The sequence below is a fragment of the Staurois parvus genome, unplaced genomic scaffold (assembly GCF_062004578.1).
Source record: "Staurois parvus isolate SC_StPar_1 unplaced genomic scaffold, SC_StPar_1.0 ptg000488l, whole genome shotgun sequence".
Lineage (NCBI taxonomy): Eukaryota > Metazoa > Chordata > Amphibia > Anura > Ranidae > Staurois > Staurois parvus.
Genome location: NW_028318284.1, coordinates 639898 through 784076, shown reverse-complemented (window position 1 = coordinate 784076; position 144179 = coordinate 639898). Strand labels below are relative to the sequence as shown.

The 144179-nt window shown below is 43.4% G+C and overlaps 1 protein-coding gene across 1 annotated transcript; it reads left to right on the top strand.

The window, feature by feature from the left end:
- The first annotated feature begins 23747 nt into the window (after nt 1-23747).
- Nucleotides 23748-132855, top strand: LOC149452206 (angiopoietin-2-like). The gene is made up of 9 exons (XM_089689647.1): nt 23748-24216; nt 54282-54437; nt 65688-65809; nt 79876-80117; nt 105634-105758; nt 114863-114964; nt 119577-119743; nt 130972-131102; nt 132569-132855. Exons 1-9 carry the CDS (start codon nt 23914-23916, stop codon nt 132727-132729), a joined length of 1509 nt encoding a protein of 502 aa, XP_089545773.1. The 5' UTR covers nt 23748-23913; the 3' UTR covers nt 132730-132855.
- The last annotated feature ends 11324 nt before the right edge of the window (nt 132856-144179 follow it).

The following is a 144179-nucleotide window of genomic DNA, read 5'->3' as shown; positions in this document are numbered from 1 at the left end:
TTCGGTCTTCGGGTGGTTAAAAGAGTGAGTGATGTGTGGCATAAACTTCTAATGCTGGGCATAAAATGCCTCCACCCCTCAAAATGATACCTTTTTGGAAAGTAGACATCCCAATCTATTTGTTGAGAGGCATGTTGAGGCAATAGAAGAATTAATTTTTTTACCATAAGTTTTTTGGAAAATGGCAAAAAAAAATGTTTTTTTACACAAAATTGTCACTTAAATGATTTATTGCTCACACATGCCATGGTATATGTGAAATTACTCCCCAAAATACATTCTGCTACTTCTCCTGAGTATGGGGATACCACATGTGAGAGACTTTTTGGCAGTCTAGCCAAGTACAGCACCCCAAAATCCAATAAGCACCTTCAGGCTTTTAAAGGGCTTTATTTCCTTATTACACTTCCTGACTACCTATCAGTTTTGGAAGCCCTGAAATGCTAAGATAGCACCAAACTCCCCCAAATGACCCATTTTTGGAAAGTAGACACCCCAAGGAATTGAAAGAAGCATGGTGAATATTTTGCAGATCTCGTTTGTTGCCACAAGTTTTTGGAAAATGAAGAAAACAAAAACATATTTTTTCTTTTCTTTTTTTATATTTCAAAACCTTGTGAGAAAAAATGAGATCTGCAAAATACTCACCATGCCTCTTTTTAAATTCCTTGGGGTGTCTACTTTCCAAAAAGGGGTCATTTGGGGGGGTTGGTGCTATCCTGGCATTTCAGGGCCTCCGAAACTGATAGGTAGCGAGGAAGTGAAATGAGGAAGTTACGCACCTTCAGGCTTTCAAAGTGGTCATTGGATTTCAGGCTCCTTTATGTGGATAGACTCCCAAAAAGTCTCACACATCTGACAACTTTGTGTAAAATGAAAACGTTTTTGTCATTTTCCAAAAACTTGTGGAAAAAAATAAATCTTCCATGGACTCAATATGCCTCTCAGCAGATAGCTTAGGGTGTCTACTTTCCGAAAAGAGGTCATTTGGGGGTGTATGTACTGTCCTGGTATTGTACTGTCCTGGTATTTTAGCACCTCAAGAAATGCAAGAAATGTGATAGGCAGTCAGAAAGTAAAATCTGTGTAAATTCTATCATCTTTTACCAAAAACATGTAGCAGAATAGGTACAGAGTGTCAGTGAGAGCTCAGAATAGGTGAAAATAGTGTATGCTGCTGGCACTGAAGGACCGCCCTTGGCAGCCTCACTGATAAATGAAATGTAAAAGGTGCAGCGATTGAATAAGGAGTTAATATATAATCGTCAAATCATCAGTGTGTCTTAAACATGTGTATGTAAATAGATAAAATCTACTTATAAATTAAATATAGCAGCAATAAATATATAGCAGCAGTACTCAAATAAGCCACAGTGAGGCGCTCTAATCAGCGCTGACAATTGCTTGTTTTCTTCACTGTTCTTTGGCAGTCCTGGGGGCATGGTGTGCATTGTCTACCCATGCCTATCTAGAGTCCAAGGTAGGCCGCTGATCAGAAGTCACAGGTGGTTTTCTTTGGGACTCGACTCCCACAGTGACTTAATTTGCATTTTCCCTCCAGCTTTCCAAAGAATAGCCTCACATAGTGCCTTCACAACCTTGGCTGTTGGTCCCCTACAGCCTTTCCCTTTGGCCCTTTTGCCTCAAGGTGTCTTATTTCTCTGTGTTAACACTTTCTACTGAAAAGGAATTACATCTCCCCTTTCCCTGAAGTTATTGTGGACAGTCCAAAGTCAAGGACATTTGCATAGTCATGTGAGCCTTCCTTACCTGTCCTATCGACTTCTGGACTTCACATCATTTTTGCTGCAAAGTAGCTTGCGACTGAACCATTTGAGTTGAAGCAAAGACTTGATAGTCGGGGGAGGCCTAGCCTTTTTCATTGGCCTCTGCACTAGTGTTAGCTTTGATTTGTACCCTTATGTATTTTCTAGCTTCTGAATCTTAGCAGTGATTGAAGCTTTTTTCTAATAGTCTTCCTCTTCTTTAAATAGGTCATCTGGTCTCTGGTCCCTTGTTCTTACCTTAAACATCATGGGATCCAAAGGTTGTGCCCCTTTCAAGATTTGAGTTAACAGGGCCTACCATAGATTTGTTGGAGGATCACTGTGGGTGTCAAAGTCCTCTTCCCCCAAAGGGGTGGGAGTCTTCCCAGGAAACATACATAGCTCCCTATAGCAGTTATTGACCGACAGAGAGACATTCTTCAGTCACAGATGCAGGATCTGATCCAGCTTGTCTCTAAGTTTCCTGACAAAAGGGCCCTGTGTGGCTCCTAAACGTTGCCGCTGTGTATATTATGTGATCACTAAATAAAGCTTCGGGTTCGGACCCTTCCAAGGATTCCTTGGTGTGCTGGTGACAGTCTTCCTCTTGGATTGTCTGTGGTTCCCTAGCCTGTGGTCACTGCAGTACCCAATATTACTTAACAGCCATTTGCAAGAACGTGTGTTTTGAAAACGAAGTGTGGATCTACTGGTGTTCAAGTCCATTACTTTCATCTGCCAAACTGGTGAACATAAGGTGGGACAGGTAAGAAATCTCGTACAAACAGTAAAAAATTTGGGGAATTTTAGGAACTCTGGGGGAAGGAGCAGTCTGACCAAAAGAGTAAAACCAATCTCCAGCCTTCAGAGGATATTGTTATGGCAGATGATGGAGATTTGTGTAATGTTGAGCATGATCAGGTGTCTGCTTGCCTGAGCCAAAATGAAAAGATCACCAGTACTGGGGACCAGGGTCCTGCCCTCCTGGATCTAGATGTGTGTCTGTGCGAATTTGGCACAGCCCAGATGCAAGATCCTGCTGTGGCCTGCAGATAATGGTTGTAAATAGAGTTCTCAAAGAGTCAGGGGCAAACAAAAGATGGCCTCATTTTGGGACCGAAAATTACCTTGTCTCTAGGATTACTAAGGTTCTAGAAGACATTGTTGGTCAACTGTTGGTATCTCAGCCATCCATATGACATGACCCAAATTGATGTTTTGGGGGGACACCTGGGAACTGAGAATACAGTCGCATATTATTGGTTCTACAGAGGTTCAGTAGAGGTAAAAGAAATACTGCACATCTTGTTCCACCTGCCAGTTAACTGCTCTGGTCTCACACAGTCCTTTGGTACTCTTGCCTATCACTGAGGATTCTTTGTGATAGTGATGGATTTGGTAAACCCTTTTCTGAAATCCACTGGAGGCCTCCAACACATATTGGTGGTTCTTTACTATGCCATACAGTACCGTGATGCAAAACCTTTGCAAAATACCTCATCCAAAATACTTTGCAGAGAGCTATTTCACGAGTTCACCAGATCAGGTTTCTCCCAAAGAAGTTCTTACCCAGGCACTGCGCCACCTTTTCCAGATTGTGAAGCTGTACACATCTGTCTACTGTCCACGGATGAATGGCCTGGTCGAACACTTCAAAAAGACCCTAAAAAAGTGTTTAACTGGTGGTGCAAAAAGATGAAAAACCCTGGGACTGTCTTTTCCCAGCACTCCTGTTTGCCATACGTGAGCTGCTTAGGCCTCTGTATTGGTATAAATGGACAACCCAGGGTTGCTTGAGCTAATAAACAATCCCTCACAAGAGTTGGTCTCCTAGGTGCAAGAGCTGGTTGCAAATGTGATGCCACTGGTCAGGGAAAATATGCAAAGTGCCCAAGAGGCAAAACACCGGGTTTATAGCAGGTTGGCTTAAAGTGGTAGTATTTCTCTGCAGGGTAAAGTCATAATATATGCACCGCATACTAGCATATTATGACAGAATTACCTGTGTTACCGCTGGCAGGGAATCCATCTTCACTCGGTCTTCTTCCGGGTTTGCTGCTGATTGGCTGAGCCACAATGATGTCACTCCTGTGTATGCGTTCCGGAGTCACTGTTTCTGACACAGGGCCCTGAAGGAACAGCACGGCTATGCGTTCCTTCAGAGCACATGCGCCGGTGATGCCACTGGCAAATACACAGGTAAAGATCTCCTAAACATGCACTACCTACCTACGGTACCTACAGGTAAGGCTCACCTGTAGGTACAAAGCAAAAAAAGGGATTTTATGCGCACGTTTGTGGATCATTTCGTTTTGAATTCAGACAAATTTTTAGTTATTCGGACAGATATTTCCGAATTTCCAAATTGCAATAGTAACAAATTTGAAATAACTAAATGAAATTCAAATAGAATATGACAGTTAAAAGAACATAAAAGACTAGATTAGAAATGTCTAACGAAGTTCAAATTTCGAATAGATTAGGACTAGATTAGAAAAAATGATAGAATTGAATAAAATAGAATATAAAATAACTGTCTGCCGAAATTCGAATTTTGAGTGGAATAAATTGGAATTTGAATAGAACAAACAAAATAGAATAGAATAAAATTAAAAAATTCTAACCAACTTTTGAATAAAATACATTAGATATCAAATGCCATTTTAATGGGATTGAATCCAAAGACAAAATGAATTCCAAAAATGAATTAAAACAAAACAAAATTATTTAAATAACAAAATGCAACATTTTTTTTTGTTCGGCACAGTTACCCACTTTGAATAAAGTATTTCCAGGTGGGGGATTGAGTGGCAGTACTGATCCCTACTATGGGAACTAAGTGTCTGGCCAGATGGCAAGGCCCATTTCATATTGTGGCTGAAATAGAGACGGTGAATTACAGGGTCCAACAACCAAGCAAGTGGAAGCCTTATAGGGATGTGCATAACAGAAAAATGTATTTCATTTCAGATTTGTCCATTAAGTTAATAATTTTGCTCAGTCCTATTATGTTAGAATGATTTGTTTCTGGAAATCCTTTTGTATATTCGCATTTGTTTCGTATATTCATTATTTTCAAATCAAATTCAAATTAAAAATGAATTGAAATGGAAACATATTCCAATAAATAGGTATACAAGTGAAATCAGATGATGATTCTGACTGCTTTATAGAATAAAATGGAATAGAATATAATAGATCCAAATAGAAAATAAAAGAATAGCCATCTGAAGTCACTTATCTCCCAATCAGAGCACTATTGTTCATGCTCTTGGTACTGCAGTACATTTTCATTTTCAGGCACTGTTAATTGCACTGTATTAGTATTGCCTTGACTCCTTGTGCGTTCATTTTTAATCTTTGAACTGTTGTATTGTACGATTCTAGCTTTGCCAATACAACTTTTGTACATTTCTACAATCAGTGTTTTTCATCCTTGTGTAACTGTTAGAAGACATAGGTATTCTGATGGTGTCAGCAGGAGTGAGGTTCCACCTAGGGCCAAGGGCAAAAGCAGAGAACCCAATATTACAGCAGCTCCTGCAGGGGAAGCGCTATATATCAACAAATAGTCACACGTTCTTTTATTTAGTGCAAAAACACCCAGCAGGCTTCTTTACGCCGCTTATTCACTATATAAAACAAAAGCTTAAAGTGGACGTTTATGAAAAAAACAAAACATGGGCAAACAAGCAGAATTTTTTAATGCAAGAGACACATACTATGTCTCTTCTGCTTTTAAGTTATTTACCTGCCTGTTTGCCCCTATACAGTGAGCTGCACTTGCACAGATCACAGTACAAGTTCGGCAATACTCCCATGTATGCACAGGAGTGACGTCATCTCTGTCCAGCTAATGATATTTACTGGCAATCGATACCTGGAACCTGGCCGCTTCAAGATGTCAGCGGCAGGCAGGTGCCCCAGGATGCTGCATCACTGGAGCCAAGAAGAGTATAGTTCCACTTTAAAGATGAAGTTATACTGTCTGCTTCTTTTAAATCTCTGGCACCTACCTAGCCCACATGCATACCACATAAGCTTTATTTCCCTCTCCTTACACCATTCTACTTTGGACAAACAGGTAGGGCATTTAGACCACTATGTCGTGGACCTGGAATATCAGAGATGGGTCTGATTCCCCTTCGCTCCTCTGCACCCCTTCACCTCAATCCACACAAAACTGCCTTTTTGGAGCACTTCTTTGTTAAAGTCATTTGTTTTGTACATTGATATCATACATTTGTTTTGGTATCTTGGCAACAGTGTTCGAACATGGAAGTTACTCTAGCTAGCCTGACATTTTATTACATCTTCATGGCACGTTTATTTGCTTTATTTAAAAAAAGTATAATAAATCTGGATAGTTAAACCCATGTGGATACCTTTTGTTTGTTTCTTTGCCCATGAAAAGGAAAGTCCATAAATCGGTAACATAAAAGTATAAAGCATTTTTAATACTATATGAGATTTTCCATATTTGGAATTACAAAAATGAAGATGTAAAGTTGGCATGCATAAAACAAATTGAAAATCATGTCTGAAAGTTACATAATCAGCATTTCGACTGAAATGGCCTTGTAATCCTGTGCATAATACAGCCAGAAAAGTGATGCTTACATGAAACTATAAAAACAAGTTGACTGGCTTCTGTAATGAAAAGAGACTGACTTTGAAATTCCATTTGGCTGGAATAACCATTGTCCATGCTTTACAACTAAGCACAGCATTGTACATAATAAAAATATATTATTATGGGTAAACTGGGAGTGCTCTCAGCTTCCCCATGTAGCCTTACTTAGAGACTATTTGCTTTTGCCCTAAAATATACTGTGCTCTACAAGATCATTCAAGGGTCACATCAGCATATATACAGAATGAGGCTTTTAAAGTGTCGGCTTAAAAAAAATCCAAATGAATGGTCACTACTTTATTTTCACCTCTTCAGTGGTCCATGTTTTTTAACTTCCCTCCGCTTCAGTGATGGAGCCTTGCTAAGATCAGTTTTCATCAGTTTGCACTTCCAAAAATGTTAGATGCCTGTCGTCCCCATTTTGCACCATGGATTCATCCTTCGACCCCTATATCACAGCTATGTGTCTACTAGAGATTTGTGAAACTACCCATATTTGATTCACCAAGGGTTCTATGAAGCTTATTTTAAATTCAATTAACTCTAACTTAGGGTAAAATCCTATTAAAGTCTGTATGGGTAAATCCTGTAGGGAAATCTTAGACATTTTAAAGGCTAATTGGCAAACTACTGGTAAAAAAAAAAAGTATGGGAAGCTGGGCACTGCCACGAAGGACATGTACCAATGCAAAAAGTGGAAGGGTCATTTTAAGTGGCTTTGAGGGCATACATATGCTGTAGTTTGCACTATTTTCACAGCAACAGTGTACACTGGCAGGGCATATGTGGCTCTGGAATTGATTTTTGTCCCTCTACCTTTAGCTTTGCCCAGATGTTTACACTAAATGAATTTTTTTTAAAAAAAAACTAAAATTGTCCAGCAGCAGGACATTTTTAATATTATTATTAGACAGGATTTATTTAGTGCCAACAGTTTGGTTAGCCCGTTACAAAATGGAAAGAGACAGTACAGTTACAATACCATTCATTACAAGAGGGATCAGAAGGCTCTGCTCATTAAAGCTTTCAATATAAAAAGGAAGGGTCAAGTAATACAAAAAGGTAATAACTGTAAGGTATGAGCTAAAAATGAAAGTTACGTTTATTAGTTAGAGGCAGGAAAGACTTCTCTAAAAAGATGCGTTTCCAGGCAGACCTAAAGGCAGACAGAGTAGGGGATAGCCAGACAAGATTGGGGTAGGAAGTTCCAGAGGAGGCGCTGGAGAGGAAGAGATCTTAGGAGGTTTGAAGAGAATTATTTGATCGCTTTTTGAGATAAGGTTAGTGATGTAGCTGGGGATGGATCTGTAGATTGTTCTTAGCAGAAGTTAGTATTCAGAACTGTATTTGTAAGGAGAGTGGAAGCCAATGGAGGGAATTTACAGACCTGGGGTAGGAGCACTGAACAGTTTGTAAGCAGGCTGTAACGCTGGGTTAGTAAGTTAGCAGTTGGGCCAGGCTAGGGGAAAGTGGTTAAGTTATGTGCGCTTGTTTCTCAGGCTTTTGGGTCTGTCAACCCACCTGTGATATAAAGAGGGGAAAGGCTTGAGGTGAATTTTTCCCTCTCTTGGCTCAACTTGTGAGAGGGACAATCACTACAATCAGCGCTCTCGGTTTCCTTCAGTAGAAACTCAAGGTTAATAATTTCAGATGTCAAACCATACAAGCCCTCAATTGACCAGTAACCCAATCTGGCAATATTTCAATCAACATATTTATACTAAAAAACACATAATAAAAATCCTCTGTACAAAACACATGATCCACATAAAACATGTAGCACCCTCCTAGTTTAGCTAGGGGGAGCTAGAGTCCTGATTATCAGTGAGAAAAGCTGAGAAGCAGCCTAGGTGTCAGGGATCCTGCAGCGGTAGCCTCTAGCACTCCACAGACCGGAATCCCCCAAGGCGCGGAATCTAAGCTCCAACCTGCTTGTTCACCAGAGCCCCTGATGGTGGGGATGGACTTGGAGCAGCACGAGACAAGGTCGCGGCCCCTGGGTTCACCCAGCTGTGGTAGAGGCACCGTTGAAGGTGTATAGCGGGTAAGAGTCTGATGTGAGGAGGTAACTGAAGCAGCGGCGGGCAAGCCGGGTTGGTAACAATGGTGGCGGTGTAGTACAGAATCAGCAGGCAGAGGGATAAACAGGTCACAAGCCGGGTTCGTCAACAGGAGGTCAGAACGTATGGGGTTAAGCAGGAGAATGGTCAGACAAAGCCAGGGATCAGAGCAGGAGAAGGACAGCAAATCAGGATCAGGCAGGGTCGGCAACAAACAATCTACTCACAGGAACTCAGGAACACAGATAAGACCATATGGCACTTGAGCATTGCAAGAGCCGGGTTTAAATAGTCCGCCCGATTCCTGACAGGCGTTCCTGGGTCCTAGTGCTTGCCCAGCGCCGCCATTTGTGACAGGAACGCCTGGGTCCTAGTGCCCGCCTGACTGTACGTTTTGTCAGGATTCTACGCATGTGCAGATTCGATTGCTGCGGCGATCTTCCCATTCCCTGACATTGCCCCCCCCCCCCTTACGGGCAGCCTCCGGATGCCCACCCGATTCCTCCTTTGAGGCTGGTTACGTAGGAATTCCCGCATTAATCTGGGGGCATGGACGTTCTGGGCAGGTTCCCACGAGTTTTCCTCCGGCCCATAGCCTTTCCACTTAATTAAATATTGTACCTGACCACCCCTCCTCCTACAATCCAAAATTGCTTCCACCTCAAATTCTTCCTCCCCATTGATGTCTATGGCTTCTGGAGGTCTAGACCTGCGGTCTAAAAAGGGGTCTGGAACCACAGGCTTCAACAACGATACATGGAAGACTGGGTGTATCTTGAGGGATTCAGGGAGAGTCAATTTAAACGCTACTTCGTTAATCTTACGTTCTACCTGGAAGGGCCCCACAAACTTGGGTGCCAATTTTCTGGTCGGGCAAGTCAGCTTCAGGTTGACCATTGATAACCAAACCCGATCCCCAGGATGTATAACCAATTCTCCCTCCCTTTCTCCTCCTGTCACAGAACCTTTTACTGTCCTCTTGGGCCTTAGCCATTGTCTCTTGTAGTAGCTTGTTATTGGCAGTGAAGAATTCTAAGGTGTCCTGGGCTGCCGGGACTAAGTTCTCAAGAACTAGGTCTGGCAGGAAGGTAGGGTGAAACCCATAATTAGCAAAAAACGGGGATTGGTTGGTGGCGGAATGATTCGCATTGTTATATGCGAATTCCGCCATTGGTAGAAGTGTCAGCCAGTCATCCTGCAGGAAAGATGTATAGCATCTCAGGTATTGCTCAAGCGTTTGATTAGTTCTCTCTGTCTGCCCGTTTGTCTGGGGGTGATATGCTGACGAGAAAGATAACTTAATCGCCAGCCCCTCACATAATGCTTTCCAGAATCTGGAAGTAAACTGTACTCCACGGTCTGAGACAATCTCTTTTGGCACTCCGTGCAGCCTCACAATCACTTTAAATACTTGGGCTGTTTCGGAGGCCGATGGTGTCTTGGCTAGTGGCAGAAAATGGGCCATTTTAGACAGGCGGTCCACAACCACAAAGATCACGGTGTGGTCTCGTGAGGGTGGCAAGTCAACAATAAAATATAACGAGATCATACTCCAGGGTCGGTCAGGTATTGGCAGAGGTTTCAATAGGCCCCAGGCCTTGTCTCTGGTAGGTTTGTTTCGGTTACAGACCGGGCAAGATTTCACATATGCTTCACAGTCCTTGGCCATGTTTGGCCACCAAAATGTGCGTTGTGTCAGCTCCAATGTCTTATGTATCCTGAAGTGTCCCGCTAGAGGATGGTCATGACAAAACCCCAACACCAAGGATTGGACCTCCTTGAGTACCACAACCTGTTCCCCTCTCCAAAAAAGACCCTCCTTGTTCAGCAGGGAGACCCCAGGCAGGTCAGGAACCTGGTTGGAGGCCGCCTGCAATTTAGACAATAGTTCGGACTCTAGCAATAGAAAGCTACCTGCCGGCAGGATGGTGTCTGGCTGGGGAGTTGCCCTAGGATCCTCGAACATCCGAGAAAGGGCATCAGGCTTAGTGTTCTTTGACCCAGGACGATATGTTATGTGAAGACTAAATCTAGCGAGAAACAGTGCCCATCTGGCCTGGCGTAGACGGAGGCGTTTGGCTGTTTTTAAATACTCTAGGTTTTTGTGGTCAGTATAGACCAGAATAGGGTGTAGGGCTCCCTCTAGCAGATAACGCCATTCCTCCAGAGCTGTCTTAATGGCTAGTAACTCCCTATCCCCAATATCATAGTTCCTTTCAGAAGGCGATAGCTTCCTGGAGAAAAAAGCCACTGGGTGCATTAGCTCCTTGGCCCCTACCCTCTGTGACAATACTGCTCCAACAGTCACTTCCGATGCGTCTACCTCTAGTATGTAGGGCAGTGATGCGTCAGGGTGACTCAGAATGGGAGCCGTTGTAAATAGTTCTTTCAATGCGTCAAAAGCTGCCTGTGCAGCTGGAGTCCATTGGAAACGTACTCCTACCTTGGTGAGCTGGGTAATGGGCGCTACCAGGCCTGAGAAGTTCTTTATGAACTTTCTATAAAAATTGGCAAACCCAATAAATCTCTGAACTCCCTTCTTATCTGTGGGGGCAGGCCATTCCAGGATGGCTGAGATCTTTTGTGGGTCCATAGCGATCCCCGTAGTGGAGATTATTAAACCAAGAAATGAAATGCTTTCCTGTTCAAAGCAGCATTTCTCGGCTTTCGCATAAAGGCCATGCTGACGGAGGCGTTCCAGCACACTCTTGACATGTCCCTGATGTGCTTCCAGGGAAGAGGAAAATATCAGGATATCGTCCAAATAGACAATGACAAAGATATCCAGAAATTCCCTGAAAATGTCATTGACAAAGTGCTGGAAGGTGGCCGGTGCATTACATAGCCCAAAAGACATGACAAGACATTCAAAATGTCTGAACCGAGTGCGAAACGCCGTTTTTCACTCGTCCCCCTCACGTATCCGAACCAAGTTATAGGCACCCTTGAGGTCCAACTTGGAGAAGATGGATGCCGTCCTCAATCTCTGAAACAATTCTGGGACCAAAGGAAGGGGGTAGTGGTGTTTGACCGTAATCTTATTGAGGTCTCTGTAATCAACACACGGTCTCAGGGATCCGTCCTTCTTTTCAACAAAGAAAATCCCTGCCCCGGCCGGGGATGTGGAAGGGCGGATAAATCCCTTCCGGAGGCTCTCGTCTATATATTCTCTTATTGCGGCCGAAAGGAATCTCGGAGCCTGGGAGCAGATCGATGGGGCAATCATAGGCCCGATGTGGGGGAAGAAGCTCTGCCCCCCGTGGACTAAACACGTCCAGGAATTGGTGGTAAGCTGCAGGTACCAATTGAGTTAACTCGGCCTCAGAGCTAACAGTTAACAAGGCCAGGGTATCTAGTGATGCCCTAGGTAGACAATGTTCCTGACAGTATCGTGAGTGGAACTGGACCGACCCGGACTTCCAGTCAATTTGGGGGTCGTGAGCTCGTAGCCAAGGGAGCCCCAGAATAACTGGAAATAGGGGGGATGCGATGGCGTCCAAGCGGAGAAACTCCTGGTGATAACCCGCCACCGTGGTGTGTATAGGAGGGGTTTCCCGGTCTACCATCCCTGATTTTATCCGAGACCCGTCCGCCAGAAAAATATTCACCCCATGTTCTTTGGCGAGCAACGGTATCTGGTGCTGGGTAGCGAAACCGAGATCGACAAAGCAACTACAGGCCCCGGAATCAATGATAGCCATCACCTGTGTGCTTCCTCTGGGAAGCTGAAGAGACACAGGTACAGCCAAGTGAGTGGGGTTGCCTGCACATACAGTAGATATATTAAAAGGAATAGGAGAGAACTTACAGTCTTTCTTCGGACAGGAACGCACTATATGACCTGCTGCTCCGCAGTAAAGACACAGGTTATTGGCTTGAAGCCTCTGCCGTTCCTCAGTAGAGAGAGTAGGCCGCATCAGTCCGAGTTGCATGGGCTCGGCCCCCTTGGACGGTTCGGAGCTCCGACTTCCGACACTGACCCCTGGCATGACTGGTACTCTAGGCATCATCCATGAAGTTCTCTGCCCCTGGCTGGACCTCAGCTGTCTCCTTTCCCGCAGTCGGTGATCGATCTGTATGGCCCGATTGATTAAACCTTCCAAAGAGTCTGGAATTCCTGTTCTCGCCAATTCATCTTTCAGTGGTTCTGACAGTCCCAACTGGAACTGGTGGCGTAAAGCTGCATCATTCCACTGTGTGTCTCCACTCCATTGCCTGAACTCAGCGGCATAGTCCTCCGCTGCCCGGCGTCCCTGTTGTAATGAATAGAGGGCTGCTTCGGCCGAGGCGGCTCGATGCGGGTCATTGTACAGTTGTGCCATCGCCTTAAAGAATGTGGCGACAGTATTTAAATGTGGGTGGTGGGCCTCCATCAGGCGATGAGCCCATCCCTGGGGCTCACCTTGCAGCAAGGATATGACAAATCCTACCTTCACCTTTGGAAGAGAAGGTCCGGGGTTGCAGATCAAAGTACAGCTGGCAGGAATTTTGGAAGGCCCTGAACTTCCTTCGGCCCCCACTGAACCGCTCAGGGGTCGGTACTCTTGGCTCTGGCGGGGGGATGTTAAATGCTGCTCCCATTGCAGACCCTGCTGCACTCGTGGTCAGAGGCGTACCCACTGGGCCTGGAGTTGTGGGTTGCTTGTGCGGCCAGGTTCTGGACCTGTCCCTCCAGGTGCTTGTATCCCTCTTCCAGGGTCTTCACTGCCCGTGTGAGTGCCAACAGATGTTGGCACATCTCGTCCCAGGGTGAAGGTCCTCCTCCAGACTCTGACATGGCCGTATGGTTCTGTCAGGGATCCTGCAGTGGTAGCCTCTAGCACCCCACAGACTGGAATCCCCCAAGGCGCGGAATCTAAGCTCCGACCTGCTTGTTCACCAGAGCCCCTGATGGTGGAGATGGACTTGGAGCAGCACGAGACAAGGTCGCGGCCCCTGGGTTCACCCAGCTGTGGTAGAGGCACTGTTGAAGGTGTATAGCGGGTAAGAGTCTGATGTGAGGAGATAACTGAAGCAGCATCGGGCAGGCCGGGTCGGTAACAGTGGTGGCGGTGTAGTACAGAATCAGCAGGCAGAGGGATAAACAGGTCACAAGCCGGGTTCGTCAACAGGAGGTCAGAACGTATGGGGTTAAGCAGGAGAATGGTCAGACAAAGCCAGGGATCAGAGCAGGAGAAGGACAGCAAATCAGGATCAGGCAGGGTCGGCAACAAACAATCTACTCACAGGAACTCAGGAACACAGATAAGACCATACGGCACTTGAGCATTGCAAGAGCCAGGTTTAAATAGTCCGCCTGACTCCTGACAGGCGCTCCTGGGTCAAGGTGCTTGCCCAGCGCCGACATTTGTGACAGGCGTGCCTGGGTCCTAGTGCCCGCCTGCCTGTTCATTTTGTCAGGATTCTACGCATGTGCAGATTCGATCGCTGCGGCGATCTTCCCATTCCCTGACACTAGGTGTAATAGCCAGAAGGTCAAATCTTGGTCAGAGCTGAGAGGATCTGCAGGCCAGCCCCTCTTGAATTTTCCCCTGCTGTAGGGCTTTTGGAGGAAGGTTCTAGGTGCAGTGTGTGGAGCTGAGGAGTGACCCTAGCCAATCCTCAACAGGAGGTTGGCAAGGGGTTGGACACCCTTAAAAGTTAGTCTGCTCAGTTTCAGGGAAAGTTTGCTAGATAGGAAGATGTGAGGCTAAAGAAAGGATGCTGTGAGGTGGCCCAGTGGGTAAGGAGGAAAGCTCAGAGCTCAGGGGCCCCTTGAGAGAGAACTGCCTGTATGGCAGGGAAGGTGTGGAGCAGCTGAAAGGCCAGGAAGCAGCCACCAACCTACAAGTGGTACAGGAGAGGTTCTGAGTTGAGTACACCTACACCCCCTGGGCTGATAGTGGAAGGAGCACTCTGGTGGAAAACCAGATTAGCCACATGCCAGTGACTGTTCATCTCTTAACGTGACAGGAACTGGATCCCCTGTTCAGGGATACCTCCAGGCTGCTGGGTGAGGAGGAACAGTTGATCTAGGGTCTGGGGTTGTACACTAAGGAGACGCTGGCTAGCTCTCCAACAAGGACTGTGCTGCAGTGAAGGCATGTATATAGTTCCAGGACATTGTCCTCAGTTCACCAGTTTCCCTTGGGCATCCTGTACACCCAGCTGTGCAGGACTATAGGGGGACCCAAATCTTCTAGGGACTCCTAAGGGGGTAGTGCTACAAACATATAGCACCAACCATTGACAGATCTCCAAATCAGTTCAATAATCCTAAAAGCTCTTGTGAGGAGCAAACTTGTATTGAAAGGGATGTTTTTGTGTGCACAGCAGATATTGTACTGTCACTCATAGGTTACCTTTTGGGGGAATACAGCAAACAATGTCTTTGTCAGTTCACATACCCAGGGAAGCTCAGTGTACTGCTGCCTTGCTTTACTCAGAGTTCAAAGTCCATTCCTTCTCTCCTCCAATCTTCCTTGAAGATCGCAACAGACAAAATAATATTCGCCTCAGGGGGATCCCTGAAACTATTCCTCCATCACATCTACGGGAGTCTATCCATGATATCTTCGACCAGTTGCTAGGGACCATGAATCTTGAAGCTACAGGATTTGCACTGAACCCATGGAGGTGGTTGTGGCAGGCGCAGCACCCTTTGGTGCCTAGTGCACTGTGGCATTAGAAACATTATGCAATTGCTGTTTCTTTGTTTGATTAGACTGACTTTACTCTGTAATTCCTCCAATGCCGCTCTATGGATGCAGTAGGTTTAAAGAGCACACCGAATACTTTAGTTAACTTCTTTAATAACTTCGATCTTCTTCATATAACACTGCTTACAATGGCTTGTTTCATTTATCATACAGTAGCTTATTTCTTTCATATTACAGTGGTTTGATTTGAGAGCTTATCTCGATAGGTTCAATAGATTCGATAAATTCGTTCTGTATATTTCGATAGATTGATAAATTCACTTGGATTTATAAATTCGTTAGATTACTCTACAGTGACTTGATTTGTAAGTTCGGTGGAACTACAAGTAAAACACACATACAACAGTTTTTACATACAGATCTACCTGCATTACTAAACAACAGGGGAACACACAAGTGCATTAAATACCTATTTGGCCTTCTCGGTTTCCATAAAGCTTTTCTGATTGGAACTTTGTCTGTTTCCTCTTCTGTCTGGTGAGCATGTGTCTCTAGAAAATTCTAGCAGGGAGAGCAGGCACAAATGTGAAACTGGCTGGGATTGGTTAAGGCTCTGTACAGTGTGAGGCTGTCTGTGATTGGCTCACCTTTAACTAACTCTTAAAGGCATATTTTCCTTTTCTGCTTCTGCTAACACAATGAATATATAAATGTCATAACAATCAAAGACATAAATTACAGCAATGATTCTGCTTTTGGCTTTAACATATACACATATACACTGTACTGAGGTTATTGGCAGGTTTGGTATACACATATGTGAACCATATTAACAACCTAGGACTGGTCTTAGCTGGCCAGCTACAGTGGTGACCCTGGACCTCGTCCCTATTCAATAGAAATATAGCTTGATGTAAAGTGAAACAACTTTCTGTTTCAGCTTTACTGTTTCTTATTTCTCCTGCCTACATTCTGGGCACAGGTGATGATATTGCCTTACAGGCCAATGAAGAGACTGAAGAAAGAGAAATGTCTGGGGAAATTTCAGAGCTGAACCAGGATGTAGTCTCCTTGGCTGTTCAGTGTGGCAGTGGTGTGTGAATACCAAGACTGGATAATAAGAATTACAAATCCTTTGGCAGTAAAAACTGTAAATTTATGTACCACTGTGCATTGATACTGTATGTAGATCTTTTTTTTACCTCAAGATGGCAGTGTTCCTCATGAATAGAGCAGAGCAAAAGCCACTGGTACTTGTATGCTGGGAGCAGAACTTTTCTTACAGTTTAGCTGTAAATAAACTACAACTCCCATGCACTAGGGGTGGCAGGAGGACATAAAAGCAAAAGCCCTGATGCACAAGGGGGAGGAGGAGAGAGACCTTGCTGCTGTGGGGGCATGTGTGGAGAGCAGTGTGAAGCTGCATGGGCCCAGAACAGGTTGAGTCAAAAAGCCACAAGTGCCAAGAGAGCCAAGTATCCTGGGGAGTTAAGCTGGTGGAGATCTGCTTACAGTCTAATCTGGTCACCATCATCGCAGCCACATATTCAAAGGATAAAGGGGGCCCCCCAGCAGGACGCTCATTGCTTCACTTTGCTTTGCATAAGGTCTATGTGAGAGGGTTCCTAACACAATTAACAGTACCCTTAATGTCACTGTGTTTGCTGTTTCAAGTTACTTCAAGTTCAAGGACACCGTACAGTACATGCCTCTACATTTGAGCACTGGTGCTATAGTCCATCTATTGCCTCAGTCTGCTATTCCTATGCAATCAGCACATGTGCCAGAGCCTATCTGCACCCTTGCTGCAGTCTGCAGTTCTAGCCTATTACTACCAAGTTAATCCGAGTTAACCCTACCACTACCAGCTAGGTAGAAATTCGCATTCATTCCAACTCAAGTTCAAGCCATCCAAGAAAGGAATTAGCTGCTCAAGTTCAACTTTTTCTCATTTAATGGGACATACATCTGACACATGCCCCCCCCCCCCGGGCCACTCAATATTCGTAAACTGACCACCACACCAACTTCATCTATTAAAGGGGAACTTTGCTGACCACTTTACCATTTATGGATATTATTCTGTTTTCTTCTTAAAGAGACTGCATCCTTCATTGTACACCAACTTATTGGCTCCAACTAAGTTGGCACAAGAATCCAACAAACATTTATTGTTTAGTTGTGTAGATATCTCTGACAAACCTCTTGAAGCTTAAAGGATAAATTCACCTTTTAAAAAAAATAATAATTGCACAATTTTTTTCCTGGTAACAAAATGTGATTTTTTTATTATTATTATTTTTATTTCTGGAGCCTCTAACATTGCACCAGTGATCAGTACATCGATGGTGCCATGCAGGTCTGCCTCTGACCTGTCACTGTATCTGCTTGCTTGTACATCCCGTACAGGCAAGCAGATACTGACAGGAAGGTTCAATTAACTACTAGGGTGCTTCACAGCGCCTTGGTATTTCATTGACAACTAGAAGCCAACAGTCAAAACTTGCAGTGTTCTCATTCACAGAAAACTGTGAATGAGTGATGTGGCCAGGCAGACAGAGCCCCGCAAGGCCACATTTAAAAAAAAAAATTGTGACAACTAGTGGGGAGGAGAAGATCCCTCGCTAGCTGTCACAATAGGGATCAGGGCTTGCGGGGGGTGGTCCAATCGTTTCATGTTACATCCTGATTATGAACATGTTACAAAAGGTGAACTTATCCTGTAAACGTAGTCTCTTCAGTCTGAGGGCGTCTTGTGTTGTTACCTTCTTTTTCTCACTTGGAGGAAAATCTCTCAGCTTGAGGGCTTACCTTTACATGTTCAGTGCTGCAGGACAGGTGGGCGGGTCACTTGTTGACTACCTAACTGGTAAAATACCTTATTATTTTGACATTTATTCCCGGGGTTATGGCTGCAGCTAGATGACATAACCCCTGTATTAAATGTTTCCTGAAGCGCCAGTCTTTCTGATAAAAGTGATGCAAGTGGCTGATTATCCTTTGGATCACTTTTAGAAGGTGGTAGTTCTCAGGATTACTACGATGATCATTACTTGGATGACTTGGAAACCCATCCGGTGCTGTTGGAAGCTGGTCACAGAGATGAGCGGAGGAAAAATGGCCTCCGCTCATCTCTATGGCGCAGGAAAACAGGAGCAATGACAAGACATCACTTCCTGTTGCAGCCCTAAGTAAACAATGCCCTTTTTTTTTTTTTTTTCCTTTTAAAGCATTAGATCAATTTTTTTAATCTATTGTGTTCCATTGTAGAGGAGAGATGTGGGGTCTTATTGACTCCAGATTGCTCCATAAAGAGGACCTGTCACTACTTATTTCTATCACAAGGGATGTTTACATTCCTTGCTATAGGTATAAAATGATCAGAAAAAAGATTTCAAGGGACAGTGTAAAAATAAAATAATATTTAAATAATTTTTTTAAAGTGCCTCCATCCCCCAGTGCTTGCGCGCAGTGGTGCACTCAACTGTAGGTCACGCCCACATATGGAAACGATGTTCACAGCACACGTGTGAGGTATCGCTGCAAATGTCAGAGAGAGAAGTAATTCTAGCACTAGACCCCTAACTCTAAACTGGTAGTCTGTAAAAAAATTTAAAACGTCGCCAATGAAGATTTTAAAGTACCATGGTTTGGGGCCATTTCATGAGCGTGCGCAATTTTAAAGCGTCACATCTTTTCTATTTAAAAAAAAAAAAGTGGGTTATGTATATTTTTTGCAAATTCATTAAAGGGTGTTTTTTTTCCTGAATAGTTACGTTTGAAAAACCACTGCGCAAATTCCATGTGGCATAAAAAAAATTGCATTGACCAGAATTTTATTCTCTAGGGTCTCTACAAAAAAATATATATATATATATTTATAATGTTTATATATAATATATAATGTTCTACAGTTGCAAGAAAAAGTATGTGAACCCCTTGGGATTACGTGGAGTTTTGCATGAATTGGGCATAAAATGTGCTCTGAACGTCATCTAAGTCACAACAATAGAAGAACACAGTCTGCTGAACATAATACTACACAAACATTAGATGTTGCCATGGAATAATTGTACATAACATGTAAACATTCACAGTGCAGGGAGGAAAAAGTATGTGAACCTTTGGACTTAATAACTGGTTGACCCTCCTTTGGCAGCAATAACCTCAACCAAACGTTTCCTGTAGTTGCAGATCAGATCTGCACAACGATCTGGAGTAATTTTGGACCACTCCTCTTCACAAAACTGTTTCAGTGTAGCAATATTCTTGGGATGTCTGGTGTGAATCGCTCTCTTAAGGTCATGCCACAGCATTTCAATCGGGTTGAGGTCAGGACTCTGACTTGGCCACTCCAGAAGGCGTATTCTGTGCTGTTGCAGCCATTGTTTTGTTGAATTACTTGTATGCTTTGGGTCATTGTCCTGTTGCATCACCCATCCTCTGCAGAGCTTCAGTTGGCGGACAGATGGTCATACGTTTTCCTGCAAAATGTCTTGATAAACTCTGGAATTCATTTTCCCATCAATGACAACATTGTATTGTATTGTAATTTGCAGTATTATTTTGCTTAATAATAGCTTTGGTTAACTGTTTCTTTGCCTGCCCTACTATTCTTTTGTTAATACAAGCTAATCATTTATTTTGCCAGGGAACTACTTGGCCGGGTTATGTAGATGCTGTCACTAAGGGGTGGTGCTCTGCCCAGGGCAGAGTGATGAACAGAGAACCTGAAATATTCGGCGGCTTACGTAGGGGCTACCTATACTTAGTATGTATTGCAGTTGCATATTTAACGGTTTGCCAGGATTTCTTTGTATACCAATTCAAAACTCCACTTACTTAAAATAATCCAAAACCTTAATTAATCTGGACACTTATTAAAGAAAACACCGTAAGTATATTATGGTGTATTATATTATATTTTTTAAAAAAAACAACCGCCTCTAAATGTAGCTAAAAAATAATAAAAAAAAAAACAATTTCATCTAAACCAGGAGGCAGCAAAAGCAATACATCATAATGATGGTAAGTAATGTCCCTTGTGCTTTTTTTTTTCAACTAAACTTAAGCTTAAAAGTGATTCTAAACGTAATTTGTTTACATAACAAACATGTCATACTTCCTCTGTGCAATGGTTTTCCAGCCCTGATCCATCTCTTTTGAAGTTCCCCCCCAGGCCAGTGACCAATTATCCGTGGGTGCAGGGTATTCACTGAACATGGGCCCCAAGGAGGGCCTTCTGTGCTCTGACGAACACTGCACCCATGGATGATACTGTCAGGCGCTGCTGCAGGGGCTAAGTGCCCCCACATACAGTGTCATCTCTGCTGGCCCTGCTCCCTCCCACCCCTCTCATGCCAACCCTGCCTACTTAGCTTAGTCATAGCCTCTTCCCTGCGACCAGCTGTTCCCCTCCCTGGGGCGGCTGCTTTGTGATTCTGCTCTGTTCGGTGAATAATGTGTCACGGTGCCAAGGTGTCCTGTCCTGAGCCAGGTCCCCCTCCTCCCACCTCTGACAACTTTCCCTGGATGTCTAAGCTGCTGCAGAACTTCTTGGAGGGGGGTTGCTGGGTGTTGTAGTGAAGGGCAGTGGTTGGCAGCTGTGGGGTTCCCAAACCTCAATTACCCCCCTTCCCCCTCTTTGCCTCTCTACCCTAAACAACCCCCTACCTGCCTCTCCACCCTAAACAACAACAACCCACCTCTCCACCCTAAACAATAACCCTCCTACCTGCCTCTCTACCCCAAACAACAATCCCCCTCTCTGCCTTTCCACCCTAAACAATAACCCCCCCTCACCTCCATATCCTAAATAATAGCCCCCCCACCTCTCCACCATAAAGAAAAAATGGAGCTCTAAAAGGAAGAGGAAGAGCCTAAAAAAGGAAGGGGTGGAGTTTACAGATAAAGGGCTGGATCTTAAACAGGAAGGGGTGGGACAAATTTAGACAGGTGGAGGCACCTAATTTTAGTCTTCTTAGGGCAACACAAAACCAAAATATTCCACTGGCTATGGGGCACTCTGGGGGGCTAACTCCTGAGCCTCAACCCCACCCCCTGCTCCCTTCTCACTGGCTGTGATTGACACAAGGAGCAAATGGCTCCTGCTGCTGTCTCTGAGCCAATGAGGAAGGAAAAAGCAGAGAGCTTCTGCTCTCGTACACAACACTGGAATGAAATCAGGCTCAGGTATGTATAAGGGGGTGGGGGAGCAGCATGCAGTAGGTTTTTTACCTTAATACAGAAAAAAACCTTCTACCTTTAGAAACACTTTAACTACCGTATTTTTCGCTCCATAAGACACACCTTTTCCCCCCCAAAAAGGGGGGGGAAATGTCAGTGCGTCTTATGGAGCGAATATAAAGTGGCCGGTCCGGTATTTCCGCCGCCACCATGTCAGAATACCGGGCCAGCCGCTCAGCTGTTTTCTGCAGCAGGAACTCACCTGTTCCTCGGTCCAGCGCTGTAGTCTTCTCGTGCCGGCTTCTTCCCGCCCCGGCATCTGTGACAGCTGGGTGACCACTGCACATGCACGAGAAGCGCTGCGCTTTGTGAATGGTCCGGTGTCTTCTGGGACACATGACAGGTCCCAAATGACGCCGGGCCATTCACAAAGCGCAGCGCTTCTCGTGCATGCGCAGTGGGCACCCGGCTGTCAAAGTCGGGTGCCCACAGTATAGGAAGGAGCACTCCGCGGAAGTGGGAGCAGGTACCTGTCAAATTCAGGTACCCGCTCCCCCTTCCTCCCTAAAGGTCCGCAGTGTCTGGTCATCCCCTGTACTGTCCGCAGTCTCTGGTCATCCCCTGTACTGTCCGCAGTCTCTGGTCATCCCCTGTACTGTCCGCAGTCTCTGGTCATCCCCTGTACTGTCCGCAGTCTCTGGTCATCCCCTGTACTGTCCGCAGTCTCTGGTCATCCCCTGTACTGTCTGCAGTCTCTGGTCATCTCCTGTACTGTCTGCAGTCTCTGGTCATCTCCTGTACTGTGTCCACAGTCTCTGGTCCATCTCCTGTATTATGTCCGCAGTCTCTGGTCATCTCCTGTACTGTGTCCACAGTCTCTGGTCCATCTCCTGTATTATGTCCGCAGTCTCTGGTCATCTCCTGTACTAGGTCTGCAGTCCATTGGTTCAGAATATTTTTTCTCTTGTTTTTCTCCTCTAAAACCTAGGAGCATCTTATGGTCAGGTGCGTCTTATGGAGTGGAAAAATACGGTATATAGTGTCATCTAGAGGAGTAAAATACATATCTGCTACCTTTTGGCTTTCAGTAGCTAAAATATAAATTACCGTATTTTTCGCTCCATAAGACGCACTTTTTTCCCCCCAAAAAAGGGGGGAAAATGTCAGTGCGTCTTATGGAGCGAATATAAAGCGGCCGGTCCGGTATTTTTGCGGCCACCATGTCAGAATACCGGGCCAGCCGCTCAGCTGTTGTCTCCTGCAGGGCCTTACCTGTTCCTCGCTCCAGCGCTGCACAGTCTTCCCGCGCTGGCTTCTGTGACAGTCAGGTGCCCACTGCGCATGTGCTGTGCTTTGTGAATGATCCTGTGTCTTCTGGGACACATGAAAGGTCCCAGAAGGCGCCAGGCCATTCACAAAGCGCAGCGCTTCTCGCACATGCGCAGTGGGCACCCGGCTGTCACAGAAGCCGGCCCGGGAAGAAGAGGGAAGGCAACTCCGCGGAAGTGGGAGCGGGTACCTGTCAAATTCAGGTACCAGCTCCCCCTCCCTCCCCAAAGGTCCGCAGTCTCTGGTCATCCCCTGCACTGTGCCCGCAGTCTCTGGTCATCCCCTGCACTGTGTCCGCAGTCTCTGGTCATCCCCTGCACTGTGTCCGCAGTCTCTGGTCATCCCCTGCACTGTGTCCGCAGTCTCTGGTCATCCCCTGCACTGTGTCCGCAGTCTCTGGTCATCCCCTGCACTGTGTCCGCAGTCTCTGGTCATCTCCTGCACTGTGTCCGCAGTCTCTGGTCATCTCCTGCACTGTGTCCGCAGTCTCTGGTCATCTCCTGCACTGTGTCCGCAGTCTCTTGGTCATCCCCTGCACTGTGTCCGCAGTCTCTTGGTCATCCCCTGCACTGTGTCCGCAGTCTCTGGTCATCTCCTGTACTGTGTCCGCAGTCTCTGGTGCGTCTTCTGGTCAGGTGCGTTTTATGGAGCGAAAAATACGGTAATATTAAAATAACTCAGAAAAAATAAACAAATCAACAGAAAGTTACTGAACAGTTAATATTTTCATAATCATTTTCTACCATTCAAGTAAGAAGTAATTTAAACAAAAAACATAAAGCAAATAATGATTTTTAAAAAAATTTTCAAACTGTCCTGTGTAATGCGTATGCCTATGTATAATATATATATATATATATATATATATATATATATATATGTAATCCTCTGACTCTTAACGTGTGATAACTGTAACAGTATTGTAATAAAAGGCATGTGTGTGTATGGTATATAGGAATATTCTGAATTTACATTATCGCTTTTCTGGAAACTGTCAGTGCAATGAGTCACAGTAGACTTGCAGTGAGGAGGTTAATGATAAAGCATACTTATGTGTGGTATGGGAGCACTTCCAGCTTGTGGACTGCAAACACTGGGAGGGGACAGACAAAATTTGCAGCCAGAGAGGATTGCTTACTAAGAAAACTTCCTGGAGCTGTCAGAAAAACGTGGGTTAGTGATACAAAGGAGTTGTCTAAGCGCACACTCTGGGAAAGACTACGCAAGGCTCTTCTTTAGCAGTGTATATCTTAGCTTTGAGGAGGATCCCATTCCATCACTGCACAAGAATCTATTCTAGGATGGCAATGAACATGGTGCTGATTACACATTGCCTTTTGTTGACTTTGGTGAACCCAATGGTGGGCTCTCACCTGAAAGGGATTGAAATCCCTGAAAAACGTCACCACAAAGTCCAGTATGGACACTGCAGCTACACCTTTCTTTTGCCTGAGATAGAAAACTGTCATCCACCTCCAGCTGACTACCAGGTATCCAATTCATTACAGAGGGATGCGCCTGCACACCCTGACCTCCACTGGCCCAACAAGAAGATACAGGAGCTGGAAAGTATCATGGAGAACAATACACAGTGGCTTCAAAAGGTAATAGTACCCAGATAATGGTAAATGTTGTGGTATGTTATCTTAGTTAATATTTTTTTTTATGAACTTGTATTATTGTTATACATGATTTATATAGTTTCCAAGAAAGTAATAAAAGAAATCTGATTTAAAAAAAAATTTAAAATTCTTTATTACACATCGCAACCTGTCAAATTATTTCCTTTATTTTCTACCTTTCATTAGAAAAATTACAGCTTTTGTAGTCCTATTCCTTTTCCACACACACGTGTGTGTGTATATATATATATATATATATATATATATATATATATATATATATATATACAGTTGTGTCCAAAATTATTCAACCCCCAATGCTGTAAAGGGGTTTAGGGACTATAGTGTACATTTGGAATTGTATTCAGAATCAAATCCTACAAGGACGTTGTAACTACCCAAATGCAACTAAAATGACATCAATTGTTTATGTAATACAGTAGTAAATGGTTCTTATGTGGTTTCTTCATTGCCACAATTATTCAACCCCTTAAAGACTACCACTCTGAAGAACAGAGGTTCATACAGGTGCTTTCCATCAGGTATTGAAAACACCTGTGGATGTCACCGAGCAGCAATCAAGCATAATAAGCACCAATTAGGCAGCTTTAAAATGACTGTGATACTCAGCTCCTTCTAGACATTTACTGGTGTGGTTACAAACATGGTGAAGGCAAGAGAATGGTCCAGGAAGACAAGAGAAGAGGTGATTTCTCTTCACAGGAAGGGCAATGGCTATAAGAAGATTGCAAAGATGTTAAACATACCAAGAGACACCTTAGGAAGCATCATTCGCAAATTCAAGGCAAAGGGCACTGTTGAAACGCTACCTGGTCGTGGCAGAAAGAAGATGCTGACTTCGACTGCTGTGCGCTACCTGAAGCGTAGAGTGGAGAGAAGTCCCCGTGTGACTGCTGAGGAACTGAGAAAAGATTTGTCAGATGTGGGTACAGAAGTTTCAGCCCAGACAATAAGACGCACACTGCGTAATGAAGGCCTCCGTGCCAGAACTCCCAGGCGTACCCCCTTGCTGTCTCCAAAGAATAAGAAGAGTCGACTGCAGTATGCCAAAAGCCATGTGGACAAACCACAAAAGTTGTGGGATAGTGTTCTGTGGACTGATGAAACAAAATTAGAACTGTTTGGGCCCATGGATCAACGCTATGTTTGGAGGAGGAAGAACAAGGCCTATGATGAAAAGAACACCTTGCCTACTGTGAAGCATGGTGGAGGGTCAATCATGCTTTGGGGCTGTTTTGCTTCTGCAGGTACAGGGAAGCTTCAGCGTGTGCAAGGTACCATGAATTCTCTTCAGTACCAGGAGATATTGGATGGAAACGTGATGCAGTCCGTCACACACCTGAGGCTTGGGAGACGTTGGACCTTTCAACAGGACAATGATCCCAAGCATACCTCCAAGTCCACTAGAGCATGGTTGCAGAGGAAAGGCTGGAACATTTTGGAGTGGCCATCGCAGTCACCAGACTTAAATCCGATTGAGAACCTCTGGTGGGACTTAAAGAAAGCAGTTGCAGTGCGCAAGCCTAAGAATGTGACTGAACTGGAGGCCTTTGCCCATGAAGAATGGGCGAAGATACCCGTAGATCGCTGCAAGACACTTGTGTCAAGCTATGCTTCACGTTTAAAAGCTGTTATAACTGTAAAAGGATGCTGTACTAAGTACTAAGATTGAATGTCACTTGGGGGTTGAATAAAACTGATAATGCTGTGAGCACAGAAAAGACATTTGTGGTTATTTCATTATAACTGTTATGTTATATTTGTCTGACCTACAAGTGCCTCTTTAATGTAAATGTAAGCAAGATGACTGAATGATCAAAAGCAATGTCAAACTGGCCAAAACACTCAATTTCAGTGGGGGTTGAATAATTTTGGACACAACTGTATATAGCAGCATTTCTGTATGCTACAACCCTCTCCTAGTCATATGAACCATGTTATTACCTGTTATACCATTAAAGTGTATGCAAAGCCAAACCTTTATCCTTTTGATTAGACAGAGTAGGGAAAGGTTAAAACCACTATCATGAAATTTTTTGTTGACTGTTTTTTCTGGGGAGATTCCCCTATACTTACTGTACTGAGGTGCAACAGCAAAAGAAATGGAATCTGTTCAAAGTAAACATAGTTTCTATCTTAGTGTGTTTTCATAGGAACAGATATCCCTGCTTGAGGATTTTTCATCAACTCTTGCTCTAGTGACAACTCTAAAATTTTGGAGGAGAGAATTTTGCTAGTGGGAACACACACAGCTATAATTTATATTAAAAAAATTAGCGCTACAAATGTTTCTACGTTTAATAATGCCTGTAAATGTGTGTGTGTATTATGTGTGCAATAGGTTTTTTTTTTGTTGCCATTCCCCAACATTCAATCTCAAAAGAAAAATAGCCATAAGAACCATGAGGGTTAACATTCATCAACAGAGAAAACAGCCTAACACTATAGGCTAAGAACAATCGGCCAGCAGGGGAAATATTAGAATGGACAAGAGAACCTCATGCTGCAGTGACAAGTGAAATGATTTGCAGTAGTATTGTTACCACTACTAAATATAACAGATTTCTCCTGGTTGTTAGGGAGCGCTATCACCAGCGTCCTAACAACCAGTAACTCATCCCCACCTGGCACATTGAACTGTAAGTTGGGGATTCCCAACTGATAGGTGAATGAGGAAAAAAAAAAAAAAGTGGGAATAGCCTTGGTAAAAAAAAAAAAAAAATGGTGCAAGGTCCCTCTCCAAAATCCCCCCAAAAAAATCCTAAAAACCTAAAGGTCCTAGTACGGATGTCATAAAAAAAAAAAAATGTGTGGGGTTCTCAATTTCCATACAAGAGCTTTTAATTCAACCTATACGGTCAAATGTTCTAATAGCTATTTTTGTTTTAGGATTGAATATTGCGGAATGCTATCTGCCTAGCAAAAGGCAACAAAGAAACTATTGTATATATACACTGTAATACAAACATTATGGGTATTATTCTTTTTGTTTATGAGAATGATGAGACATTCGCAAAGCAATTTATTTTTGAGATATAGACGCCTTTATTTCAACATAGATTAGCTCTTTTGACTATACTATTGCAATATGCTCAAAAAATTACAATGTTGTCCCAAAATAATCCCCAAAGCAGATCCCAGTAGTAGAAGAGTAACTATGTTGAAAAATACATGTAAGAAAAGGTTTACTTTGATGTCTTAAAAATGTAAATGTGATTAAGTGGGAAGCGGACACAATCAATCAAGTGCTAGCTGTAATTTTTGTAATTCAGAAAAATAAAGTTAAAATTATTAAAATATTAGATGATAAAAAAAAAATACTAATGCTCAGAGCACTTTAGTGAAGTTTTTTCAAAGTCACTAAATTATATTCTATACCTTATACAGTTGTGACCAAAATTATTCAACCCCCAATGCTGTAAAGGGGTTTAGGGACTATAGTGTACATTTGGAATTGTATTCAGAATCAAATCCTACAAGGACGTTGTAACTACCCAAATGCAACTAAAATGACATCAATTGTTTATGTAATACAGTAGTAAATGGTTCTTATGTGGTTTCTTCATTGCCACAATTATTCAACCCCTTAAAGACTACCACTCTGAAGAACAGAGGTTCATACAGGTGCTTTCCATCAGGTATTGAAAACACCTGTGGATGTCACCGAGCAGCAATCAAGCATAATAAGCACCAATTAGGCAGCTTTAAAATGACTGTGATACTCAGCTCCTTCTAGACATTTACTGGTGTGGTTACAAACATGGTGAAGGCAAGAGAATGGTCCAGGAAGACAAGAGAAGAGGTGATTTCTCTTCACAGGAAGGGCAATGGCTATAAGAAGATTGCAAAGATGTTAAACATACCAAGAGACACCTTAGGAAGCATCATTCGCAAATTCAAGGCAAAGGGCACTGTTGAAACGCTACCTGGTCGTGGCAGAAAGAAGATGCTGACTTCGACTGCTGTGCGCTACCTGAAGCGTAGAGTGGAGAGAAGTCCCCGTGTGACTGCTGAGGAACTGAGAAAAGATTTGTCAGATGTGGGTACAGAAGTTTCAGCCCAGACAATAAGACGCACACTGCGTAATGAAGGCCTCCGTGCCAGAACTCCCAGGCGTACCCCCTTGCTGTCTCCAAAGAATAAGAAGAGTCGACTGCAGTATGCCAAAAGCCATGTGGACAAACCACAAAAGTTGTGGGATAGTGTTCTGTGGACTGATGAAACAAAATTAGAACTGTTTGGGCCCATGGATCAACGCTATGTTTGGAGGAGGAAGAACAAGGCCTATGATGAAAAGAACACCTTGCCTACTGTGAAGCATGGTGGAGGGTCAATCATGCTTTGGGGCTGTTTTGCTTCTGCAGGTACAGGGAAGCTTCAGCGTGTGCAAGGTACCATGAATTCTCTTCAGTACCAGGAGATATTGGATGGAAACGTGATGCAGTCCGTCACACACCTGAGGCTTGGGAGACGTTGGACCTTTCAACAGGACAATGATCCCAAGCATACCTCCAAGTCCACTAGAGCATGGTTGCAGAGGAAAGGCTGGAACATTTTGGAGTGGCCATCGCAGTCACCAGACTTAAATCCGATTGAGAACCTCTGGTGGGACTTAAAGAAAGCAGTTGCAGTGCGCAAGCCTAAGAATGTGACTGAACTGGAGGCCTTTGCCCATGAAGAATGGGCGAAGATACCCGTAGATCGCTGCAAGACACTTGTGTCAAGCTATGCTTCACGTTTAAAAGCTGTTATAACTGTAAAAGGATGCTGTACTAAGTACTAAGATTGAATGTCACTTGGGGGTTGAATAAAACTGATAATGCTGTGAGCACAGAAAAGACATTTGTGGTTATTTCATTATAACTGTTATGTTATATTTGTCTGACCTACAAGTGCCTCTTTAATGTAAATGTAAGCAAGATGACTGAATGATCAAAAGCAATGTCAAACTGGCCAAAACACTCAATTTCAGTGGGGGTTGAATAATTTTGGTCACAACTGTACATGTATGTGAGCTACACATTTTGCTGCAAATAGGAATAGGCAAATCTGTCTGAGTCCAAGTCATGAGGGAGTCTTTAAATTCATCTTGAAATCTGTGAAACCATAATTTAGCAGAGAATCCCATTGTCTATGGGGGATGATTCTTGATAATACATTTTGGCCATTTTCAATGATAAATGGACAAGCCATTGTCAAAAAATTGCTTGGGGAGCTGCGCACTACCATGGGGAACTTTAACCACTTGCCTGCCGGGCACGTATACCCCCTTCCTTACCAGGCCAATTTTCAGCTTTCAGCGCTGTCGCACTTTGAATGAGAATTGCGTGGTCATGCAACATATGAAATTTTTATAGTTTTTATTTTCACACAAATAGAACTTTCTTTTGGTGGTATTTACTCGCTGCTGGGTGTTTTATTTTTTGCGCTATAAACAAAAAAAGACCAAAACATTTAAAAAAAAGTTTTTCTTTGTTTCTATTATAAAATTTTGCAAACAGGTAATTTTTCTACTTCACTGATGTGCATTTATGAGGCTGCACTAATGAGCTGGCACTGAAGATGGGCACTGATGGGTGGCACTGCTGGGCACCAGTGCCGGTCCCTCCTCTGACAACTGCCAGCTCTCGGCAGTACTTTCCTCACGCTGTAACAGCATGAATAAAGTGCAGCTGATAACCGGCAATTGCATTTCCCGGTGATCAGTGTATCATTGGACACGCCTGATCACGTGGTAAAAGGCCGCTGTGATTGGCCTTTTACCATATCACATGATCAGCTGTGTCCATAGGACACAGTGATCAGGAAGATCGCCAGGGGCGTGCAGGAGAGCACATTCTGGGAGGACGTCATATGACGCCCTCCCAGAACTGGCCAGCCGCAGTGAAGCCGGCTATCTGCGGTCGGCAAGTGATTAAGCAAAACAAAGGAAAAAAATACAACATAGAGAGAGTCCTTTTAATGAGACCCCAGGAGTAACATAGTAAAAACACCAATCCTTTAAATCATATGCTTTGGAGATGCCTTTAAACTGTATGTAGTACAGTATAAAAGTAGAGCATAATATGAAAGCGTGTGATTTTAACAGGCAAAGCTAGCGATAACCCGTTCTTAATGTGCAAAATTAAGTTGAGAAGATTAATTTTAACTTGAAAAGGGGCTTTTTTTAGGCTCCTTTCACACAGGCTGGATATGTTATGTGCTCAGCAGGGGATTAGTCCGCTGATCCCCTGCTGGGCTGACAGGGGCTACTGGATGACAGGTCCATTTTCGCTACACTTATGCAGAGCGGACACAAACACAGCCTGCTCTTCTCTATTGGCAGTCAGATGTAAACGCACTGGATGTCTGTTTACACATGACTGCCATCCAATCTGGCCAGATGTAGGGGAATGGATCCCCCTTCCAATTGCTTTTGCCGGACTGGATTGGAGGTAGCTAGGTGTAAATCGACACAAGTTCGTTTACATCCGACTACCCATAGAGGATAATGGAGGGTCCAGTTGGGTCCGTCTGAAAAATGGACAGGCAGACCTGATCGGACTACCTGGGTGAAAGGGGCCTTAGGTAATTTTAGTTTTGACACCTCTTTTTTTATCAAGTGGTAATAGACCTCAGTTGACTTGTGGAAGTAGACACAACAGACTTAAAATCTATAGAAATGTTTACTGTTAAAAAGTAAAGCTAAAACCTTTAACTTCACATAAACTAGTCAGTGGCAAACCGTTTTATAGTATAGTTTGTGAGCTTCTTTTTTTCACTATAGTACACTGCATTGGTCATATAAATGTAATAAAATGTCAAAATGCATATGAATACTTCAGAACCACAATCCCACATTACCTGACACTTTCCCATCCTCATATCCCCTAACCTCCCAGAAAATATTCAAAACATAGGCGTCAGGTTTATGTTTGGTAGAAATTGGCTACTGTCAGGACAGTACCTAAATAGAAAACAAATAGAGAAAAGGCAGGTTGTGTCTTGCAGTAAAAATTTGAGTTTGTTATCTGAGAGATAATAGCCACATGTATTGTTCAGCGGCTGTACAGTATGTACAAAAAAAATTATAATAGGCAAGTATAAGAAGACTGGTAAAAATGCTGCCACATGGTAGTTGCGGTGTTCAAGTGTTTCTAATGTGACCGCTTCCTCCTCTTCCCTGTCCTCCACCCCTTTTCCCCCCCACTTTCCATCCCATTTATCCTTCACTTCTTCCTTCTCCTCCCCCTTCCTCCACCTCCTCTATTGGGAGCATATCAGATATCACACAAACATATTTAGAAAAAAAAAAAAATTAAAAATGTAACAGTCCAAAAATAGATAAGAAATAAAATTAAATAAATAATGTTATAAAAAGTCACTCTGTGCCAACTTCAATCATCAATCTTCATATTCAGCCTTTCAATGACTCACAAAGAAACCTCAACATAAAAAGAAAAATCACATAGTGCATTATCTTAAATAAAATATAAATGAAACAGATCTGATAAACGCAAACAACCATGCGTGATCACAAATAGTGAAAAAAGTGTCAAAACAGTGCCAGTGAATCAATCAAGTGAAAAATATGCATCCAAAAACGTGAAATACTGTGTCCACATCTATGGTGTAAGGAGTGAATACCCTTACCAAAATATGTAAATAATATGCCTTTACACCTCCCGGCAAGGGTATTATCACAAATTCTGCTTCAACAAAAGGATCATCACAGCCTCATGGATCAGATCAAGATATCATCCAGACATAGTAGCTTTCAAGTATAACCATGAATCTCCACCAATCCACCGATGCCCACCATATATAGAATAAATCATAGCGTAAACCCGCATATACAATTTAAAATACTTTATTGAATATGCTTACATCATGACTCTTCTTTAAAATAGCCTTTATCAGAATATCCAAACCTTTCAGAGTTCTCTGGTTCCTCCACATGGACTTCTATGAGGTTTTGCCAGATTCTAAAATGGCCACCGGATCACTTCCAGTTCCTCTATGCGTCTGACATCACTTCTCTTGACATGTTTCATCACCTGCCTTAATCATAAGAGATGTGATTTTTCTTTTTATGTTGAGGTTTCTTTGTGAGCCATTGAAAGGCTGAATATAAAGATTGATGATTGAAGTTGGCACAGAGTGACTTTTTATAACATTATTTATTTAATTTTATTTCTTTTTGGACTGTTACATTTTTTTTTTTTTACTATATTTGTGTGATATATACTTTTGGGAATATTGGTATTAGCATATTCATATTCACAGTTTTTACACTTTTTGGGGAAAAGTGTATCTTTATGCTATTTATAGCCTTATTGTATTGAATTATGCAAGGGATACCGTAAAATTAACATATAGCATATCAGATATGAAAAATGTACCAGCCATTTGAGTACCTCAAGCATGAATAAACACATGAATCTGCACCACAGAGCTCAGTGGAAACAGAACCTCATTGATACAAGTCAGCAGAAAAAGGCCTGTACTACTACTCCTCTTCGTATGAAGCAAAGACTTGAACCTCTACAAAATTCTCCTACACCCACCCCTCCTACTCCAACAGCATCCTTCCTAAGGCAGGTGTCTCTTCCACAGCTGCTGGAGTGGAATACTAAATATTGCCAAATCACTCCCATGCCCAGCACCTTAATGCCAGCTTGGCAAAACGGCTGGCTTTGCAGCTTCTTCAATTCCATCTTATTGGATAAGCTCCCTTTTGTGAGTTAATACCACAGTGATTGCACCACAGCTGCCATTATTTTTCCTGGAAGGCCATCCCTGCAGGCTGGTGGAGGGCAGAGATGGAATCAAATGGAGGTGAAAGACAGGCAGCAGTACATGGAAAGGGAAAAGGCTATAGCCAGGAAAAGGGCAGACAACATCAAAAACTGAATGTGAAATAATATCCTTTTCCAACTAAACAATTGCATACTAAAGCTCCTGGGGCTCCACTCTATAAGACTACAGATGCATCGAGATCTCTGAAACATTGGTCTAGGAGAGAAGTTTGCTGACATTACATATAAACATAACCATTCATTTTTATGTTGTGGGTTGTCTTATCCGTATGGAATTATCTCCAATGATAATTTGAACAAAACATGGAGTGGAGCCAGACTCTTACATATAACTATGTGCAAAATAAAAAATGAAAATATGGTAGTTTTTAAATAAAATATTATTATGAATCCCTCTGTAGTTTTATTACCTGTTGATCTTGCTAGTAGATCATTTAGTTGTCCACTTACAGTTGCAAGAAAAAGTATGTGAACCCCTTGGGATTACGTGGAGTTTTGCATGAATTGGGCATAAAATGTGCTCTGAACGTCATCTAAGTCACAACAGTAGAAGAACACAGTCTGCTGAACATAATACTACACAAACATTAGATGTTGCCATGGTTTAATTGCACATAACATGTAAACATTCACAGTGCAGGGAGGAAAAAGTATGTGAGGCCCGAACTTAAATGACTTCTCCCAGAGCTAATTGGAGACAGGAGTGAGCCAACCTTGACTCCAATCAGTGTGATGATATTGGTTGTGTTGCTGACAGCTGTCCTGCCCTTAAAAAACACACACCTGTTTTGGGTTTACTAGTTTCAAGAAGCACTGTCTGATGTGAACCATGCCTCGCAGAAAAGAGCTCTCAGAAGACCTACGATCAAGAATTGTTGACTTGCATGAAGCTGGAAAGGGTTACAAAAGTATCTCCAAAAGCCTTGATGTTCATGTGTCCACGGTAAGACATACTGTCTACAAATGGAGAAAGTTTAGCACTGTTGCTACTCTCCCTAGGCGTGGTCGTCCTGTAAAAATGATTGCAAGAACACAGCGCAGAATGCTGCATGAGGTAAAGAAGAATCCCAGAGTGTCAGCTAAAGACCTACAGAAATCTCTGGCACATGCTAACATTTTTGTTGACACATCTACAATAAGGAAAACATTAAACAAGAATGGAGTACATGGGAGGACACCACGGAGGAAGCCATTGCTGTCCAAAAAGAATATTGCAGGACGTTTGAAGTTTGCAAAAGAACACCTGGATGTTCGACAGCACTACTGGCAAAATATACTGTGGACAGATGAAACCAAGATTGAGTTGTTTGGGAAGAACACACAACACTATGTGTGGAGAAAAAAAGGCACAGTACAGCAACATCAAAACCTCATCCCCACTGTAAAACATGGCGGAGGGAGCATCATGGTTTGGGGCTGCTTTGCTGCCTCAGGGCCTGGACGGATTGTTGTCATTGATGGGAAAATGAATTCCAGAGTTTATCAAGACATTTTGCAGAAAAACGTATGACCATCTGTGCGCCAACTGAAGCTCCGCAGAGGATGGGTGATGCAACAGGACAATGACCCAAAGCATACAAGTAATTCAACAAAACAATGGCTGCAACAGCAGAGAATACGCCCTCTGGAGTGGCCCAGTCAGAGTCCTGACCTCAACCCAATTGAAATGCTGTGGCATGACCTTAGAGAGCGATTCACACCAGACATCCCAAGAATATTGCTACACTGAAACAGTTTTGTGAAGAGGAGTGGTCAAAAATTACTCCAGATCGTTGTGCAGGTCTGATCTGCAACTACAGGAAACGTTTGGTTGAGGTTATTGCTGCCAAAGGAGGGTCAACCAGTTATTAAGTCCAAAGGTTCACATACTTTTTCCTCCCTGCACTGTGAATGTTTACATGTTATGTGCAATTAAACCATGGCAACATCTAATGTTTGTGTAGTATTATGTTTAGCAGACTGTGTTCTTCTATTGTTGTGACTTAGATGACGTTCAGAGCACATTTTATGCCTAATTCATGCAAAACTCCACGTAATCCCAAGGGGTTCATATACTTTTTCTTGCAACTGTAGTTGCAGGGCAAAAGCCTTCCACTCCTAGCCATTCATCAAGAGTTTCACCCTTACCAAGGCTTAATCATGGAGGCAGAGGCTATCAAAGAGGAAGTCGCTTAAGTAGGATAACCAAATGATCTTCAAACCATTAACCCTTACAACAATTAAAATAATTTAGTGAGGCATCCTGAAGTGATACATTAACCAAAGTGGGAATCCTTGGATTGGCTGAGGGGTCAATCTTGACATCATCCAGCAGCTTCTCTACCTCAATCAGTCAGAGGAAGCCTTTTTTTCGACTTGACTCAATTTTGTTCTGGGAACAGGATAGGAAGTCCCCATTCCACTGCTGGAACACAATGCTTACATCATCAGTTGATAAGATGTCAGTTGCCTGCACAGCATCCTTGTTTGACCCTCCCCTGTTCCTCTCCATCAGTGCTGGGGTCACATTAGCTCAGTGATGGAGTAAAACTGAGAGAAACACTGTAAAACTAGTCAGGGCCAATGTGAAAAAGTGTATTGGATTTGGAAAAATAAATAACTTCTATCATTGGCTGTCCATGTGTGGATGTTGCTGGGTTACATAAAACTATTAGAATAGTTTTTAAAAATTTTTAGAATGGGATGCCTCAGGACTATCCATAATTTTAGAGGGTGCTTTGAAATTGTCCGTAATTTTAAAGGGTGCCCTAACTGAAAAAAGGTTGAGAAACACTGCTCTAGTGCTTACATGTATTACAACTATGGATTTGGGGAGACTAGGGCAAAACAAAAACTGCTGTCGACAGCAGTGCAGCATAGTAGTGGCGACTGACTGCATCATATATGTTAGTTTAAAAAATGTATTAAACTTGGAGGGATAGACCAAGTACCTTTATTAGCACGTAAGTTGTCTCCTAGACACTTTCATGTAGGCTCTTCCTAAAAGTAGGCAACTTTTTTTTTCAACTGGTGCTATATCCCAGAACCCTGGTAAGATCCTACAAGAGTTTCATTCCTTTTATACTGATATTTATCATCCACACAGGAGCATATTTACCACAAGGCATTTGCCTAGGGCAGAATTTTTTTTAGGGGGGCAGCACTGGTCTCCAGAAGGAGGAACATGGGGACCAGGTGGGATCCAAGAGAGGCTGTGGGCTGCTTGATGGTGTATGCAGAGCCCCACTGTTGTTCCTGGGGATGGCCAGAGCAGTGAAGGTGAGTGTCTTCCCTTCTGTCGGGGGGGGGTGTTAGTGGAAGGCTCTCTCGGGTGGGGGAGGGATGGGGCAGGGGTGTTGTTGGTCACTGTCAGGCTCTCTCCGTGGGGGTGGGGTGTCTGGTGTTGGTTGGTGGCAGGCTCTCTCCGCTGGGAGGGGGGGGGTGTCCAATTTTTGTGTTGCCTAGGGCAGCACAAAACCTAAATACACCACTGCATCCATCCCGAGGTGACACCTCCTCATCTGTTAACAGCTTTCTGACTTCTTTGACTCTCCTTTCTCTTCAGGAGGCCCATAGAGATTTAATGGACTAGCCTATCACTTGCTCCACATAAATCACCAGGGCCGGACAGCCTTTCTCATGCTTATTATAAAGCTTTCCCTGACCTTCTGATTCCACATATGACTCATTATTTTAATTATTTACGGGACGGGGGCATTGTACCTTCTGGCAAAAATAAAGCGTTTATTAGTGTCTTTCCTAAGCCTAATAAAGATACTACTGCCATTCCTAATTATCGTCCTATTTCCTTGATTAATTGCGATCTTAAGATTCTCACTAAAATTCTGGCTTTACGCCTTAATACGTTTCCTGCTCATTATATTCATGATGATCAATCACGGTTCATTAGAGGTCATCAAACTCTTGATCAAATCCGCCAAACCTTGGCACTACTGTCTGCTTTACAATCTAATTGGGACAATTCCTTGCCGAGGGAAATCCTGCTGTTGTCTCTAGATCTCCATAAAGCATTTGATAGTCTGACTTGGGACTATTTATTTCAGACGTTGGGTGCATACGGGTTCTGCTCCTCCTTCCCGACTCTTTTGCAAGCTTTATATTGTCACTCTTCAGCTCAGGTTTCTATTCATGGGTATAAATCAGCTCCTCTGCCTATTGGGAGAGGCACTAGACAGAGTTGCCCCCTTTACTTTTTGCATTAGCATTGGAACCCTTTGTTATTGCTATTTGTTCTGACCCTGCTATTTCAGGTATTTATTGTAGCCAATGAGATCACAAATGTGCCTTGTTTGCTGATGATGTCCTCATGTATGTGTCTGCTCCTCGAGTGTCCTTGCCTAATGTGCTAACTCTTCTCTATGGCCTCGGGTCACACCCTGAATTCCTCTAAAACAACTGCTTTAAATATTTCTTTACCCCCATCGGAGGTTTAGTATCTTTGGGACAACTTTGATTTTCAATGGGCCCCTCGCTCACTCCCCTATTTGGGGATTCATATCACGAGCTCTATTTCAACATTATATTGTGCTAGTTATCCCCCTCTTTTTAAACAACTCAAGACTGAATGGCATAATTGGGCAGACCTCCCTCTATCCTGGTTTGGCAGAATCAATTCCATTGAAATGACATTTCTACCAAGACTGCTATATTATTTGCAGACTTTACCAATTGCGGTCCCCAGAGGGGAAATCTTACGCTTACAATCTGACATCTCTAGATTTGCATGGGGAGGCAAACGTCCTCGGGTCAATAATTCAACTTTATATTCTCAGAAAAAGCATGGCGGTTTGTGACTTTCTAATCATATGACTTATTTTCATGCGGACCAGATAATGCAGCTCTCCTACACTACAGCCAAGGGCTATGTACCTCAATGGGTTAGCATCGAGGCCCTATCTTGTCACCCTTATGCTATTGGCTCCCTTATGTAGCTTCCCAGTCGGTTGAGTCCTCCCATCTTTTGCCCTACATTATCCTACTCTCTAGCAATCTGGGATAGGTGGCAGACCCGTAAGTCTTTATTTTCCCCACATACCCCTCTGGCCCCGGTCTTTTGTAACCCTGAATTTACGCCTGGTTTTAGGCCATCTGTGTTTCAATGGTGGATCAATAAGGGCTTTTTACATATTGGGGATTATTTGGAGGGACTTCATCCATATTCTTTCCAATATTTTCGGACAAAACGCCAATTGCCTTCTAGCAAACTGTTTTGCTATAATCAAATTATGTTTTTTATAACTAGCAAAATTGCTGACGGAATCCCGTACACTCACGTAGTACGTCTCTTGTAGGGCTTCTGGGGCGGTGAAAGGTCATCTGTCTATTATATATGCTTCCCTTATTGATCCAAACGTTAATCTATTTTATATGATACAATGGGAAAAAGATTTAAATATTTCTCTGGAGTTGGATGCTTGGCGGATGCTTGGCGGGATATGGCTAACGCTCTATCTAAAATCTTGATTAAAACTACCCTTATTGAATCAAACTACAAAATGCTTCTCTGTTGGTATTTAGTCCCTACACGTCTTGCTAAAATGTACCTATCCGTGTAACCCTTCTGTTTTCGACATTAAGGACAGGAGGGAACTATGCTCCACATATGGTGGAAGTGCCCTGTGGTGACTAGGTTTTGGATCCGGTTATTTAATTTCCTCTACTCAGTAACAGGAATTAATATTTGTAGGTCCCCTGAAGTGGCCCTATTTCAACAATTAACCACTGATATTCCCAAGAAATTGGTTAAATCGATTCTTTATATTCTGTTGGCGGCGAGAGTTACGATAGCCAAACACTGGAAACGGTCAGCAATATCGCTGGACTTAGTCAAACTTAAACTTAATTGTATCATGACTAATAATAAACTTACTAGTATACTATAGTATATAACAATACTGCTAAATTTGAGAGCAGTTGGGATCCATGTATTTGGTATATTTATGTTATTTAACAGATTTATTGGCTGGCTCTCTTTTTTTTTTTTTTTTTTTTATTCTTTACTTTTTTTCCCTCAGTCTTTTCTTTACTTTCCGTCCTTTTTACTTTTGTCTACTTTATCGGTGATATTATTTGTACCATCTTGTTTGTGGTACGGTATGTTGATAATTGACTAAAATTTGACTGTACCTAGAAATGTGTTATTCTTATTGCATATTTTTTGTCGATTTTGTTGTTTTGTTATTTACATCGTGCTTGAATGCATCAATTCATTCTCTGACGTTCCACAACTCACGATGGTGGGTTGCGTTTTCTGTTTTGTTTTTTTTTGTGTATTGTTTCTAAAAAACTAATAAAAATTATTGAAATATAAAAAATGTATTAAAATGTACCAATAATTACACTTTAAAGTTAAATCATAGTTTGAATCATGGAAAGTCCCATAGACCTGAAATAATCCTCTCTGCACTGGTTTGTTTTGTACAAATTTTGGGGGAGTAGTATGGACTTTTAAAATCCAAAACTGTTGATGTAGCTGATGTAGTTTTAGCATTTAAGTATGATTGGTTTGGATATTTGCTCTAATCAAATAATCAACAATTGTCTTCCAATTCTGACAAAATTTGTCTGATTGGCAGCAGACATTATACTGCTACTGTCTGTTTTCTTAATTGTTTCCTTCTGGATATACTTTCTGGATATACTACTAGCTTGTAAACATGGCACTTAATCATATCATGTTTCTGGTTGTATACCAAAGTTGTGTCATTATGGCATTCACATAAAACATATAATAGCAAATAAGATTCACAGTACAATAATACATTTTAACATTTTTAGGATTCCAGAATTTGTGGTTTGGGAGTAGGGAGGACAAAGACAACCAGAAACTGTCAAAATTGTTCACCCACTACTTGTTCACTCACGATACATTGCTGATTGGAGTACTTTCTGCTGATCATTTCCAGTACCGGTGGCTCTTCGGTTCTGTATGTGTACTGTACTACAGTTGAAACATAGCAGGATACACAGGGGTAACCACTTACTGCCATTAACTCCTTTCTGTAGAGCTTCTTCAGTTTGGTGCGATAAGAGTGGTATCACTATAATCTTTTACATCTGACTTCCACAGAGCAACTGCTACTCCAAGGGTGGAAACCAGGAGATAGCCTCACCCCCTGACCAGATTGCAGCCCCACCATTAGAGTGTCACTAAACCAACATCATAAAAAGCGACCAATAAATGATGACACACAAATCTATCTTTCTACCCCTCACCTCACCCCTTCAGTCTCCTCTCGCATTACTAACCTACTAAGCGACATATCGGCATGGATGTCACTTCTTCAAACTCAATCTTTCCAAAACTCTTAGTATTCCCCCCATCCCCTGCCCCCTCCCCTGACTACTCCATCAAGATCAATAACACAATCATCAGTCCCTCATGCCAGGGTACTATGTGTAATCCTAGACTCCCATCTGTTCTTTCACCCCCAAATCCAATCACTGTCCAAATCTTGTAGCCGTTCCTAACCACGGAAACCACTCAGCAACTTATTCACTCCCTTGTTATATCTCGCCTTGACTATTGCAACTCCCTCCTCATTGGCCTACCGAATCGCAGGCTATCCCCTCTTCAGTCTATCATGAAAGCTGCTGTCAGACTTATCCACCTTACTAACCGTTCTGTATCTGCCACCCCTCTCTGCCAATCCCTCCACTGGCTTCCCATTGCCCAACAGATAAAATTCAAAACATTAACAATAACGTATAAAGCCATTTATAACTCTGCCCCAAATTACATCAACGATCTTGTCGTAGATTGGATCCCATGTAGTAGAGACTGCTGCAAGCAAGCCTGCAAACAAAGTCTCCCATGTCCCACTAACACATGTGAGTCACATCTGCTGGGGGGCAGTGCTGCCCAAGGCAAACGCCTTGTTTGCCTCACAGGAAATACACCCTGATCAGGGTAGCACATTTTGAGCTAGATAGTATTTCTTATATAAATTGCTTTTATAGAGGTAATGCATGAATGACTGTAAGAGATTGCTTAGTGTTTTATTTTGGAGGGGTTCCCGGCTAGAATTCCCAGATCTGGGATAATGAGAAGTTTGCACTATTGCCCAAGAGAGTCCAGGAAGTTATTGTGTCTGCTGTAAGGTCATTGTCTTATGTAGAATCATGGTCAGCTTACTTTGGTTATTCAGGGAAGGGAAAATACATTTTGTTTCAAAATTTCTCTTTTGAGTGACATGTGATCTTTCTCATGTGCCGGATCAGTTTAGCTCAGGCTGAATTGACTTAGCTGGAATCTGGGGATATTGCTGTTTACAATAACTCTGCCCATTGTAATAGCATAGTCTTATTTAAAGGCAAAGGTCCATCCATTAAGAATAAAGTTTTCACTGGTCTGACTGTAGCAAACAAAAGTCAAAAATCTTGTTTGTTGTCTTGATTGCTATTTACTGTTGTTTTGGTAAAGCAGAAAATTGCTGACCTTAGACACAAACTATAGCATTGCATGTGTACAGGAATTCAAGTACTAGTATGTGGATAAACCTACCTTTTCCATCTTGGCCCTTATTCAGGAGTCTCAAAAAGTTATATAGGCCCACAAATAGATACTACTAGGCTGATCATTTGTTAGCTCTAGCTAGGCACAGCTTCCATTCTAAAACCAGCTGCTGCTATGAACTGCTATGTGCCCCTGTACTGGCTTCAACCAGTGTCAGCTCAATGACTAAGTGGTCAGCACTTCTTAGCAGCACTAGAGTTGTTGTTTCGAATCCCAACCACGACACTACCTGCCTCGAATTTCCATGTTCCCCCTGTGCCTGCGTGGGTTTCCTCCCACACTCCAAAGAGATGCTGGTAGGCTAACTGGCTCCTGTACAGGCTAAACACCTTGAGGGCAGGGACTGATTTAAATGTATAATATAAATGTAAAGCGCTGTGTAAAAATTGATGGCGCTATGTAAGCAGGTGTAATAAATAAAATGTTAACTCCACCACTGGACTTATTATCACATATGATGTTACTGGGCTCACATAAACGGTATATAAACCTTAACAATGAAATTCTTATTTCATCCCTTTTGGTCTCTTAACCACTAGGGGACCGCCCACAGTACATATACTGTGACAAAGCGGCACCTGTGCGCAGGATCACATATATAAACGTGATCCTGCATTTCCGGGTAGGGGCACGCGCGCACCCGCCCTACCCGCTCTGCCGATCGGGAGTCAATCAACGGGTCCTGGGGGGTGATTGCTGACAAACACTGACAGGGAAGAAGGATGCATTGTTTACAATGCAGCTCTCCTCCCTGTCAGTTTGGGCACACTGCTTGGGATAGCTGAGCACAGCCGTCGCGATCAGTGTGCTTACAGTGAAGCACACACACACCCCCCCCCTGCCCCCTAGTAAAACACTGCCATCACACAGTTAACCATTTGTTTGCCTCTCATTGTTAACCCTTTCCTCCCCAGTGCCATTAGTACAGTGTCAGTGCTTTTTTTTTTTTTAGCACTGATCACTGTATTGGTGTCACTGGGGATGTCAGTGACCCCAAGTCAGTTCCCCCCAGTGTCAGAATGTCCGCCGCAGTCTCGCCATAAGTCACTGATCACCACTATTATTAGTATTAAATGTATCTATGCCGCCATTTGTAAACGCTATAAACCAATTTATTTACACATATTGGGTTTTTTTTCAGCAAACTCATGTCCCAGAATAAATTTTTGCCTAAATTTATGATGAAATTTGATTTTTAAATTCTTTTACTTGACATGTTTTATAGCAAAAAGCCCAAAATATAGTTTTTTTTCTCACAATTGTCGGCCTATTTTTTTTTTATAGCGCAAAAAATAAAAAACATACAGGTGATCAAATACCACCAAAAGAAAGCTCAATTCGTGGGGAAAAAAAGACATACATTTAATTTTGGTGCAGCGTTGCATGATCGCGCAATTGTCAGTTAAAGTAATGCAGCGGGGTAACACAAACCACTTCTGTAATCGCTTCCTGACCACCCTATAACAGAAATACTGCTGCAGGGCGACACGGGTGTGCAAAATCACATATATATACGTGATTCGCACTCCCACGGATTTCACACCCCTCCCAGATAGCGTCAGATTGCCCGTCAGTACACCAGTCATCACATTAAACCCCTTGATAGCCAGGAACATGCTCATACACAATAAACCACCATTGCTGGTATAGTGTCTGAACAGATCAATATCCAGAGAGCAGAGTGCCAGTACTAGTGTCGAGCCACCTTTTGGTGAACTGGCGAGCACCAGTGGCCCAGTACATCCTGGTCTTTTACATCCCAGCACTGCATTATCAGTTGGTGATTTGGCGAGTCCCATAAGTGCAGTACTAGCTGGTGCGGTGGCGAGCACAAGTATTGTCCCGCAACCACTAAGAATTTGCCCACAGGCCCATAGAGCCCCTAGTATCCTTCCGGATGTGCTTGCAAATCCCGATTGCAGCCCACAAATTCTGAAGCACCCATACTTCCCCCATTCACTGCCCAACCCGGAATTCAGGTGGAAACAGCAAATTTAACTACTCCCCTTGATTTTTTTGGAGCTGTTTTTTATGGGAGATCTGTATGCATTGCTTGTGGATCAAAGCAATTTATATGCACAACAATTTATTGCTGCCAACCCAAATTCAAACCTTGCCAGACCATTCGCATGGAAACCCAATACGGTTTCCGAATTTAAATTTTTTTGGGGCCTAACCCTCAACATTGGCATGACAAAAAGAAATTACCCTATTTGCCGGCGTATAAGACGACTTTTTAACCCATGAAAATCTTCTGAAAAGTCGGGGGTCGTCTTATACGCCGGTATACGGCGAGTCGGTGTCAGGGTGGCACTTTTTCGAGGGGCAGCGCGGTGGCGGAAGGAACACTAAGTACAGGGGCGGGCAGGGGGCTGCTGTACCTTACCTGGCTCCGGTCCCGGTCCCACGACGATCCGGTCCAGGAAGCGCGGCTGCTCCTTCTTTCAGTTTGGCCGCTCGATGGTCACGCGGCCGCTCGGCTCTGCCTCCTCACCGGTGATTGGGCGCCAGCACTGGAAAGGCACACAGGCGACCAATCACCGTCGAGGAGGCGGAGCCGTGCGGCCCCACGAAAATCGAGTGAGGGAGCGGCCAGTAAGTGTGCAGCAGCACCATGCTGTGACACTCTTGGCACTATTCCTCTCCCCCACTGACACTAACGATGGGGCACTGTTCCTCCCCCACTGACACCAACGATGGGGCACTATTCCTCCCCCACTGACACCAACGATGGGGCACTATTCCTCCCCCACTGACACCAACGATTAGGCACTGTTCCTCCCCCACTGACACCAACGATGGGGCACTATTCCTCCCCCACTGACACCAACGATGGGGCACTATTCCTCCACCCCAATGACACCAATGATGGGGCACTATTCCTCCCCCACTCACACCATCGATGAGGCACTATTCCTCCCCCCACTCACACCAGTGATGAGGCACTATTCCTTCCCCCACTGACACCAAGGATGAGGCACTATTCCTCCTCCACACTGACACCAATGATGAGGCACTGTTCCTCCCCCACTGACACCAACGATGGGGCACTATTGCTCCTCCCCACTGACACCAACGATGGGGCACTATTCCCCCCCCCACTGACACCAATGATGGGGCACTATTCTCCCCACTGATACCAATGATGGGGCGCTTTTCCCGCCACTGATACCAACGATGGGGCGCTATTCCTTCCACTGATACCAATGATGGGGCGCTATTCCTCCCACTGACACCAATGATGGGGCGCTATTCCTCCCACTGACACCAATGATGGAGCACTATTCCTCCCACTGACACTAATGATGGGACACTATTCCTCCCACTGACACCAATGATGGGGCACGATTCTTCCCACTGACACCAATGATGGGGCACTATTCCTCCCATTGACTAATGATGGGGCACTATTCCTCCCACTGACACTAATGATGGGACACTATTCCTCACACACTGACACTAATGATGGGGCACCATCATTGGTGTCAGTGGGAGGAATAGTGTCCCATCATTGGTATCAGTGGGAGGAATAGTGCCCCATCATTGGTGTCAGTGGATGAAATAGTGCCCCATCATTGGTGTCAGTGGGAGGAGTAGTGCCTCATCATTGGTATCAGTGGGAGGAATAGTACCCCATCATTGGTGTCAGAGCGAGGAATCATGCCCCATCATTGGTGTCAGTGGGAGGAATAGCACCCCATCATTGGAATACCATACTGAAATAGCATACCATATTGAAATCAAATCTGATGTTTTTTCATTTTTATTTGGTGTGTGTTGGAAGAGGGGTAGTCTTATACGGCGAGTATAGCTCAAACCCTATATTTTAACAGGAAAAGTAGGGGGTCGTCTTATACGCCCAGTCGTCTTATACACCGGCAAATACGGTAATTGTGGTTGTATTGGTCCACAGATCCAATTCATCATATGCCCGTGTTCTATGCTGCCATGGCCAGGCATAGATATGAGAGTATAATGTGTTTCTTGCATTTCAACAACACACTCTGTAATCCTTGGGGTGACCCTGAATTTGACTGGCTCCACAAAATTCAGCCCCTCGTAAATCACCTTAACCAAAAATTTGCAGATGTCTATATTCCCCAGTAAAAAATCTGTGTTGATGAGTTCCTCATTCATTTTTCTGGCCAGCTTGCATTCAAACAATTTCTCCCCAGCAAGCGTGCCAGAGATAGGGTCAAGATGTATACGACCTGTGAGAGAGCAACAGGCTATACATATCCAAGTTTTGGATATACGAGGGAAAAGATAGTCATATGGAGCCTTCCGGATGCCCAGACTACATGGGGAGCAGTGGCAAGATAGTTTGGGACTTGGTGTCATCCTTTTTCCATACTGGGTACCACTTATACATGGACAATTTTATTCAAGCATGCCACTATTTAGACATTTGTACAATTGGAATTGGCGCATGTGGCACTGTGCGACCTAATGTGTGCCCACCATTAGAAGTGGGTGTATGCAGGGCGGTATATTCTAATGGTGGGCATACCACACACTTTTTCTGGCAGAGATCTCTTCTCTTTTTTTCATTCAGCCCACAGGCTGCAAAAAAAAAAAAAAAAGAACATATCATATATACCCAACAAGGACCAGCGACGTACCGGTACATCCCTGGACTTTGAATCAATATACCAGGATGATGCCTACAGCTGCAGGCATCATCCTGGTATTGTTTCTTTCAGCCGGCGTTTGGCTTTCATTTAAAAGCAATCCTAGTGGCTAATTAGCTGCAGGATTGCTTTTAAAAGTAGCAGGAGATGATGCCCCCCTCCCCCGCTGCCTTCCACTGCCTTCTCGGGCAGTCCAGTGCCATTGGGGGAACCTGAGAATGCAGTGTTTCTGCCAGCTGACCATAGAGCTGATTGGAGACCGGAACAGTGCCAAACATCTCTATAGTCTAAGAAATCGGAAGCTACGAGCATTTCATCACTTCAGTTTCTTAGGATGTAAACACGCCATTTGTAAATTGGGAAAGCATCTGATCACACATTTCTTGGTGAGATTAGATAATGTAAGATATCCGAGTCTGACCCCAAATTTCTAAAAAAAGAATATATGACAATGCCCATCGAAGTTATAGGGTATATTTGTATTCCCTGTGATTAAAAAAAAAACAATGAAAGGGACAGTGTAAAAATAATTAAAAAAAATTCAAAATAACACAAACCCCCCGCGTGCCATGAACATCACATTAAGGGCAGTAATTCTAGCACTAGACCTCCTCTGTAAATCCACAATGGTAGCTTGTACAGGCTTTCAAAGCGTTGCAAATGGATATTAAAAATGTATGCAGTTTTTTTCGCCATTGCACGGGGCATGCACAGTTTTAAAGCATGTTTAGTATCTATTTACTCGGCATATCATCATCTTTTATATTTTACCAAATAATTGGGCAAAAAATTTTGTGTTTTTGTGCATTAAAAGTGAACAAAGGTGTCAGAAAAGGCTTGATCTTCAGGTGCTTAGAAGAGTGTGTGATGTGTGGCATAAACTTCTAATGCTGGGCAGAAAATGCCCGTACTCCCCAAAACGACTTCTTTTTGGAAAGTAGACACCCCAAACTATTTGCTGAGAGCCATGTTGAATCAATAGAAACATTTATTTTTTTACCAAGTTTTTGGAAAATGACAAAAAATATATATATTTTCGTTTTTTACACAAAATTGTCACTTATATGATTTATTGCTCACGCATGCCATGGGTATATGTGGAATTACTCCCCAAAATACATTCTGCTACTTCTCCCGAGTATGGGGGTACCACATGTAAGAGACTTTTTGGCAGTCTAGCCAAGAACAGGTCCCCAAAATTCAATAAGCATCTTCAGGCTTTTAAAGGGCTTTATTTCCTCATTACACTTCCTGACTACCTATCACAGTTTCGGAGGCCCTGAAATGCCAGGACAGCACCAAACCTCCCCGAATTACCCCTTTTTGGAAAGTAGATACCCCAAGGAAGTTGATAAGAAGCATGGTGAGTATTTTGTAGATCTCGTTTGTTGTCACAAGTTTTTGGAATATGAAGAAAAAAAATAAAAACATATTTCTTATTTTCTTTTTCTATATTTCAAAACCTTGTGAGGAAAAATGAGATCTGTAAAATACTCAACATGCCTCTTTTTAAATTCCTTTGGGTGTCTACTTTCCAAAAAGGGCTCATTTGAGGGGGTTTGGTGCTATCCTGGCACTTCAGGGCCTCTGAAACTGTGACAGGTATTGAGGAAGTGAAATGAGGAAGTTACACACCTTCAGGCTTTCAAAGTGGTCATTGGATTTCAGGCTCCTGTATATGGCTAGGCTCCCAAAAAGTCTCACACATGTGGTATCCCCATACTTGGTAGAAGTACCAGAATATATTTTGAGGTGTAATTCCACATATACCCATAGCTTGTGTGAGAAATATATAATTTAAATGACAACTTTGTGTTTTGTCATGTTCCAGAAACTTGTGGAAAAAAAATAAATCTTCCATGGACTCAACATGCCTCTCAGCAGATAGCTTAGGGTGTGTACTTTCCGAAAAGGGATCATTTGGGGATGTTTGTACTGTCTTGGTATTTTAGCACCTCAAGAAATGTGATGGGCAGTCGGAAAGTAAAAGCTAAGTAAATTCCATTATCTATACCATAGTTTGTAGATGCTATAATTTTCACACAAAGCAATTAATATACACTTATTGGGATTTTTTAACCAAAAACATGTAGCAGAATACATTTTGGCCTAAATTTATGGTGAAATTTTAGTTTTTTGGATGTGTTTTATGACAGAAATGAGAAAATGTTTTATCATAAATTATTTTGTTTATAGCGCAAAAAATAAAATGTGCACAGGTGATCAAATACCACCAAAAGAAAGCTCTATTTGTGTGAAAAAAGGACATAAATTTAATTTATGTACCCTATTGCATGACCGCACAATTGTCAGTTAAAATAGTGCAGCGCTGTATGGCAAAATAATGGCTTAAATTGCAGTATCTATACCATAGTTTTGTAGACGCTAGAACTTTCACACAAAGCAATCAATATACATTTACTTGGACTTTGTTTACCAAAAACATGTAGAAGAATACATTTTGGCCTAAATTTATAACTAACTTTGAGTTTACTATATATTTTTTTATAGCCGAAAGTCAAAAAATATCGGTTTTCTTTAAAATTTTCAGTCTTTATTTGTTTATAGCGTGAAAAATAAAAAGCGCACAGGTGATCAAACACCACCGAAAGAAAGCTCTATTTGTGTGAAAAAAAGTACGTAAATTTCATTTGGGTACAACATTGCATGACCGCGCACTCATCAGTTGAATTAGTGCAGCGCTGAGTAGCAAAAAGAGGCCTGGTCATTAAGGGGGGTAAATCCTCTGGATGGCAAGTGGTTAAATATATTATTGTTTTTTTCTATATCTGTTCAATAAGTGCAAAAAAAATACCTGTTGATCCTGCCCAATCTTGTCAGCAGATAACTTCCTGTGTTCTATGTGTGTGCTGCAGTCCTATCAATTTCTTGGTTTCAAGTCATCCCTGAGGAACACAAAACCCCTGCCATCTATATTATGGAGTGGGGGGGGGGGTTTCTGTAGTCTTGTGCTTGTTGCTTCTTCATAGATACAATACACGGAATGCATGGTTTTACCCTAGGACAGGAAGTGTGTTACTTTCTGGATTTTCAGGTGAAAATAAAGCCTACAGAATAAAACGAGTGCAACGACATCTATGAATTTGTAAGCTGTGATATATTACATTTTTTGTTCTTGAATATGCATATGAATATGCACACTTTAAAGTGTTGAGGCCAGTTAGGTTAGACCTTACTCACATGGACACTTAGGGGTTTATTTACTAAAGCTGGAGAGTCCAAAATCAGACTCCCTTCTGCATAGAAACCAATCAGCTTCCAGGTTTCATTGCCAAAGCTTCATTGAACAAGCTGAGATTAGAAGCTGATTGGTTTCTATGCAGAAGGGAGTCTCATTTTGGACTCTCCAGCTTTAGTAAATAAACCTCTTAATGTCCATGTGAATTAAGCTCCTGGCTCCTGGTGAGCCTCATGTGCCACTTAGCCCCATGTACATAGGACACTACTGAACGATGGAAACTGACTGCTGGAAAACGTAGGTTAAAAACGTCTGTTTAGCCGCGTTTGCATAACTCATTTATGTGCATTTATGTGCATTTGCGTTTAGAAGCGTTTTTTAAAGATAAGCACAGGAGAACCTCCCAAATACCCAGAATGCACTGAAAAGTGGTAAATTATTAAATATTTCAGACTGTTTCAGAGAAATACAGAGAGTAGAAGCAGAGACCGCAGTATGTGTTGAAATTAGCTTAGGTGCTGCTGAAAATAAATGCTGAACAGCTCCTAAATGTGAGATTATCAGCTGCAGTGTACATGAGCCCTTACAGCCACCAGAACAAGTGAATGCCTGTACGAAGCCAAGCAGAGTGGTTGTCCCCACATGTAGGCGTCTGTGAAGAGGCATTGTACATACGGGGAAAAGCTGACAGAGAAGGCATCACCATTTACACGAGCATAGCCATGTATGGCCATTCGCTTGTGTTGGTGGCATGTGCAATTCTATAATTCATACAGTAAACTGGTCTTAGAAAACAAGTTCTGCCTACCATATATAGACCTTGCAGATGTATATAGAAATTCTGAGGTCAGACAATGATTGACCAAACAAGATCCTGAAAAATTAAGATTCTCTAATGAAGGGTTTACACATGTAGTGAACAGCAGTGATGAGTTTTCAAAAGGAGACCAAACTGCTTTTCTGCACAAGGGTCCTCTGCTGTCTATAGATATGTGCTAACCCAACTCTGATTGTTGAATACAAGGATGAAGTTGATGATGTCAAAAAAGATTATTGCGTGCAAGATGTGATTGTTTGTGCATATGTTTTGTAAAAAATTGTTTCGGCCCATTATTCATCAAGTTGACATTGAAGGTTTAAATAGTTCTGTACTAAATAGCCCAGACCAGACACAGAACAGATCAGTAAGCTGTCTGTGGGGGGCAAAACTATTTCTCTCGAACATGTTTAACCGGCCAGCAGTCTGCTGCTAGACACAAATCATTTAATATATGTATCCTGGGACACTGACCAGAAAAACAAGGCAAATCTGCCTGCCATTTGGACATGATGTCAGAAAGGAGGAATTAACATTTTACATACAATCAACTACCACCATACACTATGTCTACACCTAGAAGCATAATGCAAAATATCCCACAGTCACATGGATAGGTTTTTGTTTAGTCTTAAAGTAGAAGTTCTCCTTTTTGGGAAAAAATAATAAATGCACACACATTTGCAGGAAAAATAAAATGTGCATTTATTAATTTTCCCTAAGGAGCCTGGAAAGCATTGTAACCATGATCAGCTGATCAGGGGTGCAATACCAGACTCCTGCAGCTTGCAGCCTGTACCTTCTTGTGGGCTGACTGATTCCAACCTGCAGGGCTTGTGAATGATCTATAGGGTCGCTCATCATCAAACCTGCAGTCCATTCAGTACTACAAGCCATCATATGCAAAGGCTGAAGGTAGTTGTAGTTTGTGCATTCACAGGAAACTGTGATGTGGCTGTGTGAGCGGAGTCCCGCATGGTAGCGCTGTCACAGGGAGGAGGGAGAGGCTGCAGTTGTTGGAACAAGTTACATTGGCCACTCTAAATATGGGTGAGATATGTAACGTTTCAAAAGGTGAACTTATCCTTTAAGATGACCTATTTAATAAGCCACTCCAAAGGACAGCAATAAATCCAAGTGCATTAACACTAAACTCTAAGCAAACAACAAAATACACAGGTTGATTTACCTTCCAAAGGATTTGTATTCCTGTCCATCCACTCTTTTGATTTGCACAGCTCTGCCATGTAACACAGCCCTGACTAGCAGAGGAGGGGACCTGATCTCTTTCAGTTGTGGTTTCACTTTCACATACAGGTCCACTCCCCTCCCCTCCCCTCCCCCACTACTGGACAGTAAAAGAGAAGCATCACACTGAGCTATTTTCACATTTGGGTACTTACGTTTTTCCACTGTTTGCGCTAAAAATTTAATTGAATGATGTATAAAAGTAAAGCCAAAACTTATTTTAGGGCTGGATTCACATTTGAGTGATTTGTAGCTTGAAGCTCAAAAATGCTTAAGGAGAAAAAAATCAATTATTCTAAATGGAGATGGTTCACATCTCCACACCAAGTCGCCTGAAGCCAAACGTCTGAAGCTCAAACAAGTTCTGGAGCTTTTTTGTTGCTCAATTGGGCAGATTTCATGTTTTTGAGCATTTTTCATTCCATAAAAACGTGTTTGTGTATGTTTTGCATGATTGTTTGCTAAAATTAAGTTTTTTAAAAAAAATTAGTAATGTGTGCATAAATAAATATAAAATAAATACACACATAAATTACGATCCTCAGAAATAAAATAAATTATTTATATGTAATAAAAAACAAATAATAATTAACCCCTAAACCTAACCCCTAACCTTGAAAAAAATATATTAAATTAATAATGATAATAATTTAATTTTGTTAGTGTTTTATTATTTTTATTATTAATAATTTTTACATATTCATTTATTGCATTTATTATTGGATTATGTGAAAAATGTGGAAAGCTGATGTGAAAGCTAAAGAAGCTGAAAAACATAACAAATGATGCATTTGCATGTGTTTAGTCGTGTCTGGATTTTTTGGGGGCAATACGCTCTTCTCTTGAAAGCCCTGGCCCTGTTTTTTTATACCTCTAAACGCCTGTAATTGCCTATGTGTGCATGTACACCTATCCTAACGCAGAGGGATGTTTTGAGGCAAAAAATGCAAATGCCCATAAAAGCTGTGTTTTTTATGCCTAGTGTGCATAAAAGAAAATCCAACATTTTGGGCTGTCCCCAGAACAATAATAGAGGGGAAATCTTCCAATGAAGACACTAGTTCTTGTGACGTTGGTGACAACCAGGGAATCCTTAACTTTGGAGGGATTTCCTCTTGCTTTCTGTTTTGACTATGGGACAAGAAGTGAAGGGAAATCTTCCCAATGGTACACAAATGGCAAACATAAAGCTGACACAGGTTATAATCCTCCCTTACTCTATAAAAAAAAATTAAAAATAACTTTAGTTTTACTAGAATCATTACAGAGCTGCATGAATTTGTGTCACTTCACTTCCAGGTAAAATAATAATACAAACTGATTTGACATATGACAATTTGAAGGACCTCCACACACATTTTATATTGTAGTTGGGACTCCTTTACACTCGTGCAGTTTTTGTACAGGTTAACTACATACAAAATGCATTATGAACTTAACATAACATAGTCAATACTGAAACTGCATGAAGAAATGCATACATGTGAACAGCACAGAAAAAAATGCAAACAGCTGAAAAGGCTTTGGTTAGCCACTGTACAACTAAATCATTCAATGGCTTTTTCTACTTGAAGTAATGGAGCTCTCTGTCAAAGAACAAGTTACCAGTGTGGGGAAGTCTGGGGAGGTGGCGTCACTAATTGGAACTCCAAATATGGTGAACAGTGTAACAGTTATATCATTCACTAACATACAGACATTTATTAATACAATGAAGTTTTATTTCTTGAGACTTTAAAATAAATATACATAAAGGTATAGTGCAAAGTACAGCAATCCATTATTCTGACTGCTTTAAAAGAAAAAAAAAGCTTACATCTGGCTTCTGTAGGTCACTGAGTTTCCAGGCTTTGGAATCAGTGTGGGATTTGCACAGTCTCGGAGACACACAGGTGATTAAAGTATACCTAAATCCAACAATGAAAATGTATATTGCAGCTTAAATATCCTTGTTGTGATGACGTCATTAGTTTTCATTTGTTTAGCAAGTACAGAAAACACCTGTTGATCCTGCCAGGAATGCGGTGTCCCTGCCAATTCTTGGAAGCTGAGCTTATATCATACAGAATGTCATCTTCCTTCCAAACTATCTTTTGTAAACTACATATCCCCCCCCCCCCCCCATGTAATGGAGAAGAATAAAATAAAAATAAATTCTGCTCAGCAGAGCGGGCAGATGACAGGTCTTCCTTTTCGCTTCCTTTTTTTTAGTGGACTGGATTGGACCTGGAGTTAGGCAGGTGTAAACAGATTGTGTCCATTTACACCCGTCCCATAGGGATGAATGGATCTTCTGATCAGGTCCACCTGAAAAACTGACAGGCGAACCTGATTGGATCACCCATGTGAAAGGGGCCTTAGGCTTAGGCCAGTTACAAGTACAGTTATTTTTTAAAATCACCTGACAAAATTGTAAATCTCTTGTAGCTACAATTAGTGTTGAATCTCCTGCACAATTGCTGCGCCCATTATCAAGCTGTCTGACCTTCACGGTGGGATTCATCTTACATTATATGTAACAGAAATGTAAAAGGAGCAGTAACACACACATGTGAGCTGAAACACGGAAAATACAGCAGACAGGAACAGAGCTGGGAATTGCAATCTGCATGGAATGGCGGGGAGACATCACTGTTGTACCCAAAATAAGTATAAAGGCAGTTGCTGACTCATTAAGCTCCACCTATAAATAATCACTTCAGGGGGGACTGTCCCTTTAAATTTCTATTGCAGCAATACAAAGCCCACCACACCCTGTTTTTTAGCAAATCATTAATAATGGAACACTTACAGATCTTTCATCATGTCTGTATTTCAGCTAGAAAGCTACATTCATGACAATATCAGAGGTGAGATAGTGGATTCTGAGCGATCAACTGTGCAGAATCAAACAATCAACATGCTGGAAATCGGAACAAACCTGCTAGCTCAAAGTGCGGAGCAAACACGCAAGCTGACGGACGTCGAGACTCAGGTATTACAGATTGAAATATTCTGGTAGCAGCACTATGTCCAGCCATACAGGTGGTTATAATCTGTTGTAATATTCAATTAAGCTGCAAGGAGAACATTTTATACACAACTTGTATATATTTGTAGTGTTGGAAGCAGCCATGTGGGTGTTCAGCGTCATCTGCAGCTGTGTTCCAGGATCATCAGAGTTCACCCAAAACAGAATGAAATGAACTGGTCAGTATAGAAAAAAAATGGATGAAAAACTGAGCAACTAAGCTCACCATCTTCTGGGATTCCCCACCAGCACTCCTGGCTTCTTCCGTCAGCTGAGTGCCCCCATAGCAAGCAGTTTCCTATGGGGGTACTAATGCAGGCTAACTCCCAAACCATGCTGTGTGTGTCCATTGACAAATACATTGTGTCTCAGCCCCACCTCCTGCACCCTCCTCACTGATTTTGATTGACAGCAGCAGAAGCTGATGCTGATCCTATGCACATTGCTGGATCAAGATCAGGCTCAGGTAAGTATGGTGGGGGGGAGCTTTTACTTTAATGCATAGAATGTGAACCTTCTGCCTTTAGAACCACTTTAATTTTCATATATGACTGGAGTGTTATATTTGTGGAATATTCACACTTAGCCCCTGTACTTTCTTTTACATATTTTTGTTTACTTTCAGAGTTCTGCCTTCTACATTTGTCTTCGACAAATATTCTTAGAATTTTCCATGCAATGTTCTTGTCTCTTCTGGAGTCTATATTGCTCCTATTTTTCACTGTCTTCTTCAAACTTTTCTAGTTCTGGTCTGTGTTCCCAATTTTTTAGATTCCTTTCCTGGCATCCCTGAACTATTTATGCCTTTTCTTTTAACTTCTGGTAGTCTTGTTTTCAATTTACTCAGCAAGGTTAATTTGTAAAACTATTAACTATTTGCCCTCCTGAGGATATACCCTCCCTTCTGACCAGGTAATTTTTTGCTTTACGGCGCTGCGTTATTTTTAACTGACAATTGCGTGGTCATGCTACACTGCTCCCAAATTAAATTTACGTCCTTTTTCCCCCATGAATTGAGCTTTCTTTTGGTGGTATTTGATAACCTGTGCGTTTTTATTTTTTGCACGATAAAAAAAAAAAGACCTTCAATTTTGAGAAACAAAAACAATATTTTTTACTTTTTGCTACTAAACATGCCCAGTAAAATAATTTAAAAAATAACATTTCGTCATAAATATAGGCCAAAATGTATTCTGCTACATGTCTTTACTAAAAAAAAAAAGAAATTCCAATACGTGTAAATTAAATGGTTTACGTGAAAGTTTTAGCATTTACTAATGGCGTTATAGATACTGGATTTTTTTTCACTAATAATAGCAGCAATCAGCAGCTTATAGTGGGGCTGCGGCGGGCATTCTGACACTGGGGGGAACTGACTTGATGTCACTGACATCCCCAGTGACACCAATACATGATCAGTGCTAAAAAAAAAAAAAGCACTGACACTGCACTAATGGCACTGGGCAGTGAGAGGATAACATGAGGGGCGATCAAAGGGTTAACTGTATGCTGGGAGTGTTTTACTAAGGGGCTGTGTCAGTGTCCTTCACTGTAAGCACACTGCTTTGTATGGCTGTGCTGTTCTCAGCCATCCAAAGCCATGTGCCCGAGCTGACAGGGAGGAGACTTGTTAGTAAACAAAACAGTTCACCCTGTTGGAGATCGGCGGAAATCACCGGCCAGGACCCAGTGAGTGACTGCTGTGGCAGCGAATGACGCCCTATACCCGTATATGCAAAATCACGTATATATACGTGATTTTGTGCACCCGTGCCACCCTTTAGCAGTATATCTGTTATAGGGTGGATGGGAAGCGGTTAATGTTCCAGATGATATGTTTCCATAAGATAATGGTGTTTATTTACTAACGGCAAAGAGGTTGTTTGCTTGGCAACGAACATTGCACTTTGCAAAGGAATTTTCCCCAGAGCTTAGTGCATGTGGTAAAGTTTCACTGTGCAAAGAATACCCAATCATGTGCAAGAAAAATTAAAAAACAGCATTTTTGCTTGCAGATGATTGAATGATAAAAGTCAGCAGAGCTTCACTTCATTCACAAAGCCATGGGGAAAATTCCCTTCAAAGTCGTCTTAGTAAATCAACCCCAATGTTTGCAGTTTACAGGTTTTAGAATTCCCAGGATATATTTTCTAACAGCTATTTTTAGGGCATGACAACCACTTTTGTAAAAAAACAACCAAATGGATCCATTCAACCTGCCACCAATAGACCATGAAACATTCAAATTTCCAATTAGATCTGGTCGAAAGTGTATGAAGCTGCCTCTAAATTTCCTTCAATATAGCCAGCATTTTAGAAAACCCACAGATTTCCTGTTTAATTTCAACAATATTTAAAGAATTTGATGATTGAGGACAAATCCTAAATTGTTCCCCTTTAAATTGGACATGTCCAGACAAGGTTACTTCTTGCTGAGTACCACAAGTATCAGAATTAGGCCCATTTGTAGTCAACTTTTTTTACTTTTAACACAAAATATAAAGTTATTGAAGGTCAGATTAAGGATTGGCACCTTTGGGTAGCGGGTATCCGAATTTGACAGGTACCCACTCCCACTGCGATCAACTAGGCAATCGAGTTTTCCTCCTCCCCCCTGCCTCTCCATAGTCTTCTGGGATATGTGACAGGTCCCAGAAGACTACGGAGCCATTCACAAAGTGCAGCACTTCTCATGCATGCGCAGTGGGCATCTGGCTGTAAAGCCGCAAGCTGTCACAGCCGGGTGCCCACACTGAAGATGCCGGTGCTAGAGAGAGAAGACGGCTGGTGAGGACACCGCTGGACCAAGGGACAGGTAAGTAGCTGTGTTTTAAAAGTCAACAGCTACAGTTTTTTTAGCTGGTGACTTTTATTTTTTTTTCTTTGAGGTGGAACTACACTTTAACTATGCATTAATATATGTTAAAAAATATTACATGGAAACAGGCAGTGATGTATTAGCAGAAAAATTGTATTATTTTGCACAAGTTTTTACAAATTTACCTAATTGAAATACACTACTTTTAGTAGTTTTTCCTACCTAAAGTGTATTTAATTAACTGGGAATAGATGAACCAAACAGAAGCCTAATTTGGCAAACAAACATCTCCAGCCTGCAGATGACACTTCACTTCTCTTTGTGCACTCACAAAGAGATAGAAGTACAATGTCAGATACAATTGCAGTGTTTAAAAAGGTAAATTAATTTAAATAAATAAAAAATAATATATGCATTTTTCCATTTGTCAGCTTTTAATAAAGATTATAGATATTTATTAAATCAGTTAACTAAATAAAATTCTTCTATGCTCTTAAATATTTAAAGACTGTTTAGGCAGGCAAATTAACCTATGCATGCAGGTGCATAGATAATATTAGTTATGTGCAGAGGAACGACTATTTCAGCATCAGTATAGGGATAAGTTCTTTACAGTAAGTGTCAGTTCACATATATGTGAGTTGGATGCGCATGACATGTAAACTAACATTGCTTCCCATGGTGCCTGTTCACATATATCCGGTGCACTAGCAGTGCGGTCTGGTTCAGGCGCGGATTACAAGTTATTGGCTTCTATGGGAACTGTTTTTAAGCTGCACATGTGTGAACAGGATAAAATCCTGACCTGAACCGGATCTAAACCAGTCCTGAACCGGATCTAAACCAGTCCTGAACCTGATCTAAACCTGTCCTGAACCTGATCTAAACCTGATCTGAAGCGGTGAACAACTACTGTGTCAATTAGGTGTGAAACCTGAGCTTCAGTCCACACAGTATGTGTGTTAATCAGCTCTTACAGACCTTAAGCTATGGAATTTTCTTTCCTTTAGACCACAATTGCTGGCGTATGTTGTAAATGGAACACGTTAGACATTTCTATATTTTTTAAATGACTTAACATATCCATTATAACTAAACATGTGTGATTTTGTTTCATTACGAACTGAATATCAGATAATGTTTTTGTTGTTCAGAAATTCGGATGTGTCCGAACTTACAAATCACAACAAATTTCAACAAATCCAAGAAAAAATAACGAAACAACAAAATTAATTTGTTTAATTCAGAAGACATGATGTGATTTTGGGCCTTTTGTTAACGTCTGAATCATTCGAAATAACGTAACGGCATAACAAATGATATAAAGTGATTTGGATCCATTTGTTTTAATTTTGCATTAACATTTTTCATTATTATTAAAAAAATACACTACATATGAAATATACATAAGCAATAATTACAGTAAGGTTCCCATTTATTGTGTTTGGGTTGAATGAGTCGATCAGAATCGCAATGAATGAATCCTAAATTAATTTTGTTTCGTTCATCACTCCAATGGCTATTCCATTTCTCTTTTTGGGTTGGACTAGCAGGGATGACTCAGAGTGTATAAGTAATCTCCTGAAATAGCAAATTAACATGTTACAACAAATATAGCCAGTCTTCCAAAATAACTTCTAAAAATGCAAATCAATTTGTAACAACGAATATACAAAACAAATCTGAATATATGAAACAAACTCTAAAAACGAATCACTCTAACATTCTATGGTGAAAAAAAATTATTTACTTAGGAGAAGTATTTTTTTTTTTTTTTTAAATCATACTTGCCTAGGTGGATACAGCATCGGTCAGATGCTGCATCTTTGCCTAGCTGGCTCTGGGTGAGAACTGAGCGATCAAAATTTGCTGAGAGGCTGAGCCAGGTACAGGCCTAGGCTCCGAGCGCCTGAGTGGATCCCGACCATATGGTTGCGATCTTTCAACCAGCCGAGACTGGCTTTGTGACATCAGCCTGCTGATGGCTGAATAGTGGTCTCAGGAGTACAGAACTAACTGCACTCCTGGGATCCACAGGAGAGCTACAGCCAAACGAGCTTAGGCTGTACTTCTCCTTTAAAGTATGAATCTGAAATGAAACAAATGTTTTCATTGCACACATCTCTAATTATACCTAATTTGGTCAAGGCCTGATCAGAATGACCTGTCTGTAAATTTCAAAATGAAAACCTTTTTTGAGACAATCTGGGATGAGTATGCAATTATTTTGGTTATTCCTGAGAACTTGAAAATTATTTTATGTGATCACAGCTGAAGTATTCATTGCATTAATAAAGAGAGCTCCAGATATTTTGGATTATAACTTTATCTAAAGTTAATAGCTTGTGATGTTATATAACACTAATATGATGTTAAATGAACACTCCATTCAAGATTAAAAATCAAGATATGAGTTGCATGCAATAGGCTGAGCCTATATCTTCATTATTTCATTTTTTATCCGAGCATTACTGTAGTGCACCAATTCATGCTGCTCTTTTTGGTCAATCTGGGGATCTGACAACTCCTGTTTAGGAAATATACTCCCAGTGATCTTTGGTGGTGCTGTCTTTATTCTGGTTTCCGTGAACTACAAAGAACAAATTTAAATGAAGTCAAAATCCTGTATTAAGAATATTTTCAGTATTGGCCAAGAAGTATTAGTAGTTCTCTGTGTCCTCTTACTTGTTACCTGGAACTGCTATTTAAAGTGGATCTAAGCCTGGGTTCACATATATGCGGCGAGGTATATCGCATGTGATTTGCACTGGAAATGCACCGCAAGTGATTGGAGCCATACATTTTGAAATCGCACCACACCCACACCAAAAAGGTGCAGGACCATTTTTTTTGGTCTGCACTACAATCGGATCGCATGGGTATTCACACCTATGCGATCTGATTCTGCACATGGCACCACGTTTTGCAGACCGCTTTTGGGGTTTTGTTAACTTAATATACACACCCGCAGCGGTTCGCATGAACGAGATGCGATTCTGATACGGATTCTGATATCTGATTAGTTTGAACAGGGCTAAAGGTTGCATTAGGGTAAAAATGTTTTGCCACTTGCCCCCCCTTCAACACTTACCTGTCCTGTATCTGTATTGATCCATCACTGTGCCCGTCTGCATTTCTTCTCCCCTGTCTTTCTCTTCTCACAGGAGGATCTGGTAACAGAGTGAGCCATTGGCCCCTGCTGCTGTCAATCAAATTCTGCGAGCAGAGAGCTGGAGTTGGGCCAAGCCACACTGTGCGTGTGTCTTTAGAAACACAAAGCCCAACTCAGGAGTGAGCCCACATGTCTGCCCCCATAGCAAGCCACTTACTATGGGAGGAGATGCAGAAGAGGAGGAGTCAAGTTTGTCTGCAGGGGCATTCCAGAAGAAGGAGGTTTAGGGGTCGCTCTGTGCAATACCACAAGTATAACATGAGATATAAATTTTAAAAAAATGTGCCTTTAGTAACACTTTTCTATCTGCTATGAAAAAAAATTGCCTTAATGCTTTAACTTTTGTCTATCTGCTATCTGTTTAATAACATTCCCCAGCACAATGCCCCATTCTAGGAATTTGTTAATAGATATGTTAATAAATGTCTCCCCAGAGCTAGAAACCAACTAATGATCAGAAACTAGTCACAGCAATCCCAAACCACGTAATTCCTATGTCAGCTGGGGATCACATACAGGATGAAGGCTTCAGTGTAAAATATAAAGCTCTAGCTTGCAGATAAACACTGCCAACTTTCGACTGCACTTGCATCTGCAATGACATGTGCTCTTAAGGACCGCCCTATAGCATATATACTGCTACAGGGCGGCCCCTGTGCGCAAAATATATAAACATCATTTTGCATTTCTGGGCAGGGACACGCGCGAGCCCTACCCGCGCCGCCATTCGCGGCTGTGGGTGTCAATCACCAGGTCCCGGTAGGTGATTACTGGTGATCACCGACGGAGAGGAGTGCTGCTTTGTTTACCAACAGCCTTCCTCCCTGTCAGTTTGGGCACACTGCTCTGGATGGCTGAGCAGTGCCATCCAGAGCAGTGTGCTTACAGTGAAGCACACACCCCCGCCCCCTAGTGATTGCCCCTCATGTACATTGCCCCTTAGTACGCTGTCAGTGCTTTTTCTTTTAGCACTGATCACTGTATTGGTGTCACTGGGGATGTCAGTGACACCAAGTTAGTTCCCCCTATGTCAGAATGCCCGCTGCAGTCCCGCTACAAGTCGCCGATCGCCACAATAAGTTGCTGATCGCCGCCATTATTAGTATGAAATGAAATCGAGTATCTATACCGCCATTTGTAAATGCTATAACTTTCACATAAACCAATTAATTTACACTTATTGGGATTTTTGTTTAGCAAAGACATGTAGCAGAATACATTTTGGCCCAAGTTTGATTTTTAATTTTATTTTAATGGACATGTTTAATAGTAAAAAATCCAAAATATTGTTTTATCTCAAAATTTATCTCAAAATTGTCAATATTTTTTTTTTATAGAACAAAAAATAAAAACAGCACAGGTGATCAAATACTACCAAATGAAAGCTCAATTTGTGGGAAAAATAGTCAGTAAATTTAATTTGGGTGCAGCGTTGCATGACCTCGCAATTGTCAGTTAAAGTAATGCAGCGCCGTAACGCAAACCGCTTCTTTCACTGCCTCCTGACTGCCCTATAGCAGAAATACTGCTACAGGCTGCGCTACAGGCCTCCCCTCGCTCATGTGCACCTGCGTGCCTGAGCGTTGGCCCTGTGCCGGTATATAAACAGTGGTTGCACCATGCATGTGAGGTATCATCGCGAATGTCAGATCAAGGGCAGTAATTATAGAACTAGACCTCCATTGTAAATTTAAAATGGTAGCTTGTAAAGGTTTTTAAAACATTGCCTATGGATATTGAAATGTATGCAGTTTGTCCCCATTGCACGAGGCATGCGCAATATATTGTGTTTTTGTGCATTAACAGTAAAAAAAAGTGTGTTTTTTTTCAAAAAATTTGCGTTTGAAAAATCACAGCGCGAGTACTATGTGACATAAAAAAATTGAAGCACCCACCATTTTATTCACTAGGGTGTCTGCTTTAAAAAAATATATAACGTTTGTGGGTTCAAAGTAATTTCCCAGCAAAAAATACAGATTTTTTTCATGTGAACAAAAAGTGTCAGAAAAGGCTTGGTCTTCAGGTGGTTAGAAGAGTGAATGATGTGTGGCATAAACTTCTAATGCTGGGCATAAAATGCCCCCATTCCCCAAAACTACCCTTTTTTTTGGAAAGTAGACACCCCAAAATATTTGCTGAGAGGCATGTTGAATCAATAGAAGAATTTAATTTTTTACCACAGGTTTTTTGGAAAATTACAAAAAAAAAATGTTTTTCTACACAAAATTGTCACTTAAATGATTTATTGCTCACACATGCCATGGGTATATGTGGAATTACTCCCAAAATACATTTTGCTACTTCTCCTGAGTATGGGGATACCACATGTGAGAGACGTTTTGGCAGTCTAGCCAAGTACAGGACCCCAAAATCCAATAATCGCCTTTAGGCTTTTAAAGGGATTTATTTCCTCATTACACTTCCTGACTACCTATCACAGTTTCAAAGGCCCAGAAATGCCAGGATAGCACCAAACCCCCCCCCCCAAATGACCCCTTTTTGGAAGGTAGACACCCCAAAGAATTTGATAAGAGGTATGGTGAGTATTTTGCAGATCTCGTTTGAAGAAAGAAAACAAAAACATATTTTTTCTTTTCTTTTTTAAATTGCAAAACCTTGTGAAAAAAAATTAGATCTGCAAAATACTCACCATGCCTCTTTTTAAATTCCCTGGGGTGTCTATTTTCCAAAAAGGGTCATTTTGGGAGGGTTTGGTGCTATCCTGGCACTTCAGGGCCTCCGAAACTGTGATAGGTAGTGAGGAAGTGAAATGAGGCAGTTACGCATCTTCAGGCTTTCAAAGTGGTCAATGGATTTCAGACTCCTGTATATGGCTAGGCTCCTAAAAAATCTCACATGTGGTATCCCCATACTTGGTAGAAGTAGCAGAATGTATTCTGGGGAGTAATTCTTCATATACCCATGGTTTATGGGAGAAATATATAATTTAAATGACAAAAAAAAATGTTTTTGTAATTTTCCAAAAACTTGTGGAAAAAAATAAATCTTCCATGGACTCAATATTCCTCTCAGCAGATAGCTTAGGGTGTCTACTTTCCGAAAAGGGTCATTTGGGGGTGTTTGTACTGTCTTGGTATTTTAGCAGCTCAAGGAATGTGATAGGCAGTCAAAGTAAAAGCTGTGTAAATTCCATTATCTATACCATAGATTGTAAATGCTATAACTTTCACACAAAGCAATCAATATTCACATATTGAGATTTTTTTTAACCAAAAACATGTAGCAGAATACATTTTGACCTAAATTTATGAAAAAATTTTAGTGTTTTGGATATTTTTATGGCAGAAATGAGACAATATTGTGTTTTTTTTCAAAATGTTTTTTTTCAAAACTTATCTTGTTTATAGCACCAAAAATAAAAAGCGCACAGGTGACCAAATATCACCGAAAGAAAGCTTTATTTGTGTGAAAAAAAGGACATAGATTAAATTTATGTACTCTATTGCATAACCATGCAATTGTCAGTCAAACTAGTGCAGTGCTGTATAGCAAAAAAAATGGCATAAATTCCATTATCTATACCATAGTTTGTAGATGCTATGACTTTCACACAAAGCAATCAATATACACTTATTGGGATTTTTTTTTACCAAAAACATGTAGCAGAATACATTTTTTATACATACATAAATTTATGATTAACTTTGAGTTTACTATATATTTTTTATACCCGAAAGTAAAAAATGTTGTTTTTCTTCAAAATTTTCAGTCTTTTTTGTTTATAGCACGAAAAATAAAAAGCACACAGGTGATCAAATACCACCAAAAGAAAGCTCTATTTGTGTGAAAAAAAGGATGTAAATTTCGTTTTGGTAAAGCATTGCATGACCACGCAATTATCAGTTGAAATAGTGCAGTGCCAAATAGCAAAAGAGGGCTGGTCATTAAGGGGGGTACATCCTCTGGATGGCAAGTGGTTAAATACTGATGGCAATGTAGTATACTAAAAATATTTTAAAAAAATAGAAAACATGAAAAAATTATTAACAATAGAGCAGGAGTTTTATTAAAAGTTTACCAAATAAAAATCTTCTAGGTCCTAAAAAGTATAAAAAAAAAGAGGTGTGAAAGTAGACGGGTTTTTTCCACTAAAGCTGGAAAGTGCAAAATCAGTCTTGCTTGTGCATAGAAACCAATCAGCTTCCAGGTTTTATTGCCAAAGCTTAACTGAACAAGTTGAGGTTAGAAGCTGATTTGTTCCTATACAGAACTTAGCCTGATTTTGCACTCTCCAGTTTTCATAAATAAACTCCATAGTGATCTAGCACATGCTGACACTGCTAAATTTAACTTATAGCGGAACTCCACCAAACAGGGGAAGTTCTGCTTTAAGGCCTCCTTCCCCCATCTCTTTCACGTTTGGCAATCTTTTTGGGAGAGGGAGAGCGGGTATCTGGTGTTGGTTTTTCGTACCTGGTTCTCCTGCTCACTCCCCGCAGTCTTCTGGGACACTGCATGGGTCCCAGAAGACTGCGGGACCTATCACAATGTGTAGTGGGCACCCGACTGTGAAGTCGCAAGCTGTCACAGCTAAGATGCAGGGGACCGAAGACAGTCCCAGGCACCCCTTCGGGTAAGCACACCTCTGTGGACAGACAAGTGTTTGTTTATTAAGTCAGCAGCTGCAGTTTTTGTAGTTGCTGACTTTTAATTTTTACAAAAATGACTGAAACTCCGCTTTAAGCATGCAGACAACAATGCATTCTGCTTACAAAAGGGTTCATTTTGAAGTTACCCTAAGACAAAGGTTACTGATTAAGTCCTGGTTCACACCAGTGTGACTTGTCATGCGACTTGACAGTTTCAAAGGCATGAAGCCGCACAGATGTCATCCAAGTCACACCTGAAATCGCACTAACATGGGGCTTTAAAATAGTGTGACGTCAAGTGAAGTCGCAGGATTTCAAAGTCGGATCCAGTGTGAACCAGGGCTAATCCCTATATCACAAAGAAAATGCTTTGTTATAAAATTCCATTTAAAAATTTTTTTTAAAAAAATAACAGTAAATGTTTAACAAAAACATCATTACCTTTTTAACTTTTTAAGAAAACCCAAAGAAAATTGAGTTATCATAACACTTAATATGTAGAACCTACTGACAGTGTAAAAATAAGCCCACAAGAGCATTTTGTTGATTCTGGAAAATAGTAGAAGAAGAAGTTAGCATGAAGCATGATCTTAAAACATAAGCATACATTGCAGGTTTTGAACCACACAAATAGACTGGAAATTCAGCTGCTGGAAAATTCTTTATCAACCAACAAACTGGAGAAGGAACTTCTGTTGCAGAGTCAAGAGATTAACAAACTGCATGAAAAGAACAGGTAAGAAGCCATCTTTGAATACTGCACAGGCTGCCTGGTTTTATTATTTTTTTTATGGTTTCTAGAAAAGGTCGAGTGTCAGAAAAGGCTATAGAATGCATATCTCTTCTAAACTGTTTCACGTTAGATAATTCACATTTATAGTATTGAATACTTGGCTTTTATCTTTTTTTTTATAATTTGGTAAAAAAAATAAATAAATACAAATTGTATTAAATACAGGTGAAACTCAAAAAATTAGAATATCGTGCAAAAGTTAATTTATTTCAGTAATGCAACTTAAAAGGTGAAACTAATATATGAGATAGACTCATTACATGCAAAGCAAGATAGTTCAAGTCGTGATTTGTCATAATTGTGATGATTATGGCTTACAGCTCATGAAAACCCCAAATCCACAAACTCAGAAGATTAGAATATTGTGAAAAGGTGCAATATTCTAGGCTCAAAGTGTCCCACTCTAATCAGCTAATTAAGCCATAACACCTGAAAAGGGTTCCTGAGCCTTTAAATGGTCTCTGTCTGGTTCAGTAGGAATCACAATCATGGGAAAGACTGCTGACCTGCTTATACTTTTCAGAGGTCCGATATTGTTCTATGTACAATCCTTGTTTTATTGATTGCATGTAATATTCTAATTTTCTGAGATTGTGGATTTGGGGTTTTCATGAGCTGTAAGCCATAATCATCACAATTATGACAAATCACGGCTTGAACTATCTTGCTTTGCATGTAATGAGTCTATCTCATATATTAGTTTCACCTTTTAAGTTGCATTACTGAAATAAATGAACTTTTGTACAATATTCTAATTTTTTCAAGTTTCACCTGTACATGACATGATATGGCTTTGCATGAAGAAGTACAGAATCATATACGTATGTCTGTTATATGTTGTAATATACTGGTGTAGCTATCTTTTGGGGAGCTATGAGAACTTACCCTCCCCAAACAGGATATTTTGCTAAACCCCAAGGTATATAGGAGAGCTAGAACATTCACTAAATTGAAGAGTGGGTTTGATAACAAAGTTGGCAGTCCTCCACCTAGAACAGGGCCTCTGTGAACAGAGGGGATTTCCTTTATGGGAAATTAACCAGTAATGTCAAAAGTAATTAGGAGCAGAAGAACCATTGCAACCAACATATAACATCAACCATAAGTATATAGATACACATTAAAATAAAAATTATACAAGCTGTATAGAGGAAGAGATCAATAACAGTACGTTCATTTAATGTACAAATAGGTATTATCAACAAAATACCAGATAGGAGTCCTGGTGGAATTGTGCACATACCTGGGTATATAAAGCTACTTCCAGTTGCTGGGCCCTTGAGGGTGATTGTGATGCGGTGTCCATCTATGTGTCAGAGACCTAAGGACTAGATCTTTGGTCATGGGTAGATCATCCAACTGTTGTCAAACCAGCCTGGAATGCAGCTTATCACTGGCAAGAACTGTGGTGTGGCCCTGGAACTCAGAGTCAGGCTATCTTCTCTGTGGTTAATCTCTCACTAGTAATTTCTATTCTGACATGCAACTGGACCAATAAGCTAATGATCCACAAGTGGCCATAAGATGCCTAACCTGGCTCTAGCCTATGCTGGTTAACTAGCCCTGAGCTTTAACTAGATATAGAATCCCAGACCAGAAGAGACAGGGTAACTAGAATAGCAGGAATTACATATAAACTATATTGCAATAAATAGGTTCACCTACTGATATACTGGAATGTGACCACTACACATATGGAAGCACAGACCTAGCTATCTGGCACTATGCATATAAGATAATAACAACAGGACAATGATACTCTGCCTGTCACAAGGATTCAGAAATACACTCCAGAAGCTATGGCAGCTGCAGTTAAACTTTTAGAACATGCATAATAGTATCTTCTGGTCCAGAATTTAGAAGCATGGAGAGGACAAATGACTGAGACTTTCTTTCTCTCTCCACGTCCTACTTTCAGGGGTTTTTTTTTTTTTTTTTTTAACCCTCCCCCCTTCCCAAAAAAAAAAAAAAAATAGACAGGAAGTGACATACAAAAAAAAAGCTATTTACAAATTCAGACAGTAGAGGGCAGCAGATCTCTGCACTAGATTTCTGTGTTACAGTGGAACCCCAGGTAAATGTATAATTAAAGTACATATATGTACAACCTATCCAATGATTTGCAATCTGATCTGTTGATCCTGTAATTTACACATTCAGAATTCAAATTTCCCCATCCTTGTCCACATTCCTGCTAATGAGAGAGTGGTGATGCTTATTCATCAGTTAATGAGCAAGATGAAGACAGAGAGGTGTCATATGAAGGCACATTGCTGAACCAAGAAATAACTTGCCTAGTTGTGCAATATTGCTGAGCTGTGTAAATGACAACATTAACATCACTTAATTACACATTGGGGGAAATTTACTAAAACTGGTGCACTCAGAATCTGGTGCAGCTGTGCATAATAACCAATCAGCTTCTAACTTCAGCTTGTTCAATGAAACGTTGACAATACAACCTGAAGCTGATTGGTTACTATGCACACCTACACCAGATTCTGAGTGCACCAGTATTAGTGAATCTCCCCCATTGCTTAGCAGGTAAACCGTAAGCACACATGCATTTAAACTGTGTATTAAGCTGTTTTGCATGGAGGTCTACTGTAAGCATCTATTTCCTTCTAGTCCTTCACATCCTGTTGCTCCTCATTCCAGGTCCTGGATTATATACTGTAGCCTCTTTGGAGATGACACACAAAGTAGGATTGTTTAGCTAAAGATATCTGCTAGCCTTTTAGTAATATATAACCTTATGCTGCACAGATCTAATATATTCTGACATATTTATATATCTCATTTTCTTTGTTTCATACTTGAATATTTCTTAGAAGATCTCGCAATACACATATGATGTGTTTTTTCAAAAATGACATAAAAATTAAATGTAATCCACTACTTGACCTTTGCTACTCACATTATATCGATAATATCATGAGCTGAATGTTTTTTTGTGGGGTAGTTGATGGAAGGCCAGACTATAATAAATAATAAATATCCAAGCATCACCCTCACTCTTCCATAGAGTGCTTTTACATAAGTTGAGCAGAAGCTTTTGGGGCAGGCGGGAGAAAAGTGGCACATCACTTAGGGCTTGTTCACACTTGACTAAATTTCTAACTCTTACCAAATGCTCCTATAGCTTTAGTATAGGAGTTAGACAAGCGTTAATAAGCTTTAGTATGCCTGTTAGACAGGCATTAATGAGCTTTAGTATGGGCGTTAGACAGCTATTAATGAGCTTTAGCCTGGCTTTATACAAGCGTTAAACACGCTCCCCGAACGCCCTATGTGCAGTTGTGAAGCATTTTATAAGCATTTGACAAGCGTTAAAACCACACCACAAACTAAATAAATTGTAAAGGTTATGACGCTCTGCAACCCTACTGTAAATGACTCGCAAACGTCTGCCAGTGCGTTTTGAGGAGTGTCACATAGACTTGAATAGGAGGCGTGAAAGGCTTCAAACTCCTCCTGACTTGACACGAGGCTTCATTTTGAATCATTGCAACACTGACGCTTCATGTTTTCATAGTATCATTTGCATAGGCGTTTGAATAGTGTTAAAAACGCAACTCAAACGCCAGCTTTCAAAGCCAGTGTAAACTAGGCCTTACTCAGCATATAGAAAGGAGATTCATGCTTTTATGGGTTCAGGAGGACAGTCCAAGAGTCATAAACCCATATTCAGATATAGTAGATAAACGCAGGAGACTAGAAGAGATAAGCAACTGCAGGTCCCATGTTTCTTTCATGAGATGTCTGAATATGGTATAAAGTAAAGTCGCTGCTCAAAGGGAGCTTGCCTTGAACAATCCTCCACACCACTCAGTAGAAACAGGCACTAGCTAAGATTGTTGAACTGTGCAAATAGGACTTCATTTTAAGGTAAGTCCTACATAATGTACTAGTATCTATTGATGGGTCGAACACCCTCCTGTTCAGTTCACGGTTGAACATTGGAACCTAACGAAAGTTCAACCATGAACTTCGAACAGAGGGGACAATTGACTAAGTGGTATCTTACCGCATCGGAGTATGCGGTAAGATACCGCACAGCTACTAAAAACATTCTTTAATGTTTCAGCTGTTGGTGGGGTTCCCCGCTGACAGCTGAATGTAAAAAGAATTGCCGGCATCGCTTGGTAATTAAATTAAAAAAAAACACGTTTGGGCCCCCCCTTCCATACCAAGCCCTTCAAGTCTGGTATGGATGTTGAGGGAAACCCCCACGCTAAAATTAAAAAAAAAAAAGGCAAGGGGGTTCCCCCCAAAATCCATACCAGACCCTTATCCAAGCATGCAGCCCGGCAGGTCAGGAAAGGGGGAAGACGAGCGAGCACCCCTCTCTTCCTTAACCATACCAGACCACATACTCTGATTCCCACCTGGTACCTGACCTTGGCTTGAACCGACTACCCAGTAAACATCTAAATCCTGGAAGGGCTTACATACCACGCACAGGCGCCTCCTGTCTGCAGACCTATCTCTGTGCACCAGCTGTGCTTCTGAGTGGACCACCAACCAGCACTCCTACAGGCGACCTGTGCAACTTTGGGCCAGACTCCTGCTGTCCCACTCTCAGGGGAGTTCGGAACTGAGCCACAAGGGAAGCCCTCTCTCCATTGGCCTCCATCACTAGGTACGTGATAGTATCATCCAGCCAGTATGTTCGAGGCCGAGAGAGGCGCTTCTGCACTAGAGGCCCTGTGCCAACAGATGACAGCACTTACCCAAGCAGTGAAGGATCTACAGCAAGGACACTTCCAGCTACAAGGGCGTCTTCACTCCCTCTCTATTTCCGCGGACCAGGATCCCTCCGCCAGTTACAATCCAGTAGCTGCACCTGCCAGTCAATCTCCTGCCACCACTCCTGCTATAGTGTTACCACCTCCGGAACCCACAGTTCCTACTCCTGAACGTTTTCTCGGGGATCGACGTACGTTCAGAGCTTTCAAGAATGCCTGTGAATTATATTTTGCTCTGCAACCCAGGTCTTGGGCACATGGTCTTCTGGAACAAAAGAGTCCAGCACTTAATTTAGTGAGTGAATTCTTTGAAGCCATGGCTGCCCTCTACGACGATCCCCAGAGGACCTCCACTGCTGAGTCCGCCCTCCCTGCTCTACTACAGGGTCTGCGGCCTGTGGAGGACTACATAGTGGAGTTCCGTAAATGGTCTGCAGACACCGGTTGGAACGATGCAGCATTGAAGTACCAGTTCAGCCTAGGCCTGTGCGAGTCCCTCAAGGATGAGTTAACTAGGGTGGAAGCTCCCTCCTCCATGGAGAACCTTATCCTGCTCGCTACTCAGTTGGATCGGCATCTACGGGAAAGACACGCGGAGCGTACTCAGACCTTTTGACCCACTTGGGTTCTGCCAAAAGTTCCAGGACCAATGGCTCCTGTCCTTGCTCCACAACCCATCACACTTTGGAGGTAGAACCTATGCAATTCAGCCTTCTCTGACCTGCCCTAACTCTGGAAGAAAGGCTACACATACAGCAAGGCAAACTCTGTCTTTACTGTGGGGCCACGGGCGACTTCCTGCGTAACTGCCCAGTACGACCAAGTAAGTCCAGCCAGGCCCATCCTTCATACCTTCAGCTATCTGGGACTTTGACCACCCATGTCATTCTCCCTATGTCTTCGCAGGTGGCTGGAAGGGACGTCAAGTTGCGGGCAGTCATTGACTCAAGAGCTTGAAGCTGTTTCTTAGACATCCAATTGGCCAAGGACTTACACATCCCTCTTCTGCCTAAGAAACCGAGACTTGATGTCTTACTGGCGGATGGCACTACTCTGAGTTCTGGACCTGTTGCCCAGGAAACCGTTCCTATTCTTGCAACCACCGTCTCCGGCCATTGGGAGTTTATTCGTTTTGACGTGATCAGATCCCTCATGTTTCCAGCCATCCTGGGAATACCCTGGTTGCAAACCCACAACCCACAGATCAATTGACCCAAGAAAGAAATCATCTTTTCTTCAGAATATTGTCTACAACACTGTGGTGCCCCTGCTCTCACCAATTGTTCTGTATGTCTCTCAGTCCAACCTTCACCAGAGGCCAGTCAATCAGTTCCCTCTCCCTACCACGACTGCCTCGATGTGTTTGATAAGAAGAAGGCCAACACATTGCCTTCTCATCGGTTTTATGATTGCCCAATTGAGTTACTCCCAGGGGCAGAAATACCATTTGGGCGAATTTTCCCATTGTCTGAACTTGAACTGGAAGCCCTCCGACACTAGACGAGAATCTCGCTAAAGGATTCATCCGCCCCTCTTCCTCTCCTGCCGGGGCTGGCATTTTCTTTGTAGAAAAAAGGGATCGGTCTCTTAGACCTTGCATTGACTACAGGGAACTTAATAAAATTACCATCAAAAACCGGTATCCTCTTCCTCTGGTGCCTGAGTTGTTTTAGAGATTTAAAACAGCCCGAGTGTTCACTAGATTGGACTTACGGGGGGCCTACAATTTAGTCGGTATCAGAGAGGGTGATGAGTGGAAGACCACCTTCAGAACACGCTTCGGACATTTTGAGTACCTAGTGATGCCTTTTGGACTATGTAATGCCCCTGCTACGTTTCAACATTTTGTGAACGACATCTTTAGAGATTACCTTGACCTTTTTGTGATTGTCTACCTGGACGATATAATTTTCTCTACCTCACTGGAACTCCATCCTGATCACATTAGGAAAGTGCTCTAAGGATGCATGGCTTGTATGCCAAGGCAGAGAAGTGTGAGTTTGAGAAGCAGTCCATCCAGTTCCTGGAGCTCATAATTTCCACCGAGGGAATCTCCATGGACCCTCAGAAAGTATCTGCTATCCTGGATTGGCCTGCACCTTCAGACAGGAAAGGGGTCCAAAGATTTGTGGGTTTCGCCAACTTTTATCGGAAATTTATTAAGGGTTTTTCCACAATCATTGCCCCTATTACTCAACTCACCCGCCAGCATACACGATTTTACTGGAGCCAGGAAGCTCAAAAAGCGTTTGAGCAATTAAAAGATCAATTCACCTCTGTTCCTGTGTTACAGCATCCAGAGCCAACACTCCCCTTCATCCTAGAGGTGGACGCATCTGAAGTTGCTACAGGAGCCATACTCTGCCAGCGCCAGGGCCCAAAGGCTCTGCTTCACCCAATAGCCTTTTGTTCTAGAAAACTGAGCCAAGCCAAAAGGAACTACGATGTGGGTGATAGGGAACTTTTAGCGATTAAGATAGCCTTTGAAGAATGGAGATATCTCTTGGAAGGAGCCAGCCACCCAATTATGATTTTCACAGATCATAAAAATCTGGGAATCTAAGGTCTGCCAAGCGCCTAAGACCTCAACAGACTAGATGGGCTCTATATTTCTCCAGGTTTAACTTGCACATAACCTACTGCCCAGGATCCAAGAATGGGAAAGCAGATGCCCTTTCCTGCATGTTCCCGGACCCAGAGGAGCCTTCTCCCCCCAACACCATTTTGTAGGCCCAAACTTTCTTGCTGATCCAAACCAGCCTAACGTTTTCGATCAAGCAAGCCTCTGCACTATGTCCTGAACCCGAACAAGATTTGCTTAGAAGGCAGGATGGTCTTCTGTGGCACAAGGATAAAATCTTTGTACCCCAAGAAGTGAGGTCTCAAGTTTTCAGGGCTTTCCATGACCATCAACTGGCTGGACACTTTGGAGCCCGTAAGACAATGGAAGTAATCCAGCGATACTTCTGGTGGCCCAATTTGAATCATGACTGTGGAGCTTATGTGAAGTCGTGCACAGTGTCTCTGCGGAACAAGGGAGACAAAGCCAAGGCCTGGGGGTTGCTGAGGCCTCTTCCTGATCGTCCCTGGGAGATGGTCACAATGGACTTCATTGTGGATTTGCCGCCCTCGGAGGTCTTTACTACCATTCTGGTAGTAGTGGATTGGCTATCCAAGATGGCCCACTTTTTACCAATGGTGGGTACTCCATCCGCACCAGAGACTGCATTAACCTTCATCAAACAGATTGTCAGATTACATGGTCTGCCCAGTAATATCGTCTCAGACCGAGGGGTGCAGTTTACATCCAGGTTCTGGAGAGCCCTCTGCAAGGCCTTGAAGGTGAAACTCTGCTTATCGGCTGCCTACCATCCCCAGATTAACGGGCAAACAGAGCGAACGAACCAGACTTTGGAGCAATAATTACGGTGCTTCTCTGCTTTTTCTCAGGATGATTGGGCATCCCTGCTCTCATTGGCAGAATTTGCCTACAACAATTCAGTCCATTCTGCTGCAAACCAGTCGCCATTTTGGGCCAATTATGGATTCCACCCTTCCTCCATACCTGACACCATTCCTGAAGCTTCAGACAGACTCTCCATGCTACAGAACAACTGTAAAGTCCTCCGAGTCTATACTGAAATCCCAGGCTGATTATAAGAAACACTACGACAGGAAACGGAGAGGAAACCCTCCTCTGAAGATTGGAGACAAAGTTTGGCTATCAACTGCCAATCTAAAACTCCTGTGCCCGTCACGTACGTTGGGTCCAAGGTACATTTGGCCCTTTCTGGATCAAGAGGGAAATCAATCCAGTGGCATTTTGAGCTGTTCCTTCAGGAATCATACAAGATCCACCCAGTTTTCCACGTCTCCCTACTCAAGCCAGCTGTTTCTGATATTTTTCCAGGGAGGGTAGAACCACCTTCTCCGCCGATAACAGTTGGGGAGGAGATGGATTATGAGGTTGAAGCAATTCTGGACTGCAGAAGGCGGGGAAGACAAATCCAGTACCTGGTCAGATGGAAGGGGTACCCACGTGAAGAAAGTTCCTGGGAACCAAATGGCAATGTACATGCCCCCAGGCTTCTCCAAGAATTTTGTTCCAAGTATCCTGAAAAGATGGCCCATGTGGGAGGCTGCCCTTTGGGGGGGGGGGGGCACTGTCAGGGTCCTGTCTATGGCAGAAGTTCTAGAAGATCTGGCATTTCTGCCAGTACCCTGCATGGCCGCAGAAGCACACATCAGCCTCAGTTTGGTGCCAGAAGGCCTTTATAAGGAGGCTCATCACTTCCTCAAATTGCTGGATCATCTCTAGCTTCCCATGCCCTGTTCCTGTTTCCTGTGATTCTGACCTGTGATTTCCTGTTACCAACTCGGCTTGCTCCTGGACCTGTCTACTCTGCTTTACCCCTGACCTGACCTTGGCTTGGCTTACGGATACTCTCTCTCTCGCTCCTCTGTGTATGACCTCGGCTATCCCATCTGACTACGTCTGCTCTGATTCCCACCTGGTACCTGACCTTGACTTGAACCGACTACCCAGTAAACATTTAAATCCCGGAAGGGCTTACATACCACGCACAGGCACCTCCTGTCTGCAGACCTATCTCCGTGCACCAGCTGTGCTTCTGAGTGGACCAACAACCAGCACTCCTACAGGCGACCTGTGCAACTTTGGGCCAGACTTCCACTGTCCCACTCTCAGGGGAGTCCGAAACTTAGCCGCAAGGGAAGCCCTCTCTCCATTGGCCTCCATCACCAGGTACGTGATAAACCTTCTATATCTTAGACTGCTTCCCTTCCTTGTGAACGCTCTCCTGCTGTTCTCCCTTCTGTAGATACAAATGTTACTGCTCCTAATTCGGAGAAGGAGGAGGGGATATCCCCTTGTTCTTCTGGAGAAATTAGTTCAGAGGAAGAGGAAAGAGGTTCTAGGGAAAATTATTCCAGCAGATTTCTTTTCCCTGTAGAGGAGACGGATCAGTTGCTAAAGGCGATTTATACGTTAGAGCAGATTGAGGAGTAAATCCCCCTCAGTCTCAGATATGATGTATAGAGGTCTGCAGGAGAGAAAGAATAGACCAAATTAAAGGTGCAGAAATTGACATCCTCAGTCCAGACCCTCCGGTCACAGCATCTTGCATCCTTGAGAAAGATTCTCAGGTTAATGATGGCAGCCGTTCCCAGCATCCCTTGGGCCCAGCTTCACTCGAGAAGCTGCAAGCCTTCTTGCTAGTCTCCTGGGATCACAATCATGCTACCCTAAACAGAGTAGTGAATCTTCCACAAGATGATTCTTTGGGTCTAGATTGGTGGATTGGGGGAGTCATTTGGGTCCTTTTGATATGCCCAGGGAACTTGGGAGGAGGAGAACAAAGGACATCCGATTGGCTGCACTCCAAACAATCCACTTTATTGAACCAAGATAAAACCAATACAGACAGTGCAAATACAGTGAGGGACTGGCAGGTAAACATGTTTCACGCTAAAGACAGTGCTTATTCATTACCCGAACTTGGGAGTCGGATCTAAAAGGTGCTTCTTACAATTTCAAAGAACTATTGGCAGTAGGTTTGGCTCTAAGGGCCTTCTCGGATACTATCCACAACCAGGACATGTTAGTTTTTTCACACAAATGCCACTACAGTGGCTTATTTGAATCATCAGGGCCACACAAGATCTCTAAAATTACTTGCCCTAGCTCTGGAGATTCTGTTTTTGGCAGAGGGTTGTCTTAAATCTCTGAGAGTAGTCCATCTCTGGGGGTCAGACAATATTTTTGCTGATTTTCTCAGCAGGAATCCAGTACGTCAGGGGGAATGGGAGCTGAATGCTGAAGTTTTCGCACAGATCACAGATCGGTGGGGGTGTTCCAGAGGTGGAATTGTTTGCCTCAGCCAGAACCAGGAAAGTCCAGAACTTCTTTTCTCTAGAGAGAGAGTCTCGAGCCTTAGGGGCAGATGCTTTTATGGAGGTTTGGATCTTCAGTCTAGCTTATGCGTTTCCTTCGCTGGTAATCCTTCTGCAAGTTGTTTGGAAGATCACCCTGGAGGACTGCCAAGTGATTCTCATAGTGCCATACTGGCCCAAAAGGAGTTGGTTTGCGATCCTTTTGTCCCTGTCAGTGTCCCCTCCCCGGATTCTCCCGGACCGTTCGGATCAACTTTTCCAAGGACCAGTTCTCCTTCCCAATCCTCATCTCTTCTGGCTGATGGCTTGGAGGCTGAAAGGCGGATCCTCAAATCTAAGCGATGTTTACAGAAGGTGATACAGACCCTTCTAAACAGTAGGAGGTTCTGCAGTAGAAAAAGTTATGCGAAGGTTTGGAGAACCTTTCTTTCTTGGATATCTAGATCAGGGAGGTGGGATACATCTATTCCAGTAGTGCTAGAGGATTCTCATGTTTCTATTGGCTAGGGAGAGACAGATCCCTAAGGTGCTTAAAATGGTTCCTTCGTGGGATCTGTCCCTAGTCTTGGATGCTCTCACGAAGACTCTGTTCGAGCCCTTGCCAGACTATTTTTTGAAGAGTCTTTCCAGTAAGATGGCCTTTTTGCTAGCAATTACATCAGCCAGAAGAGTGGGGGACTTGCAGTAGTTTTCTTGCAAGGATCCTTATTTAACCATTTTGGAAGACAGCGAAGTTTAACCATTTTGGAAGACAGCGAAGTTTTGAGACCTGATCCTATGTACCTTCCTAAGGTTTCATCAGATTTTCACCGCGCTTAGATAGTTACGTTGCCTTCTTTCTGCAGCTCCCCCAGGAATGTGAAGGAGACATTTCGTTTTTTAGATGTCAGAAGATGTTTGTTAGAATATTTGAGTGACCATACATTTCAGAAGATCTAGCCATCTTCTGGTTCTTTTCAGTAGTCCTAGGAAGGGTCTTTGTGCTTCAAAACGTTCTATTGCCAGATGGTTTTTGTGAAACTATTTTGTGTGCCTACAAGAGCTTGGGCCAGCAGCCTCCTTCCAAAGTTTGTGAACATTCTGCAAGAGCCTTATCAGTATCCTGGGCAGAGAGAGCAGGTGTTTCATGGGAAGACATTTCCAGAGCAGCAGTTTAGATAAATAACCACGCCTTTGTTATACACTACTGTTTAGAACTTCTTTCTAACCAGGACTTGGCCTTTGAAAGGAAAGTTCTACAGGCAGTGGTCCCTCTCTAAGGTAGGAATATTTCTTGTTTATCCTCTCATGTAGCTGTCCTAGAAGACACTTTGGGAAAACCACAGTTACTTAGCATAACGGTCTTTCCGGGAGTCTTTCAGGACGGTATCCTAATTCCCACCCAATGTTTTTTCTTCATGTTGTGATGGTGATGGGGTGTGGTTTGGTTTTTGGTGTTTTTCCCTCGTGTACACTGGTTACGGTCTTCTTTCCTAATTACTGAGGATGAGGGGGAGGGAGGGACTTTTAAATTGTATCAGTATTCTGTTTGCTGTAGGGGAGGAGCCAGTATCTGTCACGTAGCTGTCATGGAAGACTCCCAGAAAGACCATTCCCGTAAGTAACCATGGTTTTCCCCAACAGGGACATTGATGACAGATGATATTTGCCATAATTGTAACTATTTAACTCTATTCAAAGCAAACACAAAATGTTTTTCCTGTAGATATATACTTTAAAGTAAATTCTGGCCATAAATGATAATCCATCCTGTGTGAGAATTATTATTATACAGTATTTATATTGCGCCAAAAGGTTTGCTCAGCGCTGTACACTGGACAGTACATGAGAAAATACAGTAACAAAACCAATACACGAGGGGTTCAAGGGCCCTGCTCTTTCGAGCTTACAATCTAGGAGGGAGGAGATAGTGGTACAGGAGGAAGTGGCTGTGGGGGATGGAGTGGTGGGAGGAGTGGAGTAGATCGGCTGTTAGGTGAGAGTGGGGTAGGCTTCCCTGAAGAGATGGGTTTTCAGGGTGCGCCTAAAGGTGAGGAGGGTAGGTGACAGTCTGATGGATTGGGGTAGTGAGTTCCAGAGGATGGGGTAAGTCCTGGAGAAGTCCAGTAGTCGGGCGTGGGAGGAGGAGACCAGGGAGCTAGAAAGAAGGAGGTCTTGTGGGGAGCGAAGAGTACGAGTTGGGTGGTATATGGGTATTAGGTCAGTGAGGTAGTTTGGGGCAGCGTTATGGATGGCTTTGTATGTCAATGTTAATAGTTTGAATTTAATGCGTTGGGCAATCAGAAGCCAGTGGAGGGAATGACAGAGGGGGGTGGCAGAAGCGGAGCGGTTGGTAAGGTGGATGAGTCTGACCGCTGAGTTCAGTATAGACTGAAGCGGGGATAGCCTGTGTTGGGGTAGGCCGGTGAGAAGGGAGTTGCAGTAGTCCAGAGGTGAGATAATAAGGGAGTGAACGAGTTGTTTAGTAGTGTCTGGGGTTAGGAACGTACATATTTTGGAGATGTTGCGGAGGTGGAGCCTGCATGAGTTTGCCAGCGATTGGACATGAGGTTGGAAGGACAGGTTTGAGTCTAGAGTGACACCTAGGACTTGCGGGTTGGGACTGATGGTGGCGTTGTTGGTCGTGATGGAGAGGATGGGAGCGGGTGCGGGCTGGGGGGAAAATTAGGAGCTCGGTTTTGGAAAGGTTCAATTTGAGGAAATGGAGCGACATCCAGTCTGATATGTCGTTCAGTAGGTGGGTGATACGGGCGGAGACTGAAGAGGTGAGGTGAGGGGTGGAGAGGTAAATTTGCGTGTCATCGGCATAGAGGTGATAGTTGAAGCCGTGGGAGTGTATCAGTTTGCCAAGGGAAGAGCTGTAGATGGAGAAGAGAAGGGGCCCGAGGACAGAGCCTTGGGGGACCCCAACAGAGAGGCGGAGAGAGGGGGAGGTGTTAGCATTATAGGTAATGCTGAAGGAGCGTTGGGATAGATAGGAGGAGAGCCAGGAGAGAGCGGAGTCTCTGATGTCAAGGGAGTGTAGTTTATTAAGGAGGAGGGGGTGGTCAACTGTGTCAAAGGCCGCGGAAAGGTTGAGGAGTAGGAGGACTGAGTAGTTGCCATTAGCTTTGGTGGTTAGAAGGTCATTAGTGATTTTGAGTAGGGCGGTTTCGGTGGAGTGTTGGGGAGAAGCCAGACTGTAGTGGATCGAGGAGGTTGTTGTCAGCGAGGTGGGAGCTTAGGCGATTGTAGACTAAGCGCTCAAGGAGCTTGGATGTAAATGGCAGCAGAGAGATGAGTCTAAAGTGAATTAGAAGAATGATGTATTACCCTTATGCTCTCAGTGTGATTTTCTTCTATTTCTAGTTTTCTGGAAAACAGAGTCTTGGAGATGGAAGAGAAGCATCGAGAGGAAATAGATGTGCTAAAATCTGAGAAACTTCATGTAGAGGATTTACTCTCCAAGCAGAGTGGACAGAGTGGCCTCATCAGGGAACTGGGGCAGCAGCTCAATGATGCAATGCACAACAACAGCATCTTACAGCGACAGCAGGCGCAACTCATGGAGACTGTGGGCCAGCTAGCCACCCTGGTATCCCAATACAATCGTCAGTACAAATTTAATGTCTATATAAATGACTGCATCAATGCCAAAATTTAGATGCTTTTAGGAATAAAGCCACAAACTGGCAAGTGTTACACATTGTTTTACCCCTTATATATTTAATCACTTCATATTTTGTACCTTTATACCCTTTATGGACCACAGCAATTTTCCTTACCTGACTATTCAGCACTAAGTCACTAACATTGTCACTGCTTAAGATAATAACGTAATACATGCATTGTTTTTTTCGGAAGGGGGGGGGTAGACCTTTTTATTATTTTGTCCTGCAAAACAATTTTTTTTGTAATCTATCTTTTTTCTAATTTTAGTTTTAATGTTTTTTTAAGGCATTTATTAATTTTGTGACACTGCTAAAAAATAGACAAAATGAGTAAAAACAGAAAAAATGTAAATAATAAAGTTTTAAAAAAATAGAAATAATTAATAAAGGGGTAAATAGGAATCCTTTTTTTAAATATTTTTTTTACAATTATTTATAAGGTTTCTTTATCTGACGTCTAATGCAGATCACACCTTTGATCTACATATACTCTAAATGAAATAGTGTCTACAATGTAACATTGTATTACTCAATGACACTTGCAGATTGTCTACACCAACATATTTTTTTTAAGTGAAAGTTATTTTCAACTGAGTTCATTGACATTTGAAAATTAGTCACATGACTGAAATTATAATGCCTTAGGCTTGTTAGGCCCTGAGAATTGATCCTAATTTGTAAATATGTCACATTCCTCAGTTTTATTAGTAGAGTAATAAATATAATGGGTAACTAAGATCCATGAACAATATTTAAAATTTCTAATCAGCCAATCATTTATTGCATAGATGCTAATCACCTGTTCATACAATATAGTGTGGAATTCAAACGTTCGAGAATTACCTGCATTTGAACACGGGAAACACTTCAAATGATAAAGCGAAATCAAATCCATTTAACTGTTTCCCAAACCAGTTTCATCCAAGACATGCTGTGAATGATAACTGCCAAAGTTAGACTAAGTGGGGGGGGGGGTTGGCAACCTGTCGATAGCGATCTGTTTAGAACCATGATATTTAAATTGGTAAAAAATAATATGAAAATAAATTAACAAGAATAAAAAAAAAAAATACTGACACTGTTCACTGCCCTACTGACCCCATTCTCGGCCTTACTGACAAAGTCCACTGCCCTACTTTTACTGTCCACTGCTTTGCTGACACTGTCCACTGCCCTGCTGACATTGTAAAATTCCTTGACATTTTCCACGTGTGTGACCAACGTTAGGGTTCAATTGAAAATAAGCTTCACTCTCTTTCTTGAACATCTAAAATGATATATTGTACACTGTGATGAATGCAGAAGCAGATTAGTATTTTTGACAAATAACACCATTCTGTAGTGCTTTATGTAAAATAAATCATGCAAAAAAGATTGGATTACACATTAGTTGTAGCTCTCAGTGTAGTGTTAGTGGATGCCCAGTGATTGTAAATCTTATAAAAATTGATTGCTTACAGTCTGTATAAAAAGCACTCTCCTAAAAGGTCATGAAACATATTCCTTCCTCCCTATTTTCTGAAGCAGTAATGTACAACATACATTTATTGCTACATAGATACAATTTCATGAGGCGCAAATACTTTGCTTATTTATTAGCAGTAAAGTTACACAAGAATAATTTTGTACGGACATTTAAATGAAAATTATTGTCAGAACATTCTTAGAATGCACTTTTTTGATACAATGAGTCAACTAATTTCTTTCAAAATCCTCTAAAATTTTGTCAATATCTGCCATTTGAATGTAGTCCCAGATATATTAGACAGGTTTCATTAAAATATGGATGATTTTTCCAGGACGAAAACCACACTCACAGTTACAATTTCTTTCTCGAACAGAAACCACAGTTAGAATTTCTTTCAATTTCCATCCAGTTCCTTCACATTTTTTTTGGTACTATGGTCAAAAATGTGATTTGGCCCCACTAACCATTAGAAAATTGAATGAATATTTCAAAAACAAAAATGTTTGTACAAAATTCTGCGAAGTATGTGGTCATCTTTAGGATAGCCAAAGAGGCACAGATGTCTCCCCAAGGACGTTTGGGTGTACATTTGACATCTGTAGTACCAATTAGAACCCCCTGCAAACTGCCAATTACCTGAAATGACACATGTACAATTAGCACTTTCATTACTCTTCTCATTGAGTAGAGGGACAACCAACCAGGTCAAAGATAAATTCTGGAATACAAAGTACTTCCAATCTTGAAAGTATGTGTCATCTTCTCTAAGGGATGCCTATACATGACCTGATTCTCACCCCAGTTTTACATATGGTGACATTTGGCTATGTATGGCTAGCCTAGCAATCTATAAAAGCTACCGTATTTTTCGCACCATAAGACGCACTTTTTTCCCCCAAAAAAAGGGGGGAAAATGTCAGTGCGTCTTATGGAGCGAATATGGAGTGGCCGGTCCGGTATTTCCACTGCCGCCGTGTCAGAATACCGGGCCGGCTGCTCAGCTCTACAGCGGGACCTTTTAGAGATGACTGCTGACCTTTGGGGAGGGGGGGGAGCGGGTACCTGAATTTGACAGATACCCGCTCCCACTTCCGTGGAGTTGTTCTTTCATCTTACCCGTTCCTCTATCCAGCGGCGCGGTCTTCCCGGATTCTGTAGTGTGGGCATGACAGCCAGGTGCCAAGTGCGCATGCGCAGGAAGCGGTGCTTTTTGTGAATGGTAAGGCGGCACCTGGGACACATGACAGATCCCAGAAGCCGCCGGACCAATCACAAAGCGCAAGTGCTTCTCGCTCATGCGCACTGGGCACCCGGCTGTCATGCCGAGCGCCATTACAGAAGCCGGGAAGACAGCGCGCCTGGATAGAGGAACAGGTAAGATGAAAGAACAACTCCGCGGAAGTGGGAGCGGGTATCTGTCAAATTCATGTACCCGCTCCCCACCTCCCCAAAGGTCAGCAGTCATCCCCTGTACTATCCACAGTCTCTGGTCATCTCTGTGCTGTCCGCAGTCTCTGGTCATCTCCTGTACTGTGTCCGCAGTCTCTGGTCATCTCCTGCACTGTGTCCGCAGTCTCTGGTCATCCCCTGTACTGTGTCCGCAGTCTCTGGTCATCTCCTCTACTGTGTCCGCAGTCTCTGGTCATCTCCTGTACTATGTCTACAGTCCATTAGTTCAGAATTTTTTTTTCCTGTTTTCTGCCTCTAAAACCTAGGTGCGTCTTATGGTCAGGTGCGTCTTATGGAGCGAAAAATACGGTAATCAGAATCCGCTTTAAATGTTAAAAAATGTACCTGGAGTTGGTTAAAAAATATTAACCTTTCAATACCGGACACTTTCACCCCCTTCCTGCCCAGGACAATTTTCAGTTTTCAGCGCTGTCACACTTTGAATGACAATAACTCAGTCATGCGACACTGAACCCAAAATAAATTTTTATTATTTTATTCACACAAATAGAGCTTTCCTTTGGTGCTATTTAATTACCACTGGATTTATATTTTTTGCTAAATCAACAAAAAAATACTGAAAATAGTGAAAAAAGTGCTTTTCTTCATTTCTGCTATAAAATTTAGCAAACAATTTTTCGTCATACATTTAGGCCAAAATGTATTCTGCCACTTTCTTTGGGGCAAATAAACCCAATCAGTGTATATTATTTAGTCTTTAGGAAAGTTATAGAGTCTACAAACTGATATATATATATATATATATATATATACAGGTGAAACTCAAAAAATTTGAATATCGTGCAAAAGTTCATTTATTTCAGTAATGCAACTTAAAAGGTGAAACTAATATATGAGATAGACTCATTACATGCAAAGCTATATAGTTCAAGCCGTCATTTGTCATAATTGTGATGATTATGGCTTACAGCTCATGAAAACCCTAAATCCACAATCTCAGAAAATTTGAATATTACATGCAATCAATAAAACAAGAACAATATCGGACCTCTGAAAAGTATAAGCATGCATATGTACTCAGTACTTGGTTTGGACCCCTTTTGCAGCAATTACTGCCTCAAAGCGGCGTGGCATGGAAGCTATCAGCCTGTGGCACTGCTGAGGTGTTATGGAAGACCAGGATGCTTCAATAGCGGCCTTCAGCTCTTCTGCATTGTTTGGTCTCATGTCTCTCATCTTTCCCTTGGCAATGCCCCATAGACTCTCTATGGGGCTTAGGTCAGGCGTGTTTGCTGGCCAATCAAGCACAGTAATCCCATGGTCATTGAACCAGGTTTTGGTGCTTTTGGCAATGTGGGCAGGTGCCAAGTCCTGCTGGAAAATGAAGTCAGCATCCCCATAAAGCTTGTCTGCAGAAGGAAGCATGAAGTGCTCCAAAATCTCCTGGTAGACGGCTGCGTTGACCCTGGACTTAATGAAGCACAGTGGACCAACACCAGCAGATGACATGGCTCCCCAAATCAAAACAGACTGTGGAAACTTCACACTGGACTTCAAGCATCTTGCAGTGTGTGCCTCTCCATTCTTCCTCCATACTCTGGGTCCTTGGTTTCCAAATGAGATGTAAAAGTTTCTCTCATCAGAAAAGAGGACTTTGGACCACTGAGCAACAGACCAGGTCTGTTTTTCTTTAGCCCAGGTAAGATGCTTCTGAAGTTTTTTGTTCAGGAGAGGCTTGACAAGAGGAATACGACATTTGAAGCCCATGTCTAGGATCCGTCTGTGTGTGGTGGCTCTTGATACACCGACTCCAGCCTCAGTCCACTCCTTGTGAAAGTCCCCAACACTTTTGAATGGCCTTTTCCTGACAATCCTCTCCAGGCTGCAGTCATCCCTGCTGCTTGTGCACCTTTTTCTTCCACACTTTTCCCTTCCACATAACTTTCTATTAATGTGCTTTGATACAGCACTTTGGGAACATCCAACTTCTTTTGCAATTACCTTTTGAGGCTTTCCCTCCTTATGGAGGTTGTCAATGATGGTTTTCTGCACAACTGTCAGGTCAGCAGTCTTTCCCATGATTGTGAGTCCTACTGAACCACACTGAGAGACCATTTAAAGGCTCAGGAACCCTTTGCAGATGTTATGGCTTAACCTCCCTGGCAGTATTCCGGAGTGTAGCTTGTGGTAAAGTTTCAGTACCACAAGCGATAACCCCGAGCTACACTCGGGCTTACCATGCGACACTGCTCCGTGATCCCTCGATCACTTACCTTGTCCTGCGCTCCCACGATGTCCCTCCTGCAGTGTCCCCGGCAATGTAATCCGGCAGTGACATTCACTAAAATCACTAAAATCACATAGTAAAACATTACTGTATCAAACCATTTCACATATATTTTGTCCCTAGTGCTTTGTCCTGTGCCCTGCCTGCATTTTTACTGTTCTTTCTGCCTGGAAACTGAGAAACATCCATGGCATCCAAAAAGCATCCCTTTAGGTCAAAAGCGGTTTTAGACCAGCTAGAGAACAGCGATAGTAAATTAGAACCACTTTCAGAATTGAGTGATAATGATTCATAGGGAAATTCGTCATCAGACACTGAAAACGATTTTGCGACTTTGCTCAGTGATGTGCGAACTTGGCGCTATATTTCAAATTTCAGTGTTTTTGGTTTGATTATATTATTCAATTAAATGTAATATTATTATATTATTATTTTTTATGATTATTTATTAAATTATAATTTATGATTTTGTGTTTCAAGTTTTATCATACCCGGGATGTTTACTAGACTCTTGTTCGGACAGATTTCAGTGAGTTATTCCTAAAAATTACAGGCCTACAATATAAAACGCCAAATTTCCATGCAAAATAATGGTACCACTTTCAGCACCAAAAATCTGAAATAATCATACCGCCAGGAAGGTTAATTAGCTGATAAGAGTGGGACACTTTGAGCCTAGAATATTGCACCTTTTCACAATATTCTAATTTTCTGAGATTGTGGATTTGGGGTTTTCATGAGCTGTAAGCCATAATCATCACAATTAGAGATGAGCGAATCGAAGTGGGCGAAGTGGAATTCGCTTCGAATATTAGAAAAATTTTTCCTAAAATGGTGGCGACGGAGCGGGGATGTCTGGGAAGGCGCGCAGACAAGGCGCGCTGACCCATAATGCATTCATTCATGACATGTGATTGCATTAGCCAATCAGCAGCCAGCCAGCCAGCACTGTGTAATGGTCGAGCTATAAATGGCGGCCATTTTAGAATTCTCCATTTGCCTCCAGTCATTCAACAGAGGCAGACCTGGCTGTATTCAGGGAGAGAGTTAGGGACACAGAAACGTTACTTAAGGACATAGAAACGTTAGTTAGGGCAACAGAAACGTTACTTAGGGCCACAGAAACGTTACTTAGGGACACAGAAACGTTACTTAGGGCCACAGAAACTTTACTTAGGAACACAGAAACGTTACTTAGGGACACAGAAACGTTACTTAGGGCCACAGAATCGTTACTTAGGGCCACAGAATCGTTACTTAGGGCCACAGAAACGTTACTTAGGGCCACAGAAACGTTACTTAGGGCCACAGAAACGTTACTTAGGGCCACAGAATTGTTACTTAGGGACAGACACAGAATTGTTACTGAGGGACACAGAATTGTTACTGAGGGCCACAGAACTGTTACTTAGGGCCACAGAAACGTTACTTAGGGCCACAGAATTGTTACTTAGGGACAGACACAGAATTGTTACTGAGGGACACAGAATTGTTACTGAGGGCCACAGGACTGTTACTTAGGGCCACAGAAACGTTACTTAGGGACACAGAATTGTTACTCAGGGACAGACACAGAATTGTTACTCAGGGACAGACACAGAATTGTTACTTAGGGACAGACACAGAATTGTTACTGAGGGACACAGAATCGTTACTTAGGGCCACAGAAACGTTACTTAGGGCCACAGAATTGTTACTTAGGGACAGACACAGAATTGTTACTGAGGGACACAGAATTGTTACTGAGGGCCACAGAACTGTTACTTAGGGCCACAGAAACGTTACTTAGGGCCACAGAATTGTTACTTAGGGACAGACACAGAATTGTTACTGAGGGACACAGAATTGTTACTGAGGGCCACAGAACTGTTACTTAGGGCCACAGAAACGTTACTTAGGGCCACAGAATTGTTACTTAGGGACAGACACAGAATTGTTACTGAGGGACACAGAATTGTTACTGAGGGACACAGAATTGTTACTGAGGGCCACAGAACTGTTACTTAGGGCCACAGAAACGTTACTTAGGGACACAGAATTGTTACTCAGGGACAGACACAGAATTGTTACTTAGGGACAGACACAGAATTGTTACTGAGGGACACAGAATCGTTACTTAGGGCCACAGAATCGTTACTTAGGGCCACAGAATCGTTACTTAGGGCCACAGAAACGTTACTTAGGGCCACAGAATTGTTACTGAGGGACACAGATTTGTTACTGAGGGCCACAGAACTGTTACTTAGGGCCACAGAAACGTTACTTAGGGACACGGAATTGTTACTCAGGGACAGACACAGAATTGTTACTGAGGGACACAGAATTGTTACTGAGGGCCACAGAACTGTTACTTAGGGCCACAGAATCGTTACTTAGGGCCACAGAATCGTTACTTAGGGCCACAGAAACGTTACTTAGGGCCACAGAATTGTTACTTAGGGACAGACACAGAATTGTTACTGAGGGACACAGATTTGTTACTGAGGGCCACAGAACCGTTACTTAGGGCCACAGAAACGTTACTTAGGGACACAGAATTGTTACTCAGGGACAGACACAGAATTGTTACTTAGGGACACAGAATTGTTACTCAGGGACAGACACAGAATTGTTACTGAGGGATACAGAATTGTTACTGAGGGACACAGAATTGTTACTCAGGGACAGACACAGAATTGTTACTGAGGGACAGACACAGAATTGTTACTGAGGGACACAGAATTGTTACTGAGGGACACAGAATTGTTACTGAGGGACACAGAATTGTTACTGAGGGACACAGAATTGTTACTCAGCGACAGACACAGAATTGTTACTCAGGGACAGACACAGAATTGTTACTGAGGGACACAGAATTGTTACTGAGGGACACAGAATTGTTACTGAGGGACACAGAATTGTTACTGAGGGACACAGAATTGTTACTGAGGGACACAGAATTGTTACTGAGGGACAGACACAGAATTGTTACTCAGGGACAGACACAGAATTGTTACTGAGGGACACAGAATTGTTACTGAGGGACACAGAATTGTTACTGAGGGACACAGATTTGTTACTGAGGGCCACAGAACCGTTACTTAGGGCCACAGAAACGTTACTTAGGGACACAGAATTGTTACTCAGGGACAGACACAGAATTGTTACTCAGGGACAGACACAGAATTGTTACTGAACTGTCAAGGATTCGCTTAAAACGATCACCCTGTCACGTGTCCACCACACGCCACGCCTACATCGACTAGCTAACCGTGACGCACGCGTGCGGCCGCGACAGGGTGGTAAAGAGGGGCTAATAAAGGGATTTGCACTTAAATATCTCAAACCGTATATAAGATCAGCCGTGATACCTTTTCACAGCCCGCACTACCTCTGGCCACCACCAGATGGAGACTCCACTCCAATCCAGCTGGTCGACCACGCACTGGCAGATAGGATCTTACATACAACCTGGTGCCCTGATTAGAGTTGAGGACCAGCTTAGTAATCACACACCCTTCTAAAGGTCCCTTCAGCTATCCTAGCTTGAACCCCGGTGTTGATAACCCTTCCACTGTCCACACACCCCCACACCAGACGCACCACAAAGGTAGCCTGCCACCACCCAACAGTTTATCCGCAGAATGGTCTGTTGAGACACCACACACACACAGATCTCCGTCTGGCAGATCTGTTACCTTTGCAACCTGCGTGCAATCTGCCCACTCACAGTGCAGTTGCATACAGATTGGCAATGAGCTTAACCGAGCGTTTTAAAGGCACTAAAATACAATACAATATAACCCAATCTAATCTCTCCAATCTAGTCTCTCAGAAGATATGAGCACATGCTTAAGTACACAGAAGTTCACTAATTAATTTTAAGATTTAATTTCCCAAATTGGGCAGTGCATAAAAGATAAAAGGTTACAGCAAATACAAAGATATAAGAAGACACACAAATGACTAATTACTATAAAATAAAAGGGAATAAAAAGACAGAATAACACTTTACCCTGCGGCTGGAGCAAGCCAGAAACTTGGCAATCCGCTAGTCAATCGAACCAGCTCCGTACGAATCACACTGTCCAAATGTCCATGCGTTCAATTTATGGCGATTTGGACATGGGCGGGACATTAGTCTTCGGCCAATTGACTCTGGGGGAGGTGGTCCTGACCTGCCCACAAGAGGTACTGTGTATGGACCTGCCCAAGTTCAATTGGGCCGAGACTGGCCTGAACACCAAGTCGGGGATTGGATTTCTGACACCAGCGCGTCAGCCTGATCGCAACAGTACCAAACACCATCAGACTGTCGCACCCCCGCGTCATCTAACCATTCCATGCATTTCCCTGGCTTCCTCCCCAAGCCACAAATATGATTCTTATATGTAAATGTAGCGCACAGAATGGCCTGCACAAAGGAAGCATTTCCATCTCTCTCCAACTAATATTTCATCTTTTATAAGAGATTAAACATACCCCTTTGATGAATATTACTTATAGAGCTTTCCACGTAAGGCAGACAGTCTGTCTGCTGTCACTGGTTTTCCTCAGAAGGTAATAACCTGATTGACACACAAAAGTTGTCACCTCCAGGAACCTGGCTTTAGACTAATTAATGCTAAATGATGATTGGGTCTGTAAGGCCTATTGAGTAATTGTGTATACATACACATCTGATCCCAGACCATTTGTTTGTACCTTCTACTCATTTCCCTACTGCCCAGGGGCTCAATGTACATCCTTAATGACCAGACTGTTCCTGCACACACCTTTGAAATGAAAGGGCCTGACATAATCTAATCTACTCAACCTGTCATGGCTATGATACCATATTTCCACTCAAATCTTACATGTCTGTTGCAATAAATTTTACATGTCCGTTACATCTCCCCTCTTCCAGATGACGCATAGCTGAGCCTAAACGGGTCGGCTAACGCGTCTACATGGAAGGTTCCCTAGGTTGGGGGGGGGGGAGTTCTCCCAACTAAAGTTTGACACCGCTGACAGCTCAGCCCATCCCCCTGCCGATGGGGAAGGGCGTCTGCCCAGCTCTCTGACTGATCCCAAAGGGTCTGGGTCACCACTGGCCAGCAGATCCCCCCGCGGATCCATTTCATCTGCTGGCCACCGACTATCGACTGGACGGGTACAGGCAAACCTGTCATTGTGCGCTGTCACCATTTCCAGCCACTGGCCAGGGTCATCTGGTGGTTCTCTATCAGCTGCAACACCCAGATGCCTGAGCCTGACATAAGGTTGTTCCTGGGTGATCTGGACCTGGTTCCATGGCTTAGATACCAGAACCTCCACCCTTGGACCTGTCTCCCACACTTCTGCTCTTTCTGCCTCAGCCAGAGACTGGTCAGCATAACCCCTGACTTTCTCCGGGCTGACATCAAACCTATCAGCCAGCAAGAATACAGGGCTGTCAGCTCCAACCTCTGAGAAAGCAGATTCAGAGGGGGTCAATGTTCCCCCATCATCCTGTGATCCTCCCCTTGCTGTGCACAGCAATGAGTCCTCAATCATGTAACTCATAGCTGTGGGGACAAAGGATAAATCCACAGACTTTACTCCACCAGGGGTCATCCTCTGACCCGTGCCACACCCTTCTACTCTGTCCTCCTCAGCAGAACATCTGCCAGCACCACACCTGAGCTCCTCCAGGCCAACCTCAAACCTATCAGCCTGGAAGGACTCAGTGATGTCAGCTGCAGTTGCTGAGGTGGAAGACACTGATTGGGCTGAATTTGCCCCAACATCCTGCAGACTTCCCTCTGCAACACACAGAAATGAGTCTGCACTGGCAGCACCCATGACTGTGGTGACAGAGGGGAAGGTTACAGAAGGAAAAATTCCACTAGGGGTTGTCCTCTGACCCAAGTCACACACTTCTACCCCGTCCTCAGCAGAGCGTCTGTCAGCACCCATGAGTTCCTCTGGGCTGGCATCAGATGTAACAGCCTCTGGAAACTCAGGGCCGTCAGCCACAGCTACTGAGGGGGTAGAGTCAGAATGAATCAGACTTAAACCCTCACCTTGTGGTCCCTCCTCTGTGCACCACAGCCCAGGATCCAAAGTGGCATTACTGGTATCTGTGGTGTCAGGGGAGCAGACAACAGAGAACTTTATCCCACAAGGGGCGAGGGGCACACAACACTGGTCTACTGAAACCCAATGTGCCTTTTCCCCGGGGACTTCAGAAGAACATCCTGTTGCTTTACATAGGGGTAAACAACCAAATTCCTTTTCCCCATGCACCCCCATCCTGCTATCCACCACTGGCGGTCCTTCAGCCAGACCCCTGAGATCCTCTGGGCTGCCGTCAATTCTCACAGCTCCAGGGGACTCAGAGCTATCTGCCACAGGTGCCAGGTAGACAACAGTCTGAGGAGACCTTAGGCCCTCTGGGCCAGGTTCACAAGGGTCCAACCCAGCTAGATTGGGCCCTTCCACAGACAGTTCCTCTGTAGCAGTGGGCAATGACTTGTCCGGGGTCACCTGGCGGGCACCCCGAGTCACTACTGCAGCAGAGGGAAGGTCTGCCTTACACATGTCATTACACTCATCATCACATAAAACATCAGTTGCAGAGTCCTCTGCGATTTTAAACTCTTCTCCAGGTCTTGACTCCAGACATCCACTAGAGCCAGGCCCTGGTACACAGTCCTTCACCCCCTGACCCTCCCCAGAATTCCCAGTGTGCATTGAGTCACTCAACAGTACATTACGTGAATCCAAGGCCTCGGGTGGAAATGTAGACTTCAGGGGTGTTGACTTAGACTGGTTCTGGGTTACCAACCGCCCCAGGTCAGTACCCAATAGTATGTTCGTGGTAGCTGCTACGCCCACTTCTCTCACTTTGCTTCTGGATCCTTGGGGCAAAGCAACACAAGCTGCAGGTAGTACAGGGGTGACTCCTCCAACCCCTATGATAACTGTAGCTTTCTTTGGGACCACATCCTCACGACTCTTCCATCCGGGAAGGGCTAGGATATCCTCGGGTCCCTTATCTCGGAGTCCAGCTGAAACATTGTTGCCTGCGGTGACTGACTGCAGGCTCTCCACATGGCCTCCTTCATTAGTGGGATCTGCTCTGCCCACTTCTTCCACTTGACTTCCAGACTCCTGGCTCAAAGAAACACAAGCCACAGGCACAGCAGGGATGGCTCCTCCAACCCCTGTGCCAGCCATGGCTTCCACTGGGATCACATCCTCACAGCTCCTCAATTCTGGACGAGCTAGGACCTTCTCTGATCCCGTACCTTGTAGTCCAACTGTAACGCTGTTACTTGCAGTAAATGGTGGCCGGTTATCCGTTCGGCCTCCTCCATTTTCTCCAACAAGAAACACAGTAGGGGGTACATTTTCCACTTTTGCTGGTGGGCTAGATATCCTCACATTTGGACAGGGCCGTGCGTAATGTCCCACTTGGTTACAGGTAACACACTCCCAGGTCTCCTTAAATGTAGGTCTGGGCCTTGTAGTTCTTGATACAGATGGAGGTAACAATGCAGTCCCCTGCTGGATTTGGGCCCTCTCGGCTTTGTGCCTTCTCTCAGTTTGCTCCCTCTGCTGCTGGTACTTTCTCCCAATTCGTAGTAACTCGGAAATGAGCTGAAACTGCAACTCGAGGTTATCACTTGCCAAAAGCTGTAGATTTATTCCCAGAGAAAGATCCTCTGATTTCTTGAACCAAGAGGGTTTGAGAACAGAGTCACACTGATTCTCACAGTCATCTGGATTGGCACAGTTGCAGTGTTCCACCAACTTGCTGCGCCATTCTAACTCCATCTCTATCAAAGCACCTAGGAGCTGGTACCTCGTCTTGCCAACTGTATTGATGCGCTTCAGATCACAGAGCTCAATCACAGTCTCATCGGATTGTCTCAGGTACCACCGGATTACTTTATCTTCCAGGGTTACCATCTTCACGTTTTGCCAAAATAAAAAATAGAAAAGAAAAACAAAGAAGGGGGGGGAGCAAATAGCCAAGTATGTCTTCTACAAAACAAAAATTATGCACTGAGTGAGCTTCTGTAGGTCAGTCACTTCTACCGAGCTTCCAACCTTTAGTACACGGGTTACATGAATAAACCATGCACTAATGTACTAAGCAGATCCCGCACGCTGCCGCCAACTGTCAAGGATTCGCTTAAAACGATCACCCTGTCACGTGTCCACCACACGCCACGCCTACATCGACTAGCTAACCGTGACGCACGCGTGCGGCCGCGACAGGGTGGTAAAGAGGGGCTAATAAAGGGATTTGCACTTAAATATCTCAAACCGTATATAAGATCAGCCGTGATACCTTTTCACAGCCCGCACTACCTCTGGCCACCACCAGATGGAGACTCCACTCCAATCCAGCTGGTCGACCACGCACTGGCAGATAGGATCTTACATACAACCTGGTGCCCTGATTAGAGTTGAGGACCAGCTTAGTAATCACACACCCTTCTAAAGGTCCCTTCAGCTATCCTAGCTTGAACCCCGGTGTTGATAACCCTTCCACTGTCCACACACCCCCACACCAGACGCACCACAAAGGTAGCCTGCCACCACCCAACAGTTTATCCGCAGAATGGTCTGTTGAGACACCACACACACACAGATCTCCGTCTGGCAGATCTGTTACCTTTGCAACCTGCGTGCAATCTGCCCACTCACAGTGCAGTTGCATACAGATTGGCAATGAGCCTAACCGAGCGTTTTAAAGGCACTAAAATACAATACAATATAACCCAATCTAATCTCTCCAATCTAGTCTCTCAGAAGATATGAGCACGTGCTTAAGTACACAGAAGTTCACTAATTAATTTTAAGATTTAATTTCCCAAAGTGGGCAGTGCATAAAATATGTACAAAAGATAAAAGGTTACAGCAAATACAAAGATATAAGAAGACACACAAATGACTAATTACTATAAAATAAAAGGGAATAAAAAGACAGAATAACACTTTACCCTGCGGCTGGAGCAAGCCAGAAACTTGGCAATCCGCTAGTCAATCGAACCAGCTCCGTACGAATCACACTGTCCAAATGTCCATGCGTTCAATTTATGGCGATTTGGACATGGGCGGGACATTAGTCTTCGGCCAATTGACTCTGGGGGAGGTGGTCCTGACCTGCCCACAAGAGGTACTGTGTATGGACCTGCCCAAGTTCAATTGGGCCGAGACTGGCCTGAACACCAAGTCGGGGATTGGATTTCTGACACCAGCGCGTCAGCCTGATCGCAACAGTACCAAACACCATCAGACTGTCGCACCCCCGCGTCATCTAACCATTCCATGCATTTCCCTGGCTTCCTCCCCAAGCCACAAATATGATTCTTATATGTAAATGTAGCGCACAGAATGGCCTGCACAAAGGAAGCATTTCCATCTCTCTCCAACTAATATTTCATCTTTTATAAGAGATTAAACATACCCCTTTGATGAATATTACTTATAGAGCTTTCCACGTAAGGCAGACAGTCTGTCTGCTGTCACTGGTTTTCCTCAGAAGGTGATAACCTGATTGACACACAAAAGTTGTCACCTCCAGGAACCTGGCTTTAGACTAATTAATGCTAAATGATGATTGGGTCTGTAAGGCCTATTGAGTAATTGTGTATACATACACATCTGATCCCAGACCATTTGTTTGTACCTTCTACTCATTTCCCTACTGCCCAGGGGCTCAATGTACATCCTTAATGACCAGACTGTTCCTGCACACACCTTTGAAATGAAAGGGCCTGACATAATCTAATCTACTCAACCTGTCATGGCTATGATACCATATTTCCACTCAAATCTTACATGTCTGTTGCAATAAATTTTACATGTCCGTTACACTGAGGGACACAGAATTGTTACTGAGGGACACAGAATTGTTACTGAGGGACACAGAATTGTTACGGAGGGACACAGAATTGTTACTGAGGGACACAGAATTGTTACTCAGGGACACAGAATTGTTACTCAGGGACACAGAATTGTTACTGAGGGACACAGAATTGTTACTCAGGGACAGACACAGAATTGTTACTGAGGGACACAGAATTGTTACTCAGGGACACAGAATTGTTACTCAGGGACACAGAATTGTTACTGAGGGACACAGAATTGTTACTCAGGGACAGACACAGAATTGTTACTCAGGGACAGACACGGAATTGTTACTGAGGGACACAGAATTGTTACTGAGGGACACAGAATTGTTACTGAGGGACACAGAATTATTACTCAGGGACACAGAATTGTTACTGAGGGACACAGAATTGTTACTGAGGGACACAGAATTGTTACTCAGGGACACAGAATTGTTACTCAGGGACACAGAATTGTTACTGAGGGACACAGAATTGTTACTGAGGGACACAGAATTGTTACTCAGGGACAGACACAGAATTGTTACTCAGGGACAGACACAGAATTGTTACTGAGGGACACAGAATTGTTACTGAGGGACACAGATTTGTTACTGAGGGCCACAGAACCGTTACTTAGGGCCACAGAAACGTTACTTAGGGACACAGAATTGTTACTCAGGGACAGACACAGAATTGTTACTCAGGAACAGACACAGAATTGTTACTGAGGGACACAGAATTGTTACTGAGGGACACAGAATTGTTACTGAGGGACACAGAATTGTTACTCAGCGACAGACACAGAATTGTTACTCAGGGACAGACACAGAATTGTTACTGAGGGACACAGAATTGTTACTGAGGGACACAGAATTGTTACTCAGGGACACAGAATTGTTACTGAGGGACACAGAATTGTTACTGAGGGACACAGAATTGTTACTCAGGGACAGACACAGAATTGTTACTCAGGGACACAGAATCGTTTAATTAAAGAGTATGTCAGACAACATGCATAGGAGTGGCAGAGGAGGCAATGTTTTAGGAGCGAGCAGACGTGGCAGCAGAGGAAGGGGTCGAGGCAGCACTAGTCGCAGCCAGCGGCCAGTGCTCCCGGTGTCATCCAGCGGTCGTGTCTCCACCGACAACCCTGCCGTCATCGATTGGTTGGCTCGGTCGTCTTCCTCTTCCCAGGTCACCTCTGACACCTACAGCCAACGGTCGGTGGGTACGTCAGACACAACAACCGTTAGTTGGCATGGCCCGGGAGCAAGCCCACTGAAATCACGTGTCCTCGACCTGCCCCTGTCCTTTGGTGTTCCCTCACCAAGCGAAGTATCGTATGCTGTGGGCTCAGCCCCACTGTACAGTGAGGAAGAGCTAACAGAGGGTGGTCAGGAACGGGGGGAGACATCCGCCTCTTCAGCAGCCAGGCGAAGAAGTAGTGGCGAGGAGAGTGGCTCGGTAGCCGGTCTAGAGACAGGTCTGTCTCCTGACCCACACGCAGCCGAGGGGGCTAGTAGTGAGGCGGAGACCCTAATTGATGATGATGAGGCTGATCGCACTTGGCAGCCTCGTCGTCATCAGGCTATTGCTTCCGCATCATCAGGAGAAGAGGGTGGCAGCTTGGCAGCGAGCAAAACAGTCGGTAGGTTGCCCAGGAGGCAGCAGGGTCGCAGCAGTGTCAGTGGAGGCAAACGCCCACGAAGTACAGCACCTGCTCCACTGCAGCCTACCACCACGACCAGTAGTGGTGCCGGTGTGCACGGAGGAAGCAGCAGTCAGCCAGTGAGGAGTATCGGGGGCAAAGTTTCCTACTCGGCGGTGTGGCAATTTTTTGTCAAGCCGCCCGAGGAAGTAAACGTAGCCGTATGTCGACTATGTGGCCAGAAAGTCAAGCGTGGCCAGGGGGCCCATGTTGGGACTACAGCGTTGCGGCAGCATATGCAGCGTCGCCATTTGGTGGCCTGGGAAAACCGTGATAAAGATACGGCGGTTCTGCCTGCCCCAGCCCAGGGTTCCATTTTGTCATAGGGTGCTGGCAGATTACGGGCCTCCCATAGCTGCTGCCAGGCCCCTAATCTGCCATGGGCCCCTGTACCGCCTCCTCATGCTGCTGCCAGGTCCACAGTGTCTCATGCCATGTGCCACTTTCAGGTCTCCTCACACTGCTGGTGTGTTCCATTTTTTGTCATAGGGTGCTGGCAGATTACGGGCCTCCCATAGCTGCTGCCAGGCCCCTAATCTGCCATGGGCCCCTATACCGCCTCCTCATGCTGCTGCCAGGTCCAGAGTCTCTCATGGGTCCCTGTACGGCCTCCCATTGCTGCTGTCGCCATCGCCACACTCTGCCATGTGCCACTTTCAGGTCTCCTCACACTGCTGGTGTGTTCCATTTTTTGTCATAGGGTGCTGGCAGATTACGGGCCTCCCATAGCTGCTGCCAGGCCCCTAATCTGCCATGGGCCCCTGTACCGCCTCCTCATGCTGCTGCCAGGTCCACAGTGTCTCATGCCATGTGCCACTTTCAGGTCTCCTCACACTGCTGGTGTGTTCCATTTTTTGTCATAGGGTGCTGGCAGATTACGGGCCTCCTATAGCTGCTGCCAGGCCCCTAATCTGCCATGGGCCCCTATACCGCCTCCTCATGCTGCTGCCAGGTCCAGAGTCTCTCATGGGTCCCTGTACGGCCTCCCATTGCTGCTGTCTCCATCGCCACACTCTGCCATGTGCCACTTTCAGGTCTCCTCACACACTGCTGGTGTCTTCCATTTTTTGTCATAGGGTGCTGGCAGATTACGGGCCTCCCATAGCTGCTGCCAGGCCCCTAATCTGCCATGGGCCCCTGTACCGCCTCCTCATGCTGCTGCCAGGTCCACAGTGTCTCATGCCATGTGCCACTTTCAGGTCTCCTCACACTGCTGGTGTGTTACATTTTTTGTCATAGGGTGCTGGCAGATTACGGGCCTCCCATAGCTGCTGCCAGGCCCCTAATCTGCCATGGGCCCCTATACCGCCTCCTCATGCTGCTGCCAGGTCCAGAGTCTCTCATGGGTCCCTGTACGGCCTCCCATTGCTGCTGTCTCCATCGCCACACTCTGCCATGTGCCACTTTCAGGTCTCCTCACACTGCTGGTGTGTTCCATTTTTTGTCATAGGGTGCTGGCAGATTACGGGCCTCCCATAGCTGCTGCCAGGCCCCTAATCTGCCATGGGCCCCTGTACCGCCTCCTCATGCTGCTGCCAGGTCCACAGTGTCTCATGCCATGTGCCACTTTCAGGTCTCCTCACACTGCTGGCGTGTTCCATTTTTTGTCATAGGGTGCTGGCAGATTACGGGCCTCCTATAGCTGCTGCCAGGCCCCTAATCTGCCATGGGCCCCTATACCGCCTCCTCATGCTGCTGCCAGGTCCACAGTGTCTCATGCCATGTGCCACTTTCAGGTCTCCTCACACTGCTGGTGTGTTCCATTTTTTGTCATAGGGTGCTGGCAGATTACGGGCCTCCTATAGCTGCTGCCAGGCCCCTAATCTGCCATGGGCCCCTATACCGCCTCCTCATGCTGCTGCCAGGTCCAGAGTCTCTCATGGGTCCCTGTACGGCCTCCCATTGCTGCTGCCTCCATCGCCACACTCTGCCATGTGCCACTTTCAGGTCTCCTCACACTGCTGGTGTGTTCCATTTTTTGTCATAGGGTGCTGGCAGATTACGGGCCTCCCATAGCTGCTGCCAGGCCCCTAATCTGCCATGGGCCCCTATACCGCCTCCTCATGCTGCTGCCAGGTCCAGAGTCTCTCATGGGTCCCTGTACGGCCTCCCATTGCTGCTGTCTCCATCGCCACACTCTGCCATGTGCCACTTTCAGGTCTCCTCACACACTGCTGGTGTGTTCCATTTTTTGTCATAGGGTGCTGGCAGATTACGGGCCTCCCATAGCTGCTGCCAGGCCCCTAATCTGCCATGGGCCCCTATACCGCCTCCTCATGCTGCTGCCAGGTCCAGAGTCTCTCATGGGTCCCTGTACGGCCTCCCATTGCTGCTTTCTCCATCGCCACACTCTGCCATGTGCCACTTTCAGGTCTCCTCACACTGCTGGTGTGTTCCATATTTTGTCATAGGGTGCTGGCAGATTACGGGCCTCCCATAGCTGCTGCCAGGCCCCTAATCTGCCATGGGCCCCTGTACCGCCTCCTCATGCTGCTGCCAGGTCCACAGTGTCTCATGCCATGTGCCACTTTCAGGTCTCCTCACACACTGCTGGTGTGTTCCATTTTTTGTCATAGGGTGCTGGCAGATTACGGGCCTCCCATAGCTGCTGCCAGGCCCCTAATCTGCCATGGGCCCCTGTACCGCCTCCTCATGCTGCTGCCAGGTCCACAGTGTCTCATGCCATGTGCCACTTTCAGGTCTCCTCACACTGCTCGTGTGTTCCATTTTTTGTCATAGGGTGCTGGCAGATTACGGGCCTCCTATAGCTGCTGCCAGGCCCCTAATCTGCCATGGGCCCCTATACCGCCTCCTCATGCTGCTGCCAGGTCCAGAGTCTCTCATGGGTCCCTGTACGGCCTCCCATTGCTGCTGCCTCCATCGCCACACTCTGCCATGTGCCACTTTCAGGTCTCCTCACACTGCTGGTGTGTTCCATTTTTTGTCATAGGGTGCTGGCAGATTACGGGCCTCCCATAGCTGCTGCCAGGCCCCTAATCTGCCATGGGCCCCTATACCGCCTCCTCATGCTGCTGCCAGGTCCAGAGTCTCTCATGGGTCCCTGTACGGCCTCCCATTGCTGCTGTCTCCATCGCCACACTCTGCCATGTGCCACTTTCAGGTCTCCTCACACACTGCTGGTGTGTTCCATTTTTTGTCATAGGGTGCTGGCAGATTACGGGCCTCCCATAGCTGCTGCCAGGCCCCTAATCTGCCATGGGCCCCTATACCGCCTCCTCATGCTGCTGCCAGGTCCAGAGTCTCTCATGGGTCCCTGTACGGCCTCCCATTGCTGCTGTCTCCATCGCCACACTCTGCCATGTGCCACTTTCAGGTCTCCTCACACTGCTGGTGTGTTCCATATTTTGTCATAGGGTGCTGGCAGATTACGGGCCTCCCATAGCTGCTGCCAGGCCCCTAATCTGCCATGGGCCCCTGTACCGCCTCCTCATGCTGCTGCCAGGTCCACAGTGTCTCATGCCATGTGCCTCTTTCAGGTCTCCTCACACTGCTGGTGTGTTCCATTTTTTGTCATAGGGTGCTGGCAGATTACGGGCCTCCCATAGCTGCTGCCAGGCCCCTAATCTGCCATGGGCCCCTGTACCGCCTCCTCATGCTGCTGCCAGGTCCACAGTGTCTCATGCCATGTGCCACTTTCAGGTCTCCTCACACTGCTGGTGTGTTCCATTTTTTTGTCATAGGGTGCTGGCAGATTACGGGCCTCCTATAGCTGCTGCCAGGCCCCTAATCTGCCATGGGCCCCTATACCGCCTCCTCATGCTGCTGCCAGGTCCAGAGTCTTTCATGGGTCCCTGTACGGCCTCCCATTGCTGCTGTCTCCATCGCCACACTCTGCCATGTGCCACTTTCAGGTCTCCTCACACACTGCTGGTGTGTTCCATTTTTTGTCATAGGGTGCTGGCAGATTACGGGCCTCCCATAGCTGCTGCCAGGCCCCTAATCTGCCATGGGCCCCTGTACCGCCTCCTCATGCTGCTGCCAGGTCCACAGTGTCTCATGCCATGTGCCACTTTCAGGTCTCCTCACACTGCTCGTGTGTTCCATTTTTTGTCATAGGGTGCTGGCAGATTACGGGCCTCCTATAGCTGCTGCCAGGCCCCTAATCTGCCATGGGCCCCTATACCGCCTCCTCATGCTGCTGCCAGGTCCAGACTCTCTCATGAGTCCCTGTACGGCCTCCCATTGCTGCTGTCTCCATCGCCACACTCTGCCATGTGCCACTTTCAGATCTCCTCACACTGCTGGTGTGTTCCATTTTTTGTCATAGGGTGCTGGCAGATTACGGGCCTCCCATTGCTGCTGCCAGGCCTATAATCTGCCATGGGCCCCCGTACCGACTCCTCATGCTGTGACGTTGCAACAAGGTGGAATTCAACCCTACATATGTTAGACCGCCTTTACGAACAGCGAAAGGCCATCACAGATTTCCTGATGTTACAAGCGGATAAAGGTACTCCCTGTGTAACTTAGATGTCAGCCATTGGCAGCTCATGCGTGACACCTGCGCTTGCTCAGGCCCTTTGAGGAGGCCACGCTATTCGTGAGTCGGCAGGACTATGGGATGAACGACGTCATTCCTCTGTTGCACGTCCTGGAACAAATGCTGTTAACAATGGCTGGTCAGGGTGCGGTAGACGTGGCGCACAGATCTCAACGCCACATGACCCCTGTGGGGGCAGGACAGGAAGAAGAGGAGGAGGTAGAGGAGGACATTGGTGCTCAGGAATTATTGAGTGAAATGGGTGGTTTTTCCACTCAGCGGACAGGAGTGGAGGAGCAGGAGCATCTGGTAGAGGAGGAGGAGACAGAGGACTCAGACGCACCGTGGCAGTATGCTGTGGAGATGGAGGCAGGGAGTCCCTCGCATTCCTTGGCACAAATGGCCCATAGCATGCTCGCTTGCTTGCGTAGCGACAGCCGAATAATAACCATCAGACAGAGGGATGACTTTTGGCTGTCCACCTTGTTGGACCCTCGCTACCGTTCAAAAATGGTGGCCTTTTTCACACCTGCTGAGAGGGAGGCCAAAATAACGTACTATAAAAACCACCTATGTAGTCAGCTGGTCTATGCCTTTCTGCGCCAACGTCCATCCTCAGACACTGTGGGCCCTGTGCGCTCGCGTTCCGCTGCCATGGCAGCAGGGGAGGGGTGGGGTGGTAGGAGCAGTGGCAGCTCCACCAGCAGCGGCTGCCTCAGTCTGCAGTCGATGATGAGTAGCTTTCTTCACCAGCGCAGTGAGGAAACTACTAACCAGCCGCAGCAGCAGCATCAGGTGGACCTGGAGCAGGACCTCAAACAACAGGCTTAGGCCTACTTGGACAGCACCCTGCCAACCGAGGTAGACAATCCCCTTGACTACTGGGCAACGAAACTTGACCTTTGGCCCCAACTAGCTGAATTTGCCCTTGAAAGGCTGTCATGCCCGGCCAGTAGCGTGGCATCGGAGCGCGTGTTTAGTGCGGCAGGAGGTATTGTAACTCCGCGGAGGACACGACTGTCCACCCAAAGTGTGGAGAGACTCACGTTTGTGAAAATGAATCAGGCGTGGATTAGTCTGGATTTCAAACCAACAGTTCCTGACACAACTGACTAAATCCGCCTTGAATCATGCCCCAAACATGTGCCACTTTCAGGTCTCCTCACACTGCTGGTGTGTTCCATTTTTTGTCATAGGGTGCTGGCAGATTACGGGCCTCCCATTGCTGCTGCCAGGCCCGTAATCTGCCATGGGCCCCTGTACCGCCTCCTCATGCTGCTGCCAGGTCCAGAGTGTGTCATGGGTCCCTGTACGGCCTCCCATTGCTGCTGTCTCCATCGCCACACTCTGCCATGTGCCACTTTCAGGTCTCCTCACACTGCTGGTGTGTTACATTTTTTGTCATAGGGTGCTGGCAGATTACGGGCCTCCCATTGCTGCTGCCAGGCCAGTAATCTGCCATGGGCCCCAGTACCGCCTCCTCATGCTGCTGCCAGGTCCACAGTCTCTCATGGGTCCCTGTACGGCCTCCCATTGCTGCTGTCTCCATCGCCACACTCTGCCATGTGCCACTTTCAGGTCTCCTCACACTGCTGGTGGGTTCCATTTTTGTCATAGGGTGCTGTATGGCCTCCTATTGCTGTTGCCTCCACCGCCACACTGTGGCTCCACACTCTGGTTTTGGCTCCGTGACTGCCCAAATGAGTGAAGTGTGCGGTGATTCTAAGATCGACGGCACTCATCTGCATGTCATACTGACTGTCAGTATTATTTCTCTTCCCCAGCAGACTCCAAGGGCATTTAAATTAAAGGTACAGTGTTCTGCACTAATATAAAGGCTCTCTGAAGCCTAGAAACACCCTTTTATAAGTTAAATTCGCAGCGAATATATTCGACTCGAATCAAAATTTTTTCACGAATTCGCTGAATCAGTCGAATCGAATTTTTGAATAATTCGCTCATCTCTAATCACAATTATTACAAATCACGGCTTGAACTATCTTGCATTGCATGTAATGAGTCTAACTCATATATTAGTTTCACCTTTTAAGTTGCATTACTGAAATAAATGAACTTTTGCACGATATTCAAATTTTTCGAGTTTCACGTGTGTGTGTGTATGTGTATATGTATGTTTATATATATATACACATACACATATATATATATATATATATATACACATACACACTGATGTATTGTACATTCCATTTCTTGAGACGCTAAAGTACTAGGACAGTACATATACCCCCCAAATGACCCCTTTTTGGTAAGTAGATACTTCAAGGTATTGAGTCACAATTTTTGGGAAAATAAAAAAAAATGTTTTCACTTTTTTTTACACATACAATTACCAATGCAAGTACAGCATCATCAGATGACTACAGCACAGTGGCTAAATGGTTAGCACTTCCGCCTGGCAGTACTAGGGTTGTTGGTTCAAATCCCAGCCACTGCTCCACCTGCCTGGAGTTTGCGTGTTCTCCCTGTGCCTGCGTGGGTTTTCTCCGGGTACTCCGGTTTCCTCCCACACTCCAAAGACATGCTGGTAGATTCATTGACCCCAGTATGTGTGTATGTATGAATGTGAGTTAGGGACCTTAGATTGTATGCTCCTTGAAGGTTAGGTACTGATGTGAATGTACAATATATATTTAAAGCACTGCATAAATTGACAGGGCTATATAAGTACCTGAAATAAATATGACTGGTGTGGCAGTGATCAGGAACAAAATATTTTTTTTTTATCAATGTTTTATTATATTTTGATTTTTTTTACATTTTGTTTCTATTTTTTTATGATTTTATTCTTTCATACTGTGACCAGAGCAAATAATGTATTACCATAGTGATGCTGTACTACTCTAGGGAGTTGATCAGGATTTTTTGTTCTTACTGATTGCATTTAACAGTAATAATCACTGTTATAACCAACCATTTTTCTTTTGTTATGAATTACATCAATACATCCATTGAGAACTATTGTGAAGCTGTGATTGGCCACACATGGCACAGATGCACTGTGATTGGTCCTGTCTGTATCATGTGATCACTGTGACCAATCACAGAGATCAACACAATAGTACTCAATGAATGGCAATGAATGGAAGCCATTCATTGTGTACAATTGCCATGTGATCTGCTGTGTTTGGTCACAGCAATCACATGGTAATTGCAGTGGCCCGGTACACTGATCTGTCATCTGCTCTGTCCGGTGGAAAGATCGTACGGCACCGTGGGGTGCACACAAGGCGTAATCCTAAGAGGATGTCATATGGCGTCCACCCAGGATGGCAGTGCTCCTGCTCGGCCTTCATATTATAATAGGCATTTGTATATTTAACAAGCAGTAAAAGTTGATTTTAATGTGAACATATTCATTCTCAAATATCACAATAAACACTCTGAAGTTGGATTTAGTGGGTTTCTAACAGCTTAGAAACATCTGCTGTTTGTTTACATTGGTGAGCGGACAGCCTGCCAATATCTGCCCTTTTAAGAAAAAGCTAACAGTTTAATGCCTACATTGTGAACTTTGAAAATTAAACCTTAAGACTGGGGAGATTAAAAAAAATCCCTTTGCACCACTGCAAGACTTAAATGCTTGTTTTCCCAAGGGTACCAGGAAAAAGGACTTACATTCTCCCTGCCTTCATTCTCCCTGCAGGCAGCACTCACCTCATCGCTCCAGGTTTTGGCAGGCCCTAGGAATCTTGATTTACATAGCATGACTACTAGTCCTGCATTGTACCTCATGATTTCACAACTATGACTGCTGGCTGGAACACTAAAGGAAAAAGAGGTTTTGAGAGCCAGGTCACAGGGAATAAGGAAGAAGAACTGTGAGGGGATTAGGTAAGGCCCTTTTGCTTGTACTCTAGGCAAAAACAAGCATTTAACTGTTGAAGTGCATAGGGTAGTCCCACTACAATCATGTTATTTTCCCAAGAGTGCAGATTTATTTTCTCCACAATGCTATAGATACAGAGATAAATAGGGGGTGGTTTTAAAGTGTTTTCACTGCTTGTGTAATACATAAATACTTTATTGTACATGATCTGGGCACAGGTTGTTTAATATTTGAGTGGTCGGTTCTAAATACAGAGATAGATAAATAGATAAAGATTTCAGATTCTTTAAAATTAACAAATATTTTTTATAAGTACATAATGTTTATGTTGTCCATTTTTCCACCAGTCTGCTCTTAATTACATGTTCTATATGTTTTTTCTAGATATTCCTGTCATACCAAAGGAAGAGCTGATGTCTTTCCGAGACTGTGCAGATGCCTATAAAGCTGGACTAACATCAAATGGAGCCTATACTTTACGCTTTTCTAATTCTACAGATACAATAAAAGTGAGTAGCTACCACATTCAGTGTACATAAGCAGCTTGCTCAAACAGTGTGGTTTTAGAATTTTTATGTTCCACATTTATTTGCAAACATGATATACAGGGTTAAACATTCACTTCCAGAAGGTACCCATGTTCTCCTCCTTCCCCTACATGCTCTGGAGTAAGCACCCCATTAGAACCCACTGCACCTGCCTCTACATTCACTCTTCCACCCAATGTTCTGTAATCTCCAAGATCAGTATCCCTACCGAAATATACAGATATCTAATGCAAATATGCATCCTTAATCCTCTGCAGCCAACACAAGCACTTTTCCTCCCTGTATCCACCAGCAATGTATCCTTCAGTAAATGCAAATCTTATGCCTTAAATCCAACATACTTACCCCATCCACATACTCCAAGCACTGGCAGCTTCTCAGTAAATGACAAGCATGATAACATCAAATATTATGAAGTCATTGCACATGTGTGTAGCACATACCCCCAAACAGGCTGGCTGTAATATCCCAGGTTTAATTCCATGTAAGGCACATGGCAGCCAGAAACACAGTAGTTCTCAGTCACTCAAATCAGAAACAGGCCATGTATGTCTTTTTGCAGTTTGTTGGTTTACCTTGGGTAGGGTGGGGGTGAGCTTTGGGATAAAACCAGAAGAAACACAAAGGTGGACACCTGCAACTATTTGGTTTCTTCAGGGTGCAATTCAGAATCTGAGAACTACAACAAAGGGAACCCTTTGGCAGAGGTATAACAAGTCAGAACTGTAGTGAGCTCTCACAAAGGTGACAAGGACATCCTCTATGATCCTTAAGGCTAGTAGTTACTGTACCTCCAGCTTGGATCCTCTGCAAAACTGCCTGCACTGCTTCAGGAGGCTCTTTAGCTCTAGCTGGAGCTGGGACCCAAAACAATTTTTTTTGTTGTTTAATTAGCAGCCCAGAGGGCCTTAGCCCTCAGGCTGGGTCATCTCCAAAAGGAATAAGGTCCTGCTGTTCTAGGTCTACCATTTATAGACCTCTCAGCCCCCTACTGGTCACTCTCCTGATCAGGAATTGTCTGAGGCTGTGCGGATATTCAGGTAAGGGTCTGCCTCTCTCACTCACAATTTTCCAGCACTTACTGGAATACCAGGGAAAGTAGTTCAGCTTGCACCAGTAGGACCTAGAACATCCAAAAATAATTGAGCACTGCTCCTCTGCTACAGGGGAGCCAAAAACTAAATTTGCCTAAACTATAGAAATTAAACTAGGAGGGTTCTACATGCGGTTGGTGTCGATTGCGGAAGTCTTAATTTATTGAACGTGATCAGGAATAGTAGAAAGCAGCTCTTACAGAAGCAGCAGACAGTTGCAGATGTTACAAACTTTTCAATAACAATAAAACTTGTTCTTGGAGAAAGAAAATTTCAGACTGTAGAATTATTTTTATTCATGCAAAGGACCAGGGCCGGATCTAAAAGGGTGCAGAGATGGGCTATGCCCCCAGATTTCAGTTGCCCCCCCCCCCCCAAAGACAGCTCCCACCCTCCTCCACCATGGATGCTGTGCCTGGCTGTTGACCCATACTTTAGACAACTGCATTTTCCCTGTCCTTGCAGCTTTGTAAATGTACTACTTTAGCTAAGTCGATCAATGGATCAGCAGGAGGCCTAGGGGGGTGGAGGAGGCTTGCCTGTACCTCTCCACTGTCATCTAATACTATTAGGTTATCCCCTGGGTATCTTCACTATCTCCGAAGGCAGCCGGAGTTGGTGGGTGGGGCTGGGGTTGTGGCTGTCTCCTCCACTCCTCCCACACATGCCTTCACTCAGCCTAGAAGGTAAAAAAAAGGAGTAGACACAGCATAGCCTGGCTGGTGATGAAGGAGTCTTCATCACCAGCCAGGCTATAAGAGTCTGAACACACTGTTATTATATGCAGCTCTAGCCTGCCACTAATCTGGTCTACTATATTGCCCTAACTTGCCAGTATACTCCCTAGCCTGTCACTATACTACCACCATACTGTGCTAGCCTGCCACTATACTGCTCTAACTTGCCACTATACTGCCCTAGCAAGCCATTACACTGCCAATATACTACCCTACCCTGCCACTATAACACTCTAACCTGACGCTACACTGTCCCTACCTGCCACTTAGTGCCCTTGCCTGCCACAATACTGCCCTAGCTTGTCTCTATACTGCCCTAGCCTGACATGATCCTGCCACTATACTGTCTTAGCCTGCCACTATACAGCCACTATGCCACTCTAACCTGCCACTATATGCCCTAACCTGCCACTGTACTGCCCTAGCCTGCCGTACACTGCCCTAGCCTGCCACTATACTGTTCTAACTTGCCAATATACTGCCCTAGCCTGCCACTATACTGCCCTAGCCTGCCACTACACTGCCTTGGCCTGCCACAATACTGTCCTAGCCTGACACTATGCTGTCTTAGCCTGAAACTATACTGCCACTATACTGCCCTAACCTACCATTCACTGCTTCTGACTGCCACTGTACTGTCCCCCACCTGCCACTGTATTGTCCCCCACCTGCCACTGTACTGCTCTAACCTGCAACTATACTGCCCTAATTTGCCACTATACTGCCCCAGCCTGCCACTATACTGCTTTAACCTAACACTATACTGCCCCAGCCTGCCACTATAGTGCTCTAACCTGCCACAATACTGCTCTAACCTGCCACTATAGTGCTCTAACCTGCCACAATACTGCTCTAACCTGCCACTATAGTGCTCTAACCTACCACAATACTGCTCTAACCTGCCACTACACTGCTCTAACCTGCCACTGTACTGCTCCAACGTGCCACTGTACTGACCTAACATGCCACAAATACTGCCACTATACTGTTCTAGCCTTACATTATGCTGCCCTAGGAGGGGCGGACTGACCATTTGTGCACTCGGGCACAAGGGTCTGTAGGGGGCCCCATGAGATGCCCCTAGTACCTTTCAAAGGCTTTTTTGAGTGTGGGTGAGGACACAGGGGCCCCATGATTCCCTATTGCCCGGGGTCCCATGAGTTGTCAGTCCGCCCCTGTGCCCTAGCATAACTACAGTTCTCTTATATATGTTTAAATAAAGTATGTCATTAGGTTAATGATATGCTGCTTGTAAAACCTTGCCTGTTTTAAATAAATGCCCCATCCCTAATTAGAGTACATTCTCCATCTACAATGGCTTTCTGGACACACAGCGAAAAAAGCTGACTGTGAATTTTGGCAACTATGCTGAACTCCTCCCATCTCTGTACTGCACACAGCCTGGGCACTGGCAGCAGAGCTAAGATCAGATTCCCGTACACACAGCCACAATCTGCACAGTTTGTATGTTTGTTGCAGTTCTGACCTGTCAAAGTTTCTGGTCAGAATGGCAGTAGTGTTGGGCTCAATGTTCGAGTCAAATGTAAGTTCGACTCGAAAATTCGCCAAACACACGAAGGGTAAGGGCTTTCAGCAGGCTATTCACCCGCCAAGTTCCCCACAATACACTGCACTCTGACAGTGCATTGTGAGAGCCATGATTGGCCAAAGCAATGCACCTAACCACAGGTCAGGTGCAATGCTTTGGCCAATCACAGCACAATGCATGGTGACTTTGGCCAATCATGGCTCAAGTCCCCGCCCCACACTACAGTATATAAGGCTGCTAACACTGCACTTTAAATAAGGGGGAACCCTGATGCTGCCCCCCCTTGTGAATGAGTAAGGGGTACTTGTACTCCTACTCATTCACTAAAGCAGTGGTTCTCAACCTTCCTAATACTGCAACCCTTTAATACAGATCCTCATGTTGTGGCGACCCCCCCATGAAATTATTTTCGTTGCTACTTCATAACTGTAATTTTGTTACTATTATGAATCGAAATGTAAATATCTGATATGCAGGATGTATTTTCATTGTTACAAATTGAACATAATTAAAGCATAGTGATTAATCACAAAAACAATATATAATTATATATTGTGAAATATTTTTATCACCCCCATAAAAATACATCTGCCCCCAATAATGATGCTTACCCCACCCCCATCTATAATGACCTATCACCCCCATAAAAATACATCTGCCCCCAATAATGATGATTACCCCCCCTCTATAATGACCTATCACCCCTATAAAAATACATCTGCCCTCAATAATGATGATTACTCCTCTCTATAATGACCTATCACCCCCATAAAAATACATCTGCCCCCAATAATGATTACCCCCCTCTATAATGACCTATCACCCCCATAAAAATAAATCTGCCCCCCAATAATGATGATTACCCCCCCAAATAATCTGCCCCTCATCCCTATAAAAATCCCCCCCAAATGATAGTTTGTCTGCCCTTCTCCTCCTCTATAATAATTTATCACCCCCATAAATGATATCTCTGCCGCCCATAATAATTTATCTGGGGGGGTACAATGAGAGCCCCCCCCCCACTGTACGATGGGGTAGGCACAAACCTGGATCTGCCCCCTGATCTTGACATCGGCATGACATCAGCCACGTTCAGGCAGTTCATGGGGTGGTCGGTCTGCCAGTCGGGTGATGTCACCACTACCCACGCCTATTTGTTTACATCTGACCGGCAACTGTCAGACTTGTCATATTGCTGCGGGTGAGGACGGGTCAGTCAAGTTCAAGTGGCCTGGTGAGCTGCGGGGTAGGGGGCGCTCGATCCTGCCCTGCCAAGCCTGTGCTCGAATCAAGTGTCTTGTAGGGATTTAGGTGGAACGCCATGCATGTTTTAAATTTTTTTTTTACTGTGGGGTCTCTCCTAACCTTCCTACCAGACCCCACACTGCAATGAAAAATGACTAGCATATAAGCCTTCAAAATGGGCACTTTTGAATTTACATGTTCAAGTCCCATAGCCTTGCATTGTGTTTGAGGTTTGCGGTCGAATGTTCATTAGGTTTGAACATTCGACCGCGAACTGAACATGAGGGTGTTCGGCCCATCAGTAAATGGCTGCACAGCTGCAGTAGCCAGCTACACACTGTGGTTGTGTGTATGGGAATCCAATCTCCGTTATGTGCAGTGTGTGGGGAGGAGAAGATTATGTGCAGTGCAGGGATGGGAAAAGGTGCTCTGCTGAGTGCTCTGCAAGCAGTGACCCTTGTCCTATGCTGAGTGCTCTGCCAATAGTGCACTGCTGACCCTTGTCCTCGGCTCTGCTGCCCCTTGTCCTCGGCTCTGCTGACCCTTGTCCTCGGCTCTGCTGACCCCCATCCTCCGCTCTGCTTACCGCCGTCCTCAGCTCTGCTGACTCCCGTTCTCTGCTGTGTTGATCCCTGGTCTTTGCCTTGCAGTCCCCTGTATGATGCCCTACAAGTAAATGGCCTCTGTACACTACCCTACAAACTGCTGACCCTATCTTCTGCTCTGCTGACATCCTGTACACTCCCCTATTGACCTCCCATCCTCTGCCCCCTGACTTTTTTAACTGCATCCCCACATTAGACAGTCTAGATCTGGCCCTGTATCAAACACAGATTTTTTTTTACAAATTGTGTAAGCATCATTTGTTTTACCAGGTGAGCAGCTAAACTGTTAGCAATGTGCTGCTAATGTAGGAAAGTGTGCAAATTAAACAAAAGTCCAGATTCACATATCATACAAGAAGAAAAACTTAAAATACAAAAAAAAAGCATCAAATATTTTCAGCACTTTTGTTGGCCAAATGAGTGTCATTAAAAATGGAATTTTCTGGAGTCCATATGGGTACTTGCAGAACATGTGTTAACACTAGAGTTTTTGATGAATAATAGTAGCTGTCTAAAGTTACACAAAGCATACCACCCAGCTGTACATTTTGATGATACTTTTCTGTTTAGATGGTTTCCGGGGTGAAATGAAAGAGCAAATAATGCATGTTAGCACACCATTAATAAGTTACAGAAAGAGGGCAACAGTGACCATTATCAACACTTAAGTAGAACTACATATACGTCTTGTTTGACAAATATGAATTGTGCTGTACTGGAGAAGGTGTTAAACTACTTAATTGTATGGATGATAGATTGTTCATTGTGGCAGGATAAGAAGTGTTTAGCACGTTGACTTGAATACCGCCTGAAAATTATAATTACTGAGACCTCAAACATTGTGCATTCCACATGTGCAAAGAATTTGACCACTGCAAAATAGAAGCCACCTGCTTCTTCTGTTAAATAGTATTTATCGTTCTTTTTATACCAATAGAATTCATTAGGCACAACACTTGTGGATAGTGTTACATTAAACAGCAAACAGACCAGTGCTATACATTTTCATTATTGAAAAGTGCATTATTATTTTCATTATTGAAAGTGCAGAGGGGCAGAAAAAAAAAGGTCACTTAAGGGGAGATTTACTAAAACTGGAGTGTACAAAATCTGATGCAGCTTTACACAGACACCAATCAACTTCCAGGTTTTATTGTCAAAGCTCAAATGAACAAGCTGAAGTTAGAAGCTGATTGGCTACCTTGCACAGCTGCATCAGATTCCAAGTGCTCCCATTTTAGTAAATCTCCCTCTTAAAATCAGTTCACTTTGCCACTGATAGGTACAATTTTCATATGTGTGTATATACAAATATAAATTTATTCAGCAGTCTAGCATCAATATTTTGAATCAATAACCTGGAACCAATTAGCAGACCAAGACTTCTCTCTGATTTTTTTGATCTGCATACTTATTCCAGGCCAGTGACTCATGTGAGGGCCAACACAAAGGCCAGGTAACTAACATTTGCAGGAGGTCAACAATGGCAAGGTCTTATATTTCTTTTCATTTTTAAAGTCAACACTTTGCTAACCCAGCATCTAAGCTGTCATGTCATCAACCCATCACCACCTCCTAGTCAGTAGTAATTATGTGCTTGCTCACATTCAGCATATGACTATGATAGAAGTATATTTACTTATCACCTAGAATTATCACAGATGAGAACTAACATGCTGCATGTACCTTGAAATATAGACTATGTTTAGACAACTGGTAGCGTTGTGTTCTATGGTTATGCTTTTTCTCTGTTGCAACAGAATAATTTAGAAGGTCGAAGAGGAAAGAATCTTGATGGGCTAGAATTAGGAAGAAGTAATTAGTTATAAGAACATTACTACATCTTTTCACAATTTGGTCTTTTTTTTTTTTTAAAGAAAATTAGGAATCCTATTGCAGTATGCAGTGCTTGCTTACTATGCAGCTCCGTGCTTCTTATCTCGCACCCACCCACTCAGATTCAGTGGTGACAAAACCTCTAAACTCATCGGTGTTACCTATTAATTCCATAATAATCATACTCTGAACCTTTTGATTAAATATAGTTTGTGCATGTTAATTTTGTGCTCAAGACTGACAGAGTAAACTTGCTTATCTCGTTGGAAATCCAAGTAAAGTGCATGAAATCAGATATAACCGTGACAAACCTCTCCATGCAGAGCTGTATAGGCAAGTGTCTACACTTACTGGTTCCCCGCCTAGCTTTGAGTAAACAAAAGATTTCCTGTTCATGCGGCTGCATGAGACCTGTGATGTCACTTCCTGAGTCACCAGCAGTGAATAATAAAGTTTTTCTGCACTCAATACAGGGCTGAAAACCAATGTACCTTTTGATGATGGTTCTCTATGTATGGAGAAGTAGAAATTCCATAAATTCACCCTATAATTGGTTGAGAAAGTATACATTATTTAAGACTCTTGGAATTTCTGAACAAGTTGCTTTGAGGGTCTTTCCATTACATACAGTATGTCCTCACAATTTAAATGTTAGAGCAGCTTGCAGACTTTACAGAGAGACATGGGATAAGCTGTGACCAGGTGCCCTCTGGCAGGTGTGGATGCACATCTGATCTGCTTGACACTGGAAGGCCAGACTCCTGTTGGATGTGTAGATCTCCCATTTGCATCTACAGTCTACCAGCTTGCAGATAGTCTTTGACATGACTCCTGTAGACACTGGGTACCCAAGCACTCTAGGCCTGGAACTCTATAGTATGGAACCAGTTATGAATGATATAGTACTTACAGCAGTCATTCTTTAGTTCTTTTGTGTTAAACCCTCTGTTTCATCCATCCAATGTTTTTCCTGATCCTAGATCCTACCACTGACCCCATCAATGCAGTCTAGTGATTATAAACAGATGTGGACAGGGTATGCCAATCAAACTTCTGAGACTGTCTTGAGGCTAAAACAGTGGTTCTCAAACTTTGCATATATATATATATATCCATGTGACACCATCTGGTACCCCTCTCCACACCTGTGACTCCATCTGGTACCCCTCCTAACCACTGTGATACCATCTTGTGCCCCTGTTCACCTCGGTGGCACCATCTCGTACCCCTCCTCATTATTTTGACACAGTCTGGCACCCTTCTTCACACTTTTTTGTTTTTTTTGTTTTGTAACCCTCATCTGTCATCTGATATCATCTACTACCACTCTTCACCCCTGTGACAATGTTTGGTACCCTTTCTCATCATGTAACACCATCTGACACCTCTCCTCATCCCTGTCACATCCGATACTCATTATTCTCCCTCCCTGGGATAACTTCCAATACCTCAACCTATAATTTGTCATCTCCTCTGCCTCCTCTACAATGTCTCCAGGGTGACAGAACATCTCTCCCCGTACATTACTCTGAGGTTCTATTAAGTACATATGTGCTCACAATTTAAATGTTCGTGCAGCACTAGAGCAGCTTGCAGACTTTACGGAGAGACATGGGATATGCTGTGCCCATGTGCCCTCTGGCAGGTGTGAGTGCAGCTAGCTGCAGTGGCACCACCAGAAATATCCCATATTCCCAAGTTTGAGAACCAGTGGGCATGACGTACAGGTGTTCCTAGGCGCAGCAAATTGTGCAGAACTGCCCTGCTGCTCTTTTTTAAGCTAAAGTATAGAATATAAACTTATGTCCACATCATCTTTCTGCATTCTACATGTTGAGAAAAAACATGAAGGAAGAAAAAAAAATACATTGTCTATTTATAATACTTGGTACACAGCCATCAATAAAAAGTGACTAAGCAGCAACTCATCAGATATTCCATCCTGCTTTGCCAGAAAACAACATATTCCAATTTTTTTATGTTTCTTGGACTTTTGCAGGCATTGTGTGATATGGATACTAGTGGAGGAGGTTGGACTGTTATCCAACATCGCAAGGATGGATCTGTAAATTTCCACCGAACCTGGAAAGAATACAGAGAAGTAAGAAGTACCCTTTTTAACCTGTTCTGTATTGTATAATATGTTAACCATTGCCTAACCTTAAAATTCCTTCATGCTCAATTAAGAAAGTCATTCAAAGACCCTATGACCAGACCAATAACAAGTTAATTCATAATGCTACTTACATGGTTGCCCTCTATCTCTATATATTGTTATTGTTTAGGTTACAAGGACTATACATTTCAAAGAATTGGACTAAGTTGAATTCCATTTTGTGCTTATCACAGTTCTTGCTGCTCTCCCTCTTCATTCCTCACTGCCCCTTTTTCTACAACACATTATATTTGTATAATGCAGCACCCTCCCTTAGGAGTTGCTGAGTTTTGGTTTCCCCCTAAAGCTCTGCACAGCCAGGCAACATGCATTTTCTTCCACACTTTGCACACTGTAGTCAGTAAACAGTCCTTGAGCTTGATTTTGTGATTTTATTAGGGGGTTGCCCAAGGTACTGTAGAAAACTAAGGACTCCTTAGCAACTATGTACAAAAATGTGGATAGCAACATTCTCTATTCAAGGAGCACTAATGCCCCTTCGGTGTGCTTCCTCAGACACTGGATGATTCCTCCTCTTCACCCAGCTGCATTGAGGGTATCCCTGGACAAGGGGGCCCAAGAGCTGCCAATCTGAAACAGTCCCGGATGAGAAGCTAGTCGGTCTTGCACCTGATTGCCCTCTCCCATTATCTGGCCAAGGGGGTGTAAGAGTGCTCACACTGTCCTCTCCTGTTAGCTTAATGGGTTGGTGGCTGCCTTCAGGCCTTTTGCTGTGCTGGCTCCTTCCCTGCTACTTAGGTTATCCTCCTCAGAAGACATTGAGACAGTAGAGATCCTCTCATCCAGCAACCAGCCTGTAGGTGGGCCCCCTCCCAGGGTATACACTCCAGCCTTCCTCACTCCATCTTCCACCCAACACTGACCCTGCTGCATAGGCTCTTCACTTTTAAGGGTTGTCCTTGGTCACCATGCCCAGCCTCCTACCTGGGGATTGACCAAGGTCCCTTAAACATGCAGACCTGGGCCTCCTCCACCCTTCTTCCAGAAAATTCTCTATGTTTCTGGAAGGGTGGGAAGGCTCAAGAAGCCCTAACCTGTTAGAGCCTCCCAACCTGTCCTGAGGTGAACTTCTGCCTCGCTCACAGGCTGACTTATCCCAGGCTGCTACTCAGCCTCTGTCTACAAAAAAACTAAACCTGGAGGGAGTTAGGTTCTCCAAACTGCCTTTTTTAATATTATATATCATCCTGGGGGTGGCACGGGAAGCCACATAGAGGAGCACTCGCAGCAGTAGTAAATATGCTGGTGTTTAGCTCAATGATGTCAAAGGAGATTGGCGTTATCCTGTATCTACAATCTGCTGAAAGGAGAAGCTAATGAAGACATGGAAATATGCTGCAGTTTCAAGTTAAAAAAGGAATATCTCTCAGTGGAGACATCCCCTGCCATCTCTGAACTGAGCCACCAGCTCCTCTATGCCGCTTTCCCTGTCATCCTAAGTATGGGATTTGATAGTTAGCTATAATGGGCAAGTATGCAATGCATACTTACATACAGTAAGAAGACTCCCTGCAACTGTAAGTCTGCCTGTTTCCTCCATGAAATTTGTCAGTAAGTTGAGATATTTTACAATGCATTTCAGATATTTTTCAGGTTCTCCTATAGCTCAGGCTCTCTGTATTAAGGCTGCCTTGTAGGTTAAAGGATATCTAAACTCAAGAACAAAAACTGAATGTATGGAAGCTTACCAGTCCTTAGATGCAGATAGCTTCATTTGTTTATATTTTGCAGGCTAAAAGCATTTTTGACAAGAACAGGAATACCTGTTGATATTGCCAGAAATGTAGTGTCCTTATTATATTCTATGAGATGAGCTAAAAGCACAAACAATGTTATCATCCTTCTGTAAGCTACTAATCCCCACTCCCATGCAGGGTCGTGGATAAGGGGGTACCACCAGTTCTCCTGTATGGGGCCCATGCCAGCAGGGGGGCTTAGGCAGTTGGGTGAATTGGATGTGGGCAGGGAGGGTGATTGGCACAGTGGGGAAGCAATTACTGGAACTGGTCCCCTGTATGGTCCTCTCTGCAGTAGCTGAAAGCTGGCTTCTTCTCCTCTCTCTCCCGCTGGATTTCAGCTGCTGCAGAGAGAGGTATACATCAGTTCCAGTAATTGCCCCCCCCCCCCCCCCTGTACCCATCACCCTCCCTGTGCACAATATGTATTCCCCTGCTGCCAAGGCCCCCCTGTGTGCCCCCACCCCTCAATGCTGCTGGCTTCCCTCCTCCCTCCTCTCCTTCCCTCTCTGGCAGCTGCAAGTACAAAATAGGATCCATCAGGATGAAGAGTGGAGGAAAGATCCGGTAATTATGTCACATTTACCAGTCCCTTCCTTTCCTGAATGAATGCAATGAGGTTGATTTACTAAAACTGGAGAGTGCAAAGTCTGGTGCAGCTGTGCATGGTAGCCAAACAGATTCTAACTTCAACTTGTTCAATTAGGCTTTGACAAAAAAAAAAAAAAAGTTGGAAGCTGATTGGTTTCTGTACAGAGCTGTGTCAGATTTTACACTCTCCAGTTTTAGTAAATCAAGCCCAATGAGTGATCAGTACCAATCACTCACTGTGTTCATTCATAAATTAAGCATAGTAAACTGTGTTTTTTTGGGCAGAAGGGGGGCCCTGTCAGGTTGGCTGCATAGGGCCTCATGATTTCTAACAGCAGCTCTCCTTCCATGTAATGAAGATGAACAAAGAAAGATAATTTTTTAATCCAACCTACATGGCTATCAAGTCGTCCTCCTTAGATACTGTGGATCAGTGAGTGTAGCCACCCAGGGACAGGAAGAACTCTATTCCAATAATTACCAGGAAATAAAGAAAAAATGTGGGGAAAATAAAACTAACACTGTGACCTAATTTAAAACTGGTATTTTCAAATGTGTCCTTTATGGTTAACTATCCTCAGATGAACAGCTGAGGTTTTTTTTTTTGTTTGTTTTTTTTTTTTTTTAAAGTGCTTCACATATCAGTGGAACAATTGATAACTAGCCTTCATATTTGCCAATACTAACTGCTTAATCGTTTGATAGTGGAGCCCTGCTGTGTTTGTGTAACTTGTTTTAAAGCATTTGCACAGTATATACTTTTCTCCTTTTTAGGGGACTTTACAATTTCATGTTTTTTTTTCTTGGAAAAAAGTGTATATTTGAGAATAGATCCATCATAGAACACTTAAACATACCATTTAACCTTTTATATACCTTACCATTTTTGTATAGTCACATTTAGAAAATAACTGTATTTGTGCATAGTGCCCTTGAAGGTCAACTATCTTCATTTTAACAGCTAAGCTTTTTTTTGATGGGTTTCACATATCAATGTTTGTTTCATGATTTCCTTAAAATAGATACCATGTAGAATATACTTTTCTGACAGCTGTATCTGCTATACATTAGTAAGTAAAAGAGCTGCACATACCACTTCACTATGTTTGCAATAAACTGGGTCAAGGGAGATTAACTGGTTCATGCAGCACATAGTAATGTCTATGCACATAGTTCTGTTGTTTTCATTACCACAGAAACAGGAATACATGTTACATCTGCACACTCATTTCAAATTCAAATATATTAATCTTTTGAAAAATCTAAGTGGTTCAGTTTTCATGTTTTATTTACATAGAGATTTCTAAGGATCAAATCCAGCATATGCACTTCGTTCATGTTAGATGTAAAACTGAAAATATTGGAATGTACTGTAGCTTAATGTGCAAGTAATGAAAATTTTGGTTTCCTATACATGGGCATCATGATGGAGGGTTCAGTGCACTTTCCTAATGAAATACAAGGGCTGTTGGCCTGGGGCTTGAAATTGTGTACTGAACTGAATTTACTTTTGCATTTAATGTCCAAGTATGAACCCTTATATAGGATTATAAAGATAGAGATGAGCAAATCAGCTCACATACTGGTCAGATTTCTCAGATTCAGCTATTTTTATCTTTAAGAGCTAATCACACATTTTTAATTGAACACTGTTTATGTATGCAGCTTTTTCCTACCATAGAAGATCACACAAAACATGAATCTAGATCAGGGGTCTCCAAACTGCTTCCTGAGGGCCGGTTGTGGCCCTTTGCTACCCTTTATCCGGCCCTTGGGGCACTATTGTTCCAACTGAGACCAACAATGGGGCAGTACTTCTTCCTATGAAACCAATGATGGTGTACTATTCTTCCCACTAATACCAATGGTGGGGCACTACTCCTCCTACTGACCAACAACCCTGAGGCCATGTTTATTCTCACTGATGCTGGGGCCAGGACATTTTCTATCCTCACTGGCTCTAATCCGGCCCTCCTAAAGTCTGAAGGACAGTATAATGGCCCTTTGTTTGAAAAGTTTGGAGACCCCTGATCTAGACAATCAGAATCACCCAATTTGCCAAGAGTTGGGTCAAAATCTATTTTTTCCTGCATGTTTCTGTATTATTCATTTTTAAAAAGGGCTGATATGGAACAGTTTTTAAAAATGGCTTTTGCTTGTGTTGAAAGCAGCTTTTTATTATTGATAACTGTAACCTATTATTTTAATAGGGTTTTGGCAGCACTTCTGGAGAGTACTGGCTAGGTAATGAATTTGTCCACCAACTGACATCTCAAGGCTCATACAACCTAAGAATCCAGCTAAGAGACTGGGATGGAAATGAAGCATATTCATTATATGATGCCTTTTCTCTTGGAAGTGAAGAACTTAACTACAGGTGGGAAAAAATAGCACTGTGTATTTGTAAAACCTACTAATTAAAGTTAACCTAGTTTTGTAGAAGATATGTAAAAGGAGGGTAGTAAAGAAGGTATATTTCCGTTGAAAGTTCGATCTACTTAAAAGTGATATTTTATTAATTTATAAACACCAGCCACAAGAAACAATCTCTGACTTCTAATGTGTGTTGAATACTCCAGAGTAAGGTTTCCTTGACATAAAATCCCATACTCTGATTTTTCCATCTGGGAGCTTCTTAGAACCCCCACTGGCTCTCCTGGCCCCACTCCCCCACCGAGTGCCCCCATAGCAAGTTGCTTGTTATGGGGGCACTCATGCGTGCTCGCTCCCAAGCTGGCTGTGTGTACCATAAGACATACAGAGTGCAGCTCGGCCTCACCCCCCGCTCCCTCCTCACTGGCTGTGATTGACATCAGCAGTAGCCACTGGCTCTCGCTGCTGTGCCCGAGCCAATGAGGAGGGAGAGACCCGAGAGAGCCTCTGCTCTCATGCACATTGCTGAACTGAGATCAGGCTCAGGTAAGTATTTGGAGTGGCTGGGTGGAGCTGCTTACAGAAATTTTTTTTTTTTTACCTTAATGCAGAGATTACATTAAGGTAAAAAAAAACCTTCTACCTTTAGAAGCACTTTAAGTTATTATGGTCAGCTATAAAACATGCAATAAAAAATATTAATTTTTGCATATTAGTATTTTGAAATTTCATATCCAGCTTGCAGGTGGGACTCTTGGCTCATATTCAGTGTCTCCTTACCTACTTTTGAAAAAAGACTTATTTTGATCCTGTTTTGTAAGAAACGTCAATATTCATTCAAAGCAGAAACCTGTAAAACAACTCTGGTGTGGTCAAGATGATATCTGTAATATTCCAAAACCAGTCAAAAATAGTCAATCTCTTGTGGCTAATCATGTGTAAGGGAGTCATCTAAAACCACAAATCCAATTTGTTATCAGTATTAATTTATCTACTTAAAACGCCACCCAATCAATATATGCTGTTCTCTGTGGCCTTTAAGCTGAATTGAAATTAGATACAGTAACAAAGCAAATAATGTCTGAGGGAGACAGACAAACTGCAGCAATTACAATCAGGCCTATGTTTTTTTTTTAAATAATTTCTTTCCCATTTCTAAGATCCTCACAGCATGTACATTGATCTCATTTTTGGAAATATCACATTGCTTCATCAGAGGACACCACTATTTGAAGCACTAGGGCAAAAGACTGGACCTGCATTCTTGCTCCAGAGTAGTGAAGCCATAGAATGAGAATGGCAGAGGCCGGAATACCATTTCAAATATTCCCTCATGGCAAGTTCACTTTAAAATAAAAGCTATTGGCTACAGTTTCACCTCTAGAATGTAAATACCATTGATTTTTGGCTCTAGGGGATTGATTTTTTTTTTTTAAAGCAAATGGCAGAACTTTCAACCATGTAAACTTGGACATCTCATGGATCCCCATAAACTGGAATTGAACTATAAGTGGTTGATTTGCTTAAGGGTAAACAGAGCATTCACTTTGCAAGGGAAGTTGCATATTGCGAGTGCAATTTTCCTAGTGAATGAAAACCATGTTCAATATGTTCGGGGAAAAATTCCCTTGCATTATGCAACTTCCCTTGCAAAGTGAACAGCCTTTAGTAAACCCCAAAAAGTGAAGACTTGTGCCTATGCAGTACCCTGAAAAGTTGACGTGGAACTTCTAGAAAACTAGCAGACCACTTCTTGGTACGTGAAGGTGCCTGGGCACTTCTGTTCCGCCATCTCATAGCTTTATATTTTCAGTGTGAGATCTAAGACACTGCTACCGCTGACTGCTATTCTCAGGAGATACAGTGTGATTTGGTAGTACTATAAGACTGGGTTCACACTAATGCGGTGCGGGATACCGCATGTAATTCGTACAGGAATTGCACCGCATTCCTTTGCCAATTACATGCAATCTCTGTGAGGTACAATTTGAGCCATACATTTTGTATGGCTCAAATCACATCGCATCCGCACCAAAAAGGTCCGGGACTCTGTTTTACCCGCACATGAATTGCGTTTTGCAATCTGTTTCGGTGTGTCATTAATTTAACATTGACACCCGCACCAGATCGCATGAATGCCGTGCGTTTGCGATGCGGGAAACGCACAGGATTTGCAGTGTTTCCCTGCACCGCATCAGTGTGAACCCATTCTCACTGTGTTGCTTACTGTTCTCTTTGCTGGAGGCACTGATATGAAGAAGCCCATGCAGCACAAGGTAGGGCAAGTCAACAATACAGAAGACTAAAGACAATACCAGTGACTAGTCACTTGCTCTGTTCCTGCCTTTTTTTGAGGACAGTTTCCAGAGATCGTTTCTCTTTAAAGACATGTAAAGGCGATCTGTTGCTTTAGTTAGTATGCACTGATTTTACACTTGTATTTGTAACGGATCCAGAAAGATCCATCGTGTTATGAAAACTCATGTTGGAGAATGTGTGCTGATTAAAAGAAGGAAGGAGGTTAGGTGATAAATACCACGTTAGCCTTTCTTGTTTTTCCTCTAGCTTTATTCTCAGGAGACTTGATTGCCAAACACTGGCAACCCCCTAGCTCACTTCAAGACAAACAGGACATGATTCTGTGTGGGTTGGAAGTCAGCTTGTTTGAAATGGGCTGTTGTCTTTATCGTCTCAGGCAAACAACGCTCTAGATAAACAATTGGAAATATCACAGGGTATTTGAATTGGCTTGGCACGTCTATACCAGGCAAGTTCTGCTTTTGTCCTCTCACAGGCATCAGACATACTAAATGCTTTGATGATTCCTCCAAAAGGAAAGGAACCCGTCACTGACCCAGCAGACCAAATATTATCACAGAAGGGAGCGAAACAAAAACACATATATATCAAGAGAACCAGTACTATCCCATGTGGACCATACATAATTTAACACAAGCCTTGTTTTCCTATACAGTAGAACTAAGCAGCATGCAAAGTACGGTACATCATGGCCCTGTTAAATTTAAAAAATATATATACCCGCTTAGTATTGTATAAGCCAGTGGTCTCCAAAGTGTGGCCCGGGGCTGGATGCTGCCTTTTGCCAGCCTTTAATTGGCCCTTGGGGCACTATTCCTCTAAATGATACAAGGCCTTGTTCTTCCCACTCACACCAAAAATAGTGCACTATTTCTTCCACTGTTACCAGTGATGGGTTACTATTCCTTCAACTAATACCAATGATGGGGCAATACTCCTCCTTTTACCGACCACCAACCCTGAGGCTATGTTTATTCTTACTGATGCTGGACTCGGGACATTTTCTACACCCACTGACCACAATCCGGCCCCCCCTAAAGTCTGAAGTACAGTAAACTGGCCCTTTGAATGAAAAGTTTGGTGACCCCTGGTATAAGCCAATTCATATTGACAAAACTTTTTGTTTACATTTTGGATAGGCAGAAAAGGGTTGAAAGGATTGGCAGTTGTTTATTACTATCTGTCTTTCCATCAAAGAGATTTGGCTTCACTTGTTGTCGCAAAGATGCTACAGGGCTTGAGTGGCAATGTCCCCATTGCAACAGGTGTCCAGATAGAAAGATTTATCTTCTACTCTTATTTTGGTGACAACCATAAACTATTGGATTTCCTAAATGCTTGTCTCCAAGTTTTCTTTCACTTGAAATAGTTCCTATGGACCAAGCTGACCCAAACAAACATTGTCCTTTACTAAGCTGTCAGCACTGTAAAAACTCTTTGTAGTATCAGCTACACACTGTATACAGTGCTGTGTTTCAGCAGTGATATGGGGATTTCCCTTGTTGCCAATACAAAATCAAGTTGGGCTAAGCACTGTTCAATCTTTCACAGGAAGCCTTGTATTTTTTAATTGAGTAGAGGTCTTCCTTTGATTTACAGATGTAGAGATCATGATATCATTCTCCTTTCCACCTTAGCCAATCAGAGGAAGCTTTGTATTCACTGATAAAATACAAGGCTTCCTCTGAATAGCTGAGCAGCCCTCAGCCCAACTTAATTTTGTTTCGGAGGCAGACAGAAAGTCCCCATACCCCTGCCGAAACAGCGCGGTATAATGTATGTAGTTGATACTAGGCTTGGCCCAATCAAATTATTTAAAGTAAAAGTAAACAGGGAGTTAGCCTTTAAGGTTCTGTCCCAGTGAAAATGGCTACAAGGACGGGTAGTGAGGGAGGATCTTCCAGGGAGGACAAAGAAAGCAAAAAAAACCTGACATATTTTAATTCTTCATCAATCTCTCCCAAACTTGAACAAAACAATTTGTTTGAGTACATTTGAATTGGCTGCTGCACCTGTGGGGAGAATTAAGAAAAAGTCCCTGGCCCATTTTTAAAAACATGGGTGCCCGGTGCTGGGGCACAATGCAGTTTAACACATCCAAAAACAAGCCATGTTTTTGATGCGTGGGGGTTCATTCTTAATGGCAGGCCCATGTGTCTGCAAAAGAGCAGCATGTTTTGCCGGTGGGTTGCGAACATGTCTGATTAAGCACGGGTTCTCAAGTGTGAAGTCAGTGTTCCCTCTTCAAGCCTCATGCACACAGGGTGTCAAAAAGTACAAGCTGCAACGCTAGTCCTTCCACCAGGAAATGGCAGCATAAAAAATTTTGGCCTCGTTTTGCACACGCGTTTAACTGTGTTTAGATGCATTTAGGCGCGTTTTAACGTGCGTTTTTTGACAAAAAATACTCCCCTTGACTTTTTCACTCCTATTTTCCCACAATACATAAATAAATAGAATAAACTTCCTTTTTCATTGCCATTATGGTTGGAGAGAGAGGACAGAGAGCATCTGATTACATCATATAGCTTCTGATTGCTATGGATCCTGTCACATGGAAGATTGATGTGGCCATCTTGCTGCTTGTGTTATGGAGGCTGAGAAGACGGAGACACCTGGAGGAAGAGAGAAGCAGCCTTTGTCGGTTCTAGATACATCCCATTATATCCCAGAATCTCTCTTCAACGTACTTTGCTAATATGTATTCCAACTTCTGAATTATCCAGAAAAATTTTATTCACTTCAACTTTACACGCATGATCTTCTGGAGAGGCTCAGACCTAGGCTGACAAGATCAGACACTCTCATGAGATCAAGCGTGTCACCAGAGGAAAGGCTCTTTGTGACAATCAGGTATGTTGTGTTTATAATTTATCATGAAAATGTACAGATAACTAAATTATTTAAAATATTTTCCAAGTTTATTTACTTTTCAAATTTTTTTTTGCTATATTATATATTGTATGTTTTTAGTCTTTTTTGGTATTTCCTAATGGGCGTGTCCACGGTGGATAACCAGGGAAATCTATTTGGCGCTCTGGGAAGAGTTACATGAAGCAGTGATGTTGTCACCAAATGGAGAGATGTGGGAAGCCATTACAGATAAGTTTTGGGAGAAAACACAATTTCCCAATTGCATTGGTGCCCTGGACGGCAAGCATGTTAGGATTAAACAACCTCCTTAGTCTGGATCACTCTGCTTCAACTACAAAAAGTATTTCTCTGTGGTCCTCCTGGTACTGGCTGATGCAAACCTCTACTTTATATGTGTGGATGTTGGAACCTAAGGAAGACAGGGTGATGCTTACATCTTTTGTCAGTCCACCATGGGACGTCATCTACATGAGGGATGCCTCAACATTCCCTCAAATAGGCTACTACCAGGTACTGAAGACCAAGTCTTCCGATGATCATTGTGACTGATGAGGCCTTCATGCTGGCTGAAAATTTAATGCGGCTATACAGCGGTTATGGTCACAAGAAAAATGTCTTTAACTATCATCTGAGCTTCACACGTCGAGTGGTTGAGTGTGCATTTGCACAGCTAAGTGGCGGGTTCTCTTGTCATATATGCAGCTTGATGTGAAGAATTCAAGAAAGGTGGTACTTGCATGCTGTGTCCTCCACAACTTCCTCCAAAGAGAGAGCCACCAGTTAACCAGAGACATGAAATCCTAAATAGCGTGTCCAGTTTGTTGGCCAACTGCACGTGTGATGACAATTCAAAATCAGTTCACAGATTTTTTTTGTTTCACCTGATGGAGAAGTGTCCTGGCAGGATTAAAGCAGTTGTAAAGGCTCAAGGTTTTTTACTTTCGTGCATTCTATGGATGAAGGTAAAAAGCTTCTGTGTACAGCAGTGCCCCCAGCTCCTTCAATACTTACCTGAGCCCCATCGCAATCCATTGATGTGCACAACAGCCTCGGCTGTCCTGGGTCTCTGCCTCATTGGCTGAGACAGGAAGCAGGAGCCATTGGGTCCCGCTGCTGTCAATAACAGCCAGTCAGCTAATGAGGAGAGAGGGAGTGGGGCCAAGCCAAGGCTCCATGTGTGATTTGACACAAGGAGCAGCTGGTGCCTCCATAGAAAGCTGCTTGCTATGGGGGCACACAACAGAAAGGAGGGGCCAGGAGAGAGCCTGCGGGGGACCTGAGAAGAAGAGGATCCAAGCTGCTCTGTGCAAAACCACTGCGCACAGCAGGTAAGTATAACATGTTTTTTATTTTACACAAAAAAAAATATGAACCTTTTAGTATCGCTTGAATACGCTTAGTCATCCATTACATTAAAAAAATTTTGCGGCTTACTTTTCTGAAAAAAAAAATTCTGGCAACAAAATAAAATAATTTTCATTTTCAGTTTGTTCTGTTGTCTCCCTGTACTCCTTTTTTTTTTTTTTTGGGTTGAGGTGGGACCTTTATGTATTCTGAGTGAGGCCGTCCCTTTTGGATCTTCATACATTTACCCCACCCAGAGGAAAACGTGTCCTTTTCTTCTGTGTGGGAAGCGTATACAGTCCCCATTTGGGCCTGCATACGTTTACCCCATGCAAAAGAAAACATGTCCTTTTCGTCCGCACGGGGGCAAGTGTATACAGTCCCCTTTTGGGTCTGCATACATTTACCCCACAAAGAGGAAAACGTGTCCTTTTCTTCTGCGTGAGGTAAGCGCGTACAGTCCACTTTGGCATCTGCATATGTTTACCCCACAGAGAGGAAACTGTCCTTTTTTGTCTACGTGAGACAAGCGTATACAGTCCCATTTTGGGTCTGCATACATTTACCCCACACAGAGAAAAACGTGTCCTTTTCTTCTGCGTGAGGTAAGTGTATAAAATCCCCTTTTGGATCTGCAAATGTTTACTCCACACAGAGGAAAACGTATCTTTTTCACTGAAGTAAAAATGGACTAGTATGACGTGCATCAGAGCAACTTTAAAAAAAAATTAAAGAAATAAGTGAAAACACAACAAGATATATCATTTTCCAATCACCTTATTTATAATAGCAATTACTGAAGAAAAGGTTATAAGATATTAGAGCTGGTGGTAGATGGTCTTGGTTGAAGAATTATTCCCTTGGATTCCACATGGAAATTGGGGACAGGGAGAGAAGGTTAGGTATAGAAATTGGTGTGTAGGGGCATTCATGTGGGAACAAATACGGGTTGGAATTGGGGGCATGGAACGAGGAGGATAAGGGATCAGTACAGAAGTAGGAAGGAGGTGGTAATTGAGAAGGCGGAGGTTAATTCCTTGGGGAGTGGGGATGATGAAAGGAGGACTGGGTCAGTGAAGACAGTCAATGAGGTGTGGGATGATGGCAAGGTAATAGCACCGCTGCAGGCTCGGAAGAGAGGGACCCTGTAAAGCAGTGCATGATAGCTAGGTGGTGGCCCACCACTTATTTTGGCAACTCTAAACTGCATTGCTACTGCATAGAGATTATCCATGCACTGCTTCTCCAGGTTACTGCCAATGTCAAAGAAGCAGGCCAACAACATGTTCTTGGACGGATGATGGTGTATCAGGATCTGGTTCCACAGAAACCTGAAAAAAATTGGAAAATGATTACACAAATCCATGGAAAATATTTAGATAAATAGACAGATACCTGACACAGTGAGTAACCAGTGGTCTCGGCTGTTGGATGGGGGGGAAATATTGCTGTCCGAAGCACTTGTGAAAGAGTCTCCTGAAAGCACATCTGGATCCACTGCCTTTTCCGTCTCACTTATATCCTGTATGTCTGTTCTGAAAAAAGGATAACAATATATGTAAAAAAAAAAAATAGTACAAAAAGGAGAAATGATCTAAAAAAAATTCTATTTTCTCCCAAAAAAATAAACAATTTTACCAAAAGGCTGCAGGTAACGTAATAAAAATTATTTCTGAAAAGGAAAGCACCAAAAATGACTGCATTAACATTAGCAAAAAAAAATCGATTACAAAAATAAAAATTAACAAAGAAAAACAAAAACGTACTCTCTTGTGTTTGAAATCATTGATTGACAGAGGAATAACAAGTTGTTGAGGTAACATGCTGCTTCTTGTGCAGAGCTGGAGCCCCACTGCTCATGGCCTTCTCCTCCTCCATGAGATCCCTGTTTACCCAATCCCGCAGGGATTTCCAACATTTGGTCGGTATCTGGGCTTAAAAAACCCACAACTGTGTAAAGGAAGGTTAATCTGCAATCTGCAGTACCATTACAACAAAAATATCATGCATTCTTTATAATGGATTTCTTTCCTTTTTCTGAAAAGTGCTCAATCGCTCCCAGTTTGACATCAAAGCTGAGGTAATGTCCGTCCATAGTTTCACTTTCCCTAACCAGTCATTATAGAGGGGATTAGAAACATCCCACAACTCTGCATGGGCCTCTATAGCAATGATTAGTTCTGTCTTGGACACATCTGCAGCCAAAGGCATAGTTTGAAGCTTTTGGGCCCTGATGCAAAAGTTGACCTGGGGCCCTTCGCTACCACCCACCACTTCCACTGCACGCCAAGATACTCCCAATGGCTTGGACTCAGAGGGCCCAAATTGGGCCCTTCCTACTTCCAGATTCACATATTATCTCATTCATTTCACCGAGCAGTTCAGAAATCAGAGAGCCCCCACTTTGTTGTCACATGCACAGTTGAGCAGGGCGCAGAGGAAAGGGCTGTATTGGGCTGGGTGGGGGGGCTGAGAATAGATTGTGTTGCTGGGGTAAAGGGCTTGCCCCCATCATCCTGTGTAGGTGAGACCAGAAACTCAGAGGGCCTGAAACAGGCCCTCCGAGTTTACTGGATTACCGACGCAGGGTGATGGGGCAAGAGCTTTTCCCTGTGACACAATGTAAAACTCGGGTAGCCAACCCCTGAGAGGTGAAAATCTACATGAACAACATGAAAGAGATCAAAGATCATTGGGGTTCTGCACTTTTTTTTTTTTTTTTCTAAGAAACTAACTAGCAAGGCCTAACTAAATAGTAAGGAAAATTTAGAAAAAAATAATAAAACACTGTGAAAAAAAAAACTTGGCCTACCGTAAAAGTGGACAGTGTAAGTAGACAGTAGAGCAGGTGTCACTATTGCACTGTCAATAGGGCAGAGGACAATGTCAGTAGTTTTTTTATTATTTATTTATTTTTATTACAATTATTTTTTAGGAGTTTTGGTGAAATATCAGGGGTCCCATCTGCACAAACATATACACTATATCCCTTGCAACAACCTGCCCGCACCTCTTGTAATACCATATGACCCCGGAGCACTCCACACCCACCTTGCATAGGGTGAGAGGAATGCAGGGCTGGTCAAGGTAGATCTCTCCCAGTCGGCCCACTGCTTTCTGTGTGCTTCATGTTTATTTTGGGCAGCTGAGCCTATATTTTTTGTATAATGTTTTATTGTATTTTTAATACATTTACAATGTTCCAAGTCAATTTTAAAATGGCAAGAGGAATATAGGGACTATTAAACAAAAGGACCACAAAGTTCTGGTGCAGAGGGAGTGGTAGAGGCAATGACATTGGGCTGTGCAGTGTTTGCACTGTGTGCTACTAAACATACAGTACCTTGCTTTGCCGCTGGGGAAGCAGGGGCTGTGGTCTCTCCTCCTCTCTCCTCCATCCCAGTCCCGATAGCATAAGATACATGGCAGTGCCCATCTTGGCTGCAGAGTGATTTGTCAGGTAGCAAAGAAGGAAGAGAGGGTTCCCGCTCCTGTGCTGGCTCCAGCAGTTGGGACCGCTACCCCCAACTCCAGCAGCTGCTGCTGTGCTCGTTCCTGAGCCCTTTTCCGCCCGGTTGTCAGTGTTAACACTTCCTCCCCCATCCCAGGCTGCTCTCATCCCATCCTCACTCCTCTGCTCTGTTCGGGCAATAGCACCAAAAGATCAAAACTTCTCCCCAGCCAATGGGCGTGTTTTCGAAGGCAAGGTGGAAGCTGGGTACTGGAGCAAGAATTTCACCACTTGGCTGCGGGACACGGACACGATGCAATGACACTGCAGGATCTGATCTGGACTCTAGGATTTTGTGTGGGGAGTAGGCTATAATGACACGGAAGCCACACGGGTCCCCTAGAGCATGGGCAGTGTCGCACTTTTTGACCCCTGCAAACCCTGATGCTACGTCCATGTCTGCAACCATCGTTCCTCTCCACAACCACAAGGCTGAGCAAAGAACACGTGGGTAATGTACAGGCAGGAATTTCCTGGTTTGGCTGATGTTACAGTGACCAATCACATTATTAACGCCCAAAAACGCTTGACGCAGCTAAATGCTCTTTGGCGAATCAAGCGTTTTTACAGCTGAAAATTACCTCTTCAGAACATGTTGGCCCTGGGTTTTATCTAGAGCTCCTAAAAGCCCCTGCCTTTTAAAAGTCTATGTGTGCATGGACACGTAGTATAAAATGGAAGGGTATTTGGAAGCTGTAAAAAAAAAAAAAAAAGCCTGATGCCCCTAAAAGTGGCTGCAAATACTGTATACCCTATGTGCACGAGGCCTTAGAAGACAAATTGCTGCAGGAACAGCATATGTATGGAAGGATCCTGTATGCAAACGTTGTGTAAAGGTACTTCTGTCGATGAATAACTGGTCAGGGGCCCTAAACCACACATTTCTAAGTAGACTGAGGTCTTCATTTGTAGCTAAATCTCACACTATACATGTATAAGTGTATTATATATGCTAACTTTGAGTTTTTCGGCACTCTAATACATACACTACTGCTCAAATAGTAAACTTTGTTAATCATGGGAGTCTGAAGTCTATACACTCCGCTTTAGTAGATATGCAATGCCTGAGCATATGTTTGCCTCTTCCCTCAGATGATGGACTGAATTCTACATTGTAGTGCTGCTGGTGGTATATTAAGGGAGGTCTGGAGGAGCTTACTGTGTATGCCTATTTCTTCTTGCAGGTTGAATTTAAGAGGATATAGTGGAACAGCAGGAAGGACCAGCAGTTTTAGTCCCACAGGAACTGACTTCAGCACCAAGGATGCAGATAACGACAGATGCAGCTGCAAATGTGCACAGATTGCAACAGGAGGTAAATCAATATTTTTATGGTGATGCATGTATAATTGTATGAGCATGTAAACGTTTCTCAATTTTGGACTTAGGAACAGGTCTATCTCATGAGAATAACAACACCATGCTTGCCTTGAAATCTTTTAAGTCCAAAATTGACAAACATGCAACAGTTGAACATGATCTGCAGGGCCAGATTTAAACTCCCTCTCCCTTTGGTCAATTGTCTTCTGGTACCACTCTGATACTTCATTTGCCTGGCTAGCTTTAGTATCAGAATGAACAGATCAGAAATCACAGGCACAAGAGGCATGCCAAGGCAAAAGATGGAGAGGTTGAAAAAGACATTTATACCACTCTGCCTTGGTATGCCTGTTGTTAACATCTAGAAAAGTCAAGTCGAGGCAAATTGTGGTCCACCTTTGCTAGCAGATCTATTCTAGATATGTGGACCTAGAACATGCAAGCTGTAATAATCCAGTACACTATTACAACAGTAAAAAGTGAAAGCATTTCCAAGAACAGTGCAACTCAGAACTAGAATAACCCAAGCGCAGTGTAACTCAGAACTAGAATAGCCCAAACACAGTGTAAATCAGAACTAGAATAACCCAAACACAGTGTAACTCAGAACTAGAATAGCCCAAGCACAGTGTAACTCAGAACTAGAAAAGCACAAGCACAGTGTAACTTAGTACTAGAATAGCCCAAGCATATTGTAACTCAGTACTAGAATAGCCCAAGCACAGTGTAACTCAGTACTAGAATAGCCCAAGCATATTGTAACTCAGTACTAGAATAGCCCAAGCACAGTGTAACTCAGTACTAGAATAGCCCAAGCACAGTGTAACTCAGTACTAGAACAGCCCAAGCACAGTGTAACTCAGAACTAGAATAGCCGAAGCACAGTGTAACTCAGAACTAGAACAGCCCAAGCACAGTGTAACTCAGAACTAGAATAGCCCAAGCACAGTGTAACTCAGTACTAGAATAGCCCAAGCATATTGTAACTCAGTACTAGAATAGCCCAAGCACAGTGTAACTCAGTACTAGAATAGCCCAAGCACAGTGTAACTCAGTACTAGAACAGCCCAAGCACAGTGTAACTCAGTACTAGAATAGCCCAAGCACATTGTAACTCAGTACTAGAACAGCCCAAGCACAGTGTAACTCAGTACTAGAATAGCCCAAGCACATTGTAACTCAGTACTAGAACAGCCCAAGCACAGTGTAACTCAGAACTAGAATAGCCCAAGCACAGTGTAACTCGGAACTAGAATAGCCCAAGCACAGTGTAACTCAGAACAAGAATAGCCCAAGCAGCCAAATATCAAGCAGCTAGCACTGCCATGTGAAAGGAAGTTAGTCAAGTGTTTTACATTCTGAGAAGTACCAGGTATTTCTCTTTTCTTTTGATGGATAAAACAGCTTAAAAATGAGAGGTTCTGTCATATATTTTTTGAATAAAAATGTCTCTATTCCTAGGTTGGTGGTTTGATGCTTGTGGGCCTTCAAACCTCAATGGTATTTATTATCCAAGTGGATCTGGAACTGCTAAGTACAATGGAATCAAGTGGCATTATTGGAAAGGCCCCAGCCATGGACTGACGTCTGTCACCATGATGATCCGTCCTACTGCATTTTGAACTTTTGATGTGCACATCGACTTCTAAAGTTTCACTATGCTTTTTTTGCTTTTTATAATTAAAAACAAGAAATGATCTGAATTGAATTGACATTGCAGAATAAATTATACATTCTTTTTTTCTGTTCTTTAGGCAATGAGAGTATATTTTGTTTTGGTACAGTTAGGAAACATGGCTTTAAAGTGTTACTAAATCCAGGACCCTGCATTCACTGGTCTCCCACAGTACACAGAACATGGAAATGCAATTATTTTAGCAAATAGAAACTGCTAAATACCTTTTCTCATCAGCAGTTAGAGCAGTCTTGTGATTTCTATCAGTGTCCAGCCGAGCACTTGTTAAAAGCTTGTAGGAGTTTTCATTTTGCTCTAGGAGGATGCCGAACCCCTGACCTATGTCTGGACAGTGCTGATTGGCTCTGTGCTGATCTCATGCACTCTCCCAAGAAAAAAAAAAAAAAAAAAAAAAACACTCTTAGCAATACACACCAAACTGAGCATGTGCAGAGTGACCCCACATGATATGTCTTATCAGGACATAAGAGGGGGACACTGGAAGAAGGGGAGGGTCAGAGAAGTCAGGATCAAACAGCATTTTTACACAGTGCAAAAGATTAACCCCTTAGGTTCCACAGTGAGTATAACAAGCATGCTTTACTGCATATACAGACTGATTTTACTGTTGTGAGTTTAGTAACACTTTAACTATTGAAGGGACATTTCCATTCACAAGGGCTCTATTTTGTACCTGCCATCAGTAAAGACCTAGTACTGTTGACTGGAAAAGAAAAGGAAAAACTCAACCCAAAACAAGATGTATTTTTATATAAGAAAAAGTTGTAAAGTACAACAGATCCCTCAAAGTACTGATTTCCCACATCTGAGCAGAATCACTTGAAAAAATACTATAATAATTACCTGCTTCCTGCTAACCTCACCATAAAGCCCTGATTAATGCTCTAACAATAATCTCCTAAGGCTCCATGTACACAAGCCTGCCCTGACCGCTGGCCACGCAGCATGCTTTTGCCCGTGATTTTGCAGCGGTTTTGCCAAGTATGGTGTTTTTCTGCGGTTGGTGGTCCAAACGTTCCTATCCTGAATGCGATTCTTCCGTGTTCAGGAGACGGAGGTTTAACCTCACCTAAACACGACAGTTACTGAACTCTGCTGTACATGGACACATAGGCTTTTATGGATTTGAGTTTAGGAGCTTTGGCAAAAAAAATGCCCAAAGCTCCTAAACTCAAGTTTAGGAGCTGCTCATGTACATGGGGTCCAAGTGTAATGCCCTTACCTCTCTTGTTTTTATATACCCTTACCTCTTTTCCAACCCTTATCCTTCTAAATGGTAAGCTGTTATGAGCAGAGTCCTTGCATTGTATGAGGGGTGTTCAAATCAAACTGGGACTTTTACAGGTATAAAAAGGGATGCTAGTGTGGCAGTACTAAACGTAGGAAGTGGCAAGTGTGTCCTATTACTGATAGGCGGCACACAATGGCCAAGCCAGAGACTGTTAATCAATATGGCAGACAACCGTGTTAGGGAATGCATGGAACAGCATGTTGTGATGAAGTTTCTTGTGAACAAAGGTGGAAAACCTGTGGGTATCTACAGAAGAGTTTAAGCACAGTACGATGGTGAGATGCTCAGTCGCAGTAAGACATTTGAATGGTGTAAACATTTCAATAATGGCCTTAGGTCCATCAGTGATGATCCCAGTCATGGTGGTTCCCAGCCCACAGCGGTGATTCCTGTAAACATTCAGCGTGTGGAACACCTGATCCTGAATAATCCATGCATAATCCGTCGTTAAGTTGCACAAGAGGCAAATCTTTCTGTGGTCAGCATTTCAGCACTGATGACAAAGTGAAGCAGGCTGTCCTAGGACAGTTCAGGCATCCTGACAAATCTTTCTATGCAGACGCTTTGCAGGCATTAATCAAATGCTGGGATAAGTGTATAAATATAGCAGGGGAGTATGTTGAAAAATAAATGCAGTTTCCACTCCTTGAAATTTGTTCTTTTATTATATAAACTGGAAAGTCCCATTTTGACTTGAACGTCTCTTGTATCTTGTTATTGCTTTTACGAGTGCTTGTCATTGAAAGCATTTTATGTATTTGTATAACCCATACTAATACTTTGTGGAAGGTGCAGCACCCCAAGAGATGATGGCTCTGTATATACAGTAAATAATCTGAATATATCTTAAAGCCAAGTTCCAGTCAAAAAACTTATTTTTTGTATGTCCTATGTATAACGCGCAACTTACTATTATACCTGAAAATGTGCACATTTCTCATTTAAAACTGTCCCCAAAACTGTGCTGCTGATATCCTCCTTAAAAGAAATTACTTCCATAGACCTGCTGCCTTGCTCATTGCCAAACTGCTAACTGAACAGAAGGAACAGTAGCATATTAATGTGTCATACCTTTGCTCTCCCCATCTATTAGCAAGTGCACAGTTTAAGAGTGGTGACTCTCTGCCATAGAATAAAGCCTAATTGACTTACAGTATTGGTTTTACCCCCTCCAAGTCTGTGTCTGGCTTAAAAATCTAAAATAAATAAAGATCTCAGATACTCAGAACTTTTTACATTTGTATTGTGTACCTATTGAGAAGATTTCCCTTTATTCCCCATCCTGATGATACCCTACCACACCCAGGGGCGTACTGACAACTCATAGTGCCCCCGGGCAATAGGGGATCATGGGGCCCCTGTGTCCTTGCCCAAACTCAAAAAAGCCTATCAAAAAGGTACCAGGGGCATCTCAAGGGGCCTCCTACTGGCCCCGGGCCTTCGAGCATCGCCCGAGTTTCCAAATGATCAGTCCTCCCCTGACCACACCATAACACACTGGGGGTTAGTTACTAATGCAAACTCTGGTGCAGAAACCAATCGGCTTCCAGGATCTATTGCCAAAGCTTAACTGAACAAGCTGAAGTTAGAAGCTAATTGGCTACCATGCACAGCTGCACTAGGTTCCGAGTGCTCTACCTTTAGTAAATCTTCCCCTCTGAGTGTCACTGGGACTAGAAGAGATGGGAATCCTTTCATGTCAGCAGTACTTATGTTTAATACAGTTTGTACCTTTGTAAGAAAATTTATCCTTAATGATGTACTATTCTCATGAAAGGGAAGAAGGACACTTAGCAAAATCTTCTCAATGGGAACAAAATCAACAAAAAACCTTTGTAAGGAATCATGTCTCCAAGTTTTTTGAAAATATATTTGCCAGGAAATCATCATGACTTACGAAGCTCACAGTAAGTTCATTTGGTCATGACCATTCCTGGAAATATGGAATTATAATAGTCAAATATTGTTTTGACAAAGCACAGTTTTTGTGTGAAACGCGTTAGCATTCACCCTCCCCTGTTTGTACATCTGTGTGCTTTCCATGGTTTGAACAAATAACGTTTTTTTTGGATCTTTCATTGTGAGTGAAGCTATCCGACCTTCTTTTTTTTTTATACATCACAGCTGCGACTGGGCGAGCACCCCAGATACAGAGATCTTGCCGTCTGTGCCGGCTCACCTTTGAGCAGCGTGCATGTTTGTTAATAATGGTAAGCTGTAGTATATAACATGTTTGGTTTAAATTGTATCTAAACCCAAAATCCTCACATTTCTTTGCCTATGCAAGGTAGAGCAACGGGTTCAGGTTAATGCTCCTTCCCCAGCTGTACATGCTTTGCTCCCCCACTACAACATTCAGCCATGAAAAAAGAAAGAAAGACAGCAGGACAAAGCACAAGCTCGCTTTAAGTTAAAATGCCATCTTATTCTTAAAAATGTTATGATTTACCTAGCTTCATTTCGTTTGTTAGCAAGCATTCAAATTCCATATAGCCAGGAATGGTACTGTGAGCTTCTCAAGAGTCCTAATATATGTGTGTTAAGGGAACCAGACTTCAACGGGCCCAGATATCTTTTTGATGCATAATGTAATGCCATACCAATGTCATATACAGGCATTTTGCCATGTGGACACACTGCACATAACTGATTTATCTGCAGCATGTGATTCTCATGCCATGCTCCTAGTATCTGCACCTGGTTAGAATTTCTATCAGTAATGCTTAGTTTTTTGTACAAACATCATTTTGTGTTGGAAATAAACAGAAAAACTTAATATTCCTGTTATAATTTAAAATTCCAGCATTCATATCAATGTTATACTCATTGACCTGATTTAAAATGTGCGAGCAATTCCTACTGGACTTTACCATAAAATCAGTGACTATACAGTACATCAGTGAGCAACTTCCAAAGAGATTCATTAGGCAAGGTTCTCCTCCCGCCACTTGTTCCTGGAAGACATCAGGAGTAAAAGTTATACAAGTGTTGCTTCAGGCAGCTCAGATGATCAGAATGCTCCTGGCAGCTGAAATATGAAAGTATGGCTTTGTTTAGAAAGGCTTCAGCATGTATAACAGAAGTATGTGCAGAAAGCTATACAAAGCATTTGCATAGCCTTCAGCAAGCTTTGTTCAAGCCTTTAAAGTACCATTGATCCCCAGAATGGGAATTTTAACAAAAGATGCAGTGGAGTGCCCATTTACTTAAAACGCTGAGATTCAGGAACAGTCCAATTTAATGTTTCCTACAATTCTCTTGGTTCCTGGGCACACCCAGGAAAGATAACTTCATACACCTCCCTCCCTCAGCAGTTTAGAGAGGCCACACCTTATGAGGCAGAGGTAGCTGGGCAAGTGATCTACATCCAAGCAAGAAGAATTCTACGTTCAGAACTGCTGTACAGGCAACCAGGCCAGAGCCTCATATCATGCAGCTTCTCTGGAAAACCCAGTTGCTTTGTGGAGTACCTTCCCAAGTGCTGCCAAAGTACTGCAGTTTCGGCTGAGTTGTGCTTTGTCTTTGAATCCCTGTTTTTCCAGAGCTACCTTGGACTTCACAGAGAGGGATACTGTTTATGAGGATAATCACAGGTAGCTGTTTTACTGAAGTAGTGATTCTCAGCTGGACTCCAATAGTCTTTTAAAGACTGTGCCACCACTGCCCAGTGCTGTTCCTGGGCTCTCCCATTTCACTGGGGAGCTCAAGACCATGGTAAGTTGTTGGGTCAACTGCCCTAAAAGGATATGGAGGAACATTCATTCCACAGTTTCCTCTGTGATGAATGAAACTGGAAGTGACAAGGTTTCAGAGCTGTTTTTTCCTGGCCATTTCAGCCAAAGAAGCAGCTGGTCAAATACAACTGGTGTTTGATCAGGTGCCTTGGAGGGCAGGGGAGAGATTATGGGTCTAATAATCCCCTGATCTCTTTATAAAGAATAGCTGTCGCTGCCCAAAGCTATCACAAGGGGCTTCTTGACCCCCTTGAAAATAAAGTGTAAAAAAATGAAATACAACAAATAAACATATTAAAAAAAAAATTGAACGCACTAATTCCCCCTGTGCTCACATGCAAATACAAACATGTACTGTATGTTGGTCTGGCATGTATATCTAAATGTTGTTTACACCACACATGTGAGGTATTGCTGTGAACATGGGAGTGAGAGCAATTCTAGTGCCATGTTTAGCTCTAAATTGATAAGCTGTTAAAGCTTTTAAAGCATCGACTATGGAAAATTTTAGGAACAGTGATTAATAAACTGTTGCACAAATATTGTGTGACATAAGAAAATTGTGAGACTCATCATTTTATTCTCTAGGGCCTCTGCTTTCAGAAAATATATAATGCTTGTTGTTTTAAGTAATTTTGAAGCAAATAAATGAAGATCTTTCATGTATGTGAAGCATTACAAAATTGCCCCGGTAAGCATCTGCTTCGCTATCCAAGGTAAAAAGGACAAAGTGTGCCCCCATTAGCTGTGAACTAGTTCATTGGCATAGGTTGCAGGTTAATTTTTGCACTTCCTTCCTGCTAAAGGGCCCAGGGCTCCCCACCTCTTCTGCCAACCCCTTAGCCCAGCCATGCTCACACTCCTCCTCCTTCTAGTGCCTCATTTTCCACCCTTCTCCCTCCTCTACAAGTTTCTCCAACTGCTGCCTCAAGCAATAGAGAGGGAAAAGTCCAGAATAAAAAAAAAAATATATATATATAAATATAAATAATGTTCTTTCAAAAATATACAGTCACTCTGTGAAAAATTCTCAGACATAATCTTCATGTTGAAACCTTCCAAATGGCTCCGGAGGCCAATAGAAACCCTCAAAAGAAAAGAAAAAACTTGCTGTTGGATTGATATAATTTTTCACCTGATTGATTCACTATCACGTTTTGACACATTTATTCACTTTATCACTATCAGTGATCACGCGTGTTTTTCCATTTTTCATAAACCACATTTGTTTACTCAGTGTTTATTATTCAAGGATTGTCAAGGATAATGCACTATGTGATTTTTCTTTTCTTTTGAGGTTTTCTATTGGCCTCAGGAGCCATTTGGAAGGTTTCAACACGAAGATTGTGTTTGAGAATTTTTCACAGAGTGACTATATTTTTGAAAGGACATTATTTATATTTACATATATATATTTTTATTTATTTTTTATTCTGGATTTTTTCTTTTGCATGATTTGATATATTGTTTTTGTGATATGATTGAGGATTTATATATATTTTATGGTTAGCATATCATTACTCACAGATTATCACACTTTTGGGGTGAAAGTGTTCACATTTGTTATAGGGGATTTTGGATTCAGTTAGTTGAGGGGATACCGTAATTCTTACTAATAGAGAGGGAAGTCTGACAAGGGGTTTGAGAGACTTATTTTATGGCACTTTAAGTGCAGAAGACAATCAGCACGAGGCCATGCTAAATAAGGCAACTTCACCGTAAGTCTCCAGCAACATCCTTCATGAGGCAGGTGTCGGCTAAAGAAAAAAATGTCCCCTAATCACCCCCCTGCCCAGCGTCTTAATGTCAGCTTGTCAAACCTGCTGACTTTACAACTGACCCCATTCCAGCTTGTGAAGTCATTTCCCACTCCACAAATTATAGATTGTACAGTAGCAGAGTGGCAGGTACCACATGACTACAAGCATGTGGTCCAACAAGCTTGGGCAGGAATGTTACATGCCCTTCATGGTACAATGCCCTTGCAGTATGGGGAACATCAGCTCAGTGATGGTGAAAATACAGTCACCTTTACCCTTTCTCCTTACTGGTCTCATACTTCAATTCCTTGAAACCAGTATTTCCCCCCAAATACCACAGAGACTGGGCAACATCCCAGACAAAACTCTTCTACAATTTTTTTTGCACCTGGTATTCCTGAGAAAGAGGGATAAAGGGGGGGGGGTTAATGTTGCTTTGGGTGACAGGAAGGAAAAATTGAAGGTGAGAGTGGGGCACCTACGATAGCTTGGGTGTAAGGTGAGCTCAACCATTAAAAAGGTGTCTTTGTATGTGAATTCCATTCAATAAAACCATTTTTGTCTGAAAATGTTCCTCCTGGTGTTTGAGAGAGGCCAATTTTTTTTTCACAGGAACTACACACCCCAATCTTCAATTAAAAAAAAATCTACTTTAGATTGGTATTATTTCACTAAAAAAGCCCCCTAAATATTGTGGTGAGAATGTGCACAGACTTTAAACACTTTGACTTGACCTAATTTTTAACAGGACCTGCAACAGCCGTTTTTAAATTCAGAAATCAGCATTGGAGTGTATTTATTTAGCAGGAAAATCCCCCCAAATTTTGTAGTGAGTATGTGCATATTCTTTAAACACGTTCACTAGGCCGCTTTTTGAACAGGACTGCACCAGAAAGTTTTCAATAACAAAAATCAACATTAGATTACATTTATTTAATGAAAAAAAACTAGAAAATATTGTAGGGAATATGTGCACATTCCTATTAGCTTGACTAGATGGCTTTTTCAACAAGATCCACACCAGCCAGCTTTTAACAGAAAAAAAACATAAAATAAACAGAACATGAGAATGTGGAAGGAACCGTGGTGTCTCGAGTCCCCTGTTCCCAGTGTCAACGTCTCACTGAGTAGCACCACGCTGTCTGACACACCATGACTGAAGGGTGAATGTTTGTTGTAACAGCACACAATAAATTAACAATTAAAGAAGAATGAAAGCAGCAATTACACTTTAAGAAGTATACGAAAACAGTTGCAAATAACATTCAACAATGGCTGGAATGCACCATCACCCATAGGCTTACTATGGGGCATCCGTTATTGGTGTTCTCTCTTCTGCCCTGAAGCTGGTGCTAGTTGCTGATAACATAACTGGACCGGAGTGCCCTGAGAATAGGTATCAGGGGCGGACTGACCATTTGGAAACTCGGGCACTGCCCGAGGGCCCGGGGTCAGTAGGGGGCCCCATGAGATGCCCCTGGTACCTTTTTCATTGGCTTTTTTGAGTTTGGGCAAGGACACAGGGGCCCCATAATTCCCTATTGCCCGGGGGCCCCGTGAGTTGTCAGTCTGCCCCTGGTAAGTATAACTATCTTTCTTTTACAGGGTAGTTAGTATACTAGCTAGAAGAGGAGTGGGAGCAGTTTTAAACTTCATTAGTTCTAGACTTTTATTCCACTTTATACAGCACACATGTAGTCAGACAAAGAAAGGAACAAGTAATATTCATTCAGGGTATCATTAGTCATGACAATAAAAATGAGACTTTATTCAACTGCATTAAAAGCAATGACATAACAGACAGATGTGCTTCAGCCTAGGTTCACACTGAATGAAGCTTTGAAATTGTGCTACTTCACTTGAAGTAGTGCGATTTCAAAGCCGCTGGTCAGGGTGATTTCATGTGCGGCTTGCCTGACACCTGTGTCACTTCATGCACAGATATCTATGCAATTCGTGCATGAAATAGGCAAATAATAGAGCAGCAACCTTTTATAAAAATTGGTACTGCACCGCAAAGTCAGAGTCGCACCAATCTGAACGGTTCCATAGGCACAAGTAGGGTGTGACTTGTCATGTTGTTTGGAACTGTCAAATTGCATGACAAGTCACATTGGTGTGAACCAGGGTTCAAGATAACCTTTTATCCATGTCTAAAATAAAAGCCTACACACTACAGAAGTACTACCGAAATTTGTTTTATTATGCAGTCCCACTGCTGTTCAGGCAGATTTAAAATGTATCAAAAGGCAAGAATAACAATGTAATATATTGCAGCTCATCAGTCCTCATTTTTTGGCTTTTTCCATTATTTTCACCTGCTTGTTCACCAGAGCCCCTCAGGGTAGGGATGGACTTGGAGCAAGCCGAGACCAAGTCGCGACCCCTGGGTGCAACCAGCTGTGGTAGAGGCACCTGTCGGTGGTACGCAGCAGGTGAGAGTCTGATGTGACGAGGTCGAGTAAGCGTGGTCAGACAGGCCGGGTCGGTAACAGCGGAGCAGGTCGGTACAAAACGGCAGGCAGAAGAATAAACGGGTCACGGTCCGGGTTTGGTAATAGGAGATCAAAAGTGCAGGAGCAGGCAGGAGAATGGTCAGGCAAGCCAGGGGTCAGAGCAGCAGAAGTCAGCAGATCAGGATCAGGCAGGGTCAGCAGCAAAGTAAACTCACAGGAACACAGGAAAGACCATACGGCACTTGAGCATTGCAAGAGCTGGGTTTAAATATCCCACCCGACTCCTGACAGGCGCTCCTGGGTCCTAGTGCTTGCCTGGCGCCGTCATTGGTGACAGGCACGCCTGGGTCCTAGTGCCCGCCTGTCTGTACGTTTTGTCAGGATTCTACGCATGTGCGGATTCGATTGCTGAGCCAATCTTCCCATTCCCTGACACTATGGTAAGCCGAGGGAATGACTTGAGCCAGTTCTGCATCTGCATCCATACACAAGGCCGCGGGGCCAGGGTAGTCTTAGGAAGACAATACTGCTGGCAGTAGGGTGACTGGAAGTGAATTGCCCCCGCCTTCCAATTGATCTGGGGATCATGGGCTCGTAGCCAAGGGAGCCCCAGGATAATTGGGAACAATCTGGATGCAATGGCATCCAGGCGAAGGAATTTCTGGTGGTGGGTCGCCACTGTAGTGCGGATAGGTGGGGTTTCACGGTCTACGAGCCATGACCTAATACGGGACCCATCGGCCAGGAAAATATTTAACCCAACTTCCTTCGTCTGTAGGGGAATCTGCTGCTGAGCTGCAAAGTCTAAATCTATGAAGCAGCTACATGCTTCGGAATCAAAAATTGCCGTTGCTGACACAGTTCTCCCAGGAAGCTGAAGTGAGATAGGCACAGCTAAGTAGCTGGTGCTGCTAGGACCATTGGGCGCTACCACAGAAAAAACAGAGGTACACTTACCCATCTTGGCTGGACAGGTACGTACCACATGGCCTGCTTCCCCACAATAAAGGCAGAGATGGTTTACCTGACATCTCTGGCGTTCCGCAGGTGTTAGTGAAGGCCGCGTCCCTCCTGACAGCCTAGGCTTAGGTGCATCTGTAGACTCCTGGTTCCGGTTATCCAAACAGGAACCAGGCTGGACCGGAGCATGAGGTAGCATCCAGGTTCGTCTCAGACCTAGGTTGGACCTTTCCCACCTGCGTTCCCACAACCTGTGATCAATTTGGATAGCCAAGGTTATCAAGCCCTCGAGAGTATCGGGAATGTCTACTCGGGCTAGCTCGTCCTTAAGTGACTCGGATAGACCCATGCGGAATTGGTGACGCAGGGCCGCATCATTCCATTGGGTGTCACTACCCCAATGCTTGAACTCGGAAGCATAGTCTTCCACTGCTCGGTGACCTTGCCTCAGGGTGTGAAAAGCTGTCTCAGCCATCGCTGTCTGCTGCGGGTCATCATACAATAGTGCCATCGTTTCGAAAAATACCGTTACCGATTTTAAGTGTGGATGACGGGTCTCTAATAGGCGGTGGGCCCAGCTCTGGGGTCCATCCTGTAGCAAGGAAATGATGAACCCTACCCTTACGGACTCTGATGAGAATGTCACCGGCTGAAGTTCGAAGTACAGTTGGCATGAGTTGCGAAATGTCCTAAATCTGCTTCGATTCCCGTTAAAATGTTCCGGTGTGGGGACACAGGGTTCCGGTGCGGGTATTGAGACCACTGTCCCCCAAGGTGGTTCCCCAGAATGCCTGGTTGGGGATGTCGGTGTGGCTAAAGTCTGAATGTGGTCCTCTAGATATGTATAACCCTCCTGTAGGGCTTTAACCCCTTGTGTGAGGGTCACCAGGTGTTGGCATATGTCATCCAAAGGGGGAGCTCCCCTTCCAGGCTCAGTCATGGCCACAAGGTACTGTCATGCACCGCCCGGCAGGATCTCTAGTGACCCACAGAACGAGATTCCCCAGGACGCGCAGTCTAAGCCCCAGTCTGCCTTTTCACCAGAGCCCCTGATGGTGGGGATGGACTTGATGCAAGACTGAGACCAGGTCGCGGTCCCTGAGTGCATTCAACTGCGGTAGAGGGGTCCCGCTGAGAGTATGTGCCAGGGGTGAGCTTGACGTGAAGGGGCTGAC

What these genes read in the sequence shown, in the direction of transcription:
- LOC149452206 (XM_089689647.1), top strand. Translation starts at nt 23,914, where the DNA reads ATGGCAATGAACATGGTGCTGATTACACATTGCCTTTTGTTGACTTTG. An exon ending in CCTGGAAAGAATACAGAGAA is followed by an intron (nt 114,965 to 119,576) that starts GTAAGAAGTACC and finishes TTATTTTAATAG; the next exon opens with GGTTTTGGCAGCACTTCTGG. An exon ending in TGCACAGATTGCAACAGGAG is followed by an intron (nt 131,103 to 132,568) that starts GTAAATCAATAT and finishes CTCTATTCCTAG; the next exon opens with GTTGGTGGTTTGATGCTTGT.